Source organism: Oncorhynchus mykiss, chromosome 5 (assembly GCF_057628025.1).
Source record: "Oncorhynchus mykiss isolate SJ-2025 chromosome 5, ASM5762802v1, whole genome shotgun sequence".
Taxonomy (NCBI): Eukaryota; Metazoa; Chordata; class Actinopteri; order Salmoniformes; family Salmonidae; genus Oncorhynchus; species Oncorhynchus mykiss.
In genome coordinates, this window is record NC_143026.1 from 60850038 (window position 1) to 60971933 (window position 121896).

At 43.5% G+C, this 121896-nt stretch overlaps 2 protein-coding genes across 4 annotated transcripts; one reads left to right on the forward strand and one right to left on the reverse strand.

Moving 5' to 3' along the window:
* The first annotated feature begins 24915 nt into the window (after window positions 1–24915).
* Window positions 24916–35339, forward strand: LOC110524180 (uncharacterized). Of its 3 annotated transcripts, none has more exons than XM_090235417.1 (12): window positions 24916–25133; window positions 25720–26118; window positions 28733–28842; window positions 28967–29053; window positions 29934–29983; window positions 30098–30228; window positions 30413–30488; window positions 30691–30804; window positions 30926–31015; window positions 33827–33916; window positions 34045–34216; window positions 34396–35339. In XM_090235417.1, exons 3-12 carry the CDS (start codon window positions 28798–28800, stop codon window positions 34618–34620), a joined length of 1080 nt encoding a protein of 359 aa, XP_090091543.1. In that variant the 5' UTR covers window positions 24916–25133; window positions 25720–26118; window positions 28733–28797; the 3' UTR covers window positions 34621–35339. The 3 variants fall into 3 exon arrangements, with proteins under 3 accessions (XP_090091543.1, XP_021459250.2, XP_021459251.2); XM_021603575.3 differs by having other exon boundaries at window positions 25985–26118; XM_021603576.3 differs by having other exon boundaries at window positions 25985–26118; window positions 34414–35339.
* Window positions 35340–36546: 1207 nt separating this feature from the next.
* On the reverse strand, window positions 36547–121696 carry LOC110524182 (ankyrin repeat domain-containing protein 13C). Its single transcript, XM_036977978.2, has 13 exons — window positions 119282–121696; window positions 108071–108112; window positions 74446–74550; window positions 59932–60017; window positions 58783–58828; window positions 57443–57509; window positions 54908–55052; window positions 54557–54688; window positions 54045–54206; window positions 43310–43389; window positions 38523–38621; window positions 37824–37924; window positions 36547–37668 (listed from the first exon to the last, which is right to left on the reverse strand). The coding sequence occupies exons 1-13, from the start codon at window positions 119661–119663 to the stop codon at window positions 37538–37540; spliced, it is 1578 nt and encodes a 525-aa protein (XP_036833873.2). The 5' UTR covers window positions 119664–121696; the 3' UTR covers window positions 36547–37537.
* Between the last annotated feature and the right edge of the window lie 200 nt (window positions 121697–121896).

Sequence of the window (121896 nt, forward strand, 5' to 3'; positions counted from 1 at the left end):
GTTGTGAAGTATATAGTGCCATTTCTATTTCTATTGTTGCTTTATTATCACCATTTTCATTATTTTATTTCACTTTGTCCTGCATGTTTTAGCTCGGAGCCAAAGATTTTCACTGTACCCTGCAATCACCACTGCAACCCTGCACATGTGACTTTTAAACACTCAATCTCTGAATCTGAAAAGTGAGCACAGAGTGCTTGAAAGATGGACCATACCACACACACTGTGCAGAAAAAGCTAGCCACCCAGCGTGTTCCCAGTACGAGCTTTATTTTAACTACTTGTTGCTGCAGTTCGGCAGTGCAATCAGCAAGTTGGTTCTGGTTTTGGGGAGATCGACTGTGTTTAGTGTACAATTTGTTCATGACGATATGGAAGTGGTTCACACCACCAACCTCTGACACTTCGTCCCTTACCGCCAATTCATGTCTATGGTTTAGACAGTGCCACACAACAAGGTTTGGATAGTGCTGGGAGAGCCTCCTGCGTGCAACGCCTGATTTCTTCCCCAGCATGACACTGGCACAACCACTTGCAAAGGACACCAAGTGTTTCTTCAGACAATTGTCGTTGAATTCGTGACCACACAAGCGTTCAAACAAATGTTTCACAGTCTCCGCCTTGTGGGTCAGGACGCTTGACAAAATCAAGACTAAATCTGGGTCACGGGGCTTGTCGGTTTTACATTTGAAATAAACTATCAGCGTAGTCTTGCTGCTAAGGCTTGTAAACTCATCTACGGCCCTGGGCTGGTCTGATATGCGAGTGCAAGACCAAGTCAAGCTTCAGCACTTGATTAAGATGGCGAGCATGATAATTGCTATAGATCAAGAATCAGCCACTAACCTGTACACAAAACTCATCCTCCGAAAACTTGAAAGCGTTTTACAGGACAGTACTCATCCCCTTTCCTCAAAATTCAGCCACAGCAGCAGCCGGACAAGGGGGGGGGGGGGGGGGGGGGATACTTCTTCAAAAGAAAATTCTAACAGAGAGATATGGGGACTCTTTTATTCCAAGAGACATTTGGCTGTATAATAGATAGTCTGTGTGTCCCTCGAGTATACAGCATATTGCACTTTCATTATAAATGTGTAGCTATAGCACATTGAATGAATTATTTTGTGTCGTTTCTGTGTTTTCATGTTTTATTTACTGTCTTCTTAAGCACATGACCAAAGGATTTTTCCCCTAACTCGATAATAAAGTTGATCTGAATCTGACTTGTAAAATGACAGACGTGTGACATCTGCACATAACTTCTTTACAAACTATTCATGAGTATGCCTCCTGTTTGTTCCTCCACATATTGCTTGACCATACGTCAGCACATGGTAGCAGGCCTATTGGTGCCGTGGTGGTGGTGCCAGCTACAGGGAGAGGAGCTGTTCTGTCATCTGAGGGAACAGAGGTAGCTGAGGACCTGTGATCGGGAACTGTCAGTGTTGCGGAGTTCAGGCCTGGACCTGGGGACAGGGCAGGGAGGGAGCCGTCAAGGTTGTGGTGCTGGCTGCAAGCTAGTAGCCAGGACAGATGAGGGAGCTGGATTAGGATATTCACCTATGTCAACTTGCTGGCTGTTTGTGTTGTTGTCAGGCCTGTTGATTGTGGTAGTTGCTGCAGCTTTTGTCGTCATTATGTCTATGACAGCTAGCCAGCTGTCCAAAAATGTACCTCTGCTAACCGTGCATGCTGCAAAGTGATGAAATGATGACAAATCTAAGGATTCATTTTTTTACGTTCTGATTGATCAAAAAGTAGCCAAGCCTCTGACGGGCCTCCGCAGTGCACACATGTAGCCTACAGTTCATCATTCTCACCACTGTCGAGAGAAGACTGGGAAGAAACCACCATTTACCTACCTCTAGGCTGGGAAGAAACCACCATTTACCTACCTCTAGGCTGGGAAGAAACCACCATTTACCTAACTCTAGGCTGGGAAGAAACCACCATTTACCTACCTCTAGGCTGGGAAGAAACCACCATTTACCTACCTCTAGGCTGGGAAGAAACCACCATTTACCTACCTCTAGGCTGGGAAGAAACCACCATTTACCTCTAGGCTGCTATAAATATTTATCTGGTTTGTCATACTATCATTTTTCATGGAATTTTAGTGGTAACTTATTTATCATTTATGTTTAATTATCAGAATACATTTACCAGCTCCGCGTATTCTCAAATTGAAAAAAGTGAGGGAAAGCCGCTCCTTCACTACACCCCTGGGCGCGAGACCCGTTTTCTGATTTCTAGACCATTCAAGGACTTCAAGGACTCTTTTCCAAAAACCTTCTCAGATCAATTTATTGGATAGATAATGTTAATTAGGGTAAGGGGTTTGACACCCATGACACTGAGTATCTATAACGCAAAGTAAGACACCAGTGATGTGTCGGTATTGAACCCAACCCAGCTCACTGTTTTTCAAGCCAATATAATCTAGGCCTATCTACAGTACAAGCAATCGCTGCCTAAGTCAAGCAAGAAAAACGTGATTCCAGTTAACAATACTAACAAATAACAGAACAAGAAACCGTTTTCCAGCTTCTTGCTTCTTGAGGTCAGACAGTGGCATGCACTATAATCATATGTGTCTCTGTCCCAATCTGATGGTTGAAGTCACAATGGAAAGGCCAACCCGACTTGGGGCCCTGGCCTGGAGAGGCCAGCACTGCACAGACAATGGCCTTGTATATGGAGAAAGGAAAACAAGTGTCCTAAACTAAGTCTGTTGAAACAAGAACAATGCTGGGTGACTGGGCTAGAGCAGGGCCTCCACGGAGACCTTGGCCAGAGAGATATTTTAGGGTCGGTCTCTGTCCAAACAAGCAGCGGAAACTAAACTGTCTGCAGAGTGTCAACCATTTTCTCCCCTGCTCTTTAAACAAGGAAGTCCCCTTCAAAATGCCTTCATGTGTTGCGTTAGCAGAGGGAGGTTGGCGGCGAGTCATGCCCCGCCGGCTAATGCTGACTTTGTTCGTTCTGAGGGGGCTTAACAGCCTGCTTTGGAACAGGGGAAAGCAGGAAGAGAGTCTTCGGCTGATACATGATTGTGCTAAGCTAAAATATAACCACATAAATCATGAAGGCCCACACAGGCAGAGCCACATTCACGCACACTCTCCCATCGCCGCTTCTCTTTAACGGTCAATGACAGCCATTATGAGAGCATTTAATGCTGACAGGCAGTGCAGAATGGCCTTTAAAACAAATGTGATTTTGACATGAACTGCAAGAGGTCAAATTCCCAAAGAATACCGATAGGGCAATGCAGGGTGACATTTGACCATATCGGAGGAGCTGGAGGCTCTCTGGCCGGTGCCTTGGGGGTAACGTTACAGTGCACGATAACAGAATGTTTGCGTTTGGCCAACTCAGATTAATTTCACCAGGCCTAGTTTACCCGGAGGGAGAGACCAATTCCCGAACCGGAGGGATCACGGCAGGGTTCACTGCCACAGCCCACCTCTGGAGACCAGCCGAGCGTGCGGACCAGCAAAGACCGTCTCCACGGACCAGGTTTCAGCAGGCCATGATAGGGCAGGCGGGCTGGCTGCACAACACTGCTTTGTCTAAATCATGCCTTGAAGGAATGTTGTGTCTGAGGTCAAGTATGTGGCATTGAATGGGGGGAGGGGTGGGTTTTTATCTATGTCTAATGTGTATTCATGTGATATTTGAGTAACTTAAACATTACTACAAAATCTATGGGCTAAAGAAATCTAGCTAAAAACATTAGCTGACATGGACTGGTTGATCTGGACATTTCTGACCATTTATAAATAGCTCTCTAATGTAATGACAGACATGACAAGAGGAATACTGACGATGCACTACCCAAATTCAAAATTTCTCCTTGTGCATTTTACTATTACAACTTTGAAGAGTAAGTTGAAAGATGGACTGAGTTCTGAACCCTTTAGAACCCATAGCAGCTGTCAACAGTCTTTCTTTAAATTACTATAGCGGCCGCGAACAGCCTTGTTTTTCTAACAGTAATAGCTGTATCAATATCGCAAAATTAACTTGCTAACAACCTGTTGTATTCGTGTGGCTGTTGTCATCAATCAGAAACCCGGAAACAGGGTTTGCGGTCATTTGACTTTTAAAATAATTGTTTTTACTTAAATTACTCAAAATGGGGCCTCCAATTGGCATAGCATCGTCTGGGTTAGGGAGGGCTTGGCCGGTAGGGATATCCTTGTCTCATTGCGCATCAGCAACTCCTGTGGTGGGCCGGGCGCAGTGCACGCTAACCAAGGTTGCCAGGTGCACAGTGTTTCCTCCGACACATTGGTGCGACTGGCTTCCGGGTTGGATAGGCGCTGTGTTAAGAAGCAGTGCGGCTTGGTTGGGTTGTGTATCGGAGGATGCATGACTCTCAACCTTCGTCTCTCCCAAGCCCCTACGGGAGTTGTAGCGATGAGGCAAGATAGTAGCTACTAACAATTGGATACCATGAAAAAGGGGATACTTTTTTTTTTTAAATACTCAAAATGAAAATGCTGGAGTGGCCACAAATTTTCATTGTGGAAGAAGCTGTAGGTTGGTTGTTGGTTGGTGATATGGCTTCGGACACATCCTTGCACTTTGAAAGCGATGATGATGTCGAGGTGAGTGAAATAAGTAAAACAGCAGATGTTTGGTGTTTTTGATTGATGCTGTGAAACTGTTCTCATATTAGCAAATCCTGTCATGATCACTTGGTTGGTACAGGTGAGCACATCAGCGGTGGAGCTTGAATGATTGTTCTCTGTCTCATGGAAATAGTTGCAGTGCTTAGCTGTAAATAATCAGCTAACTAGTTGGTTGTTTTGTCTTGTTTCTGCTGATGTAATTCATATGGAAGTGGCCCAAGCTTCTTTCTATAGTTAGTTAGCTAGTCAGTCAGGCAAGAAAAGTTGTGTGGCGGTAAATTTGGGCTGTGCTAGCGAAACGTCAACCTCAGCTGTCACTTTCACTAGCAAGCCATACAGACAACCAGCTAACTAGCCACTGAAATGGAGATGAGTCATTTGTGTTTCTGTTATCATGGTTGCTAGGTACAGATATTCAGAGGCTATACATTGCCTTGTTTCCCTATTGTTTGACAGCTTAGCTTTCGTGTTAGGATAGATGCACGCACAATGGAGCTAAATATTAGCCTCCCGAGTGGCGCAGTGGTCTAAAACACTGCATCTCAGTGCAAGAGGCATCACTGCCGTACCTGGTTCAAATCCAAGCTGCATCACATCTGGCTGTGATTGGGAGTCCCATAGGGCGGGGGATGTGTTCTTAACTGGCTTGCCTAGTTAAATAAAGGTACAATTTTAAAAAATGGTTTAAAGTAAAATATGTTATTGCTTTGCAGTGATATTTGTTTACATAGCCAGATGCTTGTTTGGTCCTGTGTCTACCGATGCAATTCATTTGGAAACTGTCCCACCTTCGTACCTTCAGAATTAATCAGCTAACATTGGCAAACTCTGTAGTTGGTCTGTAAGGCAAGAAAATGAGAGCTGGAAGCAACATTGTGCTTCGCTCGCAACACTGTCACACTTGATCCAGTCACTCCCTCCCTACAAAAGACAACCAGCTAAATCTGTTTGCCCATCGGAATAGATTACATTTTTCAAAATCTGTTTGGCCAAATTGCGTCACGACGTGGGGGTCCTGAGCCAGAAGCTCTTCCCCATCGTGCAGGCCATGCAGAAGCACTTCAGCGACACCATCTTCTTCCTGTTCGTGGCCATGCACCACATCATGTCCACAGGTAAGGGTTGCCTTAGTTACAAAGATAAATATGAATGTGTAACTTTTTCATAGGTATTTGTGTCATCTTTGTAATCTTTTACTTTCAACATCCTAAATAAATAACAATAGTTGATGTTAGAGGTTGACCGATTAATCAGAATGGCCGATATCAAGTTTTCATAACAATCAGTAATCTGCATTTTTGGACACCGATTATGGCCAATTACATTGCACTCCACGAGGAGACTGCATGGCAGGCTGACCACCTGTTACACGAGTGCAGCAAGGAGCCAAGGTAAGTTGATAGCTAGCATTAAACTTATCTTATAAAAAACAAATCAAACACAATCACTAGTTAAACTAGTAATATCAACCATGTGTAGTTTTTCTAGCTTGTCCTGCTTTGCATTTCTGTGTGTTTATTATGTTATAATTAAGTCTATGATTTGATATTTGATAGAGCAGTCTGAGTGGTGGTAGGTAGCAGCAGACTCGTAAGCATAAATTCAAACGGCGCTTTCCTGCGTTTACCAGCAGCTCTTTGCTGTGCTTCAAGCATTGTGCCGTTTATGACTTCAAGCCTATCAACTCCCGGGATTAGGCGGGCAATACTAAAGTGCCTATAAGAACATCCAATAGTCAAAGGTATATGAAATACAAACAGTATAGAGAGAAAAAGTCCTATAATAACTACAACCTAAAACTTCTTACCTGGGAATATTGAAGGCTCATGTTAAAAGGAACCACCAGCTTTCATAAGTTCTCATGTTCTGAGCAAGGAACTTAAACGTTAGCTTTTTTACATGGCACATATTGCACTTTTACTTTCTTCTCCAATACTGTGTTTTTGCATTATTTAAACCAAATTGAACGTGTTTCATTATTTATTTGAGATTTTATTGATGTATTATATTAAGCTAAAATAAGTGTTCATTCAGTATTGTTGTAATTGTCTTCATTACAAATATAGAAAAATCGTCCAATTAATCGTTATCGGCTTTTTTTGTCCTCCAATAATTGGTATCGGCATTGAAAAATCATAATCGGTCGACCTCTAGTTGATGTGTTGAATCTGTAAACCGTTGTGCCACATACTGTACATTGACTTCTTGCCATCTATGAAAAATGGGTCTTGAAGTATGTGTATCCTATATTGCCTTTTTGCTTATAATCTGGCCCATCTAGGAACATATTCTTGTGTAATCTATCCCGTCGGATTATCCATTAGTCATACATAAGCACATCGTGAACTGAGAAACAATCTGGCCGCTACGGACTTCATAAAATCATTTTGATTGATTGATTGATTGAAAGTGCTGTATAGCATCACGATGATACTGTTTTGTGTGTGTGTGTGTGTGTGTGTGTGTGTGTGTGTGTGTGTGGTGTGTGTGGGGGGGGGGGGGGGTAATGGGAGGCATGTAACTATCGTACAATTGATTATGGAAACCTCTAAGAGGTGAGGATTAGGAAGAGAATATGTGTATGGTTGAGAAAAAGACAGGAAGGAAGAGATGATGATCCTGACAAATTGTATCCTATTTGTTGTCTGCTCCTTTCTCTCTCTCTCCCCATTAGTCTGTTCCTCTAGGTCAGTGAAAGCAAGGGAAGTTATATGGAGACTATGGAGACTTCAGTTATATGGAGTTATATGGAGACTTCAGCAGCAGAAGGCATGGAGGATGAGCAGTTATGAGATTATCGAAGAGATGTGGAGGGAGAGGAGTCAGCAGAGGGAGAGGAGGGAGAGCACAACTGAGAGGATAGCCTACATTTCCATGGAGGGCATCTGCCCCAATTCCCACCATTCACCCTTGTGCCACATACCCTGGGCCTAAAATGACAGTAGCAGGGGTTTGGAGTTGTTTTAAAAGTGGTAGGAGTCAGTTTATGTATGTTCAGATCTAGTGTTTAAAAAAAATTGACAGCGAGTGTCTTTACACAATGGAAGACAAAATTAGTGTTATTTCTATTGACATGAATGTGATGTCATATTAAATAGGTTGTGCTCTTTAAAACTAAGTTAACTTGTATTTGTAATTTGTTCTTTGTTTTTGAGCTGTGCCTGAAATGTGTGAGGAAACAAGCGTAATCTTACATTCTCAGTAATCCACAGCAGATTCTAGAATTCTACTGGGGTCTAAAGGGTAAGAAAACACCCCGCGCCCCACAGTTTGGGAACCACTGACTTAGGGGACATACTGCTTAAGACAGACAGAAAGAATGAAAAATAAACATTTAGTATATTCCAGCAATTGTACTGAGTCATCGACCTGCACTCACTTCCTAAACATAATCTAGTGCTGATTAGTGATGTGTGGGGTTGTTTTTAGTTGTTGCAAAAAAAAACTAAAAGATGTGGGTCGAGATAAAAGTTGTGAGGAGGACAAGGACTTTGCAAGTTCTCATCACCTTGTTTATTCCCCATGTTCTTGTTACAGGCTGAATTAAAACATGTACACACAAAACCCCATAATGACAAAGTGAAAATGTGTTTTTAGACATTTTTGCAAATGTATTGAAACTGAAATCTCATTGACATGAGTATTCACATCCCTGAGTCAATACTTTGTAGAAGCACCTTTCCACAACTGGATTTTGCAACAATTGCCCATTCGTCTTTTCTAAATTCTTCAATTCTTTCAAATTGGCTGTTGATAATTGCTAGACAAGCCAAGCTGAAAGACTTGTCTCACACACACACACTGCTCTCCCACTGTACACTGTACTAGATAATTAAAAAAAAAAGCTATTATTGATCACTGTTGAGTCATGATCACAATGATGACACTTTCTAGTCACCAGTGCATTGGCACCTATCTGAAACTCAGTGTAACTGGGGCAGACAACATTTTGATGGACTAACAGTTTCTCTGTGGAATGGCACAGACTACATTTTTTAATAAATAAGTCTGGCCCAGAATCAGATAGTGGCCACATGACACAGTGAACATTCCAGATCAGGCTGTTTTGAGCCTGCCTAGAGACATTTCATACTACATTGAAAACAATCTCTGGCTTTATGCATGACCAATGGTGTCATTCACACAGCTTCTCAACACAGCCCAGTCCAGCCCATTTCCCAGGCCTCTCAGCCTGGATTGACGGATCTGTTGGGTAGGATTTGAAAGCTGGAACAAGCTATTGAATCCTGCGTCCATGGAAATGCCTCGTGACTGCGCTGCAATTCCTTGAAATTCTCCAGCGTCGGCTCATTCATCCCATCCTAGAAAAACCTGAAGTAGATTCAGAGCAGCCCGTGTAAAATGAGATTTAAGATTAATTTCTTACATTTTTCCCTCCAATCCCTCTTGCTTTGGACAACAACGTAGCATGCCACTGGGCTATGGGCCCAAAAAAATGGAGTAAGGGTCTCAACTTACTGTTGCGAGTTAGAATAGTAGAATACACAAGGTGAATTCAACATTTGGTTGTGCTTCAGCAGTTTTTATTTTGTTATGTCAGTCACTGATAGTCACTCAATTAGTCCATGACAGCTAACATATTTTAGACTGGTAAGTTAGTCTAGCGGCCAGCTATCAAACTTAGTAATCATGGTCAATTTACTGTCTGGGTGTCCCCCAATAATTTTGTTAGTCAGTCTCACTCGGATAGCATATTAAAAACTGCAAACTTTTATCTTCAAACTTTTATCTTCAACTTATGGCAAAATGTGTAGAATTGCCTGAAATGAGTTATAAAACTGCAAAATCCCCACGGCAAAACTTAAAAATTATCTCCACTGTCAAGAGGGGAGCAGCTAAAATGTGTTGCTCGCAGTGTGTGTGTGTGTGTGTGGGGGGGGGCTATGGATGTTGGTACGCAGTACCTTGAGCAACTGCGGCCCCTCACGGTGAGTTCAGCTTTTTTGTGGCCCCCTATCCCGTCAAAGTAGTCCAGGCCTAACAACTGTCTAGGTACTAAACAGGCTCCATCTGTCTTCTATCATATTGATTATAGATGAAAAACGGCACAACTGCCACCTCAAACAGCTGTTGCCCAACCACTTTCACACTAACAAAGTACTTCACACAGACTCCGTTCTCTTGCTCTATTAAAAAAGGCCAGGTGGAAAAGGAAGGGAGACAGGTATGGTTGAGGCCAGGGGGACAGTCAGGTCAGAACATGTTAGAGACCACCCCTGGGAGTTTACAGGCCAACTCAATCTATAAAGGATGAATCACTCAGGGGCTTCATTAAATTAAGATAGTGAGAAATATTTCCATTGTGTACTTCCCCTCGTCTATTTTTAAGAGCAAGTTCTGCGTAGGATACTTATTTTTAGGCTGTTGTTCAATCCCTCATTGTATCCCTTTGGAGTTGAACGTTTGACATCTGACTGCATTGTATGATGAAACTGTTGTGTCCTGGAATAACCAGGTTGCCATTTTCCCCATGTGTATTGCCTCATGCTACTCAGGTGGGTGCATGGCATTCTGTATGGTTGGAGTGAATGGAATGAACGGTTTGTATGGTTAGGGTAAGAGAGGGAGGAAGCCTAACAAAACTAATCTATTGCCCCCACAGAGACCTACATCCTTCCGAAATAGCTGGAACATTTCCGTACAAATGATCAACATCAAAACGATACATAAAATACAAATGCACTTCCCCATCACATCTGTGTCAATTCTAGCTAGCACTTAACTGTGCAGAAAATATAATGTCCAGTGGTCCACACACACTATCATATTCACACAATCTGCCCATCTTCAAGTGAAGATTCCAGCAGCCCCCTGCAGATATTACAGTTCCTCCGACAGAGGAATAGCTACTTGGTGACTCCGAAGCAACCTTTGGAGAAAGCAGCTCAGAACACAGTAAACAAAGAAGCCACACGAACACGCCTCTGCAATTTGGACGGGCAGAAAAACATCTGTTCAACCTCAGGTTAGCCTTCAATTGCTAGTTGAAGGGGCAAGCAGCTTGGCAAACAGCAACGTTGAACTGAAGAACCATGTTCAAAGTCCTCTGGAAAATGGATCGGATTCTTCAGTAAATTGGCCTCACAGAACTGAAAACTGAGTGACAACTGGTCACTTCAGACGGCGGAACACAGCGCTGTGTTCAATCCTATTCCTTCCCCTCTCAGACTGTTGACTACGTATGGTTCCTTTGAGTGTGTTTTCATGTGTGCAATTAACTTTTTCTTCAGGACTCTTCACATCGCTCCAGGCCCAGGCATTACTAACCAGTCTAGTGTGAATAACACACTTCTGGTTCTTAAGTATTGAAAAAAAGCGCTCATCCACCAGTCCGTGACATCCGTCTACCTTAAGATCTTCTCCTGGATGTTGCTTCTAATAGGAATTCAGGATATCTTGGTGCATTCATTTCTAAAGGGCACCTTACATAATTTTTTACACTGAAACCTTGTTTCGCTACCACTTAGATGGACAACTGACTGACCGTGATCTTATAACCTCTTGTAACATCTTGTTGGAAAAGCATTCATTGAACTCTTCTACTCTTAATGCTTCCGTGTTACTGTAAGGAAGGAGCACAACACACTCATGTTCCAATGCCCACTCTTCTTTTATGAAAGGGATTCATAGCAGGGCCACTGTGTGTGTGTGTGTGTGTGTGTGTGTGTGTGTGTGTGTGTGTGTGTGTGTGTGTGTGTGTGTGTGTGTGTGTGTGTGTCAAGGTGTTGTGTAGTGAGCATTGATTCGGTATAAGGCGGTATACCATATATTAAACATTAAAGCATTGTATTTCTATGATTCCAACATTTCACGCAAGTGTTTTGATCTAAATCGGAAGTCAAATAGATTTTTGCCCATATTGTGCAGCCCTACAAGGCAGTGTCGAAATGATCTCAAATGAGATCAACTTTGGTTGAAGTTTGATTGAACGGTATAAAACAAATCACAATGGAGAAAGCCCCATTGAAATCACTTACAATGTATGTTTCAACTCTAAGGTCATGCACAACTCATAAAGCAAATGTTGAACTTTTATTATTCCAAACCATCATTCCATAATTGCCAAGAGTGTGCAAAGCTGTCATCAAGGCAAAGGATGGCTACTTTGAAGAATCTCAAATATACTTTGATTTGTTTAACACTTTTTTGGTTACTACTTTTTTGTGTCCAAACTTTTGACTGGTACTGTTGTGATATGATATTTTGGCCATAAATCGCCCAGCCCTAATTTGGCTCCAAAAGCCCGGTCACTGGCTCTACCGGCTGAGCGACGCCCCATGCTGTCCTTCCAGCGGGGTGTTAAAAGTGCTCAACCAGAGGGGACTGCCATCATCAGTTCACACGGAGGGACACTGAAGCGTCATGTGACAATCAAACAGAACACTTCCCTCCCTCCCTGGGAGAGCGTTCCATGCCATGTGTCCTTCAGGCCCCTGCCAGTCTACCGCATGCTTCAGCTAGGCAAACCGAACAAATGTGCTCGCATACTCCCTTAAAAGACAACTCAAGGAATCTGTCATTCATTTTGACGTTTTTGACGAGGACATCTTAGTCGCGCAATTTTACATCAAACTAACATGTTCGGTGCAGTTTGCATACACCTTTATCCAGCTGTGTCCACCCCTACCCTCAACACCCATCCCCTCAGTTCTCCCCAAGCATCCTGTGAGGCAACACAGAATAAACAAGTGTATACATTTGACTGAATGTAAGTGTAAGAAACAGTGTACGGTTTGTTTATGAGAGAGAGAGAGAGAGAGAGAGAGAGAGAGAGCAAAACACTCCTCAGTCTCTCATTGAGAGCCCTATCAGTGCCCACTCACTAGTCATGGCTCACTGCGTGTTAGAGAGACAGGTTGAGGAAACAAGATAGTGTGCAGAGACAGACAGACAGGAACGTGTTATTTCGAGGTTAGCTGTCTACTCCACACAGCCTTCTGGGACTCTGACTCCGTTAGAATACATTAACGTTGATTAGTCATAGTCTGGTCCCAGATCTGTTTGTGCTTTTGCCTACTCCATTGTCATGCCAAAACTGTTTTGCATGAGCATTCCACAAGAGAGCCGAAACAGACTGGCTAGATTAGTCATCCACCAAGCACATAACTTCAGATTGAGCTGGTCACCTTGGGGTGTATTTTGGGGCACTTTGTGAGTCACCCCCAAAAAATAAATCAATAGCAGTAAACAGCTGATAGAGTGTGGGAGCAAAAAAAACACCCAATTAGTATAGTGTGTAAGACTGAACTTCATAGTTTTAAACAGTAATGGTCAAAAACATGTCAACCCGCCAAGACATCTTCTGATGGTATTGACATGTTGGAGTGGTACTTACTGTAAATGCCTATGAAAAAGTTACATATTCATATTTATCTTTGGCGCTTAAGTGCTTCTGCATGGCTTCCACGATGGGGAAGAGCTTCTGGCTCAGGACCCCCATGTCATGGACCACCACAACACACACAAATGAGGGCAGTCAGTCATATGAGAAACATCTCATTCAGACAGTTAAGTCATTCCGACTTGATATTGTCAATTGCACAAGGCACATGTGATTAGAATAATAATGTCATGGGCAAAATCAGAGTGGGCATAAGGGTTCATCACTTTCAAACAAAGGTCCCCCTGTCCCACTTCCCCTCCCTCCCTCCCTCTTCTCTGCAGGTCACTCTCCCAGCTCCCATGAAACCCTGCTGCCCCCAGTGGGCATAATCCCACGGTGCAGGGCAGGGATTTGACTCCAGCGGTCCCCACTCCCCAGTCAGATCATATGGATCTCCCTCCAGATTAATGAAAGAGGATTTTGCAGTAATTTATTACTGCAGAAACAAATATGTTCCAGATTGTGTCTCGGTTAAATGCTACTGCATTAAAGATGTGTGTGTGTGTGTGTGTGTGTGTGTGTGTGTGTGTGTGTGTGTGTGTGTGTGTGTGTGTGTGTGTGTGTGTGTGTGTGTGTGTGTGTGTGTGTGTGTGATAGCGAGAGAGAAACTGTGTGGTAAAGTTGGGGATTAGACATATTTAAAAGCAGATGTGTGATTTGGACATGCAGACATAATTTTATGTTCCATAACTGATTAAGATAAGCCTTCCCTACGTCTGGCAATAAAAACAGCCCTGGAGATTGTATTGTGGTAGAGCATGTTAGCCTAGCTTTGGGAACAGCTAACTGTTACGTTAGCCCATAGAGTACCCACTAAACACAGTGCAATTAAAAGTAAATAAATCTTCTAAAGCTAACTGGGTGAAATCTGAATGTTGTGCTGATTTTGCCTTTCCCACATGACTTGCAGCTGAGAGCGCCTCGACTTAGAAAAAGCGGGAATGAGAGCAGCAAATTAAACATTTATATGATGTTTATTTCCAGATTTTGCTTGTATATTTAATAGATTACGTTCTTTTTTTAAAAGCTACAGTGCCTTTCGAAAGTATTCGGCCCCCTTGAACTTTGCGACCTTTTGCCACATTTCAGGCTTCAAACATAAAGATATAAAACTGTATTTTTTTGCGAAGAATCAACAACAAGTGGGACACAATCATGAAGTGGAACGACATTTATTGGATATTTCAAACTTTTTTAACAAATCTAAAACTGAAAAATTGGGCGTGCAAAATTATTCAGCCCCCTTAAGTTAATACTTTGTAGCGCCACCTTCTGCTGCGATTACAGCTGTAAGTCGCTTGGGGTATGTCTCTATCAGTTTTGCACATCGAGAGACTGAATTTTTTCCCCATTCCTCCTTGCAAAACAGCTCGAGCTCAGTGAGGTTGGATGGAGAGCATTTGTGAACAGCAGTTTTCAGTTCTTTCCACAGATTCTCGATTGGATTCAGGTCTGGACTTTGACTTGGCCATTCTAACACCTGGATATGTTTATTTTTGAACCATTCCATTGTAGATTTTGCCTTATGTTTTGGATCATTGTCTTGTTGGAAGACAAATCTCCGTCCCAGTCTCAGGTCTTTTGCAGACTCCATCAGGTTTTCTTCCAGAATGGTCCTGTATTTGGCTCCATCCATCTTCCCATCAATTTTAACCATCTTCCCTGTCCCTGCTGAAGAAAAGCAGGCCCAAACCATGATGCTGCCACCACCATATTTGACAGTGGGGATGGTGTGTTCAGGGTGATGAGCTGTGTTGCTTTTATGCCAAACATAACGTTTTGCATTGTTGCCAAAAAGTTCAATTTTGGTTTCATCTGACCAGATTACCTTCTTCCACATGTTTGGTGTGTCTCCCAGGTGGCTTGTGGCAAACTTTAAACGACACTTTGTATGGATATCTTTAAGAAATGGCTTTCTTCTTGCCACTCTTCCATAAAGGCCAGATTTGTGCAATATACTGTCCTATGGACAGAGTCTCCCACCTCAGCTGTAGATCTCTGCAGTTCATCCAGAGTGGTCATGGGCCTCTTGGCTGCATCTCTGATCAGTCTTCTCCTTGTATGAGCTGAAAGTTTAGAGGGACGGCCAGGTCTTGGTAGATTTGCAGTGGTCTGATACTCCTTCCATTTCAATATTATCGCTTGCACAGTGCTCCTTGGGATGTTTAAAGCTTGGGAAATATTTTTGTATCCAAATCCGGCTTTAAACTTCTTCACAACAGTATCTCGGACCTGCCTGGTGTGTTCCTTGTTCTTCATGATGCTCTCTGCGCTTTTAACGGACCTCTGAGTCTATCACAGTGCAGGTGCATTTATACGGAGACTTGATTACACACAGGTGGATTGTATTTATCATCATTAGTCATTTAGGTCAACATTGTATCATTCAGAGATCCTCACTGAACTTCTGGAGAGAGTTTGCTGCACTGAAAGTAAAGGGGCTGAATAATTTTGCACGCCCAATTTTTCAGTTTTTGATTTGTTAAAAAAGTTTGAAATATCCAATAAATGTCGTTCCACTTCATGATTGTGTCCCACTTGTTGTTGATTCTTCACAAAAAAATACAGTTTTATATCTTTATGTTTGAAGCCTGAAATGTGGCAAAAGGTCGCAAAGTTCAAGGGGGCCGAATACTTTCGCAAGGCACTGTATGTGTGAATAATTCAGATCGTAAACAAGACAAGGCAAACCACTCCCAACAACCCACATGTACTAAATAGCCTAATACAGGAGAAGTTATACTCTTATACCGTTATATTCCTCAGCTGTACTGAACCAACGTACAACTTACATTCTATTTCGACTTTATAGAACATAAAGGAAAGGGTAGGCAAAGGGAAGCAGTAGAGAATAGACTCACCTAACATAAAATAGGCTGTCTACAATTGTCATTGTGATTATACACTGAACAAAAATATAAAACGCAACATGTTGGTCCCATGTTTCATGAGCTGAAATAAAAAGATCCCAGAAATGTTTCATATGCACAAAAAGCTTATTTCTCTCAAATTTTGTGCACAAATTTGTTTACATCCCTGTTAGTGCGCATTTCTCCTTTGTCAAGATAATCCATCCATCTGAGAGGTGTGGCATATCAAGAAGCTGATTAAACAGCATGATCATTACACAGGTGCACCTTGTGCTGGGGACAAAAAAAGGTGCAAATTTGTCAGACAATGGCACAGATGTCTCAAGTTGAGCGAGCATGCAATTGGCATGCTGACTGCAAGAATATCCATCAGAGCTGAATATTAATGGCTCTACCATAAGCCGCCTACAACGTTGTTTTAGAGAATTTGGCAGTATGTCCAACCGGCCTCACAACCACAGACCATGTGTATGGCGTTGTGTGGGCAATCGGTTTGCGGATGTCAACGTTGTGAACAGAGTGCCCCATGGTGGTAGTGGGGTTATGGCATGGGCAGGCATAATCTACAGACAACAAACACAGTTGCATTTTATTGATTGCAATTTGAACGCACAAAGATATTGTGACGGGATCCTAAGGCTCATTTTCATTTTCAAGGTATTTGTGGCCAACAGATGCATATCTGTATTCCCAGCGATGTGAAATCCATAGAAGAGTGCCTAATGGATTTATTTAAATCGACTTGTTTCCTCATATGAACTAATTCAGTAAAATAAATGAAATTGTTGAATGTTGCGTTTATATTTTTGTTCAGTATAAATTCAATCAAGAAAACGTTGAATCTAAACCGAACAGTGCAGACTGAACCAAGTTGCTTACTAATGCTACTGAGTACAACTACATCCAATTGCTTACTAAAGCCAATAAGAAGAGCATGTTCTGAGTTGGATAGTTGACTTGGATAGTACATGACAGCCAACAGAGGAGAGGTTAAGCCTCCTTTACGCACAAAGCACTGGGATAATTACTTACTGAGGAGAGGGGAGCTTTATCAAATTAAAAAAGGCCCCTCTGTATTAAACCCTATGGGACATAAGCACAGGGGCAGCTGGTTGTCAGTCTGTCTGCAGCAGGCTGATTATCTGAAAAACCACTAAGGCCTGAGACCATGGCATGACCACATAATTATCCCATTATCTCCACAAGTTCTAGCATTACAGCGTAACTCACTACATGATCATGACTCATGTGAGGCTACATGTGAGGCTACAGAGTGTGAGAACATTTTTGCTAAGCCAACACTATATTGATAAGTCACAATTCCATCCATAATTAGGCTACAAAAGTCATTTTCAGTTTCAGTTCAGTTTAAATGTCCTTCATAACAATTGGGTTATCTGCTAGCAAACAAGAAAGAATTTAGTAAGAAGAATAAAATACTCGGTCTAAGCAAAGCAAATGTTCCATTGTGAGTGACTCACAAGTGAGAAAAACAAAAAAGGTGACATTCCAGTCACCTTGTTGGGTAGAGAATAACAGTTTCCTTTCCAAATCTGAGTCAAACTTCCGCTTTGTTGAGAAGAATGTTTTCAATTGAAAACAGCCATTTCAGTATAGGCCTAAATACGTAGCCTAGCTCACATTAACAGGATACAGTACAGTCAAAATAAAACATACAAAAACAGAAGAATCAAAGGGTTAGATACAAACAAGTTAATAAGAATTTAATTGGGCAGGTATTTGGTGCTGCACTGGTTTGAGAAGGGAAGCCCACATTGAGGAAAGCTTCCTTTCAGCTTTTCCTGGCTGGCTCGCTGACTCCAGTCCACTGAACAGGGAGACTAGGGTCACCGACTGTCACCCCTCTACGTCATGAGAGCCTGCAGTACGAGCAGCCACGGGGATGGCGGAAAGCCCATTGTCCTGTCCCATGCTTCTACCTACTGCCTAACAAATCATAAGCAATGTGGGCAACACCCATGGGACTGGGCAATAACAACAGAAACAACGATTTTCCTTCAGTTCTTATGGGCTACTCTGTCAACAAGGCCACACACAAGCATAAACACACACTTGTTAGAGTGCGAGTAACTTATACATGCGCGTGTGAGTGTGGGTCAGAGATGCTGTAATGAGCATGGCCCCCGGTGGTGGGATTGTATAGGCTGTTTGCTCTGGTTTTACAGCAGTGTAGCACTTTCAATTATTTTTATTTAAGTCGTTTTTTGGTGTATCTGTGCTTTTCTATTTACATTTGACCACTTTTACTCCACTACATGGAAATACTATATTTTTTGCTCCATACCTTTTCCCTGACACTCAAAAGCTATCATTCTTTGAATGCTTAGCAGGACAGGGAAATGGTCAAAGTCACACTTATCAACATCCCTGGTCATCCCTACTGATTATCTGGTGGACTCACTAAACACACATGCCTCGTTTGTAAATGATGTCTTGGAGTGTGCCCCTATCTATGCGTACATTTTAAAAACAAGAAAATGGTTCTGTCTGGTTATCTTAATATAAGGAATTTGAACATTTGGTACTTTTACATTTGATGCTTAAGTATTTTTCAGCAATTACATTTACTTTTGATACTTAAGTATATTTAAAACCAAATACTTTGACTTTTACTCAAGTAGTATTTTACTGGGTGACTTTCACTTTTACTTGAGTCATTTTTTATTAAGGTATCTTTTCTTTTACTCAAGTATGACACTTGGGTACTTTTTACACCATTGGGACTCAGACAGTGTTTTGTCACTAAAAAGTCACGGAGGAGTTACATATCCACTGTCCTGTGTTGGCGCTTCTGAGAGATACATAATTAAAGAAATTAGGTGAGAATCTGCTGAAAAGCACATCAACATGCTCACAGGACATTGCAGTTCATAGCCAGCCCCATGAAGATCCGTCCCATTAGTGACTGTGCAGGATGTGTTTGTGTGTGTTCAGTGGGCCCTGGGTAGTTCAGTAAAGCGCTACTCATCTGAGAGCTACTGCTGCATCCCATAGCAGGGGCCGACAGGAGCGCAGAGGAATAAACTGGATGTCACGGCCTGTCAAGTTCTCATTATATAGCATTACCCTGTTGTGCCTGGCAAAGGGGGCTGGAGCAGGGTTCGGTTGGGAGCAAGGGAGAGGAGCATTAGCTGAAGAGGGAGTAATCTGTCCCTCTGTCTCTGAGCCGCCTAAGATGCTAAACTGAGCAAACTGCTAAACTGAGCAAACTGCCACTCAATCCAAGGCAGAGGATCAGATTAAGCTAATGCAGTGCCTCAACATTCCCCATCAGATGAAGATATGTTACCGGTGACGTGCCTGGCTGGTGAGGGAGGATTTATTTTCATTAGCGGTGGATAAACAACTTGTAAACAAGTTTGTTATCGCGTGCTCTGTGACGCAGACAAAAGAGGTGAGCGGAGTCCCTTACTGCAAGAAACTGTACTCAGATCAAGGGGACGACAGAGGAATTCCTAGTTAGGAATCGGAGGTCACCGCAGGTTTGAGATCAGACTGTCACTCTTCAGGTACAGGGCTTCTGTCAGTGAAGACATTCTAAAGATGCATCAAGACCATGCATGGACGATATTAGGTGCAGCATAATCCTCCCATTGGCTGAAAAAAGCAGAAGAGGGGTATTTCTAAACCGTAATATGTTTTGAAAGGGCAACACTGCCCCCCTGTGTTAAAGAATAAAACTGTTCACTCAGTGCATTGTTGCACTCTCTAGCCAGTCTGCTCCTCCAAGCGTGGCCTGTGCTTGCCAGGTTCCGGATTAAGCCTTGTTTTAAGGATTCAACTTGGGTCTCCACACTTTAGGACTAATATGCCATGTAACACCAGCACAAATACACTGACTGATAAGTGGTCACCCTGGTAAGAAATGCATCCGGGTTCCAATCAGACTTGCCTCATACTGAGACATTGTGCCGAGGAGCAGCTCCGGGAGCATCCTCTCGCCCAGCTCTCGGCTGGCTTCGTCGCTCACAAAATGAAGGACCAGCACCTCTTCGTCCAGGAAGAGACCATGTTTGGCCATGGATAACATGGCCACCCAGAACTTCGCCTGAAGGCTCCGGCTCCTGTCTACCTTGGTGAACATCATGAGGGCATGGTAGTACTGGCTGACCTTGGGTCCACTGTCTGACCCAATATCCGCCCTCCTAGTCCTGCCTTCGCCCTTCTCCCCATCTCTACCCTCTCCTCCCTCGGGGAGCAGCAGCGTCGTTCCGGTTGGCGTTTTGGCTGGCCTGGGTCTGCTTGGTTTGCTCTTGACAAACTCAACAGTGAGTTCAGTGAATTGGTAATTGTTGGAAACTCTTCGATCATCTCACTTGCACCTCTCTGACGTTATTTGTCAACAAAAAGGACAGCAAGCATGGCGGCATCTTCAGCAGTTATTGTTTATGGTAAGAACAAAATACAAGTTGTTGATACAGAATTGAGTCCCGTTCATCTAACGTTTGTATTAGAAAGTCACAGCAGCTCTGATATACTTTTTATGGGCAAAAAAAGAGCAAAACATGCCTTCTAATGACCTCAATGTTTGAAAACGTGAATGCAGTGCACCCAACTTCTATTTACGACTTCACAACTTTTTTTGGTCACTACATAATTCAATATGTGTGATTTCATAGTTTTGATGTCTTCACTATTATTCTACAACGTAGAAAATAGTCAAACATAAAGAAAAACCCTTGAATGAAAATATGTTTCCAAACTTCTGACTGGTACTGTATGTATTTATATTCCAGACTCTAACATTGCTTGTTCTGATATTTCTTATTTTGGGGATTTGTGTGTATTGTATTACTTTACTTACTGTTGGAGCTAGAAACATAAGCATTTCGCTGCACCTGTGATAACATCTCCAAAATATGTGTGCTCGACCAATAAAATTGGATTTGATTTGACATTGAAGTCATTACATCTGGTTTGCAAGCATGTAAATGGTTTGTGTGGAATATATGGTTAATGAAATAGTGAAACATATGTAGGTGTATTGTTGTAGGTACTAGTTAGTATGTGGAAGAGAAGGAAATATTCCTGTGTAGGGGGTGGAAGAAATTTTGGGGATGGGGAAGCGTTTTAATTTTTTTATTAACCCCTCCATCACCCTTCGTTTTTTTTTTACAGTGTTTGTGTTACATATACAGTGCCTTGCGAAAGTATTCGGCCCCCTTGAACTTTGCGACCTTTTGCCACATTTCAGGCTTCAAACATAAAGATATAAAACTGTATTTTTTTGTGAAGAATCAACAACAAGTGGGACACAATCATGAAGTGGAACGACATTTATTGGATATTTCAAACTTTTTTAACAAATCAAAAACTGAAAAATTGGGCGTGCAAAATTATTCAGCCCCCTTAGGTTAATACTTTGTAGCGCCACCTTTTGCTGCGATTACAGCTGTAAGTCGCTTGGGGTATGTCTCTATCAGTTTTGCACATCGAGAGACTGACATTTTTTCCCATTCCTCCTTGCAAAACAGCTCGAGCTCAGTGAGGTTGGATGGAGAGCATTTGTGAACAGCAGTTTTCAGTTCTTTCCACAGATTCTCGATTGGATTCAGGTCTGGACTTTGACTTGGCCATTCTAACACCTGGATATGTTTATTTTTGAACCATTCCATTGTAGATTTTGCTTTATGTTTTGGATCATTGTCTTGTTGGAAGACAAATCTCCGTCCCAGTCTCAGGTCTTTTGCAGACTCCATCAGGTTTTCTTCCAGAATGGTCCTGTATTTGGCTCCATCCATCTTCCCATCAATTTTAACCATCTTCCCTGTCCCTGCTGAAGAAAAGCAGGCCCAAACCATGATGCTGCCACCACCATGTTTGACAGTGGGGATGGTGTGTTCAGCTGTGATGAGCTGTGTTGCTTTTACGCCAAACATAACGTTTTGCATTGTTGCCAAAAAGTTCAATTTTGGTTTCATCTGACCAGATTACCTTCTTCCACATGTTTGGTGTGTCTCCCAGGTGGCTTGTGGCAAACTTTAAACGACACTTTGTATGGATATCTTTAAGAAATGGCTTTCTTCTTGCCACTCTTCCATAAAGGCCAGATTTGTGCAATATACGACTGATTGTTGTCCTATGGACAGAGTCTCCCACCTCAGCTGTAGATCTCTGCAGTTCATCCAGAGTGGTCATGGGCCTCTTGGCTGCATCTCTGATCAGTCGTCTCCTTGTATGAGCTGAAAGTTTAGAGGGACGGCCAGGTCTTGGTAGATTTGCAGTGGTCTGATACTCCTTCCATTTCAATATTATCGCTTGCACAGTGCTCCTTGGGATGTTTAAAGCTTGGGAAATCTTTCTGTATCCAAATCCGGCTTTAAACTTCTTCACAACAGTATCTCGGACCTGCCTGGTGTGTTCCTTGTTCTTCATGATGCTCTCTGCGCTTTTAACGGACCTCTGAGACTATCACAGTGCAGGTGCATTTATACAGAGACTTGATTACACACAGGTGGATTGTATTTATCATCATTAGTCATTTAGGTCAACATTGGATCATTCAGAGATCCTCACTGAACTTCTGGAGAGAGTTTGCTGCACTGAAAGTAAAGGGGCTGAATAATTTTGCACGCCCAATTTTTCAGTTTTTGATTTGTTAGAAATTTTTGAAATATCCAATAAATGTCGTTCCACTTCATGATTGTGTCCCACTTGTTGTTGATTCTTCACAAAAAAAAATACAGTTTTATATCTTTATGTTTGAAGCCTGAAATGTGGCAAAAGGTCGCAAAGTTCAAGGGGGCCGAATACTTTCGCAAGGCATACTTTAAACAAAATTTCATTTTCAATTAGTCGGAAATGAGAAGTTGTAATCTGTATTGAAGGCAAAAAGGCAATTTTTTAACAAAGGATAAGCCTTTCTTAATAATCTACTGGAGACCATTTTGGGTTTAAGTATAATTTATGTATGAGTGAAGCTTTTAGTGAGAGGTTTAAAGCTTTAATATTTAAGAATTTTAGCCCCCCAAACTCATATTCGTTATATCAATAGGCATGTATAATTTTGTCTGGTGTAGCATTCCAAATAAAATGAAATATTTTTTGCTCCCTAGATTTAAAAAACTAGTCATCTGGAGTGCCATTAGTAAGTAAGTAAACTGGGATAAGACCAGTTAATCAATGTGATTTTTCCATAAATAGACAAGTATTTACCTCTCCATGGTTGCAGAATCTTATCTATTTTTGCTAACTTTCTATTGAAATTAGTTGTGGTAAATTCATTTACATTTTTTGAGATGTGAATACCAAGTATGTCTACTTCACCATCCACCCTTTTTATTGGTAAACTACAAGGTAGTGTAAACACTTTTTTTAATGATCCAATACATAATATGGTACACTTGTCATAATTAGGTTTTAATCCAGAGAGGCTAGAAAAGTGGTCAAGATCTTCAATGAGACTGTGCAGAGATTCCGATTGGGGATTTAAGAAAACAAATAGAGTCATCGGCATACTTTGACACTTGTTTTGTTTTTATCCCCTGGATTCCTAACCCCTTGATATTCTTGTTGGATCTAATTTTAATAGCTAGCATTTCAATGTCCACAATAAATAGATATGGAGACAATGGACAGCCTTGTTTTACTCCTATTTAAAATCTCAATACTTTCTGAGAAGTAACCATTATTTACTATTTTACATCTGGGGTTGCTGTACATACTTTAACTCATTGTATAATTTGTATTAAATTAAAGTAAGCCAGGCATTTATATATAAATTTCAGTCATACTTTATCAAACGCCTTTTCAAAATCTGCTATGAAGACTAGGTCTGGTATCTTCGATGTTTCATAATGTTCAATTGTTTCAAGTAATTGTCATATATTGTCCATGTAAAAAACCTGTCTGGTCAGGATTAACAATATCTGGTAAAACCTTTTTTATTATATGTGCTATGCATTTCGCCAGCATTTTTTCATCACAACATTGAAGTGTTAGAGGCCTCCAGTTTTTTTTAAATGGACTGGATCTTTATACTTACCACCTGGGTCCTGTTTTAGTAGTAATGAAATCAGACCTTTTTGTTGAGTACCTGAAAGTCTACCATTTGTATAAGAGTAATTAAAACATGTTTATAATGGATCTATGAGTACATCAAAAAAGGTCTGAAATACCTCTACTGGTATACCATCAAGCTCTGGTGTTTTTCCAGACTGAAAAGATTTTATTGCCTCAAAAAGTTCCACTTCTGTAAATTGGCCTTCCTCTTCCTCTTCTGTTTGTTCCTTTATTAATTTAGTCTGTAAACTGTGATTGACTACACTCCAGTATAGTAGGTGGCGGCATGCACCTCAACGTTTGTTTGCGGACCGCCATAATATCATAGAAGTAGAGGCAGAAGCTAGCGTGGTACTCCTTACTAGCGAACAGTAGCGTCACAGATAGAACAATGAGACAGATATTTCACCGGATGTTTAAATGTGAAGCATCCGCGTGGCATTTCCACTCACTACCAATTATGGATTTTGGCCGATTTTTTGCCAATTTTCTCACCGATGAAACATTTGACCTCAATATAGTTTTCTGTTCCCAAAACTAAACTGTGTTATGAGTTTATTTAATTTTTTATTTAAACAACGCGATTTTCAACGGGTAAAGTGTACAAAACGTAGTAGACTTTACCCGTTGAAAATCGCGTTGTTTAAATAAAAAATAAAATAAACTTATATAGACAATAAAAAAAATAAAGAAACATGTATTTCTTATAAGGAGTGCAAAGGCGAATTGAGTTATTGCATATGTGCACTTCAGAGGTGGCGTTCCGTAACGGAAATATGCAGATGTCCGCTAGAAAGTGCCAATTATCACATCTCGCCAGCTCGTGCTTGGCTCTGCCCAATATGACTCAATTGTTCCCGTTTGAAACGAAAGGCTGTGGTCTATCTTGGTTTAGATATATGCATCTTTGGTAGCGTGCTAATGGCCGTGGGAATTCAATTGTGTAGCATTAGCTAGTGGAAATTATTGTTGTTTATGCTTGCTTGACTGCACAATTATATGTTACGTTCTTTAGATGCTAAATTAGTTGGGTTGTTACATCTAGCTAGACGTCTGTGCGTTTCAAATTAACATCTAGTCGTGGAAAATGACGAACGTTATTCAGGTGACAAATGTCTCTCCGAGTACCACCTCCGAACAGATGAGAACTCTCTTCGGGTTTCTTGGAAATATTGAAGAACTGAAGTTATTTCCACCAGAGTGAGTATTATGAATATTAAACAATTAGCTAGCTAGTAGCGACGTACATTTTCCATGAAAATTCTGCCAAATCTGGCCATCACATAGGTTGGGGCCTGTGCGGCCTCAGTCCACCCCTAGCTAGTAGTAATTAGTTAGCACACGCAAGTGTGCGTTTGCTCATGCAACTGATACAGAGGAGCCAAACTCGCGCCTACATGGCTGTGAGCTCGCAATTTAGCTAGATGGTTAACTTGATGGCTAGCTAGTGAACACTGCTTACTGCAAGCTCACGGAGTAGGATATCTGCGAACTCTTGTCCCTCAGTGCCTATATGAAACATCCTAACGTTAACCAGCTAACTGTACTGAGAAACAACTGGCTAGTAAGTTATCTTGTGATATCGAGAAATAAATCAGTCCTGCAGTCAGTAATATAGTAACTAGTTGACAAAACATTCTGTCGCGAATCAAACTGTTTTGAATTACAATGATACTGTGAAAACAAATGGCTCCTTTGAATAACAGGGCAGGGTAGTAGGAGCTAATTAATCTGTTCTGTGCTTTGCTGTTTTTCACCTGTCGAATTACACCTGGCTGCACTGCAGTTAAGGTAGGAATTACAAGACGTCTTGATCATCCCTCTGAAGCTCTCATGGCAAAGACAAGAAAAGACTACAAGAGATGCAACGTTCTTTCATTGCTCTCTCTTCCCAATTGTAACTAAACCAGACATAAAATATGTTTAATTAGAATAGTGAGCATATATGTTTTCAGGAAGAAAGTATACTAACAGTGTCAGTACCATGTTTCTTCTACCATATGTCGAGAATCTTTGTATTTCTTGCACAACAAATGTGTATTTTCTTCCAGTGAATCTTCCTTGCCTGTGACTTCACGTGTCTGTTTTGTAAAGTTCCTTGAACCTGAGTCGGTTGGAGTGTCCCAGCATCTGACCAACACTGTCTTTGTGGACAGAGCCCTGATTGTTGTCCCATTCGCAGAAGGTTGGTCGTCTTTGTCCTATTTCTAATGTTTTCCAACATACAACAAAGCTCAATCAAACCCCATTGATTATCAATATTTTACTTCAAGTAAGATTTAGTACAAAAGTCTTACCAGAGATTGACAATATAATAAGGGGTAAACGGGAATACATGTGTAATTTTGCAGGTCTAGTATAGCCTATTAATACAAAATAATTGTATCTGTAATTTGTGTGTTGTGGTTTTCGAAATGGACAAGGCATCTGCTGAGCCCCTTCCTTGCAGACTGAACAAGGTCCTGAACAAGGTCCTCCATAGCCATCAAGAGATTAGACACACAAATAGCTGCTCGGCTCCTGAGCCCCTTCCCACTGTTGTTCTGCTGCAGAGAAAGAGTTTATTTATATCTCTTTTCATTATAAGGATAATCACTCAATGAACCATAGCAATAGCAGGGGCCAAGGGCCCTCCCTATCCCTCATGTCAACAATCTTAATTCTGGAAACGAGATTAAAGTAATCCAAGTTTAAAGGCCACAATCAGTAGTAGGTATGCGTCTAATAAACTAAAGGAAGCATACAAAAGTAAATTAACTGATTGCGGCATTGCATGCCAGAGTAGATTTGTATAGTACTCGGCCGACATCCATTTAGCTACTTTCAGCTACTGGCCTGAAATTCTGAACATCATTTTAGTTATGATTTACATGCTTATCTGTTGTTTGGACTTAACCCACCCAATTTGAATAGCTTTGTTTCGCAGTCCTTTTATACATATGTGCATTTCCGTCCCCATATATTTTCACTGACTGCAGGTAAAAGTAGGACTGGTTGTTGTAGTGAAATGCTTTATAATGATCCTCTCCACTTGACTCTGAACGGGTTTAGTAAGTCACACATTTAATGGAGGCTTTTGTTGTTGTTTTTCCAGTTGTTTTCCTGGTTCAGCCCTATACACCAGGCCCTGCTGAAAATACCACCCAACAGTTTTGTCTTCTGCAGCTTATCCTGTTTCTCAAGTGTCTTTATTTATTTTTATTTTTTTTAGAAAAGATGAAACCTGTTTGATTTTAAATTATCTTAATTTTAGATTGCACCCCCATGGACCATCTCATAAGATTTTCGTTTTTATTTCACTATTATATGTTTTTTTTCTTCAGCATTGGGCACATAGTTGACCTTTTCTGTTTGGGCTTTTGCTGGCATTTTCCCTTTTTTGTCAGAGCCTACTCAATACTCTTTGGCAGGTAGCTTCGAGGTTAGAGTTTGGGCCAGTTTGAATACCAGAGCCGACAAGGTGAAGAAAGAAAATGTTGCTTTGCCCTTGAGCAAGGCACTTAATCGTAATTGCTCCAGGGGTGCTGTACAATTGCGACCCTGACCGTGACCCCACTCTGCAGGTCCTCGGGGAATTGGGATATTTAGAAAAATAAACACATTTCAATTACACACTTGTGAGTAACAGGATAAAATATAAACAACCCCCAAATTATTATATATTATTCTTTCTGCAAGTTAAATTTTACAACACTTTACATGAGTGGTATCCTACGAAGCGCATTTGAGGAGTTGTCAAAGTAACTTTGGTCAACTCAGGATAACCAGTCACAAGAAAGTGGCTCGCCTTTTAGCCAGGTACATTTCTATGGCAACAGATCCTAACCAGCTCCAGGGCAGGTTAACTCCACTTACCCTGAATGAAATGACTGAGCAACGAGTTGAGGACCAATTCAATCAGATTCCCACCCTCTTGCAAAGATTGCATCATCCGAGGAAGACAATTGTTTCAGTATTTTGTTAAGGAAATGTTTTTGTGTTAGAAATAGTTATGTTAAAATGTATCACATTACACATTTAGTCATGACAGGATGCATTTAAAAAAAACGTTCAGCGTTTGCTTAGCCATGTGCGACATAAACGCAGATATAGGCCTGCTAGAGTTGGAGGCAGGCTGAAGGGCAATATCCACCGTTGTAGTATGGATGAAGCCGGAGGTGAAATGTGAAACTAACTAATGCTGGTTAGCTGTAGAAAACCCTGAGTAGATCTAGCTTGCTTCGTAGTATACCCCCCTGGTGAATATATTAGCCAATCAACAGTGCTATAGGCTCTTTGGAAGGAAGAAAAGCCACCAGCAAAAGCCCAGAAAACAGAATTTGGTTGAGCCTTTTTCTGTTTGTTTTGTAATGGTAAGTGTTTTTAGGCAAAAGTAGTTACCTTTTCCCTGAACTTTTTTGTGTGTGTGTCTTGATGTTTTTGTGTGCTTTGTAGCGAAGCAGCCGTCACGAGTCGCTTGTTCATAAAACATCTAATGATACTTGAGAGCACATCCCACTGGACAACCGGCTGTGCTTGCTTACGTTTGGTTCATGACTTAAAAAAACAAGTACAGGTGATACAATCTTGGCAGTGTTGACCATAGTGTGTATTGTGACTTTATTCTCGTAGTAGTATTCTGAAATCATACTTAGCAAATCAGGGACCAACATTTTCCGCCAACACAAAATGGAATGTATGTCTTACTACATATCTATTGTGGTAAGACTAGTTAGGTTGATGTGGTTTGTTTGAGGCTCTGTTTGAGTGTGGGGGTTGTTTGCAAAGACCTGAACTGATTCTGTGGTGTTTTTCTCCAGGAGTGATTCCTGATGAGTCTAAAGCTCTATCACTGCTGGCACCAGCGAACGCCGTGGCAGGATGCATGCCTGGAGGAGGCCTTCTCCCCACTCCGAATCCTTTGGCGTCCGTAAGTGTTATCTATTGGTGTCGAAATGAGACCTATCAACTGTGTAACCAAAGGCCCCATTTTGACAACAAAAAAAAGTAGCTGGAAGGAAGATTTGTCTGACTTGTGTCCCTTGTCCTTGCAGATGGGAGGCGTGCCTCTTTCAGCTCTCGGAAATCCGAACATGGATCACATGGCTGCCATGGGCATGTCTGGCAACATCAACCCCCAGGTTGGACATGGCTACTTTCTATTTCACAACTCTGTACTTTAAAACGGGTGTAGGTTAGAGTTTTAACCTGTATGTAACATAATAAAAAATCCCTGTCTCAATCTGTCAGTTTAAGCTAGACATGTCTGTTTTTTGCATGGGCTGCGTCTCAATCCACCGCATCCGACTATGGCGGCCTTCCGCATCTGGTGGAAAGTGGCCGAGCTACAGTGGTCTTTGTCAGACCATGAGACAAAAATCGGTCTTCTCACAAAGCTTCCGAACTGTTTGGTCTACAAACAAATAATTTTTCCACTCTATGGAATGACTACGAACACGATGGTGTTTTGCACTACGACTGCAGTCGGTAACGGTGATGTGCCAACTTCTGTCTGTAGCATCCAAATTGTTTGGGCTACAAACTAATGACCCCATTGTGGAAAGGGGAGACTCATGAACCCAATTGTGTTCTCCATTTTGCGCTACGCCCCCACAAGTGTCACAGGACCTGGCTAATACAAATGAATGGAAGCATGTGGGTAGTTTTGTGGCAACAAAAATAAGGTGTTAAACGTGTCAAAAAAAACAAACATTTCCTGAGCTTTCTTATCTCCTAGATATAGGACAGACACTTCAAAACTATATTCCTTATGATTTATTTTGTGATTCTTTTTTTGCCATTACTGAATGTTATTCAATGCGTTTCTATGAGCTATAGTAGTAAAGGCAAATCATTTTGTAATTAACATGTTTGATTTTTAAAATTTGTATCTTAAAACAATTGCATATGTTAATTTAGTAGAACCCCCCCCCCCCCCCCCCCCCCCCAACAATAACCTTTTGATCTACTTCTCACATTATAAATGTATATAGCTATGCATTTTCATGTTCCCCTTTTCAGGCCCTCTCTGCTGACTTTCTGAAGCTTATGCAGTCCATGGATCCTACTAAGTAAGTATCACCTCCTATTCTGGCCGGTCTATAAAGAATATCTTAACTATTATTGTGTATGTGGAAAAGTCATCTAATTTTTCTGGGTTACTAACTGGGGTTTGACCATTGCAGGATGAATCCAATGGCTGCTGGTATGATGATTAATCCTGGTATGAAGAATGACTCCAACAAGGAGATAGAGGAGGCCATGAAGAGGGTCAGAGAGGCCCAGTCACTCATCTCTGCCGCTATCGAGCCAGGAAGTGAGTTATCACTAATTTAGACCACATTTGCAGTATTACACTTTGTATTATGACTGAATTACTCATTCCTCTATTCTATGGCGCTCTTCCTCACGTCTTCAGACATTGACGGCTGTCATGTTAGTCAGTTCGCACAGATTTGTTACGTTGGAGTTTCCCGAGCTTTCGTTCTTCCTCTTTGCAGATAAGAAAGACGACAAGCGCAAACATTCCCGCTCCAGGTCCCGGTCGAGGCGGAGGAGGTCCAGGTCTCGTCACAGGTACGCCGCTGATGAGAAACTGCATACCTTCATTAAATCAGCAGTTTTGGATGTGCTGAAGGTTAGCCCCACTTTACATGCATGTTGGAAAACATCAGCAAATCAGTCACGATGCATCTTGAGTGGTTTGAGTGCATGGATTAGTTGGGACAGCTCTGAGTTCTGGTTTAAAAATTAAAAAAACTGTCTAATCTCATTGCAGGCGATCAAAGAGCAGGTCTCGACGGAGGTCCCACTCGAGGAGCAGGAGGCGGTCGAAGAGCCCCCGCAGACGGAAGTCCCACTCCAGAGAGAGGGGTAGACGCAGCAAATCCAGGTGGGTGGCCATCTACAGTGTTATATTCACAGCAGGGATCAGGGGAAATGTGGTGCGTGATGTACCTCTTTCAGGATTCCTTCAAGTCATTGTTTGCCTTCATTGTTTTTCCTGCTTGTAGGGATAGGAGGAAAGAAGATAAATCCAAAAAGCGCTCCAAGACGCCGCCTAAGAGCTACAGCAGCACCAGGAGGTCTCGAAGCATCAATCGGTGAGTGGTTTAAATAAAGGAGGAGTCTAGTTAGCTTGACCAAAATGCATTGATTCTGCTTGATGTTCTAGACCACATATGTCAAGAGTCAAGGCCCGCGGGCCACATCCGGCCCGCAAGAAGGTTTTTTACGGCCCCTGGGATGATCTTGATTTATTATTAGAACCGGCCCGCAGCAAGCCGGCAGCCCGCAGATCTTTTACACGCACCAATACTACATTTCCCACAATGCAAAGGTGACGCACCGAGCAGTAGGCTGCTTCATTTCAATATTTATTGGCACAGCAGTTGTCAGCATCACAGTAAAATTAACTTTCAGATACCCATCAAAAATGGCAAAACGGAAGGTGGATACTGAGAACCGGGGGTTTCAAACAAGGTGGGAGTCGGAGTATATGTTCACGAAGGTAGCTGGAAAACCTGTGTGTCTTCTGTGTGGAGAAAGTGTGGCGGTACTGAAAGAGTATAATCTGAGACGACATTATGAAACGAAACACGCGGACAAAAACAAGAATATGGACATGGAACAAAGGCTACAAAAGGCAGAGGAATTAAAACGAGGCCTCAAATCTCGACAGGCTCTGTTCAAAAAAGCCAAATCACAAGGCCAGGCTGCTGTCAAGGCCAGTTTTATTTTGGCAGAAGAGATCGCTAAATCAGCCCGGCCATTTACGGAGGGGGATTTCATCAAAAACTGCATGATTAAAGTTTGTGACGAAGTTTGCCCAGAAAAAAGGCAACTCTTTTTAAATGTGAGTCTGAGCAGAAACACCATTGCCGAGAGAGTAGACCAGTTGTCCATCAATCTAAAAGAGCAGCTTGTGAAAAAGGGAAAAGATTTTATTGCATATTCCTTGGCTGTGGATGAGAGCACTGACATTTCTGACATTGCCCAGTTGTCAATTTTCATCCGCGGAGTGGACTCCAGCCTAAGCGTGACAGAGGAGTTTTTGGCTTTACGTCCTATGCATGGCACAACTACGGGGCATGATTTGTATGAAGAGGTGTCAAGATGTGTAAATGAGATGGAGCTGCCTTGGGAAAAACTCGTGGGTTTGACAACCGACGGAGCACCTGCGATGTGTGGACACAGGAGCGGACTGGTGGCGAAGATACGGGAAAAGATGCAAGAGGAAAACGCGACAGGTGAGCTGACAGCTTATCATTGTATCATACACCAGGAAGCGTTGTGCGGTAAAGCCTTGAAAATGGAGCATGTAATGAGCATCATTACGCGCACAGTTAACTTTATCAGAGCCAAAGGTTTGAATCACCGCCAGTTCAAGGCATTTCTGACGGAGTTAGAAACGGAGCATGGTGATTTGCCTTATCACACAGAGGTGTGATGGCTAAGCCAGGGAAAGGTGCTTCAAAGATGTTTCGAGCTTCGTGAGGAGATTTGTCTATTCTTGGACAGCAAAGGGAAAGACACAACACAACTCCGAGACGAAATGTTTCTGTGTGAAATGGCTTTTCTGTGTGACATTACGAGTCATCTGAATGCAATAAACTTGCAGCTGCAGGGTCGGGATCGTGTCATCTCTGATATGTACAGTACAGTGAAGGCATTTAAAACCAAACTGACTCTGTGGGAGACGCAGATGCGGAAAGAAAATTTGAGCCACTTTCCCAGCTGCCAGACCATGAAAGAGAAGCTCTCTACCAGTGCGTTCCCGAGCACACAGTTGGCTGATAAAATAGGTATGCTTACCACTGACTTTCGACGCCGATTTGCTGACTTTGAAGCACAAAAAAGCAGGTTGGAACTGCTCGGTAACCCATTTGCTGTTGACGTGGAAAGCTCACCACCAAACCTCCAAATGGAGTTGATTGACCTCCAATGCAATGATGCACTGAGGGAAAAATATGCGGCAGTGGGTGCTGCGGAGTTTGCCCGTTTCCTCCCCGGCACAATGCCCCAGCTGCGCATCCAGGCTGCTCAAACGTTGTCTATGTTTGGCAGCACATACCTGTGTGAACAACTGTTTTCTTTGATGAACCTGAACAAAACATCACACAGAAGTCGACTTACTGCTGAACACCTCCACTCAATTCTGAGGATTTCTTCAGCTCAGAGCCTTACCCCGAACATTGATGAACTTGTGGAAAAGATGGGACACCACCAAGTATCACCCTCAACCTCAAACAAGTGAACATTACTGTGCAATCACATATTTAGAGTTTTTACTCAGTTCAAGTTTAAAAGTTAAAATTTAATATTTGTTTTCACTGCATGTTACTTCTCCTTAAACAAAGTGTTGTTTTTGATTAATAGATTTTTGCACTTTATTTTTTTGTATTTCAATCCAATTATATTTTAAAAATATTTCAGTTGAGTGGATGATAGAAAATTGCTATTATTGTTTTTTCTTTGAAGTAAATTTAGCCCACTTTTGCTAAAATAGAAAATATAGTCTACTGATGGTGCCTTGAATACCGGTTTCTTTCATTTAATGTTCATGTTATGGGGATATTTATATAAAGGAAATTTGTCTTTTGTGTCTGTTGAAAATTAAAGATTACTGACAGAGCCATAAGAAAATATTGCTTTATTTATCTGATCATATTGTAATATATTTGTTAGGTTTTCAGTAGGTTCAATTAGGTTCACTAGACTATATGCGTCATTTAAAAATTTTTCAATGAACATTCGAACAGTCCGGCCCTCGTCTTGTAGCTGATTTTTTTATTTGGCCCTCCGTCCATTTGACTTTGACACCCCTGTTCTAGACCTTTCAGGAACCCGAAGACAACCAGTGGAATGTAGGGTTAAAGGTTTCCCTCCCATCTTTAATATCTTGTCTTCAACAGGAGACGTAGAAGAAGCCGCAGCGCCTCTAGGTCACCAAAAAAGTCCAGGTCCCCAAAGAGGAAACTGTCCAGGTCCCCTTCCCCTAGAAGGTGAGTGTGGTCCAAAAGAGGGTCCTCCTATTTCAGAACCACACTGGGCTTCACAGTGCAGTAGAAGCCGCAGCGCCTCTAGGTAGGTGTACCTGTCTGTATTTAAACTATAGTTTTTGTTCCCACAGGCACAAGAAGGACAAAAAGAAGGACAAAGAGCGAGAGAAGGACCGTGACAGGGGGAGGAAAGACGCCAGAGATCGGAGCCAAGACGAAAGAGAACGCTCCACTAGTAAGAAGAGCAAAGACAAGGATAAGGACCGAGACCACAAATCTGACAGTGAGAAAGGAGATGTCAAGGTGCACAACCACTGACTTTCCCCACATTAACGGCTCATTCTAATCGTATCTGTTAAATGTCCATCTAAATAGCTTTTTAGCCATGACTAGGCTTAATCTGTACAGCGACACTGACCCTGAATGTCTTCATGTCCCGAGTTTGACCTGTTTCATGTGTCATTTATTCCTTTGTTGCTCAGAATGCTTTGCTCTTGAAGGTGACCAGGGATTACGATGAGGAGGAGCAAGGCTATGACAGTGGAAAAGAGGTAGAGGACGAAGAGGAGAGGAAGAGCGACTCTGATTCTGCGTCTCCCCCGAAGCCCCAGGAGTCTGACGAGAAGCTTGCAGGGGAGAGCGGCAAGAAGTCCAAACAGAACGGAGATGACCACCATGATGAGGAAGACATGGAGATGAGCGACTGAGTACACCCAGGGAAACCCAGCCAGATGATGTCACTGAAAACCGACAGGCTCCATTCCCTACCGTTCTCTTTTTAAAGGCGTATAGATAACGTGTCTGATCTTTTAAATTAATACTTGTGGGAATCTGGTGGGTTGTAGTCCTATTGGGGAGATGTACAGTTTTTAGAGGTATAGAGACACTTTCCATCTCTAGACTGGTTAGGGGAAATATTGTTCCTGTTTGAAATAGCCAGTTTATTTCTGCCTGTGTCTGGTAAGCATGTGTAGGAAATCAAAATATAAAATGTCAAATTGCTGTACTTTTATGTTGAAGGGCCTGTTGAATGTGAGGGATTTTGAAAGTGATTTCCTTTTTGGGCCTCAACGATTTTATTCATCTTGAACATATAGGAACTGTTTTCTCCTAAATGACTCACTGAACTTATGTATACTTAAACCTTTTACAGGACAGGGGTTGGCCCCTCAACTACTCAGACTGTTAAATTGTTTTTAGCCTGGTACCATTCTGGTTTCGGTGTAGCTTTCTATTCTTTGTTGTAATCTTGACAAATTGACTCAATCTGTAAAGCACTTACTTACAATACTGTTGTAGACATACCCTTCCTCCCGTGACGATATACTGTAGATCCAAATCAGTGTTTGGATTATTATGATGGAACACCCTGTACTGTCTACATGTTTTACAAAGGAAAGTCTATAATAAAACGTGGTCAAAGTAACTATGGTTTTGTGGTGGGATATGTTTGATAGCCTGCACCATTTTTGAAATGCATGATAAACAAATGGTACACAATTTCATTATGTGTGGACATTTTAGTAAAAAATGTTTTTCATTTGAAAATAGTGTTAGGCTTATACAAGGTTTCGTGTACAACTGGCATGTAGATGAGTGAACTTGTTTACATCAGCTCCTGGCAGCTAAAGCCATGGTAAGGAGTAAAGCAACATTCAGCCCACAACAAAAAGTGAAGAAAACACATTTCCATTTGCAGCACTAACCAGTAGTGTGGCATGGAAGCATGATGGAAAGGTTTATAACTACCGGAGGGGTCAATAGGACCCTGATCAATGTACAAAGGAAATTAGTCGGGAGTACAAAGCATTCTGCTATTTCTATTGCTGCTGGTCACACTGCAGCTCAGCAAACCCTCCCTGTTGTACACAGTACCCAGCAGAACCAAATGAGCACCACTTCAGAGAAGTCCTATTTCATTCCTGAAGCAAGGCATAGCTAAGCTTAATGGATTTGACCTTTTCCTTGAACGTAAAGCTTTGTTTATACCTGGTGCTAACGTGTAATTTGTCCTGATCTTGTCCACATTGATTGCCCACATTTTCAGAAATGTCTACATGTCATTAAAATGTGTTTAATATCCATCCTTTGTATCTGCATTGTGACCAGAGTTCCAGGTCCCTCCCTATAATATGCTAATTATTTGACAGCTATTCTTTCAAAATACTATTGATTTGTTTTAAGACACATATTGATGCCATAATTCAATGGTGCCACCTGTCAGTGATTTTAGAAGGGATAATGATTTAAATGGTTTCACTGTCCAGAACTGTCTACACTTGTAAGATATCCTACCTCCGGAGGTGGTCAGAAAGATCTGATCACATTGAGTCTTTTAATCGTTTACACTGTCTGAAAATGTGGGCACAATAAGAATGTGAACAAAATCAGGACAAGGATGGATGTTGGAACCAGGTATAAACGGGGCAACATTTTGCAATGTTCAGGAGCAATCGGGACTCAACTGAAACTGTTCTTCTGAAGATGGAAACTCTGCTGAATAACCCAGTCCTTGTAAAACCCAAGGATGTAAGACCCCACAGTGCTTTGTACACTTGGCTCATACATAGGTCTGCAGGGGAGAAGCCAACAAAGAGTTTACATAAGTGTGACAATGAAGACAAAAAACAAAGAAGAATTGGAGACTTTTAACCAGCACAATATTATATGTACAAAAATATCCATTTCCACCACGATACAAACCACATCCACCTCTTTGGGTGAACTCACATCAACTAGGCTTGGCATCAAACTTCAGAAACCCTTCTTGTCATAGAAGACATCTACACCCATATTAACACAAAGAAAGTGAGAAAAAAAACACACAAAATAAAACAAACATAAAAGCAGCGGTATTTACACCTTGCGCAAAGGAAAAGGCCTGGTTTTTGCTAGCTTTAAAAATTGCATTTAGGGCTCGATTCAATCCATACCGCTGAAGTTGAACTCTATAGCGTGATTGAAATGTAAAGGTCATTTTGCGATTGAGCCGACATATGCAGTGTTTACTGTGAACACAGTCTCTGCTAACGCGGGCACGTTGACTTTACACTTCTATCGCGCAGTGGCGCTGAACCTCCGTGACTTGGAACGTAATCGAGCCCTTTACGTTGTACTTGAATCGTACCTAATCATCTACAGACAACTTTCACTCCTGGTTCATTTCCATTAACTGAATTGTACAGTTTGTTACATAGTTACAAAAAAAAAATGGTAGGATATGAAAGCAATTCTTATATGTCATACTTATAATGCCACACTTTGCTGCCAGTCAAATAGGGTAAGACAACTTCGCTCGGGTACAATTCAATTTCTTAGCATGTCTATCATTGCTTCCAGGTGGAGTACCACAGAGTTGAGTAATCGACTGGCGCAGTAGGTCCTCCCCTCTGCTGCCAAGGCCAACTCAGCCCAGTACTGACTGGCTGTAGTGCATCTAACCAGTGCCCAACGTTCAGTGCAGCTACTCCAAACAAAACGCTGGAGAGTAGCTACATCTTTTCATGTCCATTTTAAAACATTACACATACAATTTCCTTTTCTTGTCTTCTTCTCCTATGACAACTTGATGAAACATCAATGCCCTTTCATAGGTGACCCCTTTCTGGTGTCCACCCAACGGGGTTAAAGGTCAGGGAAGCGGCTGGGGTCCTCGTTGTACTCATTGGGGATGGTGAAGATGGACTCCTCAAACTCGTCGTAGCGCAACTCTTGAAATGTCACCGTGGCCGTAATGGTTGGAAAGACGGGGATATCTTTGTGGAGAGACGACAAATGTAAACATGTTATAACATCAGGGAATATATCTGGTCAGCCAGTCAGCAGGCGTCCAACTGGATCTCTTATATTTTAGAATATGTTTCCCACTAAGCAGTATACTATACATAGTAATACTATACATAGTACTTACCCAGTTTGACAGGGAAACCAGGAGGGAGTTTCATTTGAACAAACTCTCTGAGTTTATTAAAGTGCTTGAAGGGTGCTATCACCTCCAGAACGTTTAATAACCTGAAAATAAACAACAACAAAAATAACAGTCTTTTATTCTCACTCAATGAAGAATGGATTGCATGCATCACTTCATGCCAGAGAGCACAGCAGGTTACAGTCACTAGCACATTCAATTAGCGATGGGGATAATCGCGAGAAAACGAGGCCTCTGCACACCACAAAAGTGAGGGTTAACATTTTTGTTGTTGGTGTGATTACTGATCAATTAACTTATACATTTATAATTAGTAGGTGTTATTTGTTTTAACAAACCTTTTTATTTTTTTGTACTTATGTCTTGTATATTTTTTCTGTTGTGTTGTGGTTTTCATGTCAGCCCTTGGGCTTCCAACCACACCTGCACACAGTTTTTTTTAGTATTCATTTGTTTTTTATCTGTATTGTTGTCTATCGTGTGTTTTCTTTGGTGCAAATAAATAAATGCACCGTGTCCACCACCCTCTTAAGCCCATTCATTCACACAAACGTCATCTCAGATTTCAATACTTTATGAAGAAGAAAGAAAATACATTATTAAAATGTATCCTGCCTGGCAACTACTTGTGTCAGTCTAGACTTCCAAGTTCATCTGGGCGTAATAGAAGAGGATGCTTACGATTCAATGCTCAGAGGGAAGTCTTGACTCATGGCTACGGTCGCTTTGAAGTTCTTCTTGCTCTCTTTGCATACCAGGTCTCTTCCTAGATGAGGCGCTCTGAAGGAGGGGAAGAGGGAGAATGCCCAGTCACAAAATGAGGTGAAATTACTTTTTTGAAGGAAAAGAAAGGAAAGAAAGAATCCCTCCTGGGGAGGAGAGCAAGGTGGAGCAAGGTAGAGCAAGTTAGAGCAAGGTAGAGCAAGGTCTGACTAACTGTGATCCTGAAAGTAAATAACTGATGGGAGAGAGTGAAAAGATAGTGGATGATAGGGAGAATATGGCAGATCACACAATTTTGAAAATGTGTTGTAATAATGGTATGGAGATGATGCATTTGGGTAATTTTTAAAATAATTTGTCTTACAATAGAATACACATTTTCTGTGAGGAACCACTCACTGCTAGGTGGTGGAAGTGGGAAGCAGTAACCAGTTGCTACTGACACCGCATACCCATCAAGTCGATGGGTCAAGTTTCTCCAACAGGAAGTAGAACAGCTCTCCACAGCTTTAATTGATGAGGTAAGAGGGAATCCACCCTGTCACAACTGTACATAAGTGATCTATCAGTCTGTCCATCAATCCCCCTGGCAAGATGGCACTGCAGTGGATAGCAGCCGTCTCCTGACCTATTTTGAGTGTTTTTTTACGCTGATCGTAACTTTTTTGTACATAATGTTTCCAGCATCATTTCCTATGACCGAAAACAGCTTCAGGGCATCAGAATGGATGGATAATGTTTCCAGCATCATTTCCTATGACCGAAAACAGCTTCAGGGCATCAGAATGGAGGAACATTCCAACTTAAACGAGATGGCACCTCTGGACATTCTGCTTCCTCCGGACCAGGAACTAATCCCCGGGACTCAAAAGCGGAAGCGGCAGCGAAAGAGAGACAGGCGAGGCGGCAACCTGACGAGAGTACATTGGCGAGCAAATAGACCACCATTGCCCTCTGTTGTATTGACGAACATGCAGTCACTCGAGAACAAACTGGAAGAGCTCCGTATCCTCTCAATGGTACCTGAAAAACTGTAATATCCTATGTTTCTCAGAGTCTTAGCTGAACAGGGGGAGGAGAGGTGTGTCTCTTTGTTAACAACAGTTGGTGCGCAATCTCCAATGTCAAGGAAGTCTCAAGTTAGAATACCTCATGATAAGCTGCAGACCATACTAATTAATCTACATTTTTCGTAACTGTCTAGTTACCACCACAAACCAATGCTGGCACTAAGACCGCCCTGCCTTTGGAAAATCAGACTGACTAAACTCAGCAAAAAAAGAAACGTCCTCTCTCTGTCAACTGTGATTCTTTTCAGCAAACTTAACATGTGTTTGCATGAACAAATATTTGTATGAACCTAAGATTCAACAACTGAGACATAAACTGATAAACTGATAAAAGTTCCACAGACATGTGACTAACAGAACTTGAATAATGTGTCCCTGAACAAAGGGGGGGGGGGGGGGGGGGTCAAAATCAAAAGTAACAGTCAGTATCTGGTGTGGCCACCAGCTGCATTAAGTACTGCAGTGCATCTCTTCCTCATGGAATGCACCAGATTTGCCAGTTCTTGCTGTGAGATGTTACCCCACTCTTCCACCAGGGCACCTGCAAGTTCCTGGACATTTCTGGGAGGGGGAACAGTGAGAGGATGTTTTTTTTTATCTGTGACCAACAGATGCATATCTGTATTCCCAGTCATGTGAAACACATTGATTAGGGCACAATGCATTTATTTAAATTGACAGATTTTCTTGTATGAACTGTATCTTAGTAAAATCTTTGAAACTGTTGCATGTTGTGTTTATATTTTTGTTCAATGTAAAATAGCATATTTTCCATAACCAGTAGGTAGGTAGGTAAGAAGGCAGGAAGGAAGTTAGGTCTGAACATAACCTGTAGGGAAAACAATATATGATCTATACCTGGCATGTAGGTTTGTCACTATATGGAGGAGGGGAATGGGCAAGGTATATGCAAATGAAATACTGTAGTATTTACTACAGTTTTTTGTAAATGTAGTTTTTTTTGTGGACTGTAGAGTTTTTACGGACATTACTGTAGCATTTACTACAGTTATTTTGTGGATAATACTGTAGTATTTACTATAGTGATCTACAGTACACTACCGTTTACTACATAATTCTATAGTACGTACTGTAGTATTCTACAGTAAACCATAGTCTTTTTTCATGTGGGCTGTGACATGCTTAATAGTTGTCCGATGAAGCGGATGCTAAGATACAGGACAGTTTCGTACCAGCACAGACTGGAATATGTTCTGGGATTCATAGGATATTATTGAGGAGTTTACCACCGTCTTCATTGATAAGTATATTGACGATGTCCTCCCCACAGTGGCCGTACGTACATACCCCAACCAGAATCCATGGATTACAGGCAACAACCCAATGAACTAAAGGCTATAGCTGCCGCTTTCAAGTAGCGGGATACTAATTTAAGGGATGCTTATAAAAAACCCGCCACGACCTCTGACGAGCCATCAAACAGCCAAAGCAACAATAGAGGACTAAGATCGAATTTTACTATGCTGACACTTGACAGATGTATCAAGGCTTGCAAACTATCACAGATTACATAGGGAAACCAAGCCGCGAACTTCCCAGAAATGCAAGCCTACCAGACGAGCTAAATAACCTCTATGCTCGCTTCAAGGCAAGCAACACTGAACCATGTATGAGAGCAACCAGACAACTATGTGATCTCACTCTCTGTAGCCGATGTAAGACAATTAAACAGGTTATTAGCATTTGCAAGGCCGCAGGGCCAGACGGAATACCAGGATGCATACTCACAGCATGCGCTGACAGCTTGCAAGTTTCTTCACCAACATTTTCAACCTATCCCTGAACCGGTCTGTAATACCAACTTGTTTCAACCACCATAGTCACCGTGCCCAAGAACGGCAAGGTAACCTGCCTTTATGACTATCGCTCCGTAGCACTCACATCTACAGTATAGCCATGAAATGCTTTGAAAGTCTGATCGTGGCTCACATCAACACCATCATCCCAGACCTACTCCAGTTCGCATACCACTCCAAAAGAACCACATATGACGTATTGTATGAATGCTGTTAATTGACGGCAGCTCATTATTCAACACCATATTCCCCTCCAAGCTCATCACCAAGCTCAGGACCCTAGGACTGAACACCTCTGCAACTGGATCCTGGACTTCCTGACGGGCTGGCCCTAGGCGGTGACTTTGGCAACAAAACATCCGCAATGCTGACCATCAGCATTGTGTGCTTAGTCCCTTACTGTATTCCCTGTTCACCCATGACTGTGTGGCCACGCACGACTCCAACACCATCATCAAGTTTGCTGACAACACGACGGTGGTAGGACTGATCACCGAATACGATGAGGTAGTCTATAGGGAAGAGGTCAGAGACCTGGCAGTGTGGTGCCAGGACAACAACCTTCCCTGAATGTCAGCAAGATAAAGGAGCTGTTCGTGGACTACAGGAAACGGAGGGGTGAGCACGCCCCCATCTACATCGATGGGGCTGGCTGTAGTGGAGTGGGTTGAGAGCTTCAAGATCCTCGGTGTCCACATCACTAAGGAATTAACATGGTCTACGCACACCCACACAGTTGTGAAGAGGGGATGACAATGCCTCTTCCCCCTCAGGAGGCTGAAAAGATTTGGCATAGGCCTCAGATTCTCAAAACTTTTCACAACTTGGTACGGCAACTACAAGGCGCCACAGAGGGTGGTGAGTACGGCCCAATACATCACTGGGGCCGAGCTCCCTGCCATCCAGGACCTCTATACCAGGCTGTGTCAGAGGAAGGCCCAAAACATTTTCACAGACGCCAGCCACCCAAGCCATAGACTGTTCTTCCTGCTACCGCACAGCAAGCAGTGCTACTTACACTGACAACCCAACTCACACATACACACACACAGACTGTATACGCCCACACACACATAACACGCTCACACATGCATACTGACGCCACACACACACACACACACACACACACACACACACACACACACACACACACACACTCTTTCACAGTCACCACATACGCTGCTGCTGCTACTGTCTTATCTATTCTGTTACCTAGTCACTTTACCCCTACCTAAATGTGCATAGGTACCTCAATTACCTCATAATATATCTTCCTTGTTCACATGCATTGACTCCCGATTCGCCAGTCTCTAATTAACTATGCCCGCTTCTTAAGTAGGTGTCTTCTTAATTTGTTTGTACAGTACTGATGAAGGCATAAGGACTCCGTTCCTTGTTTTTTTATAGCACCTTGCACTTCTTTCGAGCGTGGATTCAATGAATGATATTCTTTCTGCATCTCGGGCCCCCTTGGGGTTTTCCTCTTCATGGTTTTGAGTGTGTTGAGTACTTTTTTCGAACACTACAGATATTTTCTCTCCCACACACCGGCCGCGGTTCATTCTAGCCTGAGCGCTAACCCTCATACTGGCTTTCCCCCTCCCTGTCTATACCCATGTCGTTTTGACTCTTTATTGTTATTCACTGTGTATTTATTCCCTGTGTCACTATATCACATCTGTAACTCTGCACTGTTGGACCTTTAAGTGTGCATTTCACTGTTTGTCTACACCTGTTGTTTACGAAGCGTGTGACAAATAACATTGGATTTGATTCGATGTAACCTTGTATGTAGTCATTTGAGACTAAAGGAAGTGTGTAAGAAGTGTACTTGTGAGAAGGTGATGGTCACACTTACTTTCCGTTTTCTGCGTTGATGTATTCCTCCCAGGAGATATTGTTGGGTGAAGGGGCAGTTAATGACTGTCGCCTCACAGGCTAAAGAGAGAGTGGACATACATATGAGTGGCAAGAACAGACACCTGGCAATAGAAATCTACACCGAGCAAAGTCAATCATCAAACTGAGCACAGAGTACACAAATCTCATAAACAAAGTCACAAAAAAAACAAAAACACATTCAGACATAACAAACAGCACACTAAAAGCATAAAAATCCCAAGCTAATCACTTCAATAAGGATTTCTTTTGCTGAGTTGTTTGTAAGATTTTGCCTACAATCGTGGCCAAAAGTTTTGAGAATGACACAAATATTAATTTCCACAAAGTTTTCTGCTTCAGTGTCTTTAGATATTTTTGTCAGATGTTACTATGGAATACTGAAGTATAATTACAAGCATTTCATAAGTGTCAAATGCTTTTATTGACAATTATATGAAGTTGATGCAAAGAGTCAATATTTGCAGTGTTGACCCTTCTTTTTCAAGACCTCTGCAATCCGCCCTGGAATGCTGTCAATTTACTTCTGGGCCACACACTGATGGCAGCCCATTCTTGCATAATCAAAGCTTGGAGTTTGTCAGAATTTGTGGGGTTTTGTTTGTCCACCCGCCTCTTGAGGATTGACCACAAGTTCTCAATGGGATTAAGGCCTGGGGAGTTTCCTGGCCATAGACCCAAAATATCGATGTTTTGTTCCCCGAGCTACTTAGTTATCACTTTTGCCTTATGGAAAGGTTCTCCATCATGCTGGAAAAGGCATTGTTCGTCACCAAACTGTTCCTGGATGGTTGGGAGAAGTTGCCTGTGAAGCCCTTTTTTTTGCAAAGCAATGATAACGGCCAGTGTTTCCTTGCAGGTAACCATGGTTGACAGAGGAAGAACAATGATTCCAAGCACCACCCTCCTTTTGAAGCTTCCAGTCTGTTATTCAAACTCAATCAGCATGACAGAGTGATCTCCAGCCTTGTCCTCGTCAACACTCACACCTGTGTTAACGAGAGAATCACTGACATGATGTCAGCTGGTCCTTTTGTGGCAGGGCTGAAATGCAGTGGAAATGTTTTTTTGGGGGGGGATTCCATTAATTTAAATGGCAAAGAGGGACTTTGCAATTAATCTGATCACGCTTCATAACATTCTGGAGTATATGCAAATTGCCATCATACAAATTTAGGCAGCAGACTTTGTGAAAATTAATATTTGTGTCATTCTCAAAACTTTTGGCCACAACTGTATATCCACCTGAGGTGAATGAAATGTAGGATGCACAACCACGTTTGGGTCACTAGAGGGCCCAAATACATCACTAATGCTGAGAGCGGGATTGACCACATGAACAACACAGTGCCAGTGGTAAAACCAACTTGATGATTTTACAGCTGCACACAAACTGCATGAATGAAAATGGGTCATTTCAATAAAGCACAGACTCAGTCGTTAATTCTCGACACGTGCCTCGTTACCAGCACCTTGACCTTAGGTTATCATCTCTCTGGACATCAAAGTAGCAATGGCCATCGAAATTGTTAAAAGGTTTTAATAAACGTAACAGTCAGACAATGGACAAAGATACTCCAAACGTTTTGAATTTGTATAATCGATCAGATATTGACTGAGTTATAGCACATAAAACATTTTACTGGCACGGACAAATAACAAATGGAATTCAGGGACTTTGGTGGGATCTATTGAAACATTCATATTTTTTTCTCTTAGAATACACTCATATATACATTTTCTTACTGTATCAGCAAATCGTTTTTATTCACTGTTAAAATAAAGAAAATGACATGTCCCTCATTTGCATAATCACACAAGGTGTGTTTGTATATATGCATACATTACCATAAAGGGGAGGAACAGAGCTGCAACCACCAAACACTTTCTCTGTCTACCCTACCTGCACTCACCAGTGCTGCCTACCCTACCTGCACTCACCTGCTCTGTCCACCCTACCTGCACTCACCAGCTCGGTCTATCCTACCTGCACTCACCAGCATTGTTTACCCTACCTGCACTCACCAGGGCTGTCTACCCTACCTGCACTCACCAGCTCTGTTTACCCTACCTGCACTCACCAGGGCTGTCTACCCTACCTGCACTCACCTGCTCTGTCTACCCTACCTGCACTCACCAGGGCTGTCTACCCTACCTGCACTCACCAGCTCTGTCTACCCTACCTGCACTCACCAGCTCTATCTACCCTACCTGCACTCACCAGCTCTGTCTACCCCACCTGCATTCACCAGGGCTGTCTACCCTACCTGCACTCACCTGCTCTGTCTACCCTACCTGCACTCACCAGGGCTGTCTACCCTACCTGCACTCACCAGCTCTGTCTACCCTACCTGCACTCACCAGCTCTATCTACACTACCTGCACTCACCAGCTCTGTCTACCCCACCTGCATTCACCAGGGCTGTCTACCCTACCTGCACTCACCAGCTCTGTGTACCCTACCTGCACTCACCAGGGCTGTCTACCCTACCTGCACTCACCTGCTCTATCTACCCTACCTGCACTCACCAGCTCTGTCAACCCTCCTGCACTCACCAGCTCTGTCTACCCTACCTGCACTCACCTGCTCTGTCTACCCTACCTGCCCTCACCAGCTCTGTCTACCCTACCTGCACTCACCTCCTCTGTCTACCCTACCTGCACTCACCAGCTCTGTCTACCCTACCTGCACTTACCTGCTCTATCTACCCTACCTGCACTCACCTGCTCTGTCTACCCTACCTGCACTCACCAGCTCTGTGTACCCTACCTGCACTCACCAGCTCTGTGGACCCTACCTGCACTCACCAGCTCTGTCTACCCTACCTGCACTCACCAGCTCTGTCGACCCTACCTGAACTCACCAGGGCTGTCTACCCTACCTGCACTCACCAGGGCTGTCTACCCTACCTGCACTCACCTGCTCTATCTACCCTACCTGCACTCACGTGCTCTGTCTACCCTACCTGCACTCACCTGCACTATCAACCCTACCTGCACTCACCTGCTCTATCTACCCTACCTCCACTCACCTTCTCTGTCTACCGTACCTGCACTCACCAGCTCTGTCTACCCTACCTGCACTCACCAGGGCTGTCTACCCTACCTGCACTCACCAGGGCTGTCTACCCTACGTGCAGTCACCAGCTCTGTCCACCCTAACTGCACTCACCAGCTCTGTCTACCCTACCAGCACTCACCAGCTCTGTCTACCCTACCTGCACTCACCAGGGCTGTCTACCCTACCTGCACTCACCAGCTCTGTCTACCCTACCTGCACTCACCAGGGCTGTCTACCCTACCTGCACTCACCAGGGCTGTCTACCCTACGTGCAGTCACCAGCTCTATCTACCCTACCTGCACTCACCTGCTCTGTCTACCCTACCTGCACTCACCTGCTCTATCTACCCTACCTGCACTCACCAGCTCTGTCTACCCTACCTGCACTCACCTGCTCTATCTACCCTACCAGCACTCACCAGCTCTGTCTACCCTACCTGCACTCACCAGCTAGGTCTACCCTACCTGCACTCACCTGCTCTATCTACCCTACCTTCACTCACCTGCTCTGTCTACCCTACCTGCACTCACCAGCTCTGTCTACCCTACCTGCACTCACCAGGGCTGTCTACCCTACCTGCACTCACCAGGGCTGTCTAACCTACATGCAGTCACCAGCTCTGTCCACCCTAACTGCACTCACCAGCTCTGTTTACTCTACCTGCACTCACCTGCTCTATCTACCCTACCTGCACTCACCAGCTCTGTCTACCCTACCTGCACTCACCAGCTCTGTCTACCCTACCTGCACACACCTGTTCTGTCTACCCTACCTGCACTCACCAGCTCTGTCTACCCGACCTGCACATACCTGCTCTATCTACCCTACCTGCACTCATCTGCTCTGTCTACCCTACCTGCACTCACCAGCTCTGTCTACCCTACCTGCACACACCTGCTCTGTCTACCCTACCTGCACTCACCAGCTCTGTCTAACCTACCTGCACTCACCAGCTCTGTTGACCCTACCTGCACTCACCAGGGCTGTCTACCCTACCTGCACTCACCTGCTCTATCTACCCTACCTGCACTCACCTGCTCTGTCTACCCTACCTGCACTCACCTGCTCTATCTACCCTACCTGCACTCACCAGCTCTGTCTACCCTACCTGCACTCACCAGGGCTGTCTACCCTACCTGCACTCACCAGGGCTGTCTACCCTACCTGCACTCACCAGGGCTGTCTACCCTATGTGCAGTCACCAGCTCTGTCCACCCTAACTGCACTCACCAGCTCTGTTTACCCTACCTGCACTCACCAGCTCTGTCTACCCTACCTGCACTCACCAGCTCTGTCTACCCTACCTGCACTCACCAGGGCTGTCTACCCTACCTGCACTCACCATCTCTGTCTATCCTATCTGCACTCACCAGGGCTGTCTACCCTACCTGCACTAACCAGCTCTGTATACCCTACCTGCACTCACCAGCTCTGTCTACCCTACCTGCACTCACCAGCTCTGTCGACCCTACCTGCACTCACCAGCTCTGTCTACCCTACCTGCACTCACCTGCTCTATCTACCCTACCTGCACTCACCAGCTGTGTCTACCCTACCTGCACTCACCTGCTCTGTCTACCCTACCTGCACTCACCAGGTCTGTCTACCCTACCTGCACTCACCAGCTCTGTCTACCTTACCTGCACTCACCAGGGCTGTCTACCCTACCTGCACTCACCTGCTCTATCTACCCTACCTGCACTCACCAGCTCTGTCTACCCTACCTGCACTCACCTGCTCTATCTACCCTACCTGCACTCACCAGCTCTGTCTACCCTACCTGCACTCACCAGCTCTGTCTACCCTACCTGCACTCACCTGCTCTATCTACCCTACCTCCACTCACCTGCTCTGTCTACCCTATCTGCACTCACCAGCTCTGTCTACCCTACCTGCACTCACCAGCTCTGTCTACCATACCTGCACTCACCTGTTCTGTCTACCCTACCTGCACTCACCTGCTCTGTCTACCCTACCTGCACTCACCAGAGCTGTCTACCCTACCTGCACTCACCAGCTCTGTCTACCCTACCTGCACTCACCAGCTCTGTCTACCCTACCTGTACTCACCTGCTCTGTCTACCCTACCTGTACTCACCAGCTCTGTCTACCCTACCTGCACTCACCAGGGCTGTCTACCCTACCTGCACTCACCAGCTCTGTTTACCCTACCTGCACTCACCAGGGCTGTCTACCCTACCTGCACTCACCTGCTCTGTCTACCCTACCTGCACTCACCAGGGCTGTCTACCCTACCTGCACTCACCAGCTCTGTCTACCCTACCTGCACTCACCAGCTCTATCTACCCTACCTGCACTCACCAGCTCTGTCTACCCCACCTGCATTCACCAGGGCTGTCTACCCTACCTGCACTCACCTGCTCTGTCTACCCTACCTGCACTCACCAGGGCTGTCTACCCTACCTGCACTCACCAGCTCTGTCTACCCTACCTGCACTCACCAGCTCTATCTACACTACCTGCACTCACCAGCTCTGTCTACCCCACCTGCATTCACCAGGGCTGTCTACCCTACCTGCACTCACCAGCTCTGTGTACCCTACCTGCACTCACCAGGGCTGTCTACCCTACCTGCACTCACCTGCTCTATCTACCCTACCTGCACTCACCAGCTCTGTCAACCCTCCTGCACTCACCAGCTCTGTCTACCCTACCTGCACTCACCTGCTCTATCTACCCTACCTGCACTCACCTGCTCTGTCTACCCTACCTGCACTCACCAGCTCTGTGTACCCTACCTGCACTCACCAGCTCTGTGGACCCTACCTGCACTCACCAGCTCTGTCTACCCTACCTGCACTCACCAGCTCTGTCGACCCTACCTGCACACACCAGGGCTGTCTACCCTACCTGCACTCACCAGGGCTGTCTACCCTACCTGCACTCACCTGCTCTATCTACCCTACCTGCACTCACATGCTCTGTCTACCCTACCTGCACTCACCTGCACTATCAACCCTACCTGCACTCACCTGCTCTATCTACCCTACCTCCACTCACCTTCTCTGTCTACCGTACCTGCACTCACCAGCTCTGTCTACCCTACCTGCACTCACCAGGGCTGTCTACCCTACCTGCACTCACCAGGGCTGTCTACCCTACGTGCAGTCACCAGCTCTGTCCAGCCTAACTGCACTCACCAGCTCTGTCTACCCTACCAGCACTCACCAGCTCTGTCTACCCTACCTGCACTCACCAGGGCTGTCTACCCTACCTGCACTCACCAGCTCTGTCTACCCTACCTGCACTCACCAGGGCTGTCTACCCTACGTGCAGTCACCAGCTCTATCTACCCTACCTGCACTCACCTGCTCTGTCTACCCTACCTGCACTCACCTGCTCTATCTACCCTACCTGCACTCACCAGCTCTGTCTACCCTACCTGCACTCACCTGCTCTATCTACCCTACCTGCACTCACCAGCTCTGTCTACCCTACCTGCACTCACCAGCTAGGTCTACCCTACCTGCACTCACCTGCTCTATCTACCCTACCTTCACTCACCTGCTCTGTCTACCCTACCTGCACTCACCAGCTCTGTCTACCCTACCTGCACTCACCAGGGCTGTCTACCCTACCTGCACTCACCAGGGCTGTCTAACCTACATGCAGTCACCAGCTCTGTCCACCCTAACTGCACTCACCAGCTCTGTTTACTCTACCTGCACTCACCTGCTCTATCTACCCTACCTGCACTCACCAGCTCTGTCTACCCTACCTGCACTCACCAGCTCTGTCTACCCTACCTGCACACACCTGTTCTGTCTACCCTACCTGCACTCACCAGCTCTGTCTACCCGACCTGCACTTACCTGCTCTATCTACCCTACCTGCACTCATCTGCTCTGTCTACCCTACCTGCACTCACCAGCTCTGTCTACCCTACCTGCACACACCTGCTCTGTCTACCCTACCTGCACTCACCAGCTCTGTCTAACCTACCTGCACTCACCAGCTCTGTTGACCCTACCTGCACTCACCAGGGCTGTCTACCCTACCTGCACTCACCTGCTCTATCTACCCTACCTGCACTCACCTGCTCTGTCTACCCTACCTGCACTCACCTGCTCTATCTACCCTACCTGCACTCACCAGCTCTGTCTACCCTACCTGCACTCACCTGCTCTATCTACCCTACCTCCACTCACCTTCTCTGTCTACCCTACCTGCACTCACCAGCTCTGTCTACCCTACCTGCACTCACCAGGGCTGTCTACCCTACCTGCACTCACCAGGGCTGTCTACCCTACCTGCACTCACCAGGGCTGTCTACCCTATGTGCAGTCACCAGCTCTGTCCACCCTAACTGCACTCACCAGCTCTGTTTACCCTACCTGCACTCACCAGCTCTGTCTACCCTACCTGCACTCACCAGCTCTGTCTACCCTACCTGCACTCACCAGGGCTGTCTACCCTACCTGCACTCACCATCTCTGTCTATCCTATCTGCACTCACCAGGGCTGTCTACCCTACCTGCACTAACCAGCTCTGTCGACCCTACCTGCACTAACCAGCTCTGTATACCCTACCTGCACTCACCAGCTCTGTCTACCCTACCTGCACTCACCAGCTCTGTCTACCCTACCTGCACTCACCAGGGCTGTCTACCCTACCTGCACTCACCAGGGCTGTCTAACCTACATGCAGTCACCAGCTCTGTCCACCCTACCTGCACTCACCAGCTTTGTCTACCCTACCTGCACTCACCAGCTCTGTCGACCCTACCTGCACTCACCAGCTTTGTCTACCCTACCTGCACTCACCAGGGCTGCATTCTGTAATTTTTTACGTTCTGTAACGTTGAATTGAACGGAAATTATGCTGTGCTGAACGACCAGTTGAAAAACAAGGTGGGTTGGTTGTGGGTTGGGGAACGCTGTCAGCATGGCCACTGCCCTTTAAAAAATGTCACTCATTGCTTCAAGCCACACCTCGCCACGCCCACCAAACAGAAGCAAACATGCCTCAAAGTCTGTTCAAAAACGTTTTGGGGAAATGTGTTGTTCAGTACAAACTGTTCTGCAACGTAGCAAAGGTTCAATCAAATGGAATGTTTTTATGTTCTGGAGAGTCGAAATGCTGAAATGTGACCAGTACGTTTTTACATTCTCAAACATTAAATTGAACGGAAAAGGTGCTGTACTGAATGAACAGTTGAAAAACGGGGAGGCGTTGGGTTGTGGGTTGGGGAACGCTGTCAGCATGGCAACTGCCCTTTAAAAACGTCACTCATTGCTTCAAGCCACACCTCGCCACACGGGAGAAAACGTACCTCAAAGTCTGTTCAAGAATGTACAAGAACATTTTGGGGAAACGTGTCATTGAACTGAACGCACCTCTGCACTGCTTCATTAATGACTGATGTTGTCACGTTCTCTTGCAACTAGGGTGTCAACAACGGGATACCCTCGGATTAAAAATCAAAACGCTTGGCTCTAGATTACACCTATCTAAACATACTTTACATTGTTTGCGAGATCAAACAATAATGTGATTACAATCCGTGTTCATTTATCAAAAGTTGCTTTCATTTTTCAGCGCATCTAATTTGTAAACATTTCAACTGCATTAAATGGTTACTTTTTCAAATTCCTTCTCTTTCTTGTGATGTAGGTGTCGAAACGGTGTGTTAAAATTCCCAACAAAGCTTTAAAGTTCTTCCAGATTCAACGGAAAGACAGTCTTTTCCATTGAGCCCATTCCAGCCATTACCGGCGTGTTTGACAGGTCATTACAAATGTTAACGGGGGGAAAAAACACTACAGGCACAAGCAAGAGTATGAAAGAGTCACAGGAGTCAAATGAAAGCAATCAATCCAGCCAGATTTATTAAGTGACAAGTGGATTTTGCGCGTTGCTAGCGACTGACCCACCACACAGGCTTACTACCTCACATTGGCCAGGACAACTGGCTCCTCAACAGTAGGCTACTGCCAACACTGAAGACTTGGCAACATCGAGGATACCAATCGACGCACGTCCACAAATACGCACGTATGCACAAAAACACAAGCACACCCACACCAATACTGAACTCTCTCTAACTGACCCCTCACTATGAATGGCTGTGTTTTCTGAGACAGGGATTGAGAAGCATCCACTATAATGTACCTATGGCCTACTTCAAGAGAAGAAAGACGGAACTGGCACCAGATGATACCGTCTGTACCTCATCATTCAAACGTAGGGTTCCCTTTACTTCAAACTGGACAACGTTATTATCCCTATGTGACCCTGAGCGGTGGTGGATCACGGTGTTTTGATGCATTTGCCGCCGCCCCTGTTGTTGTGACGGGGGCAGAGTACACACAGCCTCCAGCCAGTGATCTCCTGGTATGCCAGTCCGTCTGTCGGCCAGTGCCACCCGTCGCTCCGTGGCACCAGGGGTTTTAGCCTTCATCCACCCAATCAATAGTACAGAGCCCTGCTTTAAACCCCCTGCTATCTGTGTCCCCAGGCGCCGCGCTGACCCGCTCTGCTATGCCGCCACCGCCGGGAGTAAACAGAGGGGGACGTCAGTGCTGGGACGAACTTGGAATGTTATTTTTCCCCTCAACCTACTTCTGCGAAACAGTTTACACTGAGCAGGGAAGCACTTATACAAACATGGATGGATGGATGCACAGCGAACTGTGTAAGCAGTTTTTCCCGTTCAATACTGTGCTGACCTGACCTTGACCTCTATGCTCACAGGTTTTAATACCGGTTAAATGCACAGTAAAAAATCAACTTTGGGCAACAGATGAAAAATGCTTAAAAGCATTTGCCGTCACAGTACAAGGACAACAATACCACAAGAAGTAAATACCATAGGACACATCGACAACACAAAACCCAGTTCCTGACAGGACAGGACTAACGAAAACAACAGAGCCGTTAAAAAGCATCTATTGAGCATTGTGAGGCAGTGACTTCCCTGTGTGGCAGCTTTATGTACAGTACATAGACAGGGGCTCCCAAAGCAAACTCTCGAATGAGCTAGAGGCCGAAAGAGAGGGAAAGCACTGTTACTGTGTGTAAAGTTCAGCTGTGAGCTTCCATCACTAGAGGGGGGTGTTGTGCCTGATATATTTGCGCAAAGGTGGAGGAAAGGGGTCGGAATGCCACAGACGAGGATTAGGGGGGCGGTTTTCATTCCGACAGACGGTATGTCCATATAAAACTACAAAGAAACCCAAGAGGGGTGTGGAGTCCAATTGAAGTATTTCCAAATAAACCATGCAGACGTGTTTCACATCAAAAGAGCCCGATGCTAAGGGGAAAAATATGACGCTCTCGTGGTCCATGTAGCATTGACATGTTTTGGTAGGAGTGACTGGAGGTGAGAGGAGATCCCATAGGATGGTGATAGGAGAGTGGCAAGCAGTGAGGTCAGAGGGCGTACCCCGAGAGTTTCCGGACTGGACTCGCACTTAGGCTGCAGGTACAAGCAAACAGTATCTTCACTTAACACATAGCAGCCAGCTCACACCCGCAACAGGGGACATCATACCAGTAGGCCCCAGCAGAACGTTCTGGATATGAAAATATGGTTAAGAGTTGGGTGCATGTTTACATTGTGGCCATATTCCCATCCTCTGCAGCCAGAGGACCTCAACAGCAGAGCTCACCTCGTAGTTCTGCTCAATGAGGTTCCCTCCTTTGCTCAGGCTCTCCATGATGGCCTTGTTCCTCAGGATGTCCTCCTCGCTCAGGTGCTCCCGACGCTTCCGTGACTCCAGCACCAGCCCGTTCACCGAATAGAAATCCGCCAGGAAATTTCCCACGCGCTCCTGGAGCCACAAAGGACAAGAAAATAAAACCTCTGAGTCACCAATTTCCCTTCAATACACCTCAAAGGACCGAGACAGACAGCAATACCCCCCCCCCTCCCCCCACACATGAACTTTCCCCTCAGGTGAACACCTGTGGCTCTCCCAGGAGGCTTATCAAACACGACCACTATGTTTTGGTTACTCTGTAGCCCCTGAACTTTGAGGTGGAGAGATACGACGCGGTCAATGTGAGAAGGACATGGGCGTCCTGTACTGCATGGAATAACAAGGCCATACTGTAGATCAGCAAAGGTCACATTTGGAGATGGAGAGGTAGTATTCGACAAAAGAGATGTATAAAAACCAACCGTTTTGTCCTCTCGGAACAGCCAGCCGGTCTGGGCTCTGGAGAAGGTGATGGACTTGGTGGAGAGAGTGGCAGAGTAAACATCGCTGCTCATAAGGATGTCCACCTCTTCCTCGGTCTCCATCTCTGACTCCTGCAACACAGGGAACACAGCCCTCTGACACACACACACTTCACAGACACCGGGGATCATTTTGAAAGGCAAAATACTGAGACATCGAGCGTCACTAGCTCGACCTGCAAGCAGAAATGCACAACGGTATGTTTGCGTGCGCGCGCGTGCGTATTTGTGCGTCTGAGAGCGTGGGTGTATGCGCACGTGTGTTTGTGTGTGCGCGTGCATGTGTCTCACCTCATGGTGTATCCGCTGGTACACCTTCTGTTCATTGTCCAGCACCGCAAAAGACTCAGAGGGGATGGCGTCGCCATTAAAGATGAAACTAAGGTCACCACGCTGGCACTTCATATCTGTGAAGTCTATTAGGGTGGTGTCCAGTCTATGACCAATCAGAAAGAAAGGGAAGGAGGGATAGAATTGAAATTCAAACCACTTCATGAGCCAACATAATGTCAATAGCATCAGCAACAGCACATTAAAACAGCACATATTGCCTCTAGTTCATGTCTACACTAATTGCTTCATCACATCTACATAATCCCTCCACACCCATCAAAAACCAAAAGAAGACTGAAAGAAGCAAGGAGAAATGGAGAAAGAGAGAGTCACAGTGAGACACACACACACACACACACACGGAGTATAAGTACACGTTCTTGTTACCAAGCAACATACAGCGTAAAAGTAAAGCTTTTTTCAATAAAACTAAAGAACTCAAACTTGGTCTCTAAAAGCTCGGAGACAGCTTTTGTGTTAATAGTTGCCGTGGGCGACAACCCATTTCTATGTTTTCCGACAAAAGCTAGTTCATTGGAGTCGTGGAGGAATGAGGTGTGACAACAAAGAATATAACGGAACTACTTTATGGGCTGCACATAGACACAAAGTGGAGAGTGAGAGGTATGACAGAGCTGAGAATTTCAACCATTGGAATGTAAATTAAGTTATGCCTAGGTCGGTTTCTTTCCCACCTCGGGAATATCAAACAGACATTATGAAAGTCTATTAGACAGCTTTCAACCCTGGTAAATAAATGACAACCTACGCCCTCACTTCACCACTTTCTCACCACCACACACACACACAGTTTGATATGCCTGAGAATGATTTGCCCTGAATCTCCAGTGTTGGATAGATTCAGAGCATGGTAGAGGGGGTGGGGAGGAGGGGGGCAATTTGTGAGGCAGGTAACCTAGCAACACTTTAAAACTCTTTCATTTGTCTGTGTGTGTGTGTGTGTCATTGCTGAGTGGGGTAAAATAGAGGCCCTTTGAAGAACAAAACAGCCTAAACCTGGCTTCTCACTGAACACTGAAACTCAGCAGATCAACATACATTAACCAGGCTGCTAGCACATCAAAGCCAGACAAGCAAATTGTTTTTCGTTCTTGTTTTTTTTTTCTGTTTGTATTTGACCCTCTTGCCTCATCGCAGCAACTCCCCAACGGACTCGGGAGGCGAAAGTCGAGTCATGCGTCCTCCAAAACATGACCCGCCAAACCACACTTCTTAACACCCGCCCGCTTAACCCAGAAGCCAGCCACACCAATGTGTCGGCGGAAACAACGTTCAACTGACGACCAGGGTCAGCCTGCAGGTGCCCGGCCCGCCACAAGGAGTCGCTATAGCGCGATAAGCCAAGTAAAGCCCTTTTCTGCCAAACCCTCCCCTAACCCGGACAACGCTGGGCCAATTGTGCGCCGCCCTATGTGACCCCCGATCAGGGCCGGTTGTGATACAGCCTGGGATGGAACCCGGGTCTGTAGTGATGCCTCTAGCACTCAGACAAGCAATTCTAACCACACTGTGTATTCAAACTGTGAATAGTGAATCTTGTTTTGTTACTGGATGGGACTACTCGGCGCTGGTTCAATTATAATGGAGCCGGTAGGGGGGTAAAGTTAAGGCAAACGTACGTGCTGATTCTCTCTATCTACGTGTAATTATTTGGAGAGGGGCGCAGAGGTAATAGATCTGCAAACAGATGCCGTGTTACTCAGTCACAGCAGTGCGAGAACGGATTTCACACTCTAGTTAACCAAGCTTGTCGTTAGCCGCCGTGCTGGGGCTGGCACTACAGCTTCCCCTAAGCTGGGAGAGGGTGTAGTGTTCAAAGCCAGGGTTTTCTAATCAACTGAAAAGGGGCCCTAAAAGCCTGAAAGTGCTTCAAAAAAGGGCTTTGTCGAGGCATATTGACTTTTATTATCGTGGGTTTTTACCATATCACATTGTCCTTTTCAGTATAATACGGAAGGCTATGGATATATCACTCCGTAGAGGCGCCTGTCTAGTAAATGTTGTTGGCATGTCAATAGGGCAAGCATCAGTACCTGACACTTTCCCCATCCAATAAGACTGCATCTCTGCTCTGCCAAGACTCTGCCAAGACTGAACCAGATGGCTGGGGCAGAAACAGACTGGCACACAACCAGGACTAAAGATTGGTGATGATCAGTGTATCAACTCAGCTGAGGAGAACAAGCAACATTGTGTACTGTGTGTGTGTGTGTGTGTGTTGTGTGTGTGTGTGTGTGTGTGTGGGCAAGCTGTACATAGGCTGTAACAGCTGAGAAAAGTCCAGACAGAATGATCTGTCCAAGGCATAGCCAAGGGGTCCGTCGGTGACACTGTGTCGATACTTACGTGTGTGGTTATCTCTCTGACACGCTTATTTCTTACAATGATCTCACCTTACCGGCTTCGCGCTAATTATCGCTTGTTACAACTTCATGAAAACGAGGGGTTATTAAAAAGGATTACTTGACTTACCTGATGTTGATGCCCTGTTTGTAGATCTTACACACGTCAGAGGGCAGGATTCGGGAGAGCAAAGGCACTGCAACATGGGGGGAAAAGACATGGGGATAATCGATAGGCCTAGGCATTGAAACTCCACTTAATAATGAAAATCACCAACCGCTTCAAAGCCCATGCCTGCAACAGAATATGTGGTTCTGCAGTTGAATATGTAATGCTCTTTTTACAAGTACGGTATGAGGGAGGCCAATTCAAACCCTTGGAGGGCACCATCCATGTTCCAATCACCACACTAACATGCTATAATATATTGCTAAATTCTAATGTACAGTATATGTCGGTATGCTAGTGTGGATATTGGAACAGAGCCCGTGAATGCCATGTGTGCACTCAGTGCACCTCTCTGATAGGAAATCTAGTACAGACTGGACAATGTGTCTGTTTTGAGACTGTTCTACCCCCAGCATATTGAATAGGGCTGGTGGAGCCCTGGCTTCTCTCAATGTGAGTGCAGTGCATAACACTTGGGTTGTATTCTGGGAGGTGAAACGTTCAGAACATTGCAGATAGAAATGGAATGAATAGAGCTGGCACAATTCCCTATTATATCTGCTCTGCACTATACATTTCTATGTGAACGTTCTGTAACGTTTCACCCTCCCGAACAGTCCTAATAGAAAGGCATCTCCCAATACAATCTTTGGATTTGAGCCCTTGCCACTCAGGGGCACTACAACCCCTGTCAAATACTACCAAACTAACACTTACACAATCAGCAATCCTTTCTTTACTGGGAAATGTTTAACGGGAAATGTTGACACACTGTTAGCATGCTCTCTGGAGTCCACTAGACAATTTAGCCAAATTCAGTGAAACGGTAAGAAGTTCAATGGATCTAAAAGATAACTTAATTGAAGTAGGCATTCATAGGCCTTAGTAATGCTGGTGGTGTGACATTGTAATGACGTGTAGCCACCACCAGGGGGAGGGTCTGCCTGTGTGGGGAGGCGAGGCCACTCCCTACAGAGGATTACCTCAGTGTTGTAAACAATCTCTCAGTATCACTCTGTCCCCAACCAGCCGGGCAGAGAGCCCTTACGGACACCCACATAATTGGGCTCTCAGAGATGATACCACCTCTCTCTCTCTCTCTCTCTCTCTCTCTCTCTCTCTCTCTCACACACACACACACACAGCGTAACAACACCAACCATTCTGGTAATTCTAAATCAACTTTAATCTGGTTAAATGCACTTTGTGTAGTTGAAAATTGCAAAGAAACTGAACCGTTGTAGTGAGTTGACCTGATCATATACTCATCGTATACCTGCATAGATGCAAAGCAAACTCACCCCAACTTTGAAAGTCCCAGTGAAGCTCAAGATAAAAGTCTCCCAGCTGGAGAAAAAAAGAAGAATTACAATAGGATTAGCAATCAAAATATACCAGAGAGAGTAAACGGGAGGAAAAGTACATAAACATCTCTGTATCAAACATAGATTTTCTCGAATGAGTTTAGGATCCAATATGTAGTTCAAATGCTCTGAAATTACACAACTGGCCCACCTAATCCCAGGGTACTACTGACCGGAAACCAAAAACCTCCAGTGACGTAATATGAATGATTGCGCATCTCTGAGGAGATATAATCCCCTGGAGTCAGGAGAAAAACTATCGGGGACATCTACGCCTGCTTCGTCACAAGAGTTACAGTTAAGAATTCTCGTTGTCTAACACACGACAGGCTCCAAGGCCTAAAGCGGATCTTATTTCCCTTTCATCTCCTTCCTCTTATCGCTCCCCTCGGGGAGTCACAGTTAACCTGGCTGTGGCCTATGCCCAGAGCACCAGATGTTTATGCCCACAGAGAACCCTCAATAACATCATGCCGGCTGCAGCACTGCAATGCTCCCCAAAGCCCAGGCTATCAACTGTGTGTGTACATGTGTGTGCGCACATGCGTTCGTGCGCATGCGTGTGTATGTGTGTGGAGTGGAAAGCATCTGCCTTCCCCGGTGTCATGCCATCCAGGGAGGTTTGTGAGAATGTCACCGCTCCTGCAGGTTGACCCTCCCTCCCTCCCCCCCGGGGCCCATGTTGCTGTCTGTTTGCATATTCCTTGAGCGTAGGCCTGGGGGAATGCTTACTGCATGCCGAGAGCTGTGCTATGGTGCCGCTTTGTTGTGATGACCATAGATAGTGTGTGACTGAGTGACTGAGAGAGGGTCTGTATGTATGTGTCTGTGTGCGTGCTGGAGAGTGGCATTTCTGACGGGGAGGACTCTGCTGGCAGATGTGGAGTGAGTACACAGCCTGCCCCGCAGCGCATTGGATCATGCTTCATTTTGGGAGAGGAGTAAGATAGGGAGGGGAGAGGTGGAGAGGGTAGAGACGAGGTGGGAATACACAATATATCAGCCTTCATATCGGTTTCAGATATGAGGGATCAGGGATATGAAACTAGAGGAAGGAGGGAGAGAGAGAGAGAGAATGTACCGTACCTCTTTGAGGGCATTCAGTAGCTTTGGCCTCTTGTCCTCCACACTCTCTCTGGACTGCTGTTTGAGCTTTCTTAGCAGCGCTGTGACTGACAGAGAGAAGAGAGGAGGGAGGGAGGGGTGAGACCACAACAACTACATACAATAACATCAAGCATCATTACTGGAATCTCTACACTCTTAGAGAAAAAGGTATGGTTAGAGTACAGTATTGTTCTTGGGGGTACACAAAATGGAAAATGCACATAATGGTTAATATATACACTAGATGACTGACAGGGGGTGCTGCTTTGAAGCCACCGCAAATCCATCTTGGTACTCCCCCATCATTGTAAAACATATTTTGTATGAATTCCGTTCATTCCTATGGAGAACTGCTTCTTCTGAGGAGTGCCTATATGGACAACCAGTGGCTTCAAAGGCTCTTATTGGCCAATAGATAGCATTAGCAAAGGTTTATAGACATCATTGCACAATACTGTTTGGTACCTTTAAGGGTGTGGATAATGTAGTATAATGGTATATGTTTGTACCCAATTTTTTTTATATAAATGCACAACCATCACAATCTCATACCTCTTCATTATCATATTTCCCAGCATGCCCTATTGCAGGTAGATTAAAAAAAAAAAGTTTCAATATGTGTGTTTTTACATATACATTGATTAATTGATCTTATGCTACACAAAGATAAATAACATACATATTTCTAAACTGTTAGTAGTTGGATTTATTGCACCCATTACTGAGATGGTTGTTCCCATTTAGATAGTTTAGGTGGTCTCATTTATCAATTTTCCCTACCTTGGCAATCATTCTAAGTACAGGTTGCACATGATTAAAAGTAGGATTTACTGTACATATCACTTTGCAAGCCAGCATAATGTTACTTGCCCGATGTGACCTGCAAATCAGGAGTTTCAGACCACTGTATTGGGGTAAAAACTAGGCTGTCAAAGTAGTAGCTTATGATATACAGTGGGGTCTGAAATGATAGACACCCTTGATAAAGATGAGCAAAAATTACTGTATAAAATAAATAATTCAAATACTGAGCTATATTGTATAGGGAAATTGTATGGGGAATTTATATTATTTTATGCTAGTAGAATTGCTCAGACAAAGATTTTGTGTTTAAAAAGTAATTAAAAAAAATCTCAAATAGGTAGGATTCAAAATGATTGACAAACCTATTATATACTTTTCATTACCTCACCTTGTGAGGATAACGGCACTGCGCCTTTTTCTTGAATGTTTTATGAGTTTGAGAACACATTGGGAGAGATCTTAGACCATTCCTCCATACAGAATCCTTCCAGATCCTTGATGTCCTTCGTCTGCTCTTATCGAATGCCCTCTTCAATTCAAACCACAGGTTTTCAATGGGTTTCAAGTCCGGAGACTGAGATGGCCATTGCAAAATTATGATTTTGCAACCAAATAACAATTTCTTTGTGGATTTTGATGTGTGCTTGGGGTTATTGTCTTGCTGGAAGATCCACTTGCGGCCAAGTTCCAGCCTCCTGGCAGAGGCAACCAGGTTTTTAGGCTAAAATGTCCTGTTACCGGGTAAAGTTCATGATGCTGTTGACCTTAACAAAGGGTCTCAGGACTAGTGTAAGCAAAATAGCCCCATAACATTAAAGATCCACCACAAATATTTTACAGAAGGTATGGGTTTCTTTTCGGCAAATGCATCTTGATGGAAGAAACAAATGAAAGAGTATAGTTTCGATAATAAAATATTCACTTAGGCACTCACTTGGTTTAGGCTACAGGACTGAAAGCCTTTGAATGCAACAACCAACTAGCAAACACAGTCATGGGTGGTATTGGTAACTCAATTCACTTGAAAGGCACCCTGGGAAACATGCAAACAAGGTTTTACACCCTACAGTGTTAAAACAACATCCAAAAACCTTTTTAGAGATACATTTCTGGCACTTAAAGGGAACAAACGGCTTTCTCACAGCGGTGGTTCCCTAAAAAGGCAATTTTTGACCTTTTCCAAAGGTCAGCTTTGTACCTGTACTATCTTGTCCCCTAAGGCAGGTACACTATTGGCTCTTTTAAGGTACGAACTGCAAGGGTACAATTACGTACCTATAACTAAAAGGTACAAAGGACTAAAGGGTACCACTACAGTAAATAGTTTGTACCCCTTTAAGAACAAATCTAAACCTTTATTTCTGAGAGTGTAGGTAAAAGTAATCAAGATAAAGTATCCAATCAACTGCATTGCGTATTGCTAAACAGAGGACCACATTTCACCATGCAACCCCACCTTATACTTTACGTGTGGAAGCTTAGTTGAGATGACTGAATCATTTGGCCGCCGGGTAACTAAATATCACATCATGCAAAACTTGATCACACAGTAGAGTATTCTACAATATTAAAGCACATACAGGACTGTCGATGAATTTCAATAATGGGAGAGGCTCGCCTAGCGTGGTGAGACTGGTATTTCTAGTTCCTTGGCTTCCCGTGGTGAAATGGCATAACAGGACCCCGCCCACTACACCGCCGCTAGGATCACATATTTACCAGGAAGTTCAAAGAGGGGAAGCGTCTGGGAGTAAACAACAAAGTTGACCGTTAATGAGATATGTCTGTAAGCGCTGACGGCCCAGCTTTCCTGACTGGCTGGCTAATACGAGCTCGCTTGTTTTCAAACAAATAAGACCGAGCTGAAACAGCCACGGCTAACTAACGTTTACCCATGTTTTTTTGAGAGAGGTGGGAACAACAGCTAATTGCAGTTCTGGAGGTGTCAGGGGAATAAACGACAGTGGGGTGATCCGCCTGTAATATGCTTTTAGAAGAAAACACAGCATTTCATTACATCAAAACAACAAACCTGTAATACAAAGTATGGAATTATGACTGATTGTCACAGATCAATCCTAGTGTTTGATATGGTCACTTCAAATGCAGGGGCTGAAGTAGGCCTAACCTACTGTAGCTATTCAATCATACAGGATGTTTTCCTATCACACATACATGCACAATACATCCCACAATAATGAGCTAACTGTAGGCCTACACTGGTAACCTTAATCCTGTGTACCCCCAGTCCACGAACCCAAAGAGGCACACAAAGGGAGCTGGGACCTTGGTGCTGCTAATGAAACTAGGCCACGGAGGACCAGGCTGGGGCCAAACACACACACACAAATGCACAAACAAAGGCTGGGCTGGGCTCCATTCCTTACACACGCTGGGCTATGTTTTGGTGTTTTGGGGGCCAGGCGTCTCTCTCCCTCTCAGGCCTGGCTGTCTAATGAGATTTGACAGCCTCCTGATCCTTACCACCCATCGGCGGGGGAGAACAGAGGGGGAGAGGAGGGAGGACTAACTCACCATCTGCCCACGGACCACCCACCGTATACGGGTGGCCCACCCACCGGACCTCCCCTCGCTACTTAGACTTGGGCCTATTCACCCTCATTCACACATCATGGCTATTTTGCTGCCATAACATTCAGAAAGTGGTCTGAGGAGGCACATACAGTGCATTCTGAAAGTATTCAGACCCCTTGACTTTTTCCACATTTTGTTACTTTACAGCATTACTCTAAAATGTATTAAATATTTTTTTTCCCTCATCAATCTTCACACCCTACCCCATAATAACAAAGCAAAAACATGTTTTTAGAAATTTTTGCAAATGTATTAAAAAACTAAACTGATATATTACATTGACATAAGTATTCAGACCCTTTACTCAGTACTTTGTTAAAGCACCTTTGGCAGCGATTACAGCCTTCAGTCTTCTTGGGTATGAGTCTACAAGCTTGGCACACTTGTTTTTGGCAAGTTTCTCCCATTCTTCTTTGCAGATCCTCTCAAGCTCTGTCAGGTTGGAGAAGGTGCGTAGCTGTACAGCTATTTTCAGGTCTCTTCAGAGATGTTCGATTGGGTTCAAGTCCGGGCTCTGGCTGGGTCACTCAAGGACATTCAGAGACTTGTCCCGAAACCACTCCTGCGTTGTCTTGGCTGTGTGCTTAGGGTTGTTGTCCTGTTGGAAGGTGAACCTTCGCCCCAGTCTGAGATCCTGAGCGCTCTGGAGCAGGTTTTCATCCAGGATCTCTCTGTACTTTCCTCCGTTCATCTTTCCCTTGATCTTGTAGATCCACTGAAAAACATGATGCTGCCACCACCATGCTTTACCGTAGGGATGGTGCCAGGTTCCTTCCAGACGTGACACTCAGCACTCAGGCCAAAGAGTTCAATCTTGGTTTCATCAGACCATGTTTCTCAAAATATACATTTGCAAAAATGTCTAAAAACCTGTTTTAGCTTTGTCATTATGGAGTATTGCGTGTAGACTGATGTTTTTTTTTAAAGTATTTCATCCATTTTAGAATAAGACTGTGATGTAACAAAATGTGGAACAAGGGGTCTGAATACTTTCCGAATGTACTGTAGATGTAATAGAAGCAATAGAATAGCAACATGTCCTGTCTGAAAGGGGTCTGGAGTGTTAATAATATTAAATCATGTATAATTAATGCTAAATATCACCCACATAACCAAGACATGAAACAGGCAAAAGACCTGCGGCAATATTCTTTATCTAACACTCCTCCAACCCCCACTGGTGAAAAATGTACTACAGCTACCAGCCAGCTTCCGAGTAGCAGAGATAGGACAGTAAATATTGACACAGTGTAGGCAGCACCAGGCTTCACTGCGGGCCAAGGGCCTACTCATTATTGGTTACACAACTGCTAAGATGACAGCTAGCTAGCTAGATTACCTCCCAGACCAAGCTAAGCTAGCAGTCAGTCACAGACAGAGCAGGCCAAGGCAGGCCAGGGACCTCCAGTTTTCCAATTCAGCTGCCACATCAGAGGCTATGGGACAAATCCCTTCCATCTCTACTGGGCTTTGATGGATAAAGTCCCCTGTTGGTCTCATCAAAGCACCCAGCAGGGCACCCAGCAGTGCACTGGACAGTAAAAGCCCTATAGACAATTAGCCACCATAGACCCCCACCCCGGGGACCAGAGGCTGCTTTTGAAGTATTTCATAGGCTACATGGCGATTGATGTGAGCACAATGTGAGTCATTAACTAACGACTTTCATGCAATTACCATGAGCGGGAACATTATGTTTTGTTAATTATATATTTTTTTCACTTATTAGCAGGACTAAGGGGGCATTTGAAATCAGCAAGGGGGGCACAATTAATTTGAGGACATAGGCTACAAGATAGATAGGGTAATTAACCTATTACAAACAGCCTATGGGAATGAGGCCGTTCACACAGCTGTCTTACCAAAATAATGCAAACTAAATGCTGAAGGTAGTTATGATGAAATATGATGAAACATACCGATACATGGCTATACCCATGGGCACTATTTGAGTTCCTGCATTGGAATTAGATTGAATTCTGCGTGCATCACACTATACCACAATAAACATAAAATGTCCAATGCTGAGACCATTTAGGGCTTTTGAAGAGACAGGTTGGCGCTAAATCTGTATCTCGGCTTGGTTGTATCAGCACCATGGAAAGGGTGTAGTACTGCCTACTCTACTGCTCATAGGCAGGGTGTAGTACTGTCTACTAGAGGTCGACCGATTAATCGGATGGACACACAGATGGACATACTTCTCACCCTGGACCAGGCCCTGATCCCTGAGACTCGGAAGAGGAAAAGACGACGTACAACACTCCGTTCTATTGGTGAACATACAATCACTGGAGAACAAACTGGACAAGCTCCGTTCAAGACTATCCTTTCAGGCCTCCCGGGTGGCGCAGTGGTCTAAGGCACTGCATCGCAGTGCTAGCTGTGCCACCAGAGATTCTGGGTTTGAGCCCAGGCTCTGTCGCACAATTGGCCCAGCGTTGTCCAGGTTAGGGAGGGTTTGGCCAGCAGGGATATCCTTGACTCATCGCGCACTAGAGACTCCTGTGGTGGGCCGGGCACAGTGCACGCTGACCAGGTCGCCAGGTGTAAGATGTTTCCTCCGACACATTGGTGCGGCTGGCTTCCGGGTTGGATGTGCATTGTATCAAGAAGCAGTGCGGGTTGGTTGGGTTGTGTTTCGGAGGACGCATGGCTCTCGACCTTCGCCTCTCCCGTGTCCGTACAGGAGTTGCAGCGATGAGACAAGACTGTAACTACTACCAATTGGATACCACGAAATTGGGGAGAAAAAAGGGGTAACATTTTTTATATTTTTTAAAGACTATCCTTTCAACGGGACCTGAATAACTATGTTTCTCAGAGTCAAGGCTGAACAAGAACATGGATAATATACATCTAGATGTTTTTTCGACACATCGTCAAGACCATACGACATCGTCGGGTAAGGTTAGGGGGGGAGGGGTGTGTCTCTTTGTTAACAACAGTAACAATCTGTCACACCCTGACCATAGTTTACTTTGTATATTTCTATGTTGTGGTTGGTCAGGGTGTGATCTGAGTGGGCATTCTATGTTTCATGTCTAGTTTGTCTAGTTCTATGTTCGGCCTGATATGGTTCTCAATCAGAGGCAGGTGTTCGTCATTGTCTCTGATTGGGAACCATATTTAGGTAGCCTGGGTTTCACTGTGTGTTTGTGGGTGATTGTTTCTGTTTTTGTGTTTGCACCAGACATGGCTGTTTTGAGTTCTCACGTTTCTTGTTTTTTCGTTAGTTTGTTCATGTATAGTGTCGTCAATAAATTACAATGAACAACCACCACGCTGCGCTTTGGTCCGCCTCTACTTCACAAGAAGAGAATCGTTACACAATCTATGTTAAGGAAGTCTCAAGGTTCCGCTCGCCTGAGTTAGAAGACCTCAAAGTAAGCTGTAGACCATATTATTTAACAAGAGAGTTTATCTATATTTTTTGTGACTGTCTATTTACCACCACAAACCAACGCTGGCTCTAAGACAGCACTCAACGAGCTGTGTATGCGTTCAATCTCGGCTTGGATGTCCAGGTTAGTTGTCCCCCCCCCCCCCCCCTCCCCTCAAGTTACCTGTGCAACTACTGTAGAGGAGACAAAACTCTAGATCACCTTTACTCCAAACACAGAATGACATACAAAGCTCTTCCTTGCCCTGCACTGCACACTTCCCTATACCATCTGGACAAGAGGAATACCTCTGTAAGAATGCTATTCATCGACTACAGCTCAGCCTTCAACACCATGGTACCCTCCAAGCTCATCATTAAGCTCGGGGCTGTCGGTCTGAACCCCGCGCTGTGCAGCTGGGTCCTGGACTTCCTGTTTTCCGACCCCAGGTGGTGAAAGTAGGCAACCACACCTCCACAACGCTGATCCTCAACACTGGGGCCCCTCAGGGGTGCGTGCTCAGCCCCATCCTGTACTCCGTTTACCCATGAAGGCGTGGCCAAGTACGTCTCCAACTCAATCATCAAGTTTGCAGACAACACGAGTGGTAAGCCCTGATTACCAACAACAACGAGACAGTCTACAGGGAGGAAGTGAGGGCCCTGGCAGAGTGGTGCCAGGAAAATAACCTCTCCCTCAATGTCAACAAAATGACGGCGCTGATTGTGGACTTCAGAAGACAGCAGAGGGAGCACGCCCCCATTCACATCGACAGGGGAGAAGGTAAAAAGCTTCAAGTTCCTCAGTGTGCACATCACTGACAATCTGATATGGTCCACTCACATAGACAGTGTGGTGAAGAAGGCACAACAGCGCCTCTTCAACCTGAGGAGCTGAAAGAATTCAGCTTGGCCAAGACCCTCACAAACTTCTACAGATGCCCAATTGAGAGCATCCTGTTGGGCTGCACCATCCGCAACATCTACAGAACACGGTGTCACAGGAAGGCCAAGAAGATTATTAAGGACATCGGCCACCCGAGCTACGGCCTGCCCACCCCGCTACCATCCAGAAGGTGAGGTCAGAACAAGTGCATCAAAGCTGGGACCAAGAGACTGAAACAAAAAGGCTTCTATCTCAAGGCCATCAAACTGTTAAATAGTACCATGCCCTGAACGTTAGTCACTGTCACTAGTTGGTAACCACCCAGTTACTCTACTGTGCACCTTAGAGGCTGCTGCCCTATGTTGTTAGATTTGGAACACTGGCCACTTTAATAATGGAACACTGGTAACTTTAATAATGTTTATATAGTGTTTTACCAACTTCACAAGTACAGTACCAATCAAAGGTTTGGACACACCTACTCATTCAAGGGGTTTTCTTTATTTTTACTATTTTAAACATTGTAGAATAATAGTGAAGACATCAAAACTAGGAAATAACAGGGAAACTGGAGGTGTGTTTGGTCATTGTCCTGTTTGAAAAATATATATATTACCACAAAGCGCAAACCAGATGGGATGGGGTATTTCTGCAGAATGCTGTGGTAGCCATACTGGTTAAGTGTGCCTTGAATTCTAAATATATCACAGACAGTGTCAGCAGCAAAGCACCATCACACCTCCTCCTCCATGCTTCACTGTGGGAACCACAGATGCGGAGATCATCCGTTCGCCTACTCTGCGTCTCACAAAGACACAGAGGTTAGAACCAACATTTCAAATTTGGACTCATCAGACCAAAGGACAGATTTTCACCGGTCTAATGTCCATTGTTCGTGTTTCTTGGCCCAAGCAAGTCTCTTCTTATTATTGCTGTCCTTTAGTAGTGGTTTCTTTGCAGCAATTCGACCATGAAGGCCTGATTCACGCAGTCTCCTCTGAACAGTTGATGTTGAGATGTGTCTGTTACTTGAACTCTGTGAAGCATTTATTTGGGCTGCAATTTCTGAGGCTGGTAACTCGAATGAACTTATCCTCTGCAGCAGAGGTAACTCTGGATCTTCCTATGGCAGTCCTCATGAGAGCCAGTTTCATCATAGCGCTTGATGGTTTTTGCGACTGCACTTGAAGAAACTTTCAAAGTTCTTGCAAATGTCCATATTCTCTTGAGCTGTTCTTGCCATAATATGGACTTGGTCTTTTCCCAAATAGGGCTATCTTCTGTATACTAACCTTACCTTGTCACAACACAACTGATTGACTCAAATGCATTAAAAAGGAAAGAAATTCCACAAATGAACTTTTAACAAGGCACACCTGTTAATTGAAATGCATTCCAGGTGTCTACCTCATGATTCTGGTTGAGAGAATGCCAAGAGTGTGCAAAGCTGTCATCAAGGCAAAGGGTAGCTACTTTGAAGAAAATATATTAACTTTTGGCCAGGTAGCAGTTGCAAATGAGAACTTGTTCTCAACTAGCCTACCTGGTTAAATAAAGGTGAAATTAAAAAATTAAAAATTAAAATTTGTGTATTGTTACTGTTGTGCATTGTGCACTGTTGGAGCTAGGAACACAAGCATATGGGTATGCAACCAATAACATTTGATTTGATTTGAAGGCAAAATGCAGTAACTACGCCAACAGTGAAACTGAGAAAAATGGCTTTACATTTTTGGGGTTTGCCAGACAAATATGTTGTAGGTAGACAAGTGATAATTCACTGATGTATCATCTTATTATAAAGTCATTTGTATGCATATAAACCATAAGCACTGATTTAAACTATGGCCCCTAAAATGCAAATACTGCACCTTTTTATGACCTTAAACAACGATATGGGTAATACAAAGGCAAAGTGCAGTATCTACAATCTAAATGTGTTTTTTCAACTGTCTTGTTGTTTTTCTGTTTGCTGGAAACAGTTTGACAGTTCTAACTATATTCCAACTGTATTTAATGGTTTTATGTAGTTATGTTTTCATGTTTTTATGTTATATTGTAGAAACCCTTAAGCATTTTTCGCCATAAGGTAAGGACTATTTCATGACATAGAATGTTTATACTTATACTACTTTGTGCAGTATTTACAATCTTAATATGTTTTCCCAATTTTCTTGTGTTTTTCTGTTTCACCTATTTATTTTTTTACCTTTATTTAACTAGGCAAATCAGTTAAGAACAAATTCTTATTAACAATGATGGCCTAACCTGGCCAAACACTAATCCAGACGACGCTGGGCCAATTGTACACCGCCCTATGGGATTCCCAATCACGGCCAGTTGTGATACAGCCTGGAATGGTAATTTATTCACTTAGAGGTCAAAGGTGAAATCAGTAGTCATTGTTGATATGCATAAAAATTTACTTCATAATAAGATAATACATCAGTGCATTATCACTTATCTACTTACAACATATTTGGCTGGACAGCTAGTAAACTTTAAATACATTTTTCTCAGTTTCACTGTTTGTGTAGTTACTGCTCATTGCCTTTGTATGGCAGAGCGGATAACGAATTACTTGGATTTTGAAGCTACTGCACATTTTACACTATATTTTCACTGAAACTGAGCATAATTGAACAAGGACACTTTTTCACAAGATAAAACATATACTATAAAGCCTGATATCAGTCTGAAAAATGTAGTTACTGCGTTTTGCCTTTGTAGGGCAGAGTACTGGTCTTGTCTATTTAGAAATCAGAAAGGGCACATTGAATACGGGATTTTAGAACCTCTATAAAGACCAGACCAGTACTTCCTGGAAAAGTGTGATATCAGCATCTTTCAGCGGCCTCATTCACTCAGATGTTTCCATCCTCACACAGACAGCTCCCACTTCCCTACCAGATCCAGAAAAGTGCTGAACCTGCTAATGTTTCAGAAACACTGAGCAGTGCTTTCTTGGCGAACCATGTTAACTACCGACTCCATTTTATATTACTGAATAGGGAAAGCAGCCACTGTTTCCTTCAGTGCTACTCTCCTACCAGGTCATATCACAGGGCCAGCATTATGAGCTACTGTAATCATTTACAATGTGTAACATTCCCAGGAGTCAACTGCCAGGAATGAAAGTGATTCATTTAAGCGAGGATATCAGTGTGATAACAATGCCCCACGATGCCTTGAAAATATATTGTTAGTGAGTCAGAAGGTGGTGTAAATGAACTAAGTAAAAAATACTTTGAAGTACTACTTAAGTAGTTTTATTTGGGTATCTATACTTTACTATTTATATTTTTTACAACTTTTACTCCACTACATTTCTAAAGAAAATATGTACTTTTTACTCACATACATTCTTCCTGACACCCAAAAGTACTAGTTAAACTTTGAATGCCTAGGCAGGACAGCAATATGGTCAGAAATACGCACCTATCAATATAACGTGTTGTCATCCCTACTGCCTCTGATCTCACTAAACACAAATACTGCGTTTGTAAATTATATCTGAGTGTTGGAGTGTGCCCTGGATGTCCGTAAATAAAAATATCATGCCATCTGGTTTGCGTAACATATGGAATTTGATGTATAGCATTTACTTTAACTTTTCACTTCTACTCAAGTATGACAATGGATGACTTTTTCCACCACTCTACTTAAGTACATTTAAAACCAGATACTTTTAGACTTTTACTCAGGTAGTATTTTACTGGGGGACCTTAACTTTTACTTGAGTCACTTTCTATTAAGGTATCTTTACTTTTAAGTATGACAATTGAGTACTTTTTCCACCACTGGTAGGTGCGTGCATCGACCAACACAAGTCAAAGTGTAGCCGAACATCATAGTAATTTCGAAAAAGATGTGCAGTTTTTGCTCCTTTCAAAACTGGTGGACCTAGTTGATTATTTAAAATGAATGAGAGTGCCTCTCCTTTGAAACAGTTACTAAGTCACACAGACCAAATGGATGCTGGGTAGCCATGTTAAGTACAGACTACAGAGGTCAGCCATGGTGTACCCTGGTTCATACCACAGAGCATTGGCTGCAGCGCAACCAAAGACCCAAATAAATCCATAAAAGCACACTCCTCCTCTCATAGTTGTACAGTCAGGATCCATGGGGGAAAAAAGAGGGAGAAGTATACAAAACCTCTGGCTTCTTACACACCCAAAAGACATCAAAGCCGGCCATTGAGGGTGTGTTCTTGAAGAGTTAGAAAGGTCAGTTAGAGAGTAAATTGATGCTTCTGCTAACTCAGCTATCATTATTCTGACAAGCAAAAGTTCACAAGGCTAGAGAGACAGTGATGGACAGCCAAATGAAATAAGGGGAAGAAAGAGGAACACCTTCCAAAAGATACGTCATTCTAGTCCCTTTTTGAGTGCAATGTTCCATTATGGCCACCTGCCTCTGTCTCTCACTCGCTTTAACACTTCAAAAGCTCCCTTTGTGCTGAGTACGGTCCATAACAGTGGCTGGCGGTTGGCCTCGGTCAGAGTGACAGAATACGGTCAAAGTGACAGAATGCAGTCCCAATCTGTGTCACCCGTGTGAAGCTGAATCAGTTTGGAGAAAGAAAAAAACACTAGTTTTCCCCAGTTTTCCTATTCCCACAGCCAACATGACCAGGGGTGTAAAAGACCTCTTCAAAATGGAAGACCAGTTCAGTTCCTCTCCCCATATAAAGGAATCTACTTTGATTCACAAGCCAAGAGTAGGGCCAGGGTGACAACATGGGGACTTCACTGCTTTGCAACTGGACAGAGGTTAGAAATAAAAATACAAATATGGGGTCAGGATGATGAGACAGAAATATCTCTACAAGCTTGGGGGATTGGCATACAGTGCCATTAGAAAGTATTCACACTTGACTTTTTTAGAAACGCTGTTGGTTTACAACCTGAATTTGAAAATGTATAAAAGTGGGACTTTTGGTCACTGGCCTACCCACAATACCCCATTATGTCAAAGTGGAATTATGTTAAGAAATGAAAAGCGGAAATGTCTCGATTCAAGTTTTCAACCCCTTTGAAAATATGCAAGCCTAAATAAACAAGTTCAGGAGTAAAAATGTGCTTAACAAATCACATAATAAGTTGTATGGACTCACTCTATGTGCAATAATAGTGTTTAACATGATTTTTGAATGACTACCTCATCTCTGTACCCCACAAATACAATTACAGTATGTATAAGAACCCTCAACCGAGCAGTGAATTTCAAAAACAGATTCAACCACAAAGACCAGAGAGGTTTCCCAATGCCTCGTAAAGAAAGGCTCCTATTGGTAGATGGGTAAAAAGTAAAACATACATTGAATATCCCTTTGAGCATGGTGAAGTTATTAATTACACTTTGGATGGTGCAGCCATCCACCCAGTCACTACGACGATACAGGCGTCCTTCCTAACTCAGTTGCCGGAGAGGAAGGAAACCACTTAGGGATTTCACCATGAGGCCAATGGTGACTTTAAAACAGTTACAGAGTTTAATGGCTGTGATAGGAGAAAACTGAGAACTGATCAAAAACATTGTAATTACTCCACAATACTAGCCTAATTGACAGAGTGAAAAGAAGGAAGCCTATGGAGAATAGAAAAGTCCCAAAACATGTATCCTGTTTGCAACAAGGCTCTAAAGTAGTACTGCAAAAAATATGGCAAAGCAATTAACTTTTGGTCCTGAATACAAAGTGTTATGTTTGGAGCAAATCCACTTCTAGTCTAGTGGTGGCTGCATCATGTTATGGATATGCTTATAATTGTTAAGGACTGGGGAGATTTTCTGGGTAAAAAATAAATGGAATGGAGCTAAGCACATGCAAAAACCTAGAGGAAAACCTGGTTCAGTCTGCTTTCCTCCAGACACTGGGAGATGAATTTACCTTTCAGCAGTACAATAACCTAATACACAAGGCCAAATCTACACTGGAGTTGCTTACCAATAAGACAGTAAATTTTCCTGAGTGGCCAAGTTACAGTTTTGACTTAAATTGACTTGAAAATCTAAGGCAAGACCTGAAAAGTGTTGTCTAGCAATGATCAACAGCCAATTTGACAGCGCTGGAAGAATTTTTAAAATAATAATGGACAAATGTTGCACAATCCAGGTGTGGAAAGTTCTTAGAGACTTACCCAGAAAGACTCACAGCTGTAATCGCTGCCAAAGGTGCTTCTACAAAGTATTGACTCAGGGGTGTGAATATTCATGTAAATTATATTTCTGTATTTCATTTCCATACATTTGCAAAAAAATGGTCATTATGGGGTATTGTGTGTAGATGGGTGAGAAACATTCAGGCTGTAACACAACCAAATGTGGAATAAGTCAAGGTGTACAAATACTTTCTGCAGGCACTGTAACACTGCCTGGTCATGCCTGTGGGACACACAGGGCAGAGAGAGAGGCTTGCATTTTCGAATGTATTATTTTTCATCTGAACACAAAAGCCTGAGATCCTTGAGGAATGTCCGCCTCTCTGACAGACAAAGAGGACGGCTTGGTGCCCACTCTGAGAGCCATGTGGAGGAAAGCACAAAGCATCTGTTGATCGGAAGTGGCACAGTGTTTCCCCCTACTTGTTGTTTTCTTTCCCACACAGGTGGGGCCCTCAAGAAAAGATGCACGTCTGATACCAAAATCCTTCATGGAAACCAATTGAGGCCAAATACTTTTCATTAGGAAGGCAATATACATTGGTGTGTTGGCTAGGCCCACCCACCCCCTTCTATGATAGGGGGAACAATTCTGGTCAGGATTTATGGTCTCAGTACAGTGACAATAGTGCCAGTATAAGAGTCAGGGAGTAGTTGCTTACTCATTTGTCGCTCTCCGTAGCTGATGGCTTCGGCGAGGGGACTCCATCCCTGAGCGTTCTTCACCTTCACTGGTGCATTGTGGGCCAGCAGCAGATGGGCACACTCTGTGGGAAAAAGAGACAAGAGGAAACAGTCATTTACTTATTACAGAGAAAGAGACAGAGCTAGTGGGAGAGAGCACTGCCTTGTTATTTAACTGACAATTTGTCAATGGTTAATCTGATTTGCGCTGCTACATGACCCAGTGTGGACCGACTAGAGGGGACAAGGGTCAAGCATGGAAAATACACTAAATTATTGACCTCCAAAATCTTCAACAACTGTGTTCTGTGTAACGGTTTCTTCATAGCCTGAAGCCTGAAACGAGCAAAGAATGACAAGTCAACAGTACACCATGTTTCCCACCAAAAACGCTCCACCAGCCCTCTGCTGTGAAGTATTTCATTCAAACTCCACTGAGCTTTCCCACCAAACAGACAAAAGAGGCCCTGGAAGCTAATTTTATCTCCAACCTGACACCATGCCCATGTCGGAACAGGCTCTAATTTAGACTTTTAACTTCCCTTCTCCAGGGAAAGCTTCCAGAAATTGAATTTTGCAATAAAGTGAGACATTGTGTATGCTTCACTTCAAATATAATTATCTTCAAATTCATATATTTACTGACAAAATGCAACATTTTGGTCACATAGACCTACAAAAAGGCCTCATTGGATTGTATCCCAATCCGACTATTTCATTCTGATTTTATAAAGGGGATGTACTGTCATACATTCCACTGTGAGGCTCTCTCTTTCTGTGTACCAGTTTTCATGTCAAATAATAAAGGAGACAAATGCTTTGTAGCAGTAGAGAATCTTTCATCTAAACCTAAGAATAGTGGGGGGTCAGATAGGGAGTAAGAATGGGATGGAAATAGAAGGGTCGTTCCACGAAATGAGTCCGTTTTGAGTCCCTTTGGTATTTTAAGTAGAAATTGTGCACCAATATCGAATTTTAAAAGCCTGTATATTTAATGAAGTGCTATTTAATGTAGACACCAAAATTGACAATTCATTGCATCATGTTTATATTAATAAAGACTTGGTAATGTGTCATAATTCAGCATGTCCCTCTGTGCAGTCTTTGTAACTTCTTGGAAGAGTTTAATCCACTTAACCCCAAAGTTTCTCCAGGTTTCCACCATCACTGTGAAGCCCTAGTTATTTTGTTGCTTCGACAAAGTCATTTCTGAAGATCAAAATAGATGCTCTACACATACAGAGACAGAGGGGGCGCTGTTTTGCTTGCTCGGATGCTGTCTCCGGTGAGATACATTCAGCCTATTGCGAATTGAAAGAAATTTATGAAACACTGAGAGATGAAAGATAAATTATTTCAAATGTTTAAAAAACATTTTCCTGCTAAATTTTTTTTGGGGGGAAAGTCTGGCTTCCCTTGGCATCCATGAATACACGCCACCGGTGAAACTATTCATTTGTTTATTATAATTATCAAAATAAACATTGCACATCTAATAGTCAAATCATAGCATAAAAGCAGGTGAGTTGGTTCTACTCTTTTTGGCAATTTTCTGGTGTTTTGTGGTGGCAAATTGAGTGGGTCGAACAGAACACGAACACCTCAATCCTGTTACCCATAGATAGACATGCTAGAAATGTTTTAACATTTTTGTGAAGCTTGCATTCAATTGCCCTTCCCTGTTGCATACAACAAGGGTCCACTCCCCCTATCACAAGGGGATTTATGGCTGATTTAAGATGAACTTGTCAACCCTGTTACAGTCAACCCTGCTACTTTATTTGGCACTTAAAGAGGAATAATTGCATATTTCGGAAATTTGTCTAAGTGCCTAAACCTTCTTGACTTACTATTGGACAGTCTCACAGTACGCACCTCTGTCACTCAGAGAGAGCTGGGGCAGAGCTAGAGCCCTCCCCTTATAGCGTTTGAGCAATATATTCAAACATTAGAACAAAAAAACAGCAACACCACTTAGGAGATAAAGATTGCGAGTACAGTGTTTCTGATCAGATCGACAATGATCTTTTAATGTATTTGTGTGTCTACAATGCCATCTTTAGCGCACAGGATTTCTGCTTGGTTTCCAGAAAAATGCATTGAAAGAGAAAAATGAAATAGGCTACTACCAACATTCTGATGGTGCTTCTGACAATATAGTAAAAGGCGTGTTGTGTTGGGTGATGTGCTAAAGTCTGATGCATTTTGAAAACTTCCTAGTGTGTTGTGTTTATGAGGAGTTCCCTCGTGTGTGTGTTGTCGCATGAGCGGTAAGCCTGTGGGCTGCTGTTTCCTCCGTGCTTGGCACAGATCTCACAAAAGTTCAAATTGTGACATTTATCACATAAAATGCATATGCCATATCTCACAACCGATTGGGCTTCCAGAATTGAGTATGATCGCTGTGACAACATTTTCCCGTAGATTTGCATTATTCCACAAAGTTCTACCTAGCGTTGCAGTTACATAACCTTGTGACATAGTAGGCTCTAGCTCTGCCTCCACTCTCCCTGAGTGAGAGAGGTGCGCACTGTGACAGACAGTCCAACAATGAGTCAAAGAGGTTTAGACACATAGACAAATTTCCGGAATTTATTCCCCTTTAATAGGCACTTACTATAATCCATTCTTTATTTAACCTCTTAAAATGGGAAAACATGTTTTTTTATTAAGTAGAACGTGTTCGTCGTGAAAAATGTTAAAATTAAGTGAATGTTTTTTTTTTATACCAAGTTGAACTACCCTAAAGGGACTCATTTTGTGGGATGACCCAGAACTGTTCCGTTAAACCACATGACCTCATGCTTTCATACGGGCTTAGAACTTTAAAGCTAGGATCCCTTCCGATGAGCCATACACAAACAACATATGCAACGTCAAACAACCATCCCACTGGGCAGAGACGTCAGTTCAGCGTCTAGTTTTGATTTGCATTTGCTTGGGTTTACAACTAATGTGAATTCAACGTGAAATCAACAACAACAAAAAGAGCTCTCCGTGTCATTGTATTCAGGTTCAACGTTAGGCGGAATAAAGACAAGATCCCTTTACATGAATGACTTTCTGCAAATCCAGTCAGTTTTCCATGTTGATTCAACATCATCACATAGATTTTTTTTGGCATTGAAATAACATGGAAACAATGTTGATTCAACCAGTTTTTGCCCAGCGGGATGAAGTCTGTAGGAAATTAGATTTTTGATCTCTGGCTTGACCAGAACATATCCTAGGCCAGGAAATAAACAGACATCAGTTAATGTGTACTCTGATGGGACGATACAACAGCCCAAACCCCCAGGCCTTGCCTATATTTATACAGGAAGCAGCACAGCAGCATGTGAATAACATAAGTTCTCTACTTCCTGGGTTGGGCAACTTGTCAACAACAATAGAGAGAGAAAATGGAGCCCGTTGTTCCGACTGTCAATATAGCAGTGACACCTCTAATTAAAATGGTGGCTTCTATGCAACTATGTTTTTTGGCTAATGTCATTTATAGCACCAAACAAGCAGGTCAAATGCGGAAATTGTCAACAATCCGCTGAATGGAAAATATATAGGCCAGGTGTTTCATGGGCAGGAACTGGGACTTTCATCACTCCTTGTTTGGCAACCTGCTACAATGGATGACTCTAATAATTGAAGAAAGGTCACATGGATGCTCTTCTGTGTGGAACAATAATATCATTGGCACGTGTGTCAACCAGACAAACCTGTTACTCAACTAATTGAACCCAAGTCCAATCTCTTTCAATCAAGTCTTAACGTATTGTTCTGCCTTGTTACTCTGCCAAATGTCACAGAAAATGCCCAAGACATTCCTCCCTTAGTCATGAGAATGGGAAATTCTCCTCCTCGGCACAACCGTCAAACACACAGTTTGTATTTCTGGAGGTTGTGTCTTCCACACAATTTTTATATATATTTTTTATTTAAATGTAACTTCTTTATTTAACTAGGCAAGTCAGTTAAGAACAAGTTCTTGTTTACAATGACGGCCTACCCCGGGCCAAACCCAGGTGATGACAATGAGATGGCAGAGAAAAAAACATCGTACTGATGCACACAAAGCGAATGCCTCTGATGTACAGTTAATTGCCAAAATAAAAGAAACACCAACATAAAGTGTCTTAATAGGATGTTGGGCCACCACAACCCAGAAAAACTTAAATGCGCCTTGTCATAGATTCTACAAGTGTCTGGAACTCTACTGGGGGGATGCGACACCATTCTTCCACGAGAAATTCCACAATTTGGTGTTTTGTTGATGATGGTGGAAAACACCGTCTCAGGCACCACTCCAGAATCTCCCATAAGTGTTCAATTGGGTTGAGATCTGGTGATGGCCATGGCATATGGTTCACATTGTTTTCATGCTCATCAAACCATTCAGGGATCACTCATGCTCTGTGGATGGAGGCATTGTCATCCTATGGGGTCCTTGCCACTCCTTGTCATTGCCAACATTCTATAATTAATGAGATCGAGGAAAACAGAGGGGTTGATCCTAATTCGATAATCCTCACAACGTATCCTCCAATCACAACAATTATCCAAATATTGGAACTCTATAACTTTTTTTCTCCCCACAGAACAGTTGGTATCTGGTTGCTAAGCACACATTAAGCACACGTTTTTTGTTTTTTCCCGACAAAACCAGTGGTGCACGACTCCAGGATTTTTGGAGTAGACTCCGACTCCTGTGGTTGGAGTTGCTAGCTCGCTCTTTCTTTGCTGTGAAAGATGTGAGAGTTTGTGTTCTCGAAGTAGACTACAACAACTAGTCTCCTCCATTGCAAAAATACTGAATCTTAGGAGAAGGTTGACACCCAGAAATGGGAGTTGAAGGGCAAGGAGTCGCGGAATCAAATATTTTGAAGTAGACTCCCCACCACTAGTCTACATTCTCAAACAAAATACATACTGCAATTCCAACCACAAAACCTCTTTGCTTTGATTTTAAGTCTCAAAATACAATAGCTTGCCTAGCTAATTGTTTGTTTTTGAGGCTCCACATGTTGTAATGAAAAATATTAATGCTATTTTCAAGAACCATTGAGCAACTCCACTGTAAATCCAGCTGCATATTAATCATTGAGTTTGCCGAAAGGCCAGTCTCTTTGGCAATGACATAGAGTGGCAAGGAGTGGAATGTTAGCCAAAAAGACTGGTACCCAGACTAGAGAAATTCAAACCACTGCTAGATCAAGATCCCTGTTCCCTAAATTGTTTGGTGCATCAAAAATAAAAAGAGATGGACGCCTCGCTTCGCGTTCTTAGGAAACTATGCAGTATTTTGTTTTTTACATATTATTTCTTACACCGTTACCCCAGGAAATCTTAAGTCTTATTACATACAGCCTGGAGGAACTATTGGATATAAGAGCTATGTCAACTTACCAACATTACGACCAGGAATACGACTTTCCCGAAGCGGATCATCTGTTTGGACCACCACCCAGGACAATGGATTGGATCCCAGTAGGCGACCCAAAACAACGACGCCGCAGAAGGGGCAGACGGAGCAGTCTTCCGCCCACCGCTCCCGAGTATACTATTCACCAATGTCCAGTCTCTTGACAACAAAGGTATACGAAATTCGAGCAAGGGTTGCTTTCCAGAGAGACATCAGAGATTGTAACATTCTTTGTTTCATGGAAACATGGCTCACTCGGGATATGTTATCAGAGTTGGTACAGCCACCAGTTTTCTTCTGAAAACAAGGCTCCCTAAATTTTATCAGCATATCGAATGCGTGACCCGGGCTGGCAACACTCTGGATCATTGCTACTCTAATTTCTGCGACACATACAAACCCTCCCTCGCCCTCCTTTCGGTAAATCTGACCACGACTCCATTTTGTTGCTCCCAGCCTATAGACAGAAATTAAAACAGGAAACGCCCATGCTCAGGTCTGTTCAACGCTGGTCCGACCAATCTGATTCCACGCTTCAAGATTGCTTCGATCACGTGGACTGGGATATGTTCCGGATAGCATCGGACAATAACATTGATGTATACGCTGATTCGGTGAGCGAGTTTATTAGCAAGTGCATCGGTGATGTGGTACCCACGGTGACTATTAAATCCTTCCCCAACCAGAAACCGTGGATTGATGGCAGCATTCGTGCAAAACTGAAAGCGCAAACCACTGCTTTTAATCTTGGCAAGGCGACCGGAAACATGACCGAATACAAACAGTATAGCTATTCCCTCCGCAAGGCAATCGAGCAAGCTAAGCGTCAGTATAGAGACAAAGTAGAGTCGCAATTCAACGGTTCAGACGCGAGATGTATGTGGCAGGTTCTACAGTCAATCACGGACTACAAAAAGAAAACCAGCCCCGTCGTGTACACTGATGTCTTGCTCCCAGACAAACTAAACCATTTCTTTGCTTGCTTTGAGGACAATACAGTGCCACTGACACGGCCCACTACCAAAACATGCGGGCCTTCACCGCAGCCAACGTGAGTAAAACATTTAAACGTGTTAACCCTCGCAAGGTTGCTGGCACAGACGGCATCCCTAGCCATGCGCTGACCAGCTGGCTGGTGTGTTTACGGACATATTCAATCAATCCCTATTCTAGTCTGCTGTTCCCACATGCTTCAAGAGGGCCACCATTGTTCCTGTTCCCGAGATAGCTAAGGTAACTTAAGGTAACTTAGCTAAACAACTATCGCCCCGTAGCACTCACTTCCGTCATCATGAAGTGCTTTGAGAGACTAGTCAAGGATCATATCACCTCCACCCTACCTGACACCCTAGACCCGCTCCAATTTGTAGTGAGGACTGCACAACGCAAACTACCTGCCGGGGGGCAAACTACCTGCCCTCCAGGACACCTACACCACCCGATGTCACAGGAAGGCCAAAAAGATCATCAAGGACAACCACCCGAGCCACTGCCTGCTCACCCCGCTATCATCCAGAAGGCGAGGTCAGTACAGGTGCATCAAAGCTGGGACCGAGAGACTGAAAAACAGCTTCTATCTCAAGGCCATCAGACTGTTAAACAGCCATCACTAACATTGAGTGGTTTCTGCCAACATATAGACTCAATCTCTAGCCCCTTTTATAATTAACATTTGGATGTAATAAATGTATCACTAGTCACTTAAACAATGCAACTTTATATAATGTTCACATACCCTACATTACTCATCTCATATGTATATACCATCTACTGCATCTAGCCTATGCCATTCGGCCATCGCTCATCCATATATTTATATGTACATATTCTTAATCATTCCTTTACACTTGTGTGTATAAGGTAGTTGTTGTGAAATTGTTAGATTACTTGTTTGATATTACTGCACGGTCGGAACTAGAAGCACAAACATTTCACTACACTCGCATTAACATCTGCTAACCATGTATATGTGACCAATTTTATTTATTTTATTTGAAAACAAATAGTGCCGATTGAGTGCACTTCCAGTAATACCGTATACCCTGGTAAGGTACCGCCCAACCCTATTTCTGGGTCAGCCTATAAGAGCATGTGCCATTATTATTTTCAACATTCTTCAAGCTCTGTCAAATTGCGCATTCCTTTTCTTTTTTATCCTGAACCCCCCCCCCCCCCCCCCCCCCCCCCCCCAGTCCTTAACAATTACAAGCATAACCATAACATGATGCAGCCACCACTATGCTTGAAAATATGTAGAGTGGTACTCAGTAATGTGTTGTATTGGATTTGCCCCAAACATAACACTTTGAATTCAGGACAAAAAGTAAATTGCTTTGACATATTTTTGCAGTATTACTTTAGTGCCTTGTGCATGTCTTAAAATATGTTTTATTCTGTACATGGTTCCTTCTTTTCACATTGTCAATTAGGTTAGTTTTGTGGAGTAACTACCATGTTTTTGATCCAGCCTCAGTTTTTCTCCTATCACAGCCATTAAACTTTGTAACTATTTTAAAGTCACCATTGGCCTCCTGGTGATATCCCTGAGCGGTTTAGTTCCTCTCCTGCAACTGAGTTATGAAGAGCACCTGTATCTTTGTAGTGACTGGGTGTATTGATACACCCTCCAAAGTGTAATTAATAACTTCACCTTGCTCAAAGAGATATTCAATGTCTGCTTTCTTTCTTTTTACCCATCTACCAATAGGTGCCCATCTTTGTGAGGCATTGGAAAACTTCCCTGGTCTTTGTTGTTGAATCTGTGTTTGAAATTCACTGCTTGACTGAGGAACATTACAACTAATTGTATGTGTGGCGTACAGAGGTGAGGTAGTCATTGAAAAATTATGTTAAACACTATTATTGCACACAGAGTGAGTCCATGCAACTTATGTGACTTGTTAAGCACACCAACAGAATGCTCTCAATGGTGCATCTACAGAAGTTTGCGAGAGTCTTAGGGGCCATGCCGAATTTCTTCAGCCGCCTGAGGTTGTAGAGGCGCTGTTGCGCCTTCTTCCCCACAGTGTTGGTGTGGTGGAACCATTTCAGGTCCTCAGTGATGTGCATGCCAAGAAACTTGAAGCTTTTGACCCTCTCCACTGCAACCCCGTCGTTGTGGATGGGGGCATGCTGCCTCCTCTCTCTCCTGTAGTCCTCCTTTGTTTTTTGATGTTGAGGGACAGGTTATTTTCCTGGCATCACTCCGCCAGGGCTCTAACCTCCTCCCTGTAGGCTGTCTCGTCATTATTGGTAATCAGGCCTACCAATGTCGTGTCTTCAGCTAACTTGATGATTGAGTTGGGAGTAGTGCGTAGCCACACAGTAATGGGTAAACAGGGAGTACAGGAGGGGGCTGAGCACACACCCCTGGGGGGTTCCGTGTTGAGGATTAGCATGGCAAAGATGTTGTTGCCTACCCTCACCACTTGGGGTTAACCCATCAGGAAGTCTAGGACCTAGTTGCACAGGGAGGGGTTCAGAACACTGAGCTTACTAACATGCTTGGTTGGCACTATGGTGTTGAAAGCAGAGCTCTAGTTGATGAACAGCATCCTCACATAGGTATTCCTATTGTCTAGGTGGAATAGGGTAATGTGCAGTGCAATGGCGAATGCGTCGCCCTTGGATTTGTTGGGGAGGTATGCAAAATGTAGTGGGTCTAAGATGTCGGGCAAGGTAGAGGTGATATGGTCCTTGACCAGCCTCTCAAAGCACTTCATGATAACAGAGGTGAGTGCTACGGGGCGATTTAAGTAAAATGCAGACCTTAAAGTGAAATGCTTACCCTAACCAACAATGCAGTTTCAAAAAATACGGATAAGAATAAGAGATAAAGGTAACAAGTAATTAAAGAGCAGCAGTAAAATAACAATAGCGAGACTATATACAGGGGGGGTACCGATACAGTGTCAGGGTGCGGGGGCACCTGTTAGTTGAGGTAGTGTGTACATGTAGGTATTAAAGTGTAAAGAGGGGTTGGGGGGGGGTACACTGCAAACAGTCTGGATAGCCATTTGACTAGATGTTCAGGAGTCTTATGGCTTGGGGGTAGAAGCTGTTTAGAAGCCTCTTGGACCTAGACTTGGTGCTCCGGTACCGCTTGTAGTAGAGAGGTAGCAGAGAGAACAGTCTATGACTAGGGTGGCTGGAGTCTTTGACCATTTTTAGGGCCTTCCTCTGAAACTGCCTGGTATAGAGGTCCTGCATGGCAGGAAGCTTGGCCCCAGTGATGTACTGGGCCGTTCTCACTACCCTTTGTAGTGCCTTGCGGTCGGAGGCCGAGCAGTTGCCATACCAGGCAGTGATGCAACCAGTCAGAATGCTCTCAATGGTGCAGCTGTAGAACCTTTTGAGGATCTGAGGACCCATGACAAATCTTTTCAGTCTCCTGGGGGGAATAGGTTTTGTTGTACCCTCTTCACGACTGTCATGGTGTGCTTGGACCATGTTAGTTTGTTGGTGATGTAAACACTAAGGAACTTGAAGCTCCCAACCTGCTCCACTGCAGCCCCGTCGATGGGAATGGGGGTGTGCTCGGTCATCTTTTTGCTGTAGTACACAATCATCTCCTTTGTCTTGATCACGTTGAGAGAGAGGTTGTTGTCCTGGCACCACACGGCCAGGTCTCTGACCTCCTCCATATAGGCTGTCTCGTTGTTGACGGTGATCAGGCCTACCACTGTGGTGTCATTGGCAAATGATGGTATTGGAGTCGTGTCTGGCCGTGCAGTCATGAGTGAACAGGGAATACAGGAGGGGACTGAGCACGCACCCGAGGGGCCCCTGTGTTGAGGATCAGCGTGGCGGGTATGTTGTCACCTACCCTTACCACCTGGGGGCGGCCCATCAGGAAGTCCAGGATCCAGTTGCAGAGGGAGGTGTTTAGTCCCAGGGTCCTTTGCTTATTGATGAGCTTTGAGGGCACTATGGTGTTGAACGCTGAGCTGTAGTCAATGAATAGCATTCTCACAAAGTTTAGTTACCTTAGCTTGCTTGGGTACATGAAAAATGCTGGACATCTTGAAGTAAGAGGGGACAACAGACTGGTATAGGGATAGGTTGAATATGTCCGTAAACACTCCAGCCAGCTGGCCTGCATCATGCACTGGGGACACAGCTTGGTATGCTGTCCGGGCTGGCAGCCATGCTTGAAAGTCCTATAATCGGGAAGCCGTAGTCCTCTTGAGCAGCGGGGGCCCACGATGGTGGCTCTGTGTTGTTTTCCTTGAAGCTGGCAAAGAATATGTTAAGTTTGTCTGGGAGTGAGGCATCGGTGTCCGCGACATAGCTGGTTTCCTCTTTATAGTCTGTTATAGTCCCTGCCACATGTATTGTGTCTGAGCCACTGAATTGTGACTGCACATTGCCCCGTTAATATATTTTTGCCGCTTTGATTGACTTACAGAGGTTGTAGCTGGTCTGTTTGTACTCGTCCATGTTCCCAGTCACCTTGCCGTGGTTAAATGGGGTAGTTACGCTGTTATTTTTGCTCGAAAGCTGCCAATTACCACGTTTTTTTGGTTTGGATATGCTTTAATCGTCACTGTAGGAACAACATCCTCTATGCACTTGATGATGAAACCAGTGACAGAGATAGTGTAGACGTCAATGATATTCCAGAGGCGCCTCGGAACATATCCCAGGAGTGATCTGATTTGCTGTAGGGCGCGCGGGGGTGGGCCTTGTAACCATCACAGAATAGGGAGAATAACATTGTTCAAGCTTCTCTCCCCGTGTGGCACAGGAGATTTCGGGAAAACTTTCCTAAGATTTCCTTTATTAATAATATCCCCAGCTACAACAAATGTGTCCTCAGGATGTGTGGTTTCCAGTTTGCTCAAAGTCCCGTAAAATCACTGTGAAATATCTTTTATAGCTGTTTGAAGCTGGTTGACCAAAACAAAAGTTTGGTTTTGCTCCACCAGCTTCAAACAGCTAGCAATGTTATAATGTTTACAGAACGTTATTTAATTACCTCCATATAACCTATAATTTCCAAGTATGCACATTATCGAACAAAACATACATGTATTGTGTAACATGAAGTACTATGAGTGCCATCTGATGAAGATCATCAAAGGTTAGTGATTAATTTTATCTCTATTTCTGATTTTTGTGACTCCTCTCTTTGGCTGGAAAATGGCTATATGTTTTTTTGTGACTAGGCTCTGACCTAACATAATCATATGGTGTGCTTTCGTTGTAAAGCCTTTTTGAAATCGGACACGATGGGTAGATTAACAAAAAGTTAAGTTTTAATATGGTGTATTGCCCTTGTGAATGTATGAAAGTTAAATATTTCAAAAAAATATTTTTGAATTTTGCGCTCTGCCTTTTCAGCAAATGTTGTCGAGAGGTTCCGCTAGCGGAACCCCTGGCCTTAAGAAGTTTTTAACCGACTCTTTGGAATTACTTCAATAGCAACAGTGAATCTATTAAGTGGACATTTCAGTGACAAATATCAAAGCTATGCAGGGCTTGATTAAAACCCTGGATCGGAGACCGAAGAGATAGCTGTAGCTATATCAACTCTACAGTAGGATGTGAGGTGCTGCCCAGTCTATTGTTTTTTTAGAGTGGATATTATGTTGAAAATCTGACGTTGTTTCAAAGGCAAAAATTCAACATATTTTATACAAATGTGGTCTTTTGTTGAAAATTGGTTACCATAATGATGATGATTTTACCTTCAAAACAACAGTTGCTTTGACTTTTTCAAATCCAATGTGTTTTCCACAGTGATTCAATCTCACAACATATTGACAGATTAAGTTGAAACCACATTGATTTAATCAGTTTGTGCCCAGTGGGTTGGGTGTCCCCCTTGAGTGCAATTACAACCTAATAAAGTAATAAGATGGGTTGGATGACTACTGAATGTCGGCTAGAGTGTGGAAGAAGGAAAATGGACATGATAAATTCAGAATAATTGGACAAATGGGAGGTATTAGGTACAGAGGACAGTTGGGAGCTCAGCTTCCACATACTTAGAGAGAATTAGATAAGTATTTCTAGTCAATTCCTCTTGAAGAGGTCGGGAACTGTGAGGAAAGAGCATAAAATGAGAACGGAAGAAAACTTTTTAATGAGAAGGGGAACATACTACCCGTTTCCGTATACCCATACTAGCGTACTACATACTTAAACCGCATACCATTTACCCATCGTTAAATACTATTTAGCACATACTGTTTAGTAAAAAGTATGCAGTATGCCACGGTCGTAACGCAGTAGAAGCTTCTGATTGGCTGAGTAGGTTGGGCGGGGCCCAGTGCTGGTGGATTCTTCCAAATTCAACAGACTGGCAAATCATTAACCAACCTGATAATAGCTCATTTTCATTTCCAAATCTGAACATGGTTTAGTATTTAGTTAAAAGGCTATGACGAAGCCCATGAGAACAATAAAAACTTTTCAATGAGATAACAGAAATCCACTTTGGGTAAAACATTTTTTTTTAAAGACTGTTTTCAGAAATTATTTTCGAAATGTTGCATACTATTAAAAATTATATTTTCGCATGCTGAGAACGGGTCACACGTGATTCTGTTGCTTCCAGCTATTTGTTGATCGAACTGATTAGCTGTTGTCAAAGCAGAAATTAGTATTACATCCAGGCATTTAAAGTATACTTGATTTTCAAAATGTTGCATACTATTAAACTTGATTTATTCCGCATACTCAAACAACCTAATATTTAGGATGCAAATATAGGTATTCGGACAGGGACAGTGTTAATATGAAAGTGGGTAATATAGCCTATTGCATGAGTAAATCAAACAAATCATAATAATAAAGTTGTCCTCCGCTTGTTGGGTCACAAAAGGTCTTGCATCCATCTCCGAACTGAAAAGCAAAATGCTCACATGTCAGTGAGTGTTGCATCAGCATGATCTGTGCTTAGCCTCTTCTTGGCCCAGCGCCAGCTGATAAGACTGGTTAATGTAGAGCACGTGTCAAACTCATTCCACGGAGGGCCAAGTGTCTGCGGGTTTTCACTCCACCCTTGTAATTGACTGATGAATTAAGGTCACTAATTAGTAACGAACTCCCCTCACCTGGTTATCTAGGTCTTAATTGAATGGAAAAAATGAAAACCCGCAGACACTCAGCCCTCCGTGGAATGAGTTTGACACCCCCGATGTAGAGGAAACAGAGTTCCCCTGTACGGCCACCGTGGTCCAGGCGGTTGAGTGCACGACTAGCATCCTCCCGGGTGACATAAGCCAGCCAGCACTCACCCCCCTGGCCTATATTTCCCTGCCTATTCCCTGGTTGTGTAATAAGCACAGCATTTAGCAGAAATGCTTTATGTAAGCCTGAGCAAGCAAGCAGAACGGCTAGGCTAGGCAGGACAGGGCACGGCAGGGCATGTCTCTCTGGCATGGCCCCAAGAGCAGGGCTGGGCATTTCAGAGAATAGGAGCACTAGGCTAGGGTGGGCTAGTCCTAATGAGTGGACCACTGCTGTACAACCTCATTGGTAAGATAAGCAATCTTATCGCAATCTCTACAGCACAGGTGTCAAAATCAATCCACATAGGGCCGAGTGTCTGCGGGTTTTTGCTCCTCCCTTGTACTTGATTGATGAATTAAGGTCACTAATTAGTAAGGAACCCACACCTGGTTGTCTAGGGCTTAACTGAAAGGAAAAACCAAAAACCTGCAGACACTAGGCCCTTCACGTTTGTCACCCCTACTCTACAACATTTAATCAAGAATGAAATATATATGGCTTTCTCATTCATTCTCTTCTGTCTTATTTTCATTTTTTCCATAATCTCTAATAAATAAATAAATATCTCAATTTATTGGTTGCACTCCTCAATAATTAGCCTAACTTATACGTATTTGGGCTTTCGGCCTTCTCATCTATCTTCTAAGTAGATACTGTCCTTCCTGATGTTGAAGGCATTTCTCTGATTTGTGAAAAGTGTCCTTTTTATAGTGCCAACTGCCTATGATTTGATGCACTTGAATGTCAGATTTTGCTGTCTGTCGACAAGTTCCATCTCGTAGCTTGGTACCAAACACGCAACTCGTTATCCTGGATCTTATGAATCCATTTGAGATGGCCTATCATTTTGTCTCTCTGTGCAAGCACAACAGGACATGAGGCACTACAGGACATGAGGCACAACAGGACATGAGGCACTATAGGACATGAGGCACTACAGGACATGAGGCACAACAGGACATGAGGCACTACAGGACATGAGGCACTACAGGACATGAGGCACAACAGGACATGAGGCACAACAGGACATGAGGCACTACAGGACATGAGGCACTACAGGACATGAGGCCAAAGAAACACCATCCTAACAACTATGTCAGATATAGGCAGCTCAGTGATGTTCTGTTACTATACGCCAAATACTGGAATCCCCTTATACTTCCAGTATAATACTGCATTCAGCCCATAGCATTGTGCTGAGTGCAGACACAGACTTATCAGCTATACAGATATGCACTTAAATGATCTGACTCCCCAGATAATACATCATCTTCAGTACTAAACGTGTCTCCTACAGTCCCTCTCACCCACTGACTTTCATTAGTATTCATTATGATTTTACCGTGCAGGGAGAAGAGAGGTCAGGGCAATTCCACATTTAACGGAATTCACTTAATGTATGCCAAACAAAAACTTTCAAAGATTAACAAACCACACCCCAGCTAGCACATTTGGTTCCTTGGAAGTTGTGGGAATGTATGTTTTGGTTTCTGCTGAAGGATTTTCATCAATAATGACTAACTAATGTATACATTTGGCGTAGAGTTATAACTCAGTTGTCTGTTGAAGAATATGTTGGTACATAAGCCAAGAGGAAGGGTCAACAGACAACTCGTGATCACAGTGAAACTAACAACAGGAAAGATGTCTGGTCCCCAACCAGGGAGGGGAGAAACAATTGGGCGTGCAGTAGATTGTGTAACATATGGTAGCAGAAGATAAGCAATGTGTATGTGTTAGAATTGAATTGAAAAGCAGCTTTGTCATTGTCCAAGAGGAGGAGGGACATTTCGTACGACATGACGCTATGTGTGATATATAAACTAATGTACATGTGATTATGTTCCGAGCTCTTGGGAATAAACGCTATTGATTAATTTTGAGACTGATGTTTGTCTATTTTATGCAAATAAGAACCTTACAAATTCTTAGAAACAGACAGTGTTTTGCTTTGTTATAAATGAATTGGTTAATGAACATATAGGAGTTAAATTCCTCTAACAGGTTCCCATTAGCTCTGGGAACAAAGCCATAAGTTTCCTTGCCGGTAGAATGGAAAGTTTTCAAAACGTTCTAAGAACAGAAGTGAAAATTTAGCCTGTTCTGGGAACCTACATTTTTAGATTGCATGGAGGTTCTATTAACTTTCTGAGAATAGAAATTATAGGTTATTTGAAGGTAATTAAATAACATTCTGAGAACATTTTCTAAATGCTGTGAATGTTTTGATTGCAATGTAAGGCTTTCACAACATTTTTTAATAAGACTTTTAATAACACTGCTAGCTTAGTTTTGGGTTGACGACACTGAACAAAAATATAAACCCAACATGTAACAATTTCAAAGATTTCACTGAATGACAGTTCATATAAGAAAATCTGTCAATTTAAATGAACGCATTGGGCCCTAATCTATGGTTTTCAAATGACTGGGAATACAGATATGCATCTGTTGGTCACAGATATCTTATTAAAAAAAGAGGTACGGTAGGGGCGTGGATAAGACAACCAGTCAGCATCTGGTGTGACCACCATTTTCCTCATACAGCGCGACACATCTCCTTCGCATAGAGTTGATCGGGCTGATTGTGGCATTTGGAATGTTGTCCCACTCCTTTTCAATGGCTGTGTGAAGTTGCTGCATATTGGCGGGAACTGAAACACACTGTCGTACACGTCAATCCAGAGCATCCCACACATGCTCAATGGGTGACATGTTTGGTGAGTATGCAGGCCATGGAATAACTTGGACATTTTCAGCTACCAGGCATTGAGTACAGATCCTTGCGACATGGAGCCATGCATTATCATGCTGAAACTTGATATGATGGTGGCGGATAAATGGCATGACAATAGGCCCCAGGATCTCGTCACAGTATCTCTGTGCATTCAAATCGCAATCAATAAAATGCAATTGTGTTGTCCATGGCTTGTGCCTGCCCATACCATAACCTCACCACCATCATGGGGCACTGTTCACAAAGTTAATGGGGCAAACCGCTTTCCCACACAACGCCATACATGCTGTCTGCCATCTAGCCGGTACAGTTGAAACCGGGATTTATCCATTAACTTCTTTGGGATAGGGGGAAGCATTTTCACTTTTGGATGAATAGCGTGCCCAGAGTAAACTTCCTCCTACTCAGTCCCAGATGCTAATATATGCATATTATTAGTATTGGATAGATAACACTATGAAAACACTTCTAAAACTGTTTGAATGATGTCTGTGAGTATAACAGAACTCATATTGCAGGCAAAAACGTGAGAAAAAATCCAAACAGGAAGTGGGAAACCTGAGGTTTGTCGTTTTTGAACTCGGCGCCTATCGAATTCGCAGTGGGATATGGGTTATTTTCCACTTCCTAAGGCTTCCACTAGATGTCAACCGTCTTCAGAATGTTGTTTCAGGCTTCTACTGTGAAGTGGGAGCGAATGAGAGCTGTTTGACTAAGGGGTCTGGCAGCAGCCTCGTTCTCAGTCATGTGCGTTCACATGAGAGGTATCTCATGTGATTGCTTTTCAGACAATGGAATTCTCCGGTTGGAACATTATTGAACATTTATGATAAAAACATCCTAAAGATTGTTTGACAAGTTTCTTCAATCTGTAATATAACCTTTTGAACTTTTCGTCCAACTGGACCTGAGTGCGCGTTTGGATTTGTTTACCAAACGCCCTAACAAAAGAAGCTATTTGGACATAAATTATGGACATTATCGAACAAAACAAACATTTATTGTGGAACTGCGATTCCTGGGAGTGCATTCTGATGAAGATCATCAAAGGTAAGTGAATATTTATAATGCTATTTATGACTAATGTTGACTGCGCAACATGGCAGATATTTATTTTGGCTCGTTTGGGCTCTTAGCGCCGTACTCAGACTATGCTTTTTCCGTAAAGTTTTTATTAAATCTGACACAGCGGTTGCATTAAAGAGAAGTGTATCTAAATTTCCCTGCATAACACTTGAATTTTAATGAACATTTATAATGAGTATTTCTGTGAATTCATGTGGCTCTCTGCAAAATCATAGCATGTTTTTGAACTACTGAACATAACACACCAATGTAAAATGAGATTTTTGGATATAAATATGCACTTTATCGAACAAAACATACATGTATTGTGTAACATGAAGTCCTATGAGTGTCATCTGATGAAAATCATCAAAGGTTTGTGATTAATTTTATCTCTATTTCTGCTTTTTGTGACTCCTCTCTTTGGCTGGAAAAATGGCTGGGTTTTTCTGTGGCTAGGTGGTGACCTAACATAATCGTTTGTGGCGCTTTCGCTGTAAAGCATTTTTTTAAATCAGACACTGTGGCTGGATTAACGAGAATGTTATCTTTAAAATGATGCCTAATACTTGTATGTTTGAAAAATTTGATTCATGACATGTTGATTTGTATTTGGCGCCCTGCAATTTCATTGGCTGTTGGCGAGGGGTTCCGCTAGCGGAACGGGGTTTAAAGCACACTTCTCCAGTGTGCCAGTGGCCATCGAAGGTGAGCGTCTGCCTACTGAAGTTGGTTAGGACGCCGAACTGCAGTCATGTTAAGACCCCAGTGAGGATGATGAGCACGGAGATGAGCTTCCCTGAGACGGTTTCTGACAGTTTGTGCAGAAATTCTTCAGTTGCAAACCCCCAGTTTTATCAGCTGTCAAGGTGGCTGGTCTCAGATGATCCCACAGGTGAAGAAGCCGGATGTTAGAGATCCTGGGCTGGCGTGGTTATATGTGGTCTGTGGTTGGGAGGCTGGTTGGACAAACTGCCAAAAATTATAAAATTATCTTATGGTAGAGAAATTAACATTAAATTCTCTGACAACAGCTCTGGTGGACATTCCTGCAGTCAGCATGCCAATTGCAGGTTCCCTCAAAACTTGAGACATCTGTGGCATTGCGTAGTGTGACAAAACTGCACATTTTTAGTGTTTTTTTTTATTGTCCCCAACACAAGGTGCATCTGTAATGATTATGCTGTTTAATCAGCTTATTGATATGCCACAACTGTCAGGTGGATGGATGAGCAAAGGAGAAATGCTCAATAACAGGGATTAAAGAAATGTGTGCACAAGCTTTTTGTGCGTATGGAACAGTTCTGGGATCTTTTATTTCAGCTCATGAAACCAACACTTTATATCTATATTTTTGAACTCCAAGCACAAATAGGACACATAGAAATACATTTTCTTCTGCATTAATCATGCAAACACATTTACTTTTAATTGTGCACAGCATCAGTGAGATTCAAACCTATGATCTTCTGTTTGCTATCCATGGAATTAGTCCACTGTGCCACCAGGATGGGGCTAGCATGCTGTGTGTTTTTTAAACTCATACAAAACTGTTCATTTTAGTCTATTCAAACAGACCCTATTTCAAAGGAAACAAGTACTCATTAAGATTAGGTGTGGTCAATTAGTGGGTGTGGCCAAAACACCTGAACACACTTAACAAATAGAGGAGTTTTGATGAAGTTGAGAACGGAATGTATGTTTTGAAATAATGTATGTTCTTTAAATGTCACAGTGCTAAAGCACTGACATTCCTAAAAAGCTAAGTTGTTTCTTAACGTTCTCGGAACGTTCTGAGTACATTACTTTAAAATAGAACCAGGAGGAAACCTGAAGGAAATGTTATGCTGAAGTATTGAAATTCCCACCGAAGAATGTTGTTAGTTAACACTCTCTGAACTATTTGAGAACATGACTTTAAATAGAACAATGACAAAACATGTAGGAAACGTTATGTTGAAGTAATGAAATTCCCAAAGAAGAACGTTGTTTCTTAATGTTCTCCGAACAATTTGAGAACATGACTTTAAATAGAACAACGAGGAAACCTGTAAGAAACGTTATGCTGAAGGACCAAATCTGAACTAATCATAGATGTCTATATTTTACATCATAGACGTCTAAGTTTGGACAACAAAGTACGGCACAGCACTGTAGAGTATGGTAGAGCAGAGTACAGTAATGTACAGTATTGTACAGTACAGTACAATACAGTACATTATAGTGTACTCATCTTCAGTGTGCTCTACTGTGTACTGTACTTAAGCAATAACGCACAAAAAGCATGAATACAGTTACAGGTAAATGGCATTGTTCAGCCCGACGCCATAAAAATTAAAATATAATGATTTATTTTTATATAAACCGGGAAATGTGTGCTTTAGTATTGTATTCTTTGGCAACTGTGGTATAAGCAGGATAAACACCTCCATTCTGTACATTACCTTAGAAAAATTAATTCCACAAAGGAACTCAGCTCTGCTTCATCCCGCTGCGTCATCCATTATTTCCAAGGTAAAGTACAGAACTTCTGTGTTTATCCCTTACATACATTTTTTTTTAAACTTGACTTTACTGTATGTACTCTACTGTACTGTACTGTGCTCTACATACTTGTAAAACATAGACGTCTATGATTGGTTCAGATTCGGACTGGACCAAATCTGAAACAATCATGGATGTCTATGTTTGGGCCAAGTCAAGGCCGGTCCGGACTAGGGCTGTTGCAATGACCATATTACCGCAACACTGGCGGTCACGAGTCAAGAAGGCAGTAAAATTCCATGTAACCGTTTAGTCACAGTAATTAGGCTTCTCCAAGCCCTGATGCTGCTACTGGTCATTAGTAGTCTACCAAACTTGCTAAATGCTCAGTACTCAGCACTCAATTGTACCTCTAATCACTCTGACATCAATGTAAATGTCTTCGAAAATCGAATCAAACACTTCATGACAGCCCATGAGCTCATTTTGACCAATATTTCTATAGGCTATGCAATTGCGCCAGAAAACAGAGTGATGGCCTCTACCAAAAAGAGGAGGATCCCATCAGCTTTCTATAGGCTAGGCCTGCTATATTTATTTCTCAACTTGCCTAATATTAAGCTCATTGCTTATATTTACAACAGGAGTATAGCCTACCTGGCTGGCATGAAAATGAACCATGGGGAAAAGCATCCTCCATTCACTATTTAAGTGCCCAGATGATATGTATTTTTTCCCGCTGCCCCTGTTTCGATAAAGGTGCATGATAATGGTATATTCTAAATCAAAACAAATTTCACACATATATTATTTAGTATATGTAAAGACATGATTCAATCAGGAATAGTCTGATGGGGGACAATATTAGCCTATCACTTGTGAATGATGCCCAGCATAAGAAAATATGCCTTATTTCCCCCTTATTCCTAGCCTAGTCCAAAGATGCCTGTATGCTTTAATAAGGTTTGTATCACAACTAAAGTGGCCAAATAACTTCTTCAAATTAAGCATGTTAATCCACTTTACAAGGGGTGTAGAGACTAACTGGCATACATAAGCAGCGCATGAGTTTCACGTTTGGGGAAGATCATTTTCACCATAAAACATGCATCTTTATAATAAAAGCATTAAATGCATAATTGCATTTGCAGTCACTTATGATAATGGTGTTTTCCGCTAATGGAACAATCACACTTACTGCCATGTGCGCATTGCCAGATCAGGACCTAACATAAGGACAACTCAGAGTATGCTATTCTGTTCTTTTGAAATAGACTACATTTTCTTCATTTCATGCTTCTTTAGACCGGTCTAAAATAAATAACAGATTTATTATGAAGGTGTAGGCTATATTAAATTGATTTATTAGACTTGTAGGCTATGTGGGGAAGCCAAGAGATGCTAAATGTGTTTATGTTAATTAGAGAGAGAGAGAGCAAGAGCGAGAGAGAGAGAGACCGAGGCAGGGAGGGAGGGAGAGAGGCAGAGACAGAGAGAGGGGCATAGAGAGAGGGAGACAGGGAGACAGAGAGAGGGGAAGAGAGAGAGAGGGATACAGAGGGAGGGAGAGAGGCAGAGACAGAGAGGGAGACAGAGGGAGGCAGAGAGAGGGGCAGAGAGAGAGAGGGAGACAGAAGGAGGGAGAGAGAGAGGCAGAGACAGGAGAGGCAGAGACCGAGAGAGGGGCAGAGAGAGAGAGAGGGAGACAGAGGGAGGGGCAGAGAGAGAGAGGGGGACAGAGGGAGGGGCAGAGAGAGAGAGGGAGACAGAGGGAGGGGCAGAGAGAGAGAGGGAGACAGAGGGAGGGGCAGAGAGAGAGAGAGTGAGACAGAGGGAGGGTCAGAGAGAGAGGGAGACAGAGGGAGGGAGGGAGACAGAGGGAGGGGCAGAGAGAGAGAGGGAGACAGAGGGAGGGAGGGAGGGAGTCAGAGAGAGGGGCAGAGAGAGAGAGAGAGAGTGAGAGAGAGGGAGGGAGACAGAGGGGGGAGGGAGACAGGGGGAGCGGCAAAGAGAGAGAGGGAGACAGAGGGAGGGGCAGAGAGAGAGAGGGAGACAGAGGGAGGGAGGGAGGGAGACAGAGTGAGGGGCAGAGAGATTGAGGGAGACAAAGGCAGGGAGACAGAGGGAGGGGCAGAGAGAGGGAGAGATAGGGAGAGAGGCAGAGAGAGGGAGACGGAGGGAGGGAGGCAGAGGGAGAGAGGGAGGGAGACAGAGGGAGGGAGGGAGACAGAGAAAGAGGGAGACACAGGGAGGGAGGGAGGGAGGGAGACAGAGAGAGAGGGGGAGACAGAGGAAGAGAGGGAGACAGAGGGAGGGAGGGGTTGTCCAGACTGTTTTCACACTTGCTTTGACCACCAGATGACAAAAAGAAAAAGAACAGTACGCCAGTGGAACATGCCAGTGGAAGGGAGCACTGTAGCAGGTGACCCAACTGTGGTTTGTGACTATTATGATTTCTCATTGTAGCCAACTCAATTGCAGTAAATCCGTTACAGATTTTTCTGAAATTCTATTACCAATTTGGCTTTAATCATTCATTCATAAACTAAATAGATATCTGTCAAAATAATATAACTATTTGTATGTCTACCTTTACTTGTTACTTCTGTGAACTTTCATTATCCTCCGTCCTCAAGAGGGAGAGAAATTAGAAAAATCTTAAATATATGTGGGTTTTTGGTAATGGAATTAATTCCAAGGCACAGGGCAATGTTTCTTAAACTTCCAAAAGGAAAATTATTTAAATATATGTTGTAATATTAGTTGGCATTGGTCTTTACTTCAAAATGATTGTGTTTTGATGTATTTCTAATTCCTTTTAAAACCTTTTCCATCTGTTAAACCAGAAATCAAAGCACGCAAAGAAATGGTTGAAAAATGTATATGCCTTCATTTCAACAACTAAAATATAGACTCTTAGCTTTCATTTCACACCAAATTTGACATGTTCCTATGAACTTCACATGTTGGTGCTCATGGGTCCTTTACATGGAAATGCCCATTACTCATTAGCTGCTATCAAGGCAGCAGCTACTCTTCCTGGGGTCCAGCAATATTAAGGCAATTTACATTCAGCTAAAACATTACACTTCAAAACACATTATCACATACTTCTACAACATATCTACAGAACCAAATCCATATGTACGTGTGTGTAGAGTGTGTGTATTAGTGTCAGTATCCAGCACCTAATCACAAACGAGACACATCCCTCACTGTATGCTACAGGGGCAATCATACATTAAACACATACACACAAAGCAGTGCAGTGTCTCCTTCCAAACAGAAATCCCAATAGGAGGACCACACCCACAACATGAGATGTTGTTGCTATCGCCTGTCTAGCCAGGGAATCTCCAGAGGAATCTCCAGAGAATAGGGTAGTGTCATTAGCTTGGGCTAGGCTCATTACAACAATCAATTCAACCACTATACACACGTATTTGGCTAGAAAGCACTAAGCAATATCTAACCTGCCTTCAGAAAGTATTCACTATCCTTGACTTTTTACACATTTTGTTGTGTTAGTCTGAATTTAACATGGATTAAATTGAGATTTTGTGTCACTGGCCTACACACAATACCCCATAATGCAAAAGTGGAAATTAATTTTTAAAAATGAATAGCTGAAATGTCTTGAGACAATGAGTATTCATCCATTGTTATGGCAAGCCTAAATAAGTTCAGGAGTAGACATTTGCTTAACAAGTCATATAATAAGTAGTGTCATGACGTTGGCCTTGGGCCCTTTTTCCTCTCTCTACCCTACTGAGGTTACATTTGCAAAACCCTTGGTTAACATAGAGATTCTGGGAACGTTAGAAGGTGGGGGGAAATGAACTATATTCTGGTAATCCAACCAATTGAACATATGCTGTGGTACTTAATGAATATGATGTCAGTTCGGTTGTCATCTGAGACATTCTCATCAATGACATAAACTCTACAGTGGAAAGTCTACACATCAGAGTTATCGGATTCACATGGAATTGTTGTTCAATTTAAATGTTTGAATATTAAATTATTCGTGATGGGATGAAATGTGATTTTAGCTTCTAAAATGTGAGATTTGGGTTTTTATAAGATTGCTCAATCAGTGGCCCGTCCCTGTGAAGGGACATGGGCTATAAAAGCTTTCAAACACGCCCTCCTCTCCCTTCCTATATAAAGCCTTGACGACAATATAACCTCGTGTTCCGAGGACGTGAGGACGACGGTCCGATGTCAGAATGGTTCAGATAATAACTACAGAACGAAGCCAACATCAGCGTGAGCTTTGGTTGCGAATGGTGTGAACGTTGAACTCTTATTCACTACAGAAATTATACCTCCTAGCCGTTGAGTTAGCAACAGCAGATGCAACGAGGGTTAGGAAGGAACAGACAGAGTACCCCGTCTATCACTCAACAACGTTACTACAATGTTTCCAATTGACAACCAGAGACATTCTTCAAAGGACTCGGTTGGGCAACACGGCCTTCCATCTACCACCAACCTACCGAAGCGCAGCTCAGAGTAAATATTTATTGCATTTTCCTTTTCCAAATGGCCGGTAATTTAGAATGCATAAGATACTGTATTTACGATAGCACAGCTTCGCCTTTGTTCCTCAGTCTTCCCGCTCCTTCACTCAAACCCGACCCCTTTTCTTTTGTGTAACAAGTTGTCGTATTTGTTCCACCCGCTAGGGACGTTTTCCTTCATGACGTAATTTGTAATCAAGTTATGATTTAATTATGTGTACGTGTAATTCTGTGTGATTAGTTAGGTATTTAGTAAATAAATAATTAAACCCAATTTTGTATTGCTGATTCAACTTGTGAGCCAGGGTTCGTGCAGATAACCAAGAATTTACAACTTTCAGATGAAACTGAATTAAGATGATGATTAAAATTGACTGATGCTGATGTAAAATATTACTAGGTCTTTAAGAGTTTATTCGGAAATATAACAGCTCTATAAACATTATTTTGTGGTGCCCGACTCTCTAGTTAATTACATTTACATGATTAGCTCAATCAGGTGATATTAATTACGGAGAAATTATTTTATAGAATAGCATGTCATATCACTTAATCCGGCATAGCCAAAAACACAACAGTTGCATGGACTCTGTGTGCAATAATAGTGTTTAACATGATTTTTTTTATGTCTAGCTCATCTCTGTACCCCACACATACAATTATCTGTAAGATCCGTCAGTCGAGCAGTGAATTTCAAACACAGATTCAACCATAAAGACCAGGGAGGTTTTCCAATGCCTCGCAAAGAAGGGTACCTAGTGGAAGATCAGTAAAAATACAAATAAATATCCCTTCGAGCATAGTGACGTAATTAATTACACTTTGGATGGTGTATCAATACACCCAGTCACTACAAAGATAAAAGCGTCCTTTCTAACTCAGTTGCCGGAGAGGAACGAAACCGCTCAAGGATTTCCCCATGTTGCCAATGGTGACCTTAAAACAGTTAGAGTTTAATGTCTGTGATAGGAGAAAACTGAGGATGGATCAATACATTGTATTCCAAAACATGCATCCTGTTTGCAACAGGGCACTAAATTAATACTGCAAAAAATTTGGCAAAGCAATTAACTTTTGGTCCTGAATACAAAGTGTTATGTTGGGGGCAAATCCAACACAACACATTACTAAGTACCACTCTCCATATTTTCAATCATAGTTGTGGCTGCATCATGTTATGGATTTGCTTATAATTGTTAAGGACAGGGGAGATTTTCTGGATAAAAAATAAATGGAATGGAGCTAAGCACAGGCAAAATCCTAGAGGAAAACCTGGTTTGGTCTGCTTTCCAACAGACACTGGGAGATGAATTTACCTTTCAGCAGGACAATAACCTAAAAGACAAGCCCAAATCTACACTGGAGTTGCTTACCAAGAAGACAGTGAATGTTCCTTTAAGTTTTTTACTTAAATCTGCTTGAAAATCTATGGCAAGACTTGAAAATGTTGTCTAGCAATGATCAACAACCAATTTCACAGAGCTTGAAGAATTTTGAAAAGAATAATGGGAAAATGTTGCACAATCCAGGTGTGGAATATTCTTAGAGATTTATAGCCTATTTATGCTTATTCTGGAAAGCCTGTCTGGAGGCTCCGTATGGAGGGTGTGACGCAATTGCGGAGGCCCCGGAGGCACGCAAATGCCAAATCAAGCTCCGACCGCATTGCTGTGTGCCTCTCAAGTTTTTTAGTGATGGGGAGAGCGCCATATACAGTTCAAGTCAGAAGTTTACACACACCTTAGCCAAATACATTTAACTCAGTTTATCACAATTCCTGACATTTAATCCTAGAAAACAATTCCCTGTCTTAGGTCAGTTAGGATCACCACTTTATTTTAAGAATGTAAGAATAATAGTAGAGAATTATTTATTTCATCACATTCCCAGTGGGTCAGAAGTTTACATACACTTAATTAGTATTTGGTAGCATTGTCTTTAAATTGTTCAACTTGGGTCAAACGTTTCGGGTAGCCTTCCACAAGCTTCCCACAATAAGTTGGGTGAATTTTGGATCATTCCTCCTGACAGAGCGGGTGTAACTGAGTCAGGTTTGTTGGCCTCCTTGCTCGCACACGCTTTTTCAGTTCTGCCCACACATTTTCTATAGGATTGAGGTCAGGGCTTTGTGATGGCCATTCCAATACCTTGACTTTGTTGTCCTTACGCCATTTTGCCCCAACATTGGAAGTATGCTTGGGGTCATTGTCCAGTTGGAAGACCCATTTGTGACCAAGCTTTAACATCTTGACTGATGTCTTGAGATGTTGCTTCAATATATCCACATAATTTTCCTTCCTCGTGAATTCATCTATTTTGTGAAGTGCACCAGTCCCTGCTGCAGCAAAGCACCCCCACAACATGATGCTGCCACCCCCGTGCTTCACGTGTTCTTCGGCTTGCAAGCCTCCGCCGTTTTCCTCCAAACACAACGATGGTCATTATGGCCAAACAGTTATATTTTTGTTTTATCAGACCAGAGGACATTTCTCCAAAAAGTATGATCTTTGTCCCCATGTGCAGTTGCAAACCGTAGTCTGGCTTTTTTATGGCGGTTTTGGAGCAATGGCTTCTTCCTTGCTGAGCGGCCTTTTAGGTTATGTCGATATAGGACTCGTTTTACTGTGGCTATAGATACTTTTGTTCCTCCAGTATCTTCACAAGGTTCTTTGCTGTTGTTCTGGGATTGATTTGCACTTTTCGCACCAAAGTACTTCATCTCTAGGAGACAGAACGCGTCTCCTTCCTGAGCGGTATGACGGCTGATTGGTCCCATGGTGTTTATACTTGCACACTATTGTTTGTACAGATGCACCGGAAGGCAACGTGTTCCCATTTTGAACCATTTATTGTTTCTGAAGGTAGAACTCCGCCTACCCGGCAGGCCCACGGAGAGCAATTTAAGTGCACCTATAGGCCTACCGCTGGCCAATCAGAGAGCTCAGATCACTGTGTCTGCACAGTTTCCTCAAGTCATACTGTAAAAATAAACCTCAAACTAAAAGCAAAGTTGATAATGCGAGATTTCAAAACTTTCAAAACAATGACTAGAGAGACTCAACGAATACAGCACAGGGCTGATGTTTTTATGAGTAAGTTCATGTTTAAGTTGATATTCAGCACTGTCAACACTTTGTTCAACACTTCTATAAGCCATAAAATGCACATTCTGCCTACAGCCAGCACTGTAGCTGCAATTAATGAGTATAGCAAAGGGTTCCGATAAGCTTGCGTTGTTATTATTTGCAGCATGAATCCTTTTAATATCAAGGAATATTTCACTTTCTCTGGTCATAGGAGTAACAACATGAATTGGTGTATGAGGCAGAAATAATGCAGTGCGACTTGAGTTTCTCCATCAGCTGGAAGACTGTGTCCCATTTTCTCAGTGGAGGCACGGAGGGAGAGTGGAGGGACGGTGTCAGCCTCACCGTTGCACCCTCTCTCCCCTCAGACTGACCATCAGATGCAGGCCTTCAGTCCAGTAAGACTCATAGCTGATTTTATCATCATCGGGTTGAATACTTCTCTAATATAAATATTTATTTGTGTTTTATTTTTCATTAATTCCCATAGAGTATTTTGTGTTGGTCGTTGACAAAAAATGACAACGAAATCAATTTTAATCACACTTTGTAACACAACAAAGTGTGGAAAAAGTCAAGGAGTGTGAATACTTTCTGAAGGCACTGTATACTGTAATAGGAATGAGAGTTCCATGTAAATTCAATCCAGTTGTGTTCAGATCTGACAAACACAAAGCAATGAACAAGGAAAATAATGTCATGCCCTGATCTGTTTCACCTGTCTTTGTGATTGTCTCCACCCACCTCCAGGTGTCTCCTGTTTTCCCCATTAGTCCCCGGTGTATTTATCCCGGTGTTTCCTGTCTCTCTGTGCCAGTTAGTCTTGTTTTGCCAAGTCAACCAGAGGTTTGCCTAGGTCCTATTTTTCCCAGTCTCTGTTTTTTCCTAGCCCTCCTGGTTTTGACTCTTGCCTGTCCTGACGCCATATCCGCCTGCCTGACCACTCTGCCTGTTCTGACCTCAAGCCTGCTTATCGGCTGGTACTGTTTGGACTCTGACCTGGTTTAAGAACTCTTGTCTGTCACTGACCTGCCTTTTTTACCCCTTTTGGTATTATAAATATCGGAGCTCAAACATCTGCCTCCTGTGTCTGCATTTGGGTCTCACCTTGTGCCCTTGAGAATTTCAATAAGCATTTTTCTACAGCTTGCCATGCTTTCCAACTGGCTATCCAAACCCCAGTCAACTGCCCGGCATCCCACAGCAACTGGCCCAAGCCTCCCCATTTCTCCTTCACCCAAGTCCAGACATCTGATGTTCTGAAAGTGCTGCAAAATCTGGACCCCTACAAATCAGCCGGGCTAGACATTCTTGAACCTCTCTTTCTAAAATTATCTGCCGAAATTGTTGCAACCCCTATTACTAACCTGTTCAACCTCTCTTTCGTATCGTCTGAGATTCCCAAAGATTGGAAAGCTGCCGCGATCATCCCCCTCTTCAAAGGGGGAGACACACTAGACCCAAACTGCTACAGACCTATATCTATCCTACCCTGCCTTTTTAAGGTCTTCGAAAGCCAAGTTAACAAACAGATTAGCGACCATTTCGAATCCCACCATACCTTCTCGCTATGCAATCTGGTTTCAGAGCTGGTCCTGGGTGCACCTCAGCCATGCTCAAGGTCCTAAACTACATAACTGCCATCAATAAGAAACATTACTGTGCAGCTGTATTCATCGACCTGGCCAAGGCTTTCGACTCTGTCAATCACCACATTCTTATCGGCAGATTAAACAACCTTGATTTCTCAAATGACTGCCTCGCCTGGTTCACCAACTACTTCCCTGATAGAGTTTAGTATGTCACTGTTGTCTGGACCTCTGGCAGTCTCTAAAGGGGTGCCACAGGGTTCAATTCTCGGGCCGACTCTCTTCTCTGTATACATCAATGATGTCGCTCTTGCTGCTGGTGATTCTCTGATCCACCTCTACACAGACGACACCATTCTGTATACTTCTGGCCCCTCTTTGGACACTGTTAACTAACCTCCAGACGAGCTTCAATGCCATACACCTCTCCCGCCGTTGCCTCCAACTGCTCTCAAATGCAATAACTAAATGCATGCTCTTCAACCGATCGCTGCCAGCACCTGCCTGCCCGACCAGCATCACTACTCTGGACGGTTCTGACTTAGATTATGTGGACAACTACAAATACCTAGGTGTCTGGTTAGACTGTAAACTCTCCTTCCAGACTCACATTAAGCATCTCCAATCCAAAATTAAATCTAGAATCGGCTTCCTATTTCGCAACAAAGCATCCTTCACTCATGCTGCCAAACATACCCTCGTAAAACTGGCCATCCTACCGATCCGCAACTTCGGCGATGTCATTTACAAAATAGCCTCCAACACTCTACTCAACAAATTGGATGCAGTCTATCACAGTGCCATCCGTTTTGTCACCAAAGCCCCATATATTACCCACCACTGTGACCTGTACGCTCTCGTTGGCTGACCCTCGCTTCATACTCGTTGCCAAACCCACTGGCTCCAGGTCATCTACAAGTCTCTGCTAGGTAAAGCCCTACCTTATCTCAGCTCACTGGTCACCATTGCAGCACCCACCTGTAGCACGCACTCCAGCAGGTATATCTCACTAGTCACCCCCAAAGCCAATTCCTCCTTTGGCCGCCTTTCCTTCCAGTTCTCTGCTGCCAATGACTGGAACGAACTGCAAAAATCACTGAAGCTGGAGACTCATATCTCCCTCACTAGCTTTAAGCACCAGCTGTCAGAGCAGCTCACAGATCACTGCACCTGTACATAGCCCATCTGTAATATAGCCCATCCAACTACCTCATCCCGATCCTGTTATTTAGTTATTGATCTTGCTCCTTTGCACCCCAGTATACCTACTTGCACATTCATCTTCTGCACATCAATCACTCCAGTGTTTAATTGCTATATTGTAATTACTTCGCCACCATGGCCTATTTATTGCCTTATCTCCCTTATCTTACCTCATTTGCACACACTGTATATAGATTTATTTCTACTGTATTATTGACTGTATGTTTGTTTATTCCATGTGTAACTCTGTGTTGTATGTGTCGAACTGCTTTGCTTTATTCTTGGCCAGGTCGCAGATGTAAATGAGAACTTGTTCTCAACTAGCCTACCTGGTTAAATAAAGGTGAAATACTGTATATATATATATATATATATATATATATATATATATATATATATATATATATATATATATATATATACAGTGCCTTGCGAAACTATTCGGCCCCCTTGAACTTTGCGACCGTTTGCCACATTCCAGGCTTCAAACATAAAGATATAAAACTGTATTTTTTTGTGAAGAATCAACAACAAGTGGGACACAATCATGAAGTGGAACGACATTTATTGGATATTTCAAACTTTTTTAACAAATCAAAAACTGAAAAATTGGGCGTGCAAAATTATTCAGCCCCTTTACTTTCAGTGCAGCAAACACTCTCCAGAAGTTCAGTGAGGATCTCTGAATGATCCAATGTTGACCTAAATGACTAATGATTATAAATACAATCCACCAGTGTGTAATCAAGTCTCTGTAAAAATGCACCTGCACTGTGATAGTCTCAGAGGTCCGTTAAAAGCGCAGAGAGCATCATGAAGAACAAGGAACACACCAGGCAGGTCCGAGATACTGTTGTGAAGAAGTTTAAAGCCGGATTTGGATACAAAAAGATTTCCCAAGCTTTAAACATCCCAAGGAGCACTGTGCAAGCGATAATATTGAAATGGAAGGAGTATCAGACCACTGCAAATCTACTAAAACCTGGCCGTCCCTCTAAACTTTCAGCTCATACAAGGAGAAGACTGATCAGAGATGCAGCCAAGAGGCCCATGATCACTCTGGATGAACTGCAGAGATCTACAGCTGAGGTGGGAGACTCTGTCCATAGGGTAACAATCAGTCGTATATTGCACAAATCTGGCCTTTATGGAAGAGTGGCAAGAAGAAAGCCATTTCTTAAAGATATCCATAAAAAGTGTCGTTTAAAGTTTGCCACAAGCCACCTGGGAGACACACCAAACATGTGGAAGAAGGTGCTCTGGTCAGATGAAACCAAAATTGAACTTTTTGGCAACAATGCAAGACATTATGTTTGGCGTAAAAGCAACACAGCTCATCACCCTGAACACACCATCCCCACTGTCAAACATGGTGGTGGCAGCATCATGGTTTGGGCCTGCTTTTCTTCAGCAGGGACAGGGAAGATGGTTAAAATTGATGGGAAGATGGATGGAGCCAAATACAGGACCATTCTGGAAGAAAACCTGATGGAGTCTGCAAAAGACCTGAGACTGGGACGGAGATTTGTCTTCCAACAAGACAATGATCCAAAACATAAAGCAAAATCTACAATGGAATGGTTCAAAAATAAACATATCCAGGTGATAACCTGGATGGCCAAGTCAAAGTCCAGACCTGAATCCAATCGAGAATCTGTGGAAAGAACTGAAAACTGCTGTTCACAAATGCTCTCCATCCAACCTCACTGAGCTCGAGCTGTTTTGCAAGGAGGAATGGGAAAAAATTTCAGTCTCTCGATGTGCAAAACTGATAGAGACATACCCCAAGCGACTTACAGCTGCAATCACAGCAAAAGGTGGCACTACAAAGTATTAACTTAAGGGGGCTGAATAATTTTGCCCGATTTTTCAGTTTTTGATTTGTTAAAAAAGTTTGAAATATCCAATAAATGTCGTTCCACTTCATGATTGTGTCCCACTTGTTGTTGATTCTTCACAAAAAAATACAGTTTTATATCTTTATGTTTGAAGCCTGAAATGTGGCAAAAGATCGCAAAGTTCAAGGGGGCCGAATACTTTCGCAAGGCACTGTATATATATATATATATTTAAATACATAAACCTAGATCGTGCACTGAAAGTCCCCTGCAAAAATGCATAAATCTTTCACTAGCATGTACTTTAGTCTCCCAGTGAAATTACATGTAGGCATCTAGTAAAAGGGTATTCCATTAATATTTTACTCAGAAGTATGTTTCCGGTCGAGCCAATATAACTCAACACAAAAATGTATGTACTAATGGATTCCACAAAGCCTTATAGCAGTTGTGGGGATAGTTATTTGTGTCAAACTACCCACATAGGCTATATATTATTCCACTGTATAAATAAAAAAAAAAAATATGTAACATGCCAGAACTGATGAGACAGGGTATGGTCTCTGCCTAGATATTTCTGGGATGAGAACAATGACGTGTATATACTGTATAAACCATTGGATGAGACTAGCTACCTTTTTGAACAGTCTGACTTTGAACAAAATCCCTTTTTCAAACCATCTCGGTATCTTCCTTGATCCAGAGAGATGATCACTAACATGAATGATCTGCAACAGTCATAGCAGAGTACATTTAGGAGATACAAATCTCTAGTCATTTGTACAGCTAGGCTCATCATCATCACTGCCAAGTTCCATCGGTCAGGGTATGTGTGTGCCAAATGTGCCACATTTACCAATCTCAATCATAGACAAGCGGCAATGGAGAGTCTCTGTTTTGTGCAGCCTTAGATTCAATAGTAGGCTAGTAATGCAATCTTCACTATTCTCGAGACAGTCCGTTCTAGCACGGGAGTCCACTCTAGAGGTTTTAGTCTGTTGGCAAGTCCATTAAAAAGGGGTTGCCAGTGCAAACTTATTTTGGTCAGTTATAAATCCATAAGATTAACCTGTTAAGCATCCTGCCTTTTAGAGTTTGCCTCGGAGAGCTGTGATCTGTGACACAAGTCTGGCACTTTACCCTCCGCATATGGACATACCAGGCACACACATGCCAGACACAACACACACACACACCCTCAGAAACACACACCCACAGACACACACACACACACAGAGGCACACACACACAGAGACACACACACACACACACATGGAGACACACACACACACACACACACACACACACACACACACACACACAGAGACACACACACACACACACAGAGAGACACACACACACACACACACACAGAGACACACACACACACACAAACACCCTAATGAACTCAGTGCACTACTCACCTTTGTGACCCATCATGACAGCGAGGTGTAGAGGTGTGTTTCCTGAAGAGGATAAATACAATAGAGAGTTTAGACTGTGCATTACAGTTAGGCCTGCATACAGACACCCATTTTGGGCTGCCATTAAGGCAGTGCTAGTGTCAAACGCAAGTTAGCTTGCAATTTCGTCATGTAAAAACTGGCGCACTGGCATTTTCCAGCACTAACGCAGTGTTCGGCAATGTACCTGTCTAACATCAGCACGCTTGTGTTCAGATGGGAGGGGTGGAAATAATTGAGGTGTGTTTAAAAACATTATCCAAAGTGCTAATTTTAGGCAGCGCTAGTAGGGATATTTAAGACCAACCAAAAGCTGGTTTTAGCGGTAAGGCAGTTGGTTATGACATGAATTTTGACAGCGGAAATGCAGCCTATATAGCGGTGGTGCACACTGCCGATATGTGCATGGGACAAGATGTGACATCCCATTTTTATCTATGCATTGTAGGCAGGCCTACATTATTTTAGCCATGCTTTGGACGTGCATAAAACCCCCTCCGTGATGTAGGCTACGTGTCCATGAACATCATGAAACGAGAGATGAGAACCTCGATGTATATCGGTGAACTTCGTATTTAGAAGCTTTTTTTCCTGTAACTATGGTTTGTTTTACATGTCATATTTAAAAAATCAAGCCCCCCATTGGCTACCCTTACCCTAAGCCTACTACAGTTGAAGTCAGAAGTTTACATACCTTAGACAAATACATTTACATTTTTCACAATTCCTGACATTTAATCCTAGCAAATTTTCCGTCTTAGGTCAGTTCGGATCACCACTTTATTTTAAGAATGTAAAAAGTCAGAATAATAGTAGAGAGAATGATTTATTTCAACTTTTATTTCTTTCATCACATTCCCAGTGGGTCAGACGTTTACATACACTGAGTTAGTATTTGGTAGCATTGCCTTTAAATTGTTCAACTTGGGTCAAACGTTTCGGGGAGCATTCCACAAGCTTCCCACAACAAGTTGGGTGAATATTGGCCCATTCCTCCTGACAGAGCGGGTGTAACTGAGTCAGGTTTGTTGGCCTCCTTGCTCGCACACGCTTTTTCAGTTCTGCCCACAAATATTCTATACTATTGAGGTCAGGGCTTTGCGATGGCCAATCCAATACCTTGACTTTGTTGTCCTTAAGCCATTTTGCCACAACTTTGGAAGTATGCTTGGTGTCATTGTCCATTTGGAAGACCCATTTGCGACCAAGCTTTAACTTCTTGACTGATGTCTTGAGATGTTGCTTCAATATATCCACATCATTTTACTACCTCATGATGCCATCTATTTTGTGAAGTGCACCCGTCCCTCTTGCAGCAAAGCACCCCCACAACATGATGCTGCCACACCCGTGCTTCACAGTTGGGATGGAGTACGATCTTTGTCCCCATGTGCAGTTGCAAACCGTAGTCTGGCTTTTTTATGGTAGTTTTGGAGCAATGGCTTCTTCCTTGCTGAGCTGCCTTTCATGTTATGTCAATATAGGACTCGTTTTACTGTGGATAGATACTTTTGTACCTGTTTCCTCCAGCATCTTCACAAGGTTCTTTGCTCTTGTTCTGGGATTGATTTGATTTCACAGGTACACCTCCAATTGACTCAAATGATGTCAATTAGCCTATCAGAAGTTTCTAAAGCCATGACATCATTTTCTGGAATTTTCCAAGCTGTTTAAAGGCACAGTTAACTTAGTGTATGTAAACTTCTGACCCACTCGAATTGCGATACAGTGAAATAATCTGTCTGTAAACAGTTGTTGGAAGAATTACTTGTATCATGCACAAAGTAGATGTCCTAACTGACTTGCCAAAACTATAGTTTGTTTACAAGACATTTGTGGATTGGTTGAAAAACAAGTTTTAATGACTCCAACCTAGGTGTATGTAAAGTTCCGACTTCAACTGTAACGAAGACTGGTTCAACAGCAATGCGTCAAGTAATTTTTTTATACTGCTGATTTTATGATGTCATTAGATTTTACATGTATTTGTTGTTGTTTAAAAAACAAATAGATTGCTTGTTTTTGATTTAATTTGATTAAAACCAAACGTATTAGAATGATTCACTGTCCTGGGTTTCTGGTGAAAATGTCCGTGGCACGCATGCAATGCAACTTCTGGAGAAGTGTAAATGTGATCTGTAAGATGGTTCCAATGTGTATATAAAACATAGGCCTATTTGAGAGCATCATAACAGTGAGTGGACATTCTCCTCTTCTCTTTATATTGGATTTTGTCCAGCTAATGTGAAAAGTTTGGATGTGCATAAAACCATTCATAGTTTGTGTTGTTGCAATATTATATGCCCACTGGAAGCAATTATGGTGCCTGTCAGTCTGTTTAGCCAATTTAAAACAAGTTGTTGTTAGAATTTGATTAAAAAACAGTCAGTATCTGGTGTGACCACCATTTCCCTCATGCAGCTCAAACACATCTCCTTTGCATAGAGTTGATCAGGCTGTTGATTGTGGCCTGTGGAATGTTTTGGCGGGAACTGGAACATGCTGTCATACACGTCGATCCAGAGCATCCCAAACATGGTCAACAGGTGACCTGTCTGGTGAGTATGCAGGCCATGGAAGAACTGTGCTATTTTCAGCCTCCAGGAATTGTGTACAGATCCGTGCGATATGGGGTCGTGCATTATCATGCTGAAACATGAGGTGATGGCAGCGGATGAATGGCATGACAATGGGCCTCAGAATCTCGTCACGGTATCTCTGTTTGATGCCCTTCTATTTGCTCTGTTCCGGACATTATTATGAGCCGTTCTCCCATCAGCAGCCTCCACTGCTGTGTATTCAAATTGTTATCGATAAAATGTAATTGTGTTCCTGGACTGCCGATACCATAACCCCAACGCCACCATGGGGCACTCTGTTCACAATGTCGACATCCACAAACGTCGCCTCACACAACGCCATACATTCATCCATGAACAACACACTACTCCATCATGCCAGTGGCCATCGAGGGTTAGCATTTGCCTACCGAAGTCAGTTACAAAGCAAACCTGCAGTGAGGTCAAGACCCTGGTGAGGATGAAGAGCATGCAGATGAGCTTCCCTGAGACGGTTTCTGACAAACCCACAGTTTCATTAGCTGTCCGGGAGGCTCGTCTCAGACCATCCCGCAGGTGAAGAGGCCGGATGTGGAGGTCCTGGGCATGGTTACACATTGTCTGCGGTTCTGAGGCTGGTTGGACGTACTGCCAAATTCTCTAAAATGATGTTGGAGGCTGCTTATGGCAGAGAAATGAACATTCAATTATCTGGAAATGGCTCTGGTGGACATTCCTGCAGTCAGCATGCCAATTGCACACTCCCTCAAAATGGGTGATGTCTGTGGCATTGTGTTGTGTGACAAAACTGTACATTTTAGAGTTGCCTTTTTATTGTCCCCAGCACAAGGTGCACCTGTGTAATAATCATGCTGTAATCAGCTTCTTGATATGCCACAGCTGTCAGGTGGATGGATTATCTGGGCAAAGGAGAACTGCTCACTGACAGGGATGTAAACAAATTTGTACACAACATTTGAGAGAAATAATATTTTTATATTTTTTTTATGGAACATTTCTGGGATCTTTTATTTCAGCTCATGAAACATGGGACCAACACTTTACATGTTGCGTTTTATATTTTAATACGTTTCTTACTTATTTTTTCTCTGATTGTGTCACGCCCTGGTCGAAGTATTTTGTGTTTATTTTCATTTATTTGGTCAGGCCAGGGTGTGGCATGGGTTTTTGTATGTGGTGTGTTGGGTTTGTAGCTTAGTGGGGTGTTCTAGTGAAGTCTATGGCTGTCTGAAGTGGTTCTCAATCAGAGGCAGGTGTTTATCGTTGTCTCTGATTGGGAACCATATTTAGGCAGCCATATTCTTTGGGTGTTTCGTGGGTGATTGTCCTTAGTGTCCTTGTTCTGTGTGTTTGTGCACCAGTATTAGGCTGTTTCGGTTTTCGTTACGTTTATTGTTTTTGTACAGTTCGTGTTTCTTCATTATTAAATAAACATGGATTGCAATAGCCATGCTGCATTTTGGTCCGACTCTACTTCTACCGAAGAAAGCCGTTACAGAATCACCCACCACAACAGGACCAAGCGGCGTGGTGACAGGCAGGAGCAGCAGCAGCAGTGGGAGAGGCTGCACTACTTGGAGAAATGGACTTGGGAGGACGAATTAGACGGAAGAGGACCCTGGGTTCAGCCAGGAGAATATTGCCGCCCCAAAGAGGAGCTGGAGGCGGTGAAAGCGGAGAGGCGCCGGTATGAGGAGGCAGCACGGCGAAGCGGATGGAAGCCTGAGAGTCAGCCCCAAAAATTTATTGGGGGGGGCTAACAGGGAGTATGGCTACGCCAGGTAGGAGACCTGCGCAAACTCCCTGTGCTTACCGGGAGGCTAGAGAGACCGGGCAGGCACCGTGTTATGCTGTGGTGCGCACGGTGTCTCCAGTGCGGGTGCATAGCCCGGTGCGGTACATTCCAGCTCCGCGTATCGGCCGGGCTAGAGTGAGCGTCGAGCCAAGTGCCATGAAGCCGGCTCTACGCATCTGGTCCCCAGTGCGTCTCCTTGGGCCGGCTTACATGGCACCAGCCTTGCGCTCGGTGTCTCCGGTTCGCCTGCATAGCCCAGTGCGGCTATTCCACCTCGCCGCACTGGCAGGGCGACCGTGAGCATTCAACCAGGTAAGGTTGGGCAGGCTCGGTGCTCAAGAGCTCCAGTGCGCCTGCACGGTCCGGTCTACCCACCTCCACACCCCAGCCCTCCGGTAGCAGCTCCCCGCACCAGGCTTCCTGTGCGTGTCCTCGGCCCAGTACCACCAGTGCCAGCACCACGCATCAGGTCTACAGTGCGCCTCGCCTGTCCAGCGCTGCCAGAGCCTTCCTCTTCAGCGCTGCCGGAGTCTCCCGCCTGTTCAGAGCTGCCAGTCTGCAAGGAGCTGCCAGTCTGCAAGGAGCTGCCAGTCTGCAAGGAGCCGCCAGAGCCGCCAGTCTGCAAGGAGCCGCCAGAGCCGCCAGTCTGCAAGGAGCCGCCAGAGCCGCCAGTCTGCAAGGAGCCGCCAGAGCCGCCAGTCTGCAAGGAGCCGCCAGAGCCGCCAGTCTGCAAGGAGCCGCCAGAGCCGCCAGTCTGCAAGGAGCCGCCAGAGCCGCCAGTCTGCAAGGAGCCGCCAGAGCCGCCAGTCTGCAAGGAGCCGCCAGAGCCGCCAGTCAGCATGGAGCAGCCAGAGTCGCCAGTCAGCATGGAGCAGCCAGGGCCGCCAGTCAGCATGGAGCAGCCAGAGTCGCCAGTCAGCATGGAGCAGCCAGAGTCGCCAGTCAGCATGGAGCAGCCAGGGCCGCCAGTCAGCATGGAGCAGCCAGGGCCGCCAGTCAGCATGGAGCAGCCAGAGTCGCCAGTCAGCATGGAGCAGCCAGAGTCGCCAGTCAGCATGGAGCAGCCAGAGTCGCCAGTCAGCATGGAGCAGCCAGAGTCGCCAGTCAGCATGGAGCAGCCAGAGTCGCCAGTCAGCATGGAGCAGCCAGAGTCGCCAGTCAGCATGGAGCAGCCAGAGTCGCCAGTCAGCATGGAGCAGCCAGAGTCGCCAGTCAGCATGGAGCAGCCAGAGTCGCCAGTCAGCATGGAGCAGCCAGAGTCGCCAGTCAGCATGGAGCAGCCAGAGTCGCCAGTCAGCATGGAGCAGCCAGAGTCGCCAGTCAGCATGGAGCAGCCAGAGTCGCCAGTCAGCATGGAGCAGCCAGAGTCGCCAGTCAGCATGGAGCAGCCAGAGTCGCCAGTCAGCATGGAGCAGCCAGAGTCGCCAGTCAGCCAGACTCTTCCAGATCCGCCAGTCAACCAAACTCTTCCAGATCCGCCAGTCAACCAGACTCTTCCAGATCCGCCAGTCAGCCAGGATCTGCCAGATCCGCCAGTCAACCAGACTCTTCCAGATCCGCCAGTCAGCCAGGATCTGCCAGATCCGCCAGCCAGCCAGGATCTGCCGGATCCAACTACCTGCCTGAGCTTCCTCTCAGTGCTGAGCTTCTTCTCAGTCCCGAGCTATCCCTCAGTCCCGAGCTGCCCCTCCGTCCAGTGGGGTTCTGGCTGAGGACTACTAGGCCATGGTCGGCGGCGAGGGTGGACTATCCAGGGACGTGAGGAGGAGGGACTAAGACTTTGATAGAGTGGGGTCCACGTCCCGCGCCGGAGCCACCACCATGGACAGATGCCCACCCGGACCCTCCCCTATGGTTTTTGGTGTGCGTCCGGGAGTCCGCACCTTGGGGGGGGGGGTTCTGTCACGCCCTGGTCAAAGTATTTTGTGTTTATTTTCATTTATTTGGTCAGGCCAAGGTGTGGAATTGGTTTTTGTATGTGGTGTGTTGGGTTTGTAGCTTAGTGGGGTGTTCTAGTGAAGTCTATGGCTGTCTGAAGTGGTTCTCAATCAGAGGCAGGTGTTTATCGTTGTCTCTGATTGGGAACCATATTTAGGCAGCCATATTCTTTGGGTGTTTCGTGGGTGATTGTCCTTAGTGTCTTGATGTCCTTGTTCTGTGTGTTTGTGCACCAGTATTAGGTTGTTTCGGTTTTCGTTACGTTTATTGTTTTTGTACAGTTCGTGTTTCTTCATTATTAAATAAACATGGATTGCAATAGCCACGCTGCATTTTGGTCCGACTTAGCTTGGCACATCTAGCCACTGGGAGTTTTGGCCATTCTTCAAGGGAAATCTGCTCCAGCTCCTTCAAGTTGGATGGGTTCCGCTGGTGTACAGCAATCTTTAAGTCACACCACAGATTCTCAATTGGACTGAGGTCTGGGCTTTGTCTAGGCCATTCCAAGACATTTAAATGTTTTGGACCACTCGAGTGTTGCTTTAGCAGTATGCTTAGGGTCATTGTCCTGCTGGAAGGTGAACTTCCGTCCTAGTGTCAAATCTCTGGAAGACTGAAACAGGTTTCCCTCAAGAATTTCCCTGTATTTAGTGCCATCCATCATTCCTTCAATTCTGACCAGTTTCCCAGTCCCTGCCGATGAAAAACATCCCCACAGCATGATGCTGCCACCACCATTCTTCACTGGGATGGTGTTCTCAGAGTGATAAGAGGTGTTGGGTTTGTGCCAGACATAGCGTTTTTCTTGATGGCCAAAAAGCTACATTTTAGTCTCATCTGACCAGAGAACCTTCTTCCATATGTTCGGGGAGTATCCCAAACTTAACATGTGTACATATTTGTATGAACAAAACAAGATTCAACAACTGAGACATAATCTGAACAAGTTCCACAGACATGTGACTAAGAGAAATGGAAGAATGTGTCTCTGAACAAAGGGTAGGTCAAATCAAAAGTAACAATCAGTATCTGGTGTGGCCACTAGCTGCAGTGGTGTACAGGCCTCGGTGTAACACTCATTCCTTCGACGGTAAACACAAATCCGACCATCACCCTGGTGAGACAAAACCACGACTCGTCAGTGAAGAGCACTTTTTGCCAGTCCTGTCTGGTCCAGCGACGGTGAATTTGTGCCCATAGGCGACATTGTTGCCGGTAATGTCTGGTGAGGACCTGTCTTACAACAGGCCTACAAGCCCTCAGTCCATCCTCTCTCAGTCTATTGCGGACAGTCTGAGCACTGACGGAGGGATTGTGCGTTCCTGGTGTAACTCGGGCAGTTGTTGTTGCCATCCTGTACCTGTCCCGCAGGTGTGATGTTCAGATGTACCGATCCTGTGCAGGTGTTGTTACACGTGGTCTGCCACTGCGAGGACGATCAGCTGTCCTTCCTGTCTACCTGTAGTGCTGTCTTAGGCGCCTCACAGTACAGACATTGCAATTTATTTCCCTGTCCACATCTGCAGTCTTCATGCCTCCTTGCAGCAGGCGTGAGGCACGTTCACGCAGATGAGCAGAGACCCTGCGCATCTTTCTTTTGGTGTTTTTCAGAGTCACTGGAAAGGCCTCTTTAGTGTCCTAAGTTTTCATAACTGTGACCTTAATTGCCTACCATATGTAAGCTGTTAGTGTCTTAACGACCGTTACACAGGTGCATGTTCATGAATTGTTTATGGTTCATTGAACAAGCATGGGAAACAGTGTTTAAACCATTTACAATGAAGATCTGTGAAGTTGTTTGGATTTGTATGACTTATCTTTGAAAGACAGGGTCCTGAAAAAGTTATGTTTCTTTTTTGCTGAGTTTATATACTGAGATCATGTGACACTTAGATTGCACACAGGTGGGCTTTATTTAACTAATTATGTGTCTTCTGAAGGTAATTGGTTACACCAGATCTTATTTATGGTCTTCATAGCAAAGGGGGTGAATACATATGAACGCACCCCTTTTCCGTTTAAATTTTTTTATTTAAAAAGAAAAAGGTACTTTATTTAATTTCACTTCACCAATTTGGACTATTTTGTGTATGTCCATTACATGAAATCCAAATAAAAATCAATTTAAATTACAGGTTGTAATGCAACAAAATAGGAAAAATGCCAAGGGGGTGAATAATTTTGCAAGGCACTGTATATACTGTAATCCATTCTATTCTACTGTATCTTAGTCTATGTCGCTCTGACATTGCTCATCCATATATTTATATATTCTTAATTCCATTCCTTTACTTAGATGTGTGTGTATTGTCGTGAAATTGTTAGATATTACTACACTGTTGGAGCTAGAAACACAAGCATTTCGCTACACCCGCAATAACATCAGCTAAACAAGTGTATGTGACCAATAAATCTAATTTTATGTGCCCACTCTGGTATTGGCACATGCACGCTAGCCAACAGCTTGCAGATACAGCGCAGATATAGCCTATTACATGATGAGATTATGGAGAAAAGTGCAAGAATTTTTGTTGGTCAAATGGCAGCCAAGCATTGATCGTCATGTCACCAAAATAAGACCCTCGATATTTATTGTATAGGAGTATAAAGCGCATCACTGTGCACTTTCACCACCCTGTGAAGTTCATCATAACTTATTTCATTTGTAGCCTAATAAACTGCATGCTTTGTCATGATGTTATGAAAAAAACATCTGACATGTAGGCTACTTTACTCGCATAAAAAGGTTGAATGGTAACCTGGTTAATGTCAAGCCATTTTGAGGATGCTGGAATTATATTTTGGATGAACATGTGCATGCCTACAGGAGACTTTTGAAGTGGCCGAATCAGATTGTTTCTGCCACATATAAAAGTCATACAATTTAAAAGTTAAATTATAAATATTAAGGCTATATTGAAGCTTTTCAGAGTAGTTCCACAACTGATCCAAATCTTATTAAATAGTCAAATCAGGGCTTTTGAGATGTTATTCAAATGACATTTTCACTGCAGCCTAGAATAGAATTGTATTGTCCCTAAACATGATTAATAGGGGGAGCTTTTTGAGCTGTGTGTCATGTCTTCACTGTTCACTCACACAGTACCTGGCCTCTCTGCTGCTTATCAGATAATCCTATTTGTTCTTGTGGGTTAATATTCAAAATTGATGCAGCTTTGAATGCTTTTATGTGTGGTATGATTGTTACCCTATTGCAGATCTGGACAAACTATCCAACAAGCACTATTGTCACAATGAATGGTGGATGGAGGGAAGGATGAACCGTTAGACTGGTAGGCTATACTGACCTGTGGTATAGTTAAGCAATAAGGTCAGAGGGGGTGTGGTATATGCCCAACATACCACTGCTAAAGGTTGTTCTTAGGCACGACGCAACGTGGACTGCCTGGATACAGCCCTTAGTCGTGGTATTTTGGCAACATCACTGCACTCTATACTCCTCTGTAAACTGATCATCTCTGTATGCCCATCGCAAGACCCACTGGTTGATACTTATTTATAAAACCCTCTTAGGCCTCACTCCCCCCTACCTGAGATATCTACTGCAGCCCTCATCCTCCACATACAACACCCATTCTGCAAGTCACATTCTGTTAAAGGTCCCCAAAGCACACACATCCCTGGGTCACTCGTCTTTTCAGTTTGCTGCAGCTAGCGACTGGAACGAGCTGCAATAAACACTCAAACTGGACAGTTTTATCTCACTCTCTTCATTCAAAGACTAAATCATGGACACTCTTACTGACAGTTGTGGCTGCTTTGCGTGATGTATTGCTGTATCTACCTTCTTGCCCTTTGTGCTATTGTCTGTGCCCAATAATGTTTGTACCCTGTTTTGTGCTGCTATCATGTTGTGCTGCTGCCATGTTGTGTTGCTACCATGTTGTTGTTATGTGTGGCTGCCATGCTATTTGTTGTCTTAGGTCTCTCTTTATGTAGTGTTGTGTTGTCTTTCTTGTCGTGATGTGTGTTTTGTCCTATATTTTTATTGTATTTATTTAATCCCAGCCTACGTCCCCGCAGGAGGCCTTTTGCCTTTTGGTAGGCCGTCATTGTAAATAAGAATTTGTTCTTAACTGACTTGCCTAGTTAAATAAATATTATTATATTCCACAAACCCATGAGGTGCCTTATTTTTATTATAAACTGGTTACCAATGTAATTATAGCTGTATAAATAAATGTTTTGTCATACTCGTGGTATATGGTCTGATATACCACGGCTTTCAGACAATCAGCATTCAGGGCTCAAACCACCCAGTTTACAATAAAAGTTAGCACACTGAAAAGGAAAAGCATAGTGCATATGGGAAGTACCAAAACACCTTAATTTAGGGGAGGCGCATGCTAGCAGATTAAGAAATTTGGCTAGGATGGAAGAAATTATATAGTAAAACCTGCAACTAGCGAATGTAACTAGGGGGAAAATACACTACCCTTCCCTGTGTCCAATAAAGAAAACACACAACCCTCCCCAAAGCAACAAAAAAAAAAGTCTGCCAAACCCACCTTCCCCAGTAAATTGTGATGTGTCCCTAAATTCCCTGTTGAAAAAAGATTGCTGTCTGAGTGCAGTATAACTGCAGTACACTGTAGTATAACTGTCGTTAGAATGCCGTAAAACTGCAGTATGCTGCAAATACTGCATCCAAAATAACACAGTTATTTTTACTGCAGACATTTAGCATTGTAACAGCAGTTACAGAGTAGTATAACTGCATCTCAACTGCAGTACACAGCTGAAAAGTTCAAACAAAACGATATTAGCGACGGTATCGGTATCAACCGGGTCAAGTATCCTAGTTTGGAACATGGAGATAAAGAGCAATTCGATTCTTACCATGGATATCTTTCTGAGCGATATTCTGAGTTCGAATGAGCGAGGACAAGCGTCGGACATCCCCCTTGAATACACATTCATGGACTGGAAAGTCTTCGCGGGTTCGTATGATAGGGTTTTTGTTGTTATCATCGATTACGTCCGCCGTTGATAATGTGTTAGTGTTTGCATTTAACTGCGATTGCTGATTCTGATGTTGTTGCTGTGCCGATGGAGATTTGACCAACTTGTGATTGCTAAAGATTTTACTTGCTTTGCCTTTATTATTAGTCTTGGTTAAAGTAAATGTCCCAGTTGCAGCCTCCTCGTCCGGTTCCAGTAAATCCTCTTCTTTGCTCGGTTTATGATCCTTGCGCAGGGAGCGGATCTTTTCTCCGGTCATTTTCTAAACAATTGACAGCAGAACTGAGGGTGCCGTTGACGATGACCCTCTGGGCAAATAGATGTATTTCGTTGGCAAGAATGCAAATGGTAGTTCACCCAAAAACTGTAGATTGCATAACATGAAAACCACAAATTCTTCAATGAATACAATTAAATAATAATGCAATTTAAATCGGTAGCAAATACTCCACAATAACTAAGTAACTACCAGAACTCTGTCCCCTTCTTCTCATTGACGAAACTGTCCCTGCATAAGCGGCTCCAACAGAGCGCATCTGCCATCTTCCGCCAGTAGTATCGCGAGAGTTTACAACGGTTACAGATTTTACATGATTTATTATCTGGTGGTTACATTGTATCAGGGGATATTACAAACCAATGTGGTTACAATAGTACAACCCAAAAGCTACAGTGTTCAGGCCTACTCATAATGAAATGCATTGGCTACTATTATGCACACTAAGCATCAATAAGTTATTAATATTAGTTTAAAAAAAATATATGTTGCAAAGCAAACTAGGACACTAGCGACTACAAGTTAAATTCTAGTGTTCTCAAAAAAGTTAATGGTTACAACACTTGACTGACAGACACGCACAGTCAGTGGAATTCTATGCATTTTATGAACGCTTTGACAATAACAACATCGTGTTGGTTGTGAGGGCCCCCACCGACCCAGAAGATTGGGTGATTTCGCTCTTCAAGGCCAATGTCAGTAAAGTCTTTAATCGGGTCAATACCGCAAGGCTGCGGGGCCGATGGTATTCCAGGGTGCATTCTCAGAGCATGTGCAGAACAGCTGGAAGGTATGCTCACGGTAATTTTCAACCTCTCCTTGTCCCAGTCTGCAATTCCCACGTTTTAAGATGACCACCATCATTCCTGTTCCCAAAAAAATGACACACTGCTCAACTCATCTCAACCATAGACCGATATAGCATCCACAGTTACAACTCATAGGTGACACTTAAGCCTTGTTCACACTGAAGGCCTTAATGCTTGTTTTCCACATCTGTTTTGGAATGATGATGGTCCAAACAGCATGTTAGAAGTAACTAAATCAGATTTATGTTCAGACATCAGTCATTTGCATCTGGGTCATACCTGAAATTGTGATAGTACGAACTGGCCATGACTGACCCAGCAGACTCAGACCAGGTCTGCCACGTCAACTCCTCTTAAGGAGCCACAATTGGAAGGCACAAGGAGTTTCTTCGTGGTCTCATGGAAGGGTTCCAGACCTTGGCCGAACGCCACGACCAAGCATTGAACACATTGCTAGAGCAATTCCGTGGGTTGTCTACTATGCAGCCTACCACGACGGTAACCTCCCAGCCCCTCAGTTACCCGGCTGGTAGCAGCGCAGTCACCATTGTTTCCCGGCAACCCCACTTACCTCCCCCGGGGGAGCATTTAAATGGAGAGTTGGGCACCTGTGTTCACTCATCATCGAGCTGCAGCCCTCATCCTTTCCCTCAGACTGCTCTAAGATAGCATACCTCATCACGCTGATGTCTGGGAGGGCTCTCGCCTGGGCTACAGCAATATGGGAACAACAGTCGGCCATATGCTGCAGTCTGGAGGAGTTTGTGGCAGAGGTAAAGAAGGTTTTTGATGCTCCATTGTATGGGAGAGAGGTTGCCCGGAAGTTACTACAGCTTCGGCAAGGCTCCCACAGTGTAGCAGACTACGCAGTGTATATCTGCACTTTGGCAGCTGAGAGTGCCTGGAATCCGGAAGCACTGTTCGACATGTTCCTGCACAGAGTTTCGGAGTAAGTAAGGGACGAGCTTGCTGCCCAGGAACTACCGACGGATCTTGACTCGCTCATCGCCTTGACCATTCGGATCAATGGGCGATGACGAGAACGAAGGAAGGAGATTCGATTTCACTCGCCCGTCCAAGGATTCCACCTCGCCTCTAAGGTATCCTGGAAGTCCCCGATGGCTCCGTTGCCGAGAGAACCCAAGGCTTTCAGAGTTTCCCCGGGAGACTCCAAAGACTGCTGATCCACCTCTTCCCCAAACCCATGCAACTAGGCAGAGCTAGGCTGTCTCCAGCTGAACGGCTATACAGGCTTCACACTAAGAGCTATCTGTATTGCAGGACTACTGGTCATTTTGTCTCCACCTGTCCACTAAAAGACCAGGCTCACTGGTAGGAACGGGTACTCTGGTGGGCCATACGGATAATTTTTCTTCTCCCCTTACTCGCATCCCTTTTCATGCCAT

Coding starts and splice junctions, on each gene's coding strand:
- LOC110524180 (XM_021603575.3), top strand. CDS start 25,021: ATGACGAACGTTATTCAGGTGACAAATGTCTCTCCGAGTACCACCTCC. Junction 25,134..25,984: donor CTGAAGTTATTTCCACCAGA/GTGAGTATTATG, acceptor ATTTTCTTCCAG/TGAATCTTCCTTGCCTGTGA. Junction 28,843..28,966: donor CTCCGAATCCTTTGGCGTCC/GTAAGTGTTATC, acceptor TTGTCCTTGCAG/ATGGGAGGCGTGCCTCTTTC.
- LOC110524182 (XM_036977978.2), bottom strand. CDS start 119,663: ATGACCGGAGAAAAGATCCGCTCCCTGCGCAAGGATCATAAACCGAGC. Junction 60,018..74,445: donor CTACGGAGAGCGACAAATGA/GTAAGCAACTAC, acceptor TCTCTCTGTCAG/TCACAGCGCTGCTAAGAAAG. Junction 54,689..54,907: donor ACCAGCGGATACACCATGAG/GTGAGACACATG, acceptor CCTGTGTTGCAG/GAGTCAGAGATGGAGACCGA.